At 38.5% G+C, this 113,594-nt stretch overlaps 2 protein-coding genes across 2 annotated transcripts; one reads left to right on the top strand and one right to left on the bottom strand.

The window, feature by feature from the left end:
* Positions 1-21,532: 21,532 nt before the first annotated feature.
* cspg4 (chondroitin sulfate proteoglycan 4) lies at positions 21,533-69,353 on the bottom strand. The gene is made up of 10 exons (XM_041226652.1): positions 69,097-69,353; positions 43,208-43,371; positions 36,584-40,159; positions 34,554-35,024; positions 32,056-32,232; positions 29,884-30,082; positions 28,777-28,905; positions 28,107-28,270; positions 26,523-26,706; positions 21,533-23,952 (listed from the first exon to the last, which is right to left on the bottom strand). The coding sequence occupies exons 1-10, from the start codon at positions 69,164-69,166 to the stop codon at positions 22,025-22,027; spliced, it is 7,062 nt and encodes a 2,353-aa protein (XP_041082586.1). The 5' UTR covers positions 69,167-69,353; the 3' UTR covers positions 21,533-22,024.
* Positions 69,354-75,674: 6,321 nt separating this feature from the next.
* On the top strand, positions 75,675-86,979 carry LOC121299343 (outer dense fiber protein 3-like). The gene is made up of 4 exons (XM_041227047.1): positions 75,675-75,769; positions 78,126-78,227; positions 81,133-81,249; positions 86,116-86,979. Exons 1-4 carry the CDS (start codon positions 75,724-75,726, stop codon positions 86,595-86,597), a joined length of 747 nt encoding a protein of 248 aa, XP_041082981.1. The 5' UTR covers positions 75,675-75,723; the 3' UTR covers positions 86,598-86,979.
* Positions 86,980-113,594: the final 26,615 nt, after the last annotated feature.

The following is a 113,594-nucleotide window of genomic DNA, read 5'->3' as shown; positions in this document are numbered from 1 at the left end:
ATGACGAGCGTTCCATTGCCCAGCATTTTGTGCAGATCCCCTGGACGATACCGGCAAAGTCACGCCGGTCTGTGTTTCGGATGCAGGCAGTAGCTCCCACAGCACAGCCATTCCCACTATTCCCTGATTTTATGGAGGAGGTACGCGCCTCTTGGGATTGACTGGCGTCAGCGACTTGATTCATTGGATGGCGCAGAGAATCTGGGCTTGTCAGGTGGCCACACTGCTCCCTCCCCATGCTCTGGTGTGGGGTAGGTCACGGGTGCATACCGTCACAAGGATGGTCCCTGTGACCATGGCCTCACTGGGTGACCTGAGGCATTGCCTACAGGTCATAGTGGCAATGGGAAACCAAGCTCTTCTACAGAGCACGAGGAACGCAGGCCGCGGTGCTTCCACGCAGCAGCGTTCCAGGAGACAAGTCCAGGGCCGTCACCCGAGGCAGTTGCCTTGGAGTGCTCTGCCCCAACCTTAGCAGCCCCAGCAGAGGTCCTGAAGGCTTGCATCCCCAGACCCACCTTTTCACCACACAACAGCTGCAATATTGGCACGTTTGCACTTCAGACACCTGGGTGCTCACTACCGTGCAAAATGGTTACGTGCTGCATTTCTGTTTGGGACTTCCCTGCTTCCCTAGAGTCATGCACACATCTGTGTCAGACCCTCTTCAGGTCTTGGTAACAAAGAGTAAGTGGCTGCCTTGCTCTGCAAGTGAGCAATTCGTCTCATAGACCCCACCTCCTGCAAAGAGTGGTTCTACTTGAGATATTTTCTACCAGAGAAGGATGCTGGTTTTCGCCCCATCTTAGACCTAATATTCCTCAACAAGGAAAGACTCACGTCACATTCTGTAGTCAGTCCGGCCGGGCAACTGGTTCACCACCGTGGACTTACAATGATTTGGTCAGAAGGAAAGCTGCTGTCCCTATGGACGACTCTTCCTGGAATGGTGAACTGGGCAGTGGAGCTCTTGTCGAGAGAGCGAGAGCATCCATCAGAGTGGCGACTCCATCTCCAGGTGGTGGAGCGCATTTGGGAACGGTTTGGGGAGGCACAGGTCGATCTCTTCACCTCGGCAGAGATGACACATTGCATCCTGTGGTATAGGCGTCGACGCCCTAGCCTATGAGTGGCCCAGCATGCTCCTTTACGTGTTCCCACCAGTCCCGTTCCTCCTGGCCATTGAGAAGGTCTGGTTAAAGAAAGCGACAGTTCTACTAGTGGCCCCATGATGGGCCAGGAGAATCTGGTTCTTGACCCTATACCAGCTCATACAAGGCCAGCCCTGGGACATCCTGCTTCACCTGGATCTCCTCAGTCAGGCGGGAGGCACTGGACCACTGGCCAGCCCTAGGGCTATCAGACATGGTTGTGGGTACTCTGCAGATGGCTAGGGCAGATTCCACTAGGTCGCTGTATGCATATAAGTAAGTATTTTCAGAATTGGTTTCAGAGTAGAAGTCTTAACCCAGTTTCTTGCCCAATGCCGGTTATCTTGCATTTGTGCAAGAACTGCTTGATGCTGTTAGGTCACCTTTCACATTGAAGGTGTATTTAGCAGCTATCTCTGCGTGCCATGCCCCCATAGATTCGGTATCTCCGTGTGCGCATTTTTTGGAGACCTGATTTCTCAAGTGCACTGGGCGTTACGCCCTCCTAGGAGGGTCGTTCTCCCTGAGTGGAGCCTTGATGTTGTACTGGAGGTTCTCACAAAGGCTCCATTTGAGCTATACACTCCATAGAGTTGAAGCATCTGTCTATGAAGACAACCTTCCTCTTGGCTATCACCTCCGCAAAGTGGGTCAGTGAGCTGCAGACGCTGTCGGTGCACAGCTCCTGCATGCGTATTTGGGACGATGGCAGCAGGGTGTCATTGCGTACAAACTCTGCTTTCCTCCCCAAGGTGATGACAGCCTTCCACATGAATCAATCTGTGGAACTGGAGTCTCGCGACGGCTCTGGTATACATTATCTAATACCTAATGTTGATGGTGGTTGTCTTCGAATTGAAAGGGAATGTTAGGTTACTTACCGTAACCCTGGTTCCCTGAAAGAATAGACGACCATCAACCGCAAGGTCGCATCGGTCGCCCTCACGGGTTCGATGCAAAAAGAGAAATGGCTTCCTCAGTATGACAGTTTTAACCCTTAGGTAGGCGAGAACGAGGTCGTCATCTCAGGAAGGGGCCTATCGGCAGCTCTGGTATAGAGAGCTCAGAAAATACCAAAAACTGCCAAATACTATAACCACATTGTAGTACTAAGAACTGTGTAAACTATTATATACTGTGCATTGTATTATTTACTATTGAATATTGCAGTGAATTATTTTTATAAGAGTTATGACAGTTAATTGCTCAGATAAGAGTGAACACAATGCCAATATTTTTCTCTCTTGTTTTTAGTGTTATTTGATAAACACAGTTTCATTATTTCTGTTTTGTAGGGGTTACATCAGGAACTAACATGATGTAGGTGTAATAACAAACGTCAGATCTGTTTTAGCCACCTGTGGCACAAAAAGCCCCCCTGAGAAATGCCTCAACACACAGGTGCTCCAGGGGCTGTCCCATACTGCATTGGAACTGCTAGCAGGTTACACAAACACAATGAAAATAATGCAACAGCACAGTTTGTTTATATAATTTAAAACTGCTTGGTTTTTTAACTATTAATCAGTGTTCTAAAATGTAATGTATATGTAATTCTGTTTTAAACAGTTGAATACAATTCAAATATTGACATTAACAACAAGGTCGTTCCTAGCATACACTTTAAACTCAGAAAAGTATTACCAAGTTGCTGTTGCTGTTTTGAAATGTTAGTTTCTGCAGTCGACTGTCGCTTTTCGAATCGACCAGTCAACCAATCGACTGTTCAGTGCAACCCCTACCCAGATCACCACACTGTATTTCACTTAAATAGACATGCTATGCAACTGACTCAAGAAAAATTTAACAAACAGGTTAATATATAGAACTCCTACTGGCTTGACTGAGGGAGACCCTCCTTAGCCTGCTTGGTTGAATCCTAGCTTTGGCATTCACATTATGAGATCCCTAGTTCAAGACTGCAGCTGTGACTTGCTGCACAGATACATTTCTAAAAGCCACAGGCAGCCTGTAGAAGCCAAATAGCACAGGTGTAACGTGCCAGGAGGGTTAGAACAAATCAAGGTCCTGGCCACAGAATTACTGACCAGTTAAACCAAAATGAAAGCACAGCTGTACTTTAGTGTGAAACGCAAAACAGTCACAACAAGCTATGTCTGGAAGAGTAAAAAGACACACAGCAAATTTTGTTGTGTTTGAAAACAATGTTGCCTGTAATTTATTGCACCGTGTAAACAAGGTTTTATAATGTTCTCAACACAGAACTCCTGACTTCTTCTGAGCATGGGTTTCACTTTGAACTCTGTTGATTCGTTTACATCTATATTTTAGCACTTAATAAAAACCATAGTGGTTTCTATCCATGCTGTTTTATTCACTCATTGCTACAAAAAACTCAATAATGTTAAGTTTGTAATTAGTAGAAGAAACTTAAACGATAAACATTCCGACTTCTTTCTCAACGTCTTTGATTGAAGACATAAATTTGATTGAGGAAAACGTACGGTCATACAGTAGCATTTGTCACAGTGCTGCTCATTTAACTAGTATTTTATTTAATGTTACCTACAGTAGTACAGAAGTGCATTTTTTAATGGCATTATTGTACTTATACTTTTTTTTTTATATACTTTTTTTTTTTACTTTTTAAAAATACATTCTATGTCATTTAACATATCTTACTAACTTACATACAAGGCAGTATTTCTGCTGATCGACTATCTTTAACTTGGTCAGTCAGGATCACTGCTAAAAATTTCAGTAACTCCTAGTGAGATCAGGGGTGCTGGGGGTACAGCAGCACCCCCTGGCTGAAAGTACAGGGGTGCTGTGCACCCGCTGGTGGAAAGAAGAAGAATTTAGGACGACTTGTTTGAAGTAATACAACCTTAAAAGGAGTTGACAAAGTTTACCCTAACCAGCAGAAACCAGACATAGTTGGCAATTAAGTGGAGACAAACTTAGAACAGAAAGGGTGGGAGATACTTCTTGTCACAGAGTGTTGAGGCTTTGGAATGGTTTAGCTAGCCATGTTGTTGATGGTGAATCATTTCAATCTTTTAAGACACAAATAACTTTGAGATCAATCAGCTACCAGACAAACACTGACCAAATGCCCTCCTCTTGGTCATACTTTTTCTTCAAATAACTATTGTATTGGCCTTGACTATTATAGAAGCCTGTAAGTAGTGTTTTGATAACAATCACTGGGTGTCTGTATCTGCTCTGTAATAAAAGAACAGCATTACAAAGTTATACTGCCTGCAGTGCACTGTATCATTCAAAATCTCCCATGTCCGCTTTATTTGTATCCATCCAGCTAACTTTTTTTTTGTCTGTCAGTCTTTCCATGAATCCATACAGACCATAGATAGAAACACTAAAAGAAACTTAATAAATTCAATGACAAATGTTTTGACCAGAAGTCTTTTTCAATGTCTTCAATGCCCTCAGCTGCACTGAGTTTAGCAGAAGGAGAAAGCCAATCAGGGATATGTTCCTTTGTTGTTGTTTTGGAGAGGAGTGGATTTCCTGTGGATGAAACACAAGATCCCCCCCCCCCCACCCCCCCACCCCCCCACCCCCCCCCCCCCCTCCCGTTTCCGGGTGCCAAACTGGTCTCCCTTCAGAGAGAATCAGCAGCCACTTCCGTGAGGGTCAGGGGGCACATTCCTGAGATTACTAGCAACACTCAAAAACAAATTTCCTGCTTGGGAAATGAAGACAATGGAAACAGACTCCAGCTATTCCTTACCATGAACTGGATATCAGCATGGGCCATGAGGACAACAGCAGCATCAGTAATAATGCCAGCAACATACATCCCCCGCCACGGCTCTAAATTACAAATTAGAGCCATCAGTATGAAGAACATTTGAAAACCAGGATGTATAGCAACAGTATGTATAGAACAGTATAGAATAAGATATGGCAATGAATTTGTTTAATACAAAATAGATAAGTGGTATTTAAAATCTACATAGCATTAGCTAAGCAAACTATGTGTTAGTATCCTGGTAAAGTATATTGTAATGACTGCAATATCTGAACTAATGTCTTGTTAGAAAGATATAAAATAAAAAAAAAATTGCTACTCTGAACACCTTATGCTAAATAATGTTAATAACAAGCTTCATCCCAAGTGGATGATCAGTTTAGAAAGAATGTAAAGTGTACATGCTGTACAACCACCCCCACTCTATCCCTATCACTGGGGAATTATATGAATAACAATTATAATAATACAGCGTTGGTCTTTTGGAGTTAGCCAGCAGTGCTTATCTACACAATGTTATTTGAATATACTGTACCTTGAACCACCTTGTGCAATTCAAACTGTTTGCACAGCAATCACAACCTTGAGTTGTTACCCCTTTATACTTTGATGTCTTGATACCCTGTTCCTTTTTTTCAGTAAGAAGTTGTTTTTTTAGGGACTATCAGTTTGTTTACAAGTCATTAGCAGCCAGAGCCATGGAAGCACAATGTCTACAAAACATAACTCTCATTTTGAGGAAATATTCTGGCAAGCAGTATGCAAAATGACTCCAGACACATTGAGGAAATATTCAGACAAGCAGTATGCAAAATGACTCCAGACACATTGAGGAAATATTCAGACAAGCAGTATGCAAAATGACTCCAGACACATTGAGGAAATATTCAGACAAACAGTGTGCAAAATGACTCCAGACACATTGAGGAAATATTCAGACAAACAGTGTGCAAAATGATTCCAGACACATTGAGGAAATATTCAGACAAGCAGTATGCAAAATGACTCCAGACACATTGAGGAAATATTCAGACAAGCAGTATGCAAAATGACTCCAGACACACTGAGGAAATATTCAGACAAGCAGTATGCAAAATGACTTCAGACACACTGAGGAAATATTCAGACAAGCAGTATGCAAAATGACTCCAGACACATTGAGGAAATATTCAGACAAGCAGTATGCAAAATGACTCCAGACACATCGAGGAAATATTCAGACAAGCAGTATGCAAAATGACTCCAGACACAATGAGGAAATATTCAGACAAGCAGTATGCAAAATGACTCCAGACACATTGAGGAAATATTCAGACAAGCAGTATGCAAAATGACTCCAGACACATGCAACCAGTCTCCTGTTTATTTGTGCCATTTCTACAAAGCACACATTTCACTGAAACATATGAAAATATGAATTTATACACACACACACATACACACACACAAAAGACTTTCCATTTGTCAATACCTTTATGTCATTAAAAATTGTTTTGTGGAAAACTCTTTTTAACAAACTGAACTTAAAGTACTGGTACAGGTTTACTTAAGCAGGTCACCAGATATTACCCCCAGTATTTACCTGGAAAACTGGGAAATGAATTATAGTCACTGTGGTAGGGCAGATACCCTACCCATGTAAAGTGTATGTGAAAATGTAAGGCTGAAAGGGATGGGGTTAAATCTGTCCCAGTCAGCAATCACAGGTGTGACCATATGTATAAAAGGAACTAGACTGTTTTTTTTTTAATACCTTTGTAGTGGTGAATGCCCAGCCTATATTATATTTCTTACAATGTATCTTGAACACAATGGTGATACAGTGGAGGCCAAGGGGTGAAGGAAAGACTTCCAGAACATTTAGGAAAGTTAGCCTTTTACTGCTGTACATTCATTTTGCATGCATTAATTCTGCTGATGTATATTTATCTGTCAAACCCAATTTAATGAAAACAGAATAATGTTATTGCAATTTTCAGTGTAAGAGAGGTACAGACTTCTCAACAATACCCGATTTCCATGAAAAGTTCAACTGCACTTTCAAAACATCCTGTCTTGGTTGCTCTGTTTTACATCGCAGAAGTTGTTTTCATTTGCACGGCATCAGCTTCTGTCAGGCAGTATGCAGAGAGTCTGAGTATATTTCCAGAAGAGCTCTCCAAAAATAACTACAAATGCATTTTGGGAAAAAACTCTCATCCACAACACAAATCATTTCAGACAGGTCAGAAATCTATGAATGGCGAGTCTCGGTAGCTTCCTGAGTTTTCAAAAAGCATGTCAAATATCAAAGTTCTTGCTGTTCCAGCACTGCTATTATCGTTACAGGCTAAGTTTTCATTGAGTCATACTGCTGTTTAAGGGCCTGTACCCTCTCTCGATGACAAACAGCGGATCTCTGTTTTCAATAATAGTTGATTATGACAAGTCATAAATGGAAACCCCTGCATAGAAACTCAATGGTCATGTCAATTTACTCCACTTTTCCTTTCCACATCCCTTCCAAGCACTAGATAATAATGTACAGAAGGCTTTTTCCTCAGCTAGACCCCTGCTTTGTGTTTGATTTTTCCCTTTAATGGTTCAGACCAACAGAGTTCCACAACTAAAACAGGAAAGAAACAACGTCTCTCATGAAATGTATAGCTCTCAGCAGCCAACACATCTTGTGTTGTAAACAAGTTGATTCTAGAGACAGAAAATCAACAGCAACATTTTATTCAAAGTATGAATTTGTATTAATTTGCAATTCATCATTGTTATCATTTTTCCTTTGAAAATGAATATTAATTATATTTATAAATATGTTCAATCCAGCACCATATGGAGTTTCCCTTCAAGGTGTAACATCACATAGTTGTGTCAGTCATGTACTGGTGTTATAGATTCTGCCCCTAGTTGATCGTGAGTTGAGATGAGGTCACGAATGCTGACAGGTGTTGGAATGTTCGGTTACGATCCCCCACCACAGTAATCTCCTCAACAGCTTAGGAGAATTGAAAGTTAGTGGCTGTCCTCCAATCCCACGACCAAGTCAATTGCCTCTTTACACCCAGGACCTCTACTCGGATGTTAATGAGGGAAAAGGCTGGCCCTGCAGATGCCCACTTCAAACTTGAGTGGTTCTGCCTTTCTAACCAATTCAACGCTCCCTGGATGCAAACCTGTGCTGCTCTGACTGTGACCCACACCACACGGGCGGCAGTGCCTTTACCAGGTGAGCCTCTCAGAGGCCCCATGTTTTAGCCACCCCTATACATTTGTGTATTCAACCTAGACTCCAAATAGATGTCAAAAGGATACACACACCTTCACAAGCCTGTACATAGTCCCATTTGTTAGCAATAGGAGTACACATTCACAGCATTCCTCAGCACAGAACATTTGTCTCATTGTGTCTCTGTGAATGAGCAACAGAGCAGAGGGGTCCTGTCAGGCAATCCAGGCTTATGCACTTGTCTTATTTATAGTTGCATTATATCCGGATCAGTTTCACACAGTAATCCATTCCCAGATGGTCAATAAGATTGAACTCTATTCAATATGTTCGAACAGCAGGCTGAAGCTATACTGCTGTTTAAGGATTTAGTGTCCTGTACGGTTTTACATATTAAAGCTGACTGTTGGAAAACATGGATTGAGAATTGATTAGCAGTTTGCTACGCATGTGGACTGGCAGAGCTATACTGGTGTTTTTTTTTCTGAAAAGAGACTAATATTTCAGATAGCAGACTGTTTGGTTCAAATTGCATGTACTGCTTACAATTGATAGAGACCTTGTGTCTTCAAGTTTCTTGCCCAACATTGACTGCAAGCTAAAAAGATAACAATGCTGTGGACCAGAAGGGGCCAGGCTGTAAGACTTTGGAAGGCAAAGCATAAAGGGGCTAAAAGGCTCCCAGGGACTGGCGTTGGACCCAGAGGTTCTCAGAGAGATCGAAAGAGATAATGCCACTAGGATCAAAGGGGCAGATTTATGGACCTTTTTTCTCCAGGAGTGTGAAGAATGCACTGAGTTCAGAGGTTGTCACACTAGACTACACACACATACACACACACACATACAGACACACACACATACTAAATTAACATAATAATGTGTTGTACCTTGACCATTGGTTAAGTGTCAGAGAAAGAGGAGGTGGACCATCTATACAGAAGGGTATTTAATGTCACGCAAACATTGTAATGATGAGTATTCTGTTTGTCCTGTACCTGGGACCAGACTCCCTGCATATTTCAATAAACCTGGCAACTGATTGAAGAAAAGGACTCTGCATTTTCTTGAATCTACTTAATCACCATCATTTTCTTTAAGTTACTTCACTGACCTTTATAAATCCGTGTTGAAAATATCAGCTCTGCAATCAATGTGACAAAAACACAATTAAGGGAAAAGGTCCTCTTTTAAATGTCAGTTTTTCCTCACATTCTACCTCTGTAGGTAGCAGCAGGAGCATGCTTATTTAGTAGTAACAAGCAGGGTTTTGGTAGATTTGGTTTAAACTACTTCTAGGGACAGTATGTAAACCCATCAAGATTTATTCAGATATTTATGTATTTGGACAAGTGTGCAGCATACATATTAACAGGCAACAACATATTGTGTGACAAATAAATGGTATGTAAAAAATAACATAGTTACTAACGTTTTCATATCGTCTTGTTAGAAAATGGCATCAGAAGAGAGAACCAGTGGGTTCGATAGCCGGATCTTCAAATAATATTTCACACCAAACTGAAAAAAAAAATATCTCTGTAAAATGTAAACTGTGCCTGAGAAGTAAGTATTTGCAATTGCAACTAGTTACATTTTTTTTAAACTAAGCTATTGTAACTAACTACGATTTGTTCATGTAACTTGAGCAACGACTTTTTGGATTGATATGAAACTTGGCAGATGTCATTATAATGGTGGGGAGCGAAAGACACAAAATCGAAGACTTTTATAACAGTCGATGTTTCTCCCAACAGTACCCACCCACAGAATATGAATACATCTGTGAGGATCATTTGCAAGCACACATTGAAATGATTTGCAGTGATTACTGTGCTTGCTTTTACCCCCCAGAAAAGGTTGACTGCCAAGACTGGCACAGCATTCAAGGTAATACCTGTCTAAAAAAGTTACCTCTTTATCAGACAATCAGAGTGGAGTAAACAGGCATCTTTATAGTACCATGGTATTCTACCACAATTGACATACCATGGGTCTTGTTCATAAAACCTTTTTTAAGGAACATTTCTTTTTAAAGACAATTTTAATGATTTAAAATCAAATTAAACTCTTTTCAACGATTTAGAAAGCATGGAATAGTTTATTCTCATTTTTCAAAGCACTATTTGAAATACAAGACAAGTTTACAAAACACTCTTAAAAAAGAATCCTTAAAACAGTCCTTAAGTTTTGTGACTGGCCTTATACCTCTATAAATCAGCACATCCTTAGGCTTTTTTTCTGAACCTAAGTAGCTTTAAGCAATTAGATAGAGCACATACAACTGTGAATAGTGCATTTAAGAGTTTGCATTTAATTAGAATGTTAGAGGGAGGCAGCTAGCTCACTTTGTGTGATCTATGTGTGGGGATAATTGGTGTCTCATGTGGGAAGCCTTGTACTCTGCTCACCACAGTGGGCAGTAAGTACAGCTTTAATGATGCAGGCTGCGTGGGACAGAGCAGCCGTCTGTGGCCTGTAGGGCAGATCTGTACATCACAACAGGAGGCTCCATGTTAAAGGTATCCCCCAGCACAGGAGCCAATACATAGCTAAGCACACACTGGCATTGACCTCTAAACAATTAAAGGGGCAGTGCACATATTTGAGTAGCTTATGTAATCTACAGTGTGTCTGTATTAAAGATATGGGTTATATTCTGAAGTGCAATGGTAAGGCAAATGTTCAAAATATCGTTTGTGTGTGTGTGTATAAATAAATAAATAAAATAAATAAATAAATAAATAAAATAAATAATATATATATATATATATATATATATATATATATATATATATATATATATATATATATACACACACACACACATACAGTACATATAGAAAGTTTACACCCCCTTTCAAACTTTTAGCCTTTTATTGCCTTATAGCCTGGAATTAAAATGCATTAAAATAGTTTTTTTTTTTTAAATTTAGCTACACATCCTACCCCACAACTTCCATGTGAAAAAAATATTCTAGACATTTGTAGAAAATTAATGAGAAATAAAAACTGGAATAGCTTGATTGGATAAGTGTCCACACCCCTTGTAATAGCAATCCTAAATTAGCTCAGGTGTAACCAATTGTCTTTAAATTCACACACCAAGTTAAGTGACCTCAACTTGTGTTAAATTGTAGTGATTCACATGATTTCAGGATAAATCCAGCAGTTCCTGTAGGTTCCTTCTGCTGAGTAGTGCATTTCAAAGCAAAGACTCAACCATGAGCACCAAGGCGCTTTCAAAAGAACTCCTGGACAAAGTTGTTGAAAGGCACAGATCAGGGAATAGATATAAAAAATATCAAAGGCCTTGAATATCCCTTGAAGCATGGTCAAGATGATTATTAAGAAGTGGAAGGTGTATGGCACCACCAAGACCCTGCCTAGAACAGGCTGTCCCTCCAAACTGGATGACCAAGCAAGAAGGAGACTGATCAATGAGGCTACCAAGACAATAATATCCCAAGCACTCCACAAATCTGGCCTGTATGGTAGGGTGGCAAGAAGGAAGCCATTACTCAAGAAAGACCAACTTGAATCCCTTTTGAATTATGCAAAAAAATACACTCAGGAGATTCTGTAGCCATGTGGCAAAAAGTTTTGTGGCCTGACAAAACTAAAAGGGAACTTTTTGGCCTAAATGCAAAGCACACCTTCCCTAATGTGAAGCATGGTGGTGGCAGCATCATGTTATGGAGATATTTCTCGTCGGCAGGGACTGGGACACTTGTCAGGATAGAAGAGAAAATGAATGGAGCAAAGTACAGAGTAGTCCTTGAGGAAAACCTGCTGCTCTCTGGAAGAAAACTGAAACTAGGATGGAAGTTCACCTTTCTGCATGACAACGACCCAAAGCACACAGCCAAAGCTACATTGGAGTGGCTAAGGAACAAAAAGATAAATGTCCTTAAGTGGCCCAGTCAAAGCCCCGACCTAAATCCAAAATCGAAAATTTGTGGCATGACTTGAAGATTGCTGTCCATCAAAGCTCCACAAGGAACTTGACAGAGCTTTAACAGTTTTGTAAAGAAGAATGGTCAAATATTGCCAAATCTATGTGTGCAAAGCTGGTAGAGACCTATCCCAACAGACTCACAGCTGTAATTGCTACCAAAGGTGCTTCCACCAAGTATTAGCAAAGCACATTCAGTAGGGGTCAGACTAAAGGGATGCTACTGGTAGCCATGCATACAGTTAATGAGCCACAACTGCAACAAGGAAGTGCAGGAAAAATGAAAACTAATGGCAACTGGAAAATGAGCTCATCACTCTTTAAGGAAAATGAAGAAAGCTCAATTGCATAGTAGTTTGATCCATTCCTGGGTTTACTATGAGTTTAAGACGACTCACCTGAGCTTGTTACTTATACACTGTAGCTAATCAAGCATGTATGAAAACCTGGAGTGGTTGTATGGATCCAACATTATTTTTTAATGTATATATTTTTTAACAGTGATAAACTATATATGGCCCATAATCCTGTATAGGTTTTTATCAAAGTAATTGCTTGTGAATTAATTATACAGAATCATATCAAATGTCCCTTTCAATCTGACAGATTATTTGTACACAGTCACAGGGTTCAGCAACTTGGCAAGCGATGGATCTCAGATGTCAGTAACTCCATATTTCAGCTTGATGCTTCCACAAGCGGCTCTGAAGAGAAAATGCATTTCTGACAACAATAGCAGTATTCATTACATTCACATTTCTTTCCTTAGGTTTTTCGGCTATACCAGTATGCCTGCTAATACCAATTAAGACCTCTCTAATTATAGAATCAATGTGACCTTATTTGTAGAGGATAAGACAAACAGAAACCAGACAGAAAGCACTGTCCCTAGGAGATGGCACTGATTCAAAGTGAGCCTGCAGGGTGTTTATACTCTACAGATAGATATTACAATATGGAAAGTTGTTTGCCATTTTCTGTGCTGCAATGATAGTGTGATTTAACTGTGTACTTTGTTTGAGCTTACGGTTGTATTAGGATGTGGCATAGACAATGTAAAAAGAAGTCTATGATAGCAGAGTCACACATACACAGTGATCATGTTTAGAAGGCATGCTGATACCCTAAAATGTACTTATAACCTCATTCTTGAATTCTCTGAAAGAACTTAATAATAAGTTTCAATGATAATATTATTGCTGCCCTTTTGTGACATAGTTAGAGTCTGATGTTAGATCAGAGGAAGACTGCTACACTCTGCACCTCCGGAATTAGCAGATATGCATATCTTTGACCTTTTCTGTAAAGCTTACTGTAATCTAAGTTTAATAAATGATCGTATTGAACTTAAACTTTTTTTTGAGCAAATACTTTGGGTCAGAACACAACATAACATGTAAACAAGTTGTTTAATAGTGGCCATTTCTCAATGGTGATCCCCTCTGATTCCTCCAGGGAGGGGATCACAGAGAAATCCTACTCAATGTTTCATAGCATTGTTGCTTTTGGGACTGTTCCTCATAAAGCATCAGATTACTTTGTCATCACTGAAACTGTCTTGCACAAATTACAGAATATAGTATCTTTATATTGCTGTTCCATACGTATCAAACCTGTAATTACCAGACTAATAAGAAAACTACCAAACCCTCTAAAAACATACATTCAACATTAGATTTAGCTATATATATATATATATATATAATATATATATATATATATATATATATATATATATATATATATATATATATATATATGCTAAACCAATAAAGAAAGCTTGGCATGAAAGACAACTAAAATAAATAAGATGCCACATGCTATAACTCATTTGATTTAGAATTTAAAAACCAGTGAGTTAGAGTAATTGAGACTAAAATAATCTTAATAAAATTATTTGAGAAATGTTTTGATTATGTACCTTTATTAGTAAGGCCACCCCCTATTAAGGTTCTTGACTGGCCTTCATAGTTAGGTGTTACTGTACAGTCGCTTTAAGATTAAGAATGAAATCAATTAGCTGAGTTAAAAGAGCAGTTTAAAAAGGTACTGTTTTGATCAGCAGTACCCACTGTCTTGGGGGCAAAAAGTTCATGCTTTATTCCCAGAGTATCTTGAAGTATCTTGAAGTATCTTGTTCTTCGTTTGTGTTCCAGTGCTCCTTTACTTGTTCTGCAAGGTATTGCTAATCTTATGAGCGCACAGGTATTTCCTGAACCTCTTTGCATATTCTTTCTATTTCCTCTAACTCTACAATAATGCCACTGTTATAAAGTACCCAAAAGTGGTTACTGTATGCAGCACATCTTTACACAGGGGTGGGGTCCCTTAAGACCTGAACAGAATTTTGAGATAAACCAGCTGCTAGGAACTGGGTGAGCATGGATGGGCAGAAGGCTTGGGTAAACATATCAAGGAAGTTATGAAAGGCTGAAAGAACTGGAGAACTGGATTTGCACCCCTCAGCTATAACAATATGAAAAAAAAAATACTGCATTCCAGTCTTCAGCTTTAATCACTTGGACACACTTCCTTAGCTCCAGCTCTTAGTTTATGCAGGCCAGACAAGTGAGATGTAACTTTTTGTTTTTAGTCCACAATGCTTTAAGCTTTCTCAGTGTCCTTGCCCTGAATTGTTCTACAAAAAACTGTGGTATAGTAATTAAAAAAGTAAAATTCTTGCAGTTGCCCCTTGTTTTGTTTGGCACTGCCTCTAGAAAGCATCTGGGTGTCATCCAAAACTGTAACTGGGCAATATCCGACATCTGACAGCACACTCCCTGCTGTGAGCAGCCAGAACTCTTGGCAGAGCAAAACTTAGCTCCCCCCCCCAAACCCCACCCCGCCCCTCCAGTTGTCAGGGAAATTATAGGAACTGCAGGCATTGAATGTGGCCTAGCAAAGCCTGCAGCTTTCCCCATCCTAATCTCCCCAATATGGGTGTGTCTGGCCTGAGTGGATGTGCCTTTGATGTGTGCCTGTCAGTCTCAGGAGATAATTGCATCATGTAACTACCTTCCATGTAGAAAAAGCATACCTATACCCACTCATAAAAGAGACATGTTATTATCATGCTTTAACTTTCAATATAAAGACAGTTTTTAGTAAATGTTAAGGTAAGAACATTTTTGAAAATAGTAAAATAAACTCCAAAAAAATCTTTAAAAGCAGTTTCTTTGGGTAATTCCATTTGCTACATGCAGTTTTGAAAGAATCCCAGGTATCTTCATGCTAGGTTAAAGTTTGCATGCCTTACTTTCAGTGCACTGCCTAGATCACTCAGCAATGTGGAATTCTCTCCACCTATTCAATACCTTCTTTCCTGTCATTAATGAATCAGCTGCATCCCCTGCTCTCTGACATGCTTTGACATTACTTAGGTGAAATCACCAAAGTATAAAAGACTCTGAACATATGAGACCTACATAATGGACAGAAGAGCACGACAGGCAAGATTCATGGAATTATATCTTCAATTATATTAAAAAGAATAATGCACTTGTGGCTGTTAATAGTAAAGAAGATAGAAGATACTTTTGAGGGGATTAACAACACAAGCCATGTTGTTAATACCCGACTTGACAGTTTTGAAATCAGTCAGCTACTGTTCTTACATTTGTATGTCAATATCCATATTTGGAAATTGCATGTTAAGTGTAATTGAGCAATAGCAAAGGTACCATAAAAATAAATACCTAACAACCCCCCCCCCCCCCCCCCCCCCCCAAAAAAAAAAACAAAAACAAAAACAAACAAACAAAAAAAAAAAATAGAAACCGATAAAACAATTAATGAAATACATCTAAACCAAAAATCTCTCAAGCGTTTTATGTTTCAGGGGTGTACTAATGACCAGCAAAAATATACTCTAGTATACTGTAGCAATACAAGACGTTGCAATATGTATTACAAATAACAGAATAGATATCCGGTTTACTCATGGATAAACCATATGTCTTCACTGAATACCAAGCTGCACCCAGCAGCTCAGGGGTGGATGAAAACTCAACTGGCCCTCCCTCTCTCTGGGTGTGTTTTAACAAAGAAAGGTGTGCCTCATAGCACGAATTACATAGAGCGAAGCAATTTGCTAGCAGGTATAAGCCTGTTTCATCAAACTAAGAAACAAATAAAATGTATGTGATTACGTAGAGCCTCCCTAGATTGCACACACCCCTTACAGAGGGAGCATGGAGGGATCAGAAACACAGGAGGGCTGTGACAACGTTCCACACCTGATGTTAGTGAGAGCCCTAGTGAGGTATAGTGAATATCAGGCTGTATCAGTGGAGTTATATTGTAGACACTGTGGGGCTCATACAGTGTATTTAAAAATAAACTCTTACAATATACACTGCTGTGCAAAAGTCTTAGACATGTTGTATTTTTCTACTCTACATTATGAGCATCAACAATTTACTCAAAACCTCCATTAGTGTTTTCTACTATTATAACAAGCTGGACTCGCATAAGAAGGAACTATATTGAATGAAATAGCTCGCATCACTCGATTTTCAAGTTGTGGTATCCGAAGCATAATCAACAAGAACAGAGAAACATCATCTGTAATTGACAAACCCAGGACTGGAAGACCCATAAAGCTGTGTAACAAGGATGAGCAATACTTGAAGATAATATCCTTAAGGAATAGAAAGAAGACAAGCGTTGAATTGACAACAGAACTGGCAGAAGGCACAGGTGTCATTGTCCATCAAATCAACAGTACGACGGTCGCTCTTGAAATCAGGACTTAAAGGATGTGTTGCAGTAAGAATACCTGTGTTAAGAAAGGGGAACAAGACTAAAAGGCTAAAATATGCACAAAAACAGAAATTGGACTATGGAACATGGTTATAGATGCTTTGGACTGTTGATGGATGGATGACACTTGTGCCTTCTGCCATGTAGTATGGAAAGTTAATATTCACAACCCTGTGACATTCTGTTTTCCAACCAAGATTCTGCACTTTGCTGAGGTCTCAGCTGGTAGGGCTTGTGTTGTAAATCCTGCATCACAAAATGGCACCACCTGCTGGTACATCCTAGCTATAACAGCCTGTGCACCAAACCAACAGGACAGGCCTGTTCTGCACTAATCTCTCCACTATCCACTTACATCTCGTTTAAGTAGAAGTATGATTGAGGAAATGCTGGTCTAAAAGTTGGATGCCACAATGGGAACTACATTCCAAAAAGAAAAACTAAATTGAATTTTTTCCTTCAGTAAATAAAACTGTAGACGTATAATCTTGAAGCATAAGATACAGAGTATATCACATTCTGGGAATGTGTTGGGGGTGTCTGTCTATTTGCAGGTTGATATTTATGTACAAGTTTCCTGGTTAACACTAATCAGTGCTCTAACATAACATTCACATGGCTACGAGTAGCGTCCCTATGGTTTCACAATCACTGTTTTTAGAAGAGCCTCTGCAATTGTTACTGCAGGCTTATTCGCAGAATACTTTGATTTGTCAATTGAATTAGAGTCTAACACTATGCTTCTCTAATTTACTGTTCAGTCTGTGTCATTCCCATTGGATCTGATGCAGGAATAACAGACAGAATCAAATTGTTTTGGTTTTGGAGAGACGTCACAAAAGGATCAAGGGGCACTGCTGGAACATAACAGACGTCACTACCCTAGCCAGTGTTGGGAAAGTGACTTTTAAAAAGTAATCTGCTGCAGTTACAAGTTACTTGAACAAAATTGTAACTACTTACTGTAACTTATTACTTTGAAAAAAGTACAGTTATGAATAGTTAATTCTTAGCACAGTTTACATTCTACAGAGACTTTTTTTATCAGTGTGGTCTGGCTTCAGGTATTAAACCCTCTTCTCACTCAATTTTCTATGTCAAATACTAGCGGAGAAGAAACAATTTTAAGTATAATGGACAGAAGTTACAGTTTTCAAGGAAAGATAAATAAGTGTTTTGTAAGCTGTGAAGATCAATGCTTAGGTTTAAATACATCTGCTGAGTTAGTGAGGCTATTTCTTTAGCTCAGGCTCCTGGTTTTGGGGCAGGACGTGTTTAATCCATAGTATGGTGTCACCATGTGCTTCAGCAATCGTATGGAGGAATACATCTCTTCATAAAACCTTGAATTCCTTCAGGGAAGCTGGGATGAAAATCTCCTATTTCATCTTTATTATTGCATTGTATGTATTCAGTTGAAAAATGGCAGATCTAAATAATACAGTCATGTAATCATTAAAAGAAGGGGACTTGAACTAAATAAATGTCTGTAACAGTGTGTGCAGCAAGTCTCTGAAGTGTGCTTTTGATATGTTAGTTTATTCTTCCAGCTGTTTAGATCAATTTAATAGACTTTACATCTGTAAAACCAATGCCACATGACAGCAGGCTTGGTGGTCCAGTGGTTAAGAAAAGGTCTTGATACCAGGTGGTCCCCGGGTTCTAATGCCCGCTCAGCCACTGACTCACTGTGTGTGATGCTGAGCAAGTCACTTAACTGCTTTGTGCTCCATCCTTTGGATGAGATGTAAAAAAACAAGGTTCTATTATAAGTGACTCACCCCCTAGTCTGTGTAAATTGCTTTGGATAAAAGCATCTGTAAATAATAATAACTAATACCCCAATACGTTCTTGACAGTACATCTTGCTGCCCTGCTTTTGAATCACCCTATGTGGGATGGTGGTAAGTCTTATTCAGGAGACCGAGGCAACCCAAAACAAAGGGGAGGCTGGGTGTGAACCTGATACCTTGGGTTCTTCAGCACCATATCGTAATCACTGTACGAAAGAGCCAAAATTTCAGCAAGCTGGTAAATTTTCTGACATGACCTAATTTACATTGCAAGGGTCTTTCATGTACCTTACCCAGTGCCACATGCAGTCAAGTCAAAACACACACCATAACCTTGACATTTCATTGTCAAAAATCCAATTGGTAGGAAAAAACAACACATTTTACACTCTTTTTTTAATAGTTTATTGTTAAGGGGAATTTTTACAGCAGGTTTTTGTATAATTACACAACACTTCTCAAATTTCTTAACAACATTCTTTTAAATACTGACAAGTTTAAGACATTCCTACATCGTTTCTCATAGTTTTCTTTGAAGATTAGTGTATAATTATCAACAAAGAGGGTGTATAAAAAGCATGGCTACAGCAATACTGCCACTGGGGTGAAACAATGAACCTGGCTGTGCATTTGTGATTTTAATTGATACTGTATATTAGCTTCAGGTCCAATTTTACCGCTCCCCTTCATTGTACAGTTTTGATATAAATACATTTTCTTCCATTTCCTTTGAGAGTACACTGTGTAACAGCCCTAGTGGGCATGGTGGTATGTATATATTTGCCCAACGTTCGCTGTGCTGCACAGAAATGCTCCTTTCCAAAGGCAATGCAACTGCGTGCCATTCACTTGTCGCAGTTTTAGTAGCAGGATAGAACACAGTGTACAATCTATATCATGTGACTCACAGGAGACACAGCGACTGGAGTTATAATAAAAGCCTTTCTATGACTGCCGTTATCTGGGGTACAGAGATAACTGTTGTCAGTGCTATGGTTTGGTTTGGAATGTTATACAGTATCTGTAACTATCCATAAAATATTCATAAAAACCGCTCTAGTATATATTGATGCTGGAGTTTCTAAGAGAAAGTCAACACCTATCAACTGCAAACCTGGAAAATATACTAGAAACAAAATAATAATATACATATTTATATACAAAAGTGAAATCTACAACAGACATTTTTGGATTTTTAATTTAAAACCTTTTAAAGGAGAATGCTGTGGTTATGAATGAATTCCTGCACAGACACCAAGATAGATATAACACAAGATTTGAAGAAACTTTAAACTAAAAACAAAAAATCATATACATAGGAAATGTAAATATATTAGGCCCCACCAATTTAAACTGAATAAAGGTTCTCATTTAATTAATACCTAACAACTCAAAACTTCTTAAAGGGAATTATTCTGAAAATATGAGTATTGGAACAGCCCTATTTGAAACAATATATTTGTCATTCCTTTAGTGTTTACTATTGCATACTTGCCAACATTTGGAAACTGTTCAGCGGGACGCTCTTCCCAGAGGGGGGAGGCATCGTCATATGCATCATACACATAGGAGAGTGCATACACAAAAAACCCCACTCATTATCATATAATAGAAGTATCCCCCCAACTCAACACATATGACCATCATGGTAGTAAAATAGACATGATGAATCATTCTTACCTTTGTATAAGTTAGTGATCAGCAGATGTGTCAGCAACACCAAGAGCACAGCGTGTGGTTTTCACCAACTCTACTGTGCAAAATAAATGAATTTTTTTTCTATGGGTAAATATCGGGACTTTTTTCCTATGCATCGGGACGCGGGCGTTTGTTAGGAAATTGGGACTATACCAGCCATATAAGGACTGTTGACACGTATGCTACTGTATACTAACAATACAGCAATGGAGGGCATTGATCTGTTATTTAAATGAATACACTCACAGGACCGGATACAGTGACTGTAAGTGTTCTAGTCTAATGTTCAGTACCACTTTACAGTTAAATCCCACAGTCACTGCAAACTTAACCTAAAGGTTGAGGGATTGAGTTGGATTGTTCATGCATGTTGCTCCAATTCTACCAATACATGCTTCAATGGGTTCAGGTACTTAGCCCTTCTGTGGGTGCTGGAGGAAAAGCTCGAACCCAAGAACACTTGAAAAAAATACTATCTGCAGTCATGAAAAACAAATAAATCATTATATGAATGTCAGTCCAGCTGCAGCAATAGACATGTATGCTTCTAGATAGCAGTACATCTATATAACACTGTTTAGTAACCAGGGCAGGGGACTGTGATTATGCTACAAGCTACACTGTTGAACCTGCATTTACATACGGCAATTTGTGTTTTTCAAGTGCGTGTGTGTGTGTGTGTGTGTGTGTGTGTGTGTGTATATAATATAATATATATATATTATATATATATATATATATATATATATATATTATTTGAAGTCGAATGTCAGAAAAGAAAAAAATCTGTTTAGTTTTTAGCACCAAATTATAGTGTATTAACAAAACCAAATCTGAATGCAAAGAAATAGTTAATGTCAAGTAATTTCCATAATCTGGCTTTCAATCGCAGATGGAAAATATATTTGTTTTTTTTATTGATGGTGTAAATGGATAATATTGTATACGACTTCACATACATATTTAAACACCTTGAAAAGATGTTTTACATTTGTAAACAATATATCGAAAATATATTTTCTTTGACATAAAATTAGATCTCGCAATTTGCAGCCCATATCCTAGTAGGGAGAAGCAATCATAGCTGGAAGAAATGAGCATTTGAGTTGGAGATATTATAATCTCTAGGTTAGTTAAGTGGCAGCTGGCAGCTTGGGAATGTTCCCACTGTAATTTCCAGTGAGTGACCCAATAGTATACTTTGTTATTCAGTGCTGTTAATTCAGTAGCTGTCGTAAGCACTTAATACACTGTAGGTGTTTTGACATTCCATGTCATATAATTGCTAGAAGTTTGGTTGGTCTATCTAGTATCTATTTGTACATTATGTTGATTTTGCTCAACACAGTCCAGCTATCCCATCAGCTAATGGAATCTATACATTCTAGCATAATAAAAACATACCTTCTTTTGACATAATATTCTTAATACAGTATGTGTATCAGTGATAAACTGAGCACTTGTGACAGCTATCATAATCTTCATACGGTGAGTTTTATTAGTGAGGTATAACTAAGTTAGTTGCTACCTAAACTATACTAGAAATACCAGCCTAGAGGAACCTATCATACATTTTGCAAAACCTGAGGAAAATAAAGGCCAGTGGTGGGTTAAGCCCTAGTAACAAAATTTGAATAATACTGCGAGGAATGACTTTTAAAACTCTTTAAAATGAATTGAATGGAACTCCTCCAATGTGGTCATGCGCCAAGCTTACACCCAGTACTGATTCTTTTTTAAAGCTGGGTTTGTTGTCCTACAGTACTGCAATATCTCAGGGTCAAGTTCTCCACTGGGGGGTCCTGAATTGCCTTGAAACCCTTCCTTGGAGACTTGTGGGCCCATGTTCGATAGAGGTATGCTGTGGGCAGGCTCAGTCTTCCGAAATGTCTCTTTGTTGATCTCTCCGTTTTTGGGCTTGGAGGAGATCACCTGGACATCATGCTTCCCGGTTTTGTTGCGATGGACGAGGTAATATGCCAAGATAGCCGCCACAATTAAGAGCAAGATGATGACACAGATGGGAATGATGATTGCTAAAATGTTGTTTTCCAAAGATACCATTGCTTGTTTCTTTTCGGTTCCTGCTTTCACAGGACGGGAGGTTGGGTGAACTTTGGAAGCCCCATCTTTAGTCTCTCCCCACCGTGATGTATCTGGAGAGGCTAAAGAAGAATCCTCCACCCCAGGGAGGTTCCTGCCTTCTTGGTCTAGGTCCCCAGTCCCACTGGATGGAACCTTGATCAAAATTGCATCATAGATGACAGAGGAGTTGTAGGGGGCAGTCCTGAAGGATAAGGAACCCAGAGCTGGCGGGACATCTTTTGCCATCAGAATAAACTGAAAGGTATCATTCTGAACCTGATCACCTGTATCTGTTTGGTTAAATATTTCCAGGACAATCCTTCCTTCCTCAAGGTCTTTTTGGGTGAAGAAGTGTAATGTGCCATTCTTGTCCTTGCCGCTGTTAGATGGTAAAAACCTGGCTCCTCTTGGTTGAAGTGTTATCTTGTAAGATGGAATACTCTCAGTCCTGTTGGCCAGTTTTGAGGCATTTAATATGCTGGTGTCCATCAAGATGGTTGTTTCTCTGGGCCAAAGGGGATCCTCTGGTAAGTCCACCAGGGGACTCACAGTGACGTTCAGAACACCAGAAACATTGGCTGCACTGGATTGCGCCATGAACCTGAAACTGTCCTTATGGGATGTGAAGTTCAAGAACTGGAAGCTGACTCTCCCTTCATCAATTTCCCTCTGTGAGAACTGAGACACGGGGAGCTGATCAACTACCACAGTTCCATATTTTGGATTTTCAGTTATCTTGTAGAGCACCTCCTGCTGTTTCTTCGAATCCACCATCCCCTTGAGAACATTATTTGTTATTAGAGTTTTGGTGTCTCCTTGTTTAACATGGATCTCCTCAGCTTGGACCAAAGTCAGATTCCTTGAAAATACATTGATATTCAATGTATAAGAGGAAGTCTGATGCTTTCCATCAAAGATAATGAAGTCCATAAAACCAGGAGATAGGCTTCCATCACTGACAAAAGCTACCTGGCCAGAGTTGATGTTTGCTTGTGTGAACCAGTTGATTATGTTGTTTGTGTCTCTATCAATTAGGAGACCATTGGTAGGACCTCTTGTAACTGTAAAGATAATCTTGTTAGGCAAACTGTCCTGGTCAACAGTATTCAGGTTCTCTTGGCTAAGAACGTTAATGGAACCCTGTAGGACTTCCAGAACAAGGTTTTGGCTCACCAGTTCAGGAGGATTGTAGTTTATGGGCTTGATGGAGATGTTGAAGGCCTCTTCAATGACAATGCCTTTTTGTGACTGACTTCCAAGTTGTTGTTCCCTTGGCTTGAGCCATACTTGAAAGGTGAAGCTGTCTGCTTCAGTGTCTGAACCATCGTGGTGGTACTTAAGTTCCCTTCTATCTATATGCTCTTGCAAGAAGTACGGAAAGTTCAGTTGCAAGGCTTGGCCAGCCAAAGAGAGCCTTCCATGTGCAGGAAACCTTGTCACCTCAAACACAATGTCATTGGACGCACTTAGAGGCATCGGTAGACTGGCCAGGAAGTTGGAAGCATCTAATTTGGATCTGTCAATGGTTGTACTTTCACCTTCCTGGACGTTCAGACCTGATAAGATCAAACATATATACATTTATTTACAACTCTGTTACAACTGTTATTATTAGTGCAGTGAGTCACTGAGAGTTAGAAACACAAAGTCACTTTAAAGCTTTGTTGTTTACAAGGAAGTGAGACTTTTTGACATCAGTAGGATATTGATATGCAGTAAAATTTGAGTTTCTTGAAATGCAAAACTACTAAGGTCCCTGCAATAATGCATGTGAATGTTATACAGCATTATCATACATTTACTGTATACAAGACATCACATTTATAATATACATTTATACCTTACAGCAGTAGAAGACTGTTGCGGTGCATTTTGTGAAGGTTTGTGAAGAGAAAATGCAATTTAGTTGTAAAACGTGTTGTTTGGGAGTCAGAACAAAAGGGCAGAGGAGATTAAAGTTCAGAAAAGGGTTTGGTTATTCCCCAGCGAATTTATGACCCATGATGTTTAAATAAAAATATAAAATTAATTGGGACTACAGGTAGTGGAGAAAAAAATGGAAACACCTAGGTAAATGAGGGACACCAAGTATATTGAAAGCAAGGGCTTTCACACAGGTGTGGTTCATGCGTTAATTAAGCAAATAACATCCCAACATGCTTAGGGTCATGTATTAAAATGCTGGACAGGCCTAGTTGCCTATAATTATGGCTAGCATGGCTGCAAGAGGAGACTTTGAAAGAGGGGTGATTGTTGGGGTGTGTTTGGCAGGAGCTTCAGAGACCAAGATAGCTCATCTTGCTGATGTTTCATGAGCAATGGTGTCTAAGGTGATGTCGGCATGGAACTCTGAGGGAAAAACATCATCAGCAAAGGGCAACAGTGGACGGAAGCGCATACTCCAGTGATATCTGTGATATCAGTGCATTAATTCGAGGAAAAACAGGTGAGCAACTGCAGATCAATTGACTGCAAATTTCAACCTGGGGCGCGAGCAGCCAGTTTCATCAAAAACGGTCCGCGGAGAACTCCACAGAGCGGGATACCATAGTCAGGTGGCAATGCACAAACCGCTCATCACACCTAGCAATGCACGTTTGCGAGTCCAGTGCTGCAAAGAGCACAGGCAATGGACTACTGGGCAGTGGAGAAATGTGATATGGTCAAATGAATCATCCTTCACCATGTTCTCGAAAAATGGATGAGTACATGTGTGGCGTCAACCTAAAGGACTCTACAGCCCTAAGCGCTTGGTTCCAACAGTGAAGGATTCTGGTGGTTCCGTAATGTTGTGGGGCCCATTTTCCTGACATGGTTTGGGTGCACTCATTCCCTTTCCTGCCGGGGGTGGGGGGGGGGTGATAGTCTTCCAGGATGACAATGCCCCCATCCACAGAACACATACGGTTGCCCAATTTCTGTAGTTTCTTTCATTTCTCACATTCAATTTACATTTTTTTCATTGTTGCAGCATTTTCTTCTTTTTCTTCGTCTTCATGAATCAAAATCATTATCTTACATTATCTTATCTTGTCATTATCTTACAGTTGCGACTACTGTAAATAACAAGGTTAGGCTGTGAACTTCTTTAGTTTAAACAGATGCAAATGTTTAGTTCGAATTATTAAGATACTACCAGAAACTGGATGTGAGAAAAGTATGCTCTTACTGAAATACTATGTGCTTCAATACTACGTTCACCAATACTGGGAAAAGAGGATCTGTTTACATATTTTGTTGGCTATGGTCACTTGCGTTTGGAGTTTTTAGCTCCCTAGTTCCAATACTGAATAATACTCGCTGAATTGAACACACAGGCTCTCATATCCCTAGTATTGTGTCTTATCAGTATTATCTATACTGTATTGAGTTAGTGGTTCCCAGATCCCCATCATTTGATTCTCTATATTATACAAAGAGCCTTTTCATTTGAGGAGTGCACATAACACTGTAATAAATCACTCACATTTCAGGGTAGCATTCATTTTGAGATTGAAACTTAAAACTTGCTAATGTATGCAACTTAATGCAATAACAGGTGAAGATATTCAGGTAGTTGAAAAATACCCCCAGCTTTAAAATTTAAGCCTCATATATTATTTGTATATAATTATTCAATTCAACACATAATTGACATACAATCTAAAAAATGTTCCTAACTTTACAATTACAGTTTGTTAGAAGAAAGGAAGACAGGACAATACTACCATGAGTCTTTCTTGTTTGCTAATCAAACCATGCAAGACAGGTGTAGATATAATTAACTAAATGTACTTTATTGCATTTGCCTAGCTATTAAATATTACCTGGTAGCTACTTTTCATGGTTCCTAGCATTGTGTGCCATAGGAAAAAGCAATATAGATTAACATAGCACAGGATTATTTGATTATTTGTGCAACTTAGTGTTTTATATGCTGAAAACACAACCTACTGATACCAATAATGGCACTCTGATGTCATTTCCCAATGGTGCTTTGCTAACTTCACAGGTAGTGATTTGGACTACAATCTGATCTCATAAAATGTCACAAACAGCATTTTTTAATAATGCTATTGAGTTTATTCGATGTGTTTACTGAAACGATGCTCTCGGGTTGCACTCTCCAGGTATTCTGGCAGTTTACCTGTATTCTTCCAAAGCTGGGAGGAGCCGGTGGGGTTCTGCTCCAGGAAGGATATGGATACCAGGAGTGTGTGTTCAAGCTCGGAGGCTGGAGGAGCAGACAGCAGGAAATCAATGGAGTCTTGGGAAATCCAGAATGCCTCATTGGGGAGCTCCTGCTGATACCAGATAGATCCAGTCTCCAGCTGATGAAAAAAAAAATGGAATATGACAATCATGTTCCACAAACATGTACAATTCCATACTCATACACTGTGTTGCATGAGTGCCTGTGCAATATATTTTATAGGTCTTGGTAGGCTTTGTGGTCAACACTTTTCATAAGACAACATTTTCTTTACAACAGCAGAATAAGCCTCCAGATTGCTAATATGTAAAATAATGTAATGTAATGGACCTGCTCATTTCAGTTATTTCTGTAATGATTGATAAATAATGCATGAAATGAAGATCAAGTGTTGACCAGGTAGCTCTACTACAATTGCCCCGACAGTGACTTGTAGCTCGACGCATTAGTGAGATTGGAGCTGTTATCAGTCTGAACGGATACATAGGTTAAAGCATGAATTACCCTGCTGGTGTTATCTGATCTGCAATCTCTGTACCCCGGCTCAACAACCCCACATCTCAATTATCTGATCAGAAGTGCCTGAGAACTAAAACATGATTTAAAAGAGTGATTACAGCTTTCCAGATGTCCAGAAACCTAAACCGAGTCGTTTTTTCTTCACAACAACATAAATAATCTACAGTTATTACAACAGAAATCGTAAGTGACTGGGGAAAAGTAGTTGCTTATATGCTATTATCACAATACTACTGTAGTTCTACTTCTAGTCAAAACTGTGTCATTGAATATTTGTTTCTTTTAGTATTTCCAAAGCGTGGTAAAACATGGTAAAGCATAGGTACGCCTTGTAAAGCCCAAAAAGATATGGTAAAGCATATTTAAAAACATGGGAAACTGTAAATGCATAGCAAAACAAAAGAATGGGAAAACTACTAAATTACAGTGCAAATTTACTGTGGCAATGTTATAAGGGTTTTAAGCAGGGTGGATATCAATTGCATGACTGATCAATTCCACTGACATTACATTAACCAGAGTGAAAAAAAAAAACCTAAACAAGTCTCATCAGGAGTTTCCATTGACAATGTAAATATAATAAGCTGTTTGGCCAGCTCTGGATGTCTTTGGTATTTCTTATTTTTGTACGCTAACTGATTTTTTACAATGATAAACCCAGTAAACCTTCATTAGAGATGTAGTAATGCAAGTCTGCATTATAATGTTTTATGAAAGACATGAAATTAAGCATTAGTGAAATAATATTATCACAAAGTATGATACAATATGGGTTTCTTTTAATTAACTGAATTATGTACAGGGAATTCAGCATCACGATCTTTAAAACCACTTTCGAGTGACACCTTTAACAAATGCTATTCAATGCAGTTACAATGTAATGTACCTGCATTAAAGTGCACTGTACAATGTAATGAGCCACTGGTAGAATGATTCCACAGTTGCAACATTCATATAGCATATTACACTGCGTGGCATTATAGGTTGCACACTGTTTACCTCTGCTTGAGTGAAACTGGACACCACGGTCTGATTGGCTGAGACCAGTTTGCCTAGATGCGGTGCTCTCAAAACATGATAGGTTATCTCCTCTGAGAGCGCCTCCTCTCTCACGCCATTGGTCACTGCTTTAAGGATCTGGTTGGTGATTTGTTTGCTTGTTCCTGGTGAAGAAAAACAATTAAGTTAACCTTCCGTAAGGAAATATTTAATTTTTGTACATTTTTCTTCTGGTACCTAATCACTTCCTGTGTTAGTTCACTCCAATGGTCTACTTCAATCAGACCCCGTGACCTTAAACGAAGGTACCAGGATGCAGCAGTTCAAATAGCTACATTTTACACTCCTATACTGAGTGGTAATCTAGTGTTACCCTTTGAACCCCTGAGCTTGTTTGTTTTTCTATTCAATTTTCCCTGTGGAATTTGCAGTACTGTGTGATGCCCTGCTGTTCCGGATCCTTGTTGGTGAGATAAGATGAGGTTAAGAGCTCTATAACCACGAATGCAGATCAGCTGACTCTTTTGCAGTGATGCCGGTTTGCTCCCAGCCTCCGATCTGTTCCATTTGCTTGTACATATTTACATAAATATTGTTTTTATCATTGTCTTTGTTCTATTTGAAAATGAGAGTGAGTAACCGATCACACAAGAGAAAGACTGGTCTTCACCTGGATACACTGAAAGCTCCCCCTTGGTTTCCATGACGATGGACAGCTGCCTCACAGTAACATTAAAGACCTGAGCGGAGGTGTGTGTTCCGTCACTCACCGTGAATCTAAAACCACCAGACAGCGAACCTGAGGAGAGAGAGCAATTGAATGTCAGCTGCTTTACAGCACAAACATACATTTTGTTCCCTTTTTGTTTGTTTGCGTTTCCTCAGCTTAGAGGGCATTTTAAAACACAAACAGTTTTAAATTAAAATGTTGTGAATGCGGCCCACACTTTTGTCGTTATTTCAGTCTTTTTGTCTTTGTATGTCCATGCCTCACCTTGTCCATATAGAATCACAGTACAGCAAAGCAAATACACTCAAACGACAACACACATGCAACACAAGCCATCACACTCTATAAAAAAACATAGAGTAACTGTGTGAATCAAAGAGAAAGTATCCAACAGTGCTTCTCAGACAAGTAGGATCCACAGAGGTTCCTCTGGATACTTAGTTTATAAAACTATGCATAAACAGTATTTAATAAATGTGTCTATCACTGCTGTAGTTACAGGTATAACAATTCACTAATGTCACGATATGATACCTATCACAATATGCAGGTTGCGATACATATGTATCATGATACACGTGATAGTCTTGATGGGCTTTGCATGATGCAAAATAAGATCAAATGATCATTTCGTCTATTTTGTTAAAAGACAAAAAAATAAATGAGTTTGGGAGAGTATTCATACCAACTATAAAACACATGTATTCTTCATTCAAGAACCACTTGGTGACCTGCAATAAGCTGTGTGGTGCTTTTAATCTTGCATCACAATAGAAACGATGCATACTTCTGTTATGATATGATCAATCATGAAATGAAAGTACCACGGTTTTCCCATGCAGGATATACCAACTCTAGTGAGAGACATGCTTTGTTACACTGAGTGCCATTTACTGCAGAACAGTTCTTTTTAAAATGGGGTCCCCCACTCACAAAATTAAAATTGTGAACTTCTGGTATATATTATTAGTGTTAAAGATGTTAGGGAGTGCTAGCTATCTTGTATTGGGCCAATATTGATTTGAGGCTTGTTACTGAAAGACCCACCTTCATGGATGAAAATCACTTGCCCATCATTTATTTGCGCTTGACTGAAGCTCTGGATGCTGTTGCTAGGCGATGATCGCAGTGCCACCCGTCCATTGGATGGGGGCTCGATGGAATATTTCAAATCTTCTGCGGGGGTGTCCCAATCTTCACTACTCAAAACACTTTGACCTATTTCAGCAGTTTCTCCAGGCCAAATCTGAGTAACAGAATTGAATTCAGTGAAACCTCAATATATTTCAAATTAAAATGTGTATTTAATAACAGCATTTTATTATTGGATGCAAAGCACACAACCCTGTTAATGGTTCTGATACAGCAGAACTCCTTTCTTGTGCCAGAGGAAAAATCTGCTATTGAGAGGAGCTGCTATTGTTAGCTATGTATGCTTGACCCACTATCGATAGTCTATAGTTAAGCATTTGCCTCTCAGGCTCTTCCATTAATGGATTCCAGATGGCACTGAATGGCTAAAAACAACATTAGAGGTAATACATGGAGCAGGTCTTGTGAGAGCTAGCAGTGGGGATTATTATGAATTGGCTGGAAAGAAATAGCACATCACACTGGGTCTGCTGAGAATAGAATGACTGGATGAACGAGTCCACTTTTATGTATACTTGTCATAGGTAATTCACACGCTTATCATTACATTTATTTCAAATACATTTTTTAAAGTAACAGTGTTCCCACAATGTGTTCTTTTTAAAGGACCTCATTGTTAGATGCAGTGCTCAAAAATTCATCGAATATGTTCTTTGCAATTGCACATGGATAATGCAAAATTATCGGGATGGAAAGTCCTGCACATATTAAGAACACAGGGCACTATTTCTTTTCATAAAAACTATAATGGCTTCTGTGAAGAAAAGTAAAAAAAACAAAAAAAACAAAACAAAACCGACACTGTTGCAAAACTAGTGAATGAATGGTTAATTTAAGTATCATTATGTAGCTTCTTGGTGTGTTTAACTTTCACACTGAGAGGCACCTGGACAAAACAGCTGAAGAACAACAACCTTCTTAAACCCTTCAACTGTTTTTATTTGTTTCTTTTTTGCAGACTGCTTCCGTCAACGTTTTCATCAACACCTTGTTAACCGCTGTTAACGTGTTCCTTGATAAAAAAATAAATAAAATAAAATAAACCTAATCTAAGAAACAAAACTATTCTAGAATGTTAAATTACTCCACCCTCTCTGACAAAAAAGCAAGATCCTTCTATAAAGCTGCCCTGCCACCTGGTGGATATTAGTGTCACTGCACCCTCAATGATGTTTGATAATACTGTACCTATAGGTGGAGACACGGGCTGTAAAGATTTTATTCTGAAAGGCAGAACTCAGTTTACTTTGGCTTTTGTAACAGAGTAAAATGTCCAGTACTTTTTAATTATTATTGTAGTATAATGAAAGAGCAAATTGTGAAGCATATACATGTAGTATCCTACAATGGTCATTTCTAGGTTAGTAATTTCTAGTTTTGAACCGTTAGGCCATAACAACATTTTTTTTTAAATGCCTGTTTCATGAATTAAACAGTTGGGTAGGATGTTAATGATTGTTTTGACTGTTTATAAGCCCTAACCTGAGAGTACTGTACATGTACACACACCCTTCAAGGAACTAACCAAGATTTTAAAGTTATTTTTTTAAAACCGCTTATTAACATTAGGAATATAATGACTGGTTCCCTTTCATTCTGTTGAAGATCTTTTGGATATTTGGTTTTATGTTTTATACTTTAATTTGGAATATGTTACTTGCTACAAAACCCCCTGCAGTTTTAACAAGAAACACGTTACTTTACCTTTGCTGTGTTTGCGATTGTGTTCATGTGGACATTTTACATAGCTTTTAAAGACCTCAGCTTTTAGAAGGTTACCAAATTGTGTATTGTGTAACTATACTGTAATCATTTATTATTCACTTAATGTTCCATTGGTTTAGATTAGCCCAGTTAATAACATGGGTGTTCATAGTGTAGAGGGTTTATATAAACATCAGTTTAACCAAACGATAACCAAAACTAATCAGGTTTAATAAATATATCACCCAAATGATATTAGTTTTTTGTTTAATTTAGTTACTTGTTTCTGAATTATCTAAACAGTATTTGCTCTATCTGTGGTTTGCAAGATTAAGTAGAACACAAGGCACTGGTTCACTTTACCTCCAATCCACTATTGACTGTAACTCTGGGAGGATCATCGTCGACTGGAATGATAGTAATGTTGACTGTCACCGGTCTGCTGTCCCTGTCTATCTCAGAAGCTGAGGCTGTAAGTGTGAAGCTGTCGAATTCAGTATTGCTGCCATCATGATGGTAGAGGATCAGCCCTTGGTCCACCTGAAATTGAAAAGGTTTTCTTCAGTGTTTTACAGATTTATACAGAGTGGGGATGATCTTCAAAATGCCTTTCAAATAGCTTTTTTCAAGTACTGCACATGTGTAATTTGTAATTGTGATGAGTCAAAGGGGTTTCAGTCTGCAATTCAGCCTCCCAACAGTAGAAGGCATCAAACCAACTCGGGACTTCCCTTACCAAGGTCTTGTGACCATGACAAAAGTCATCTTTTTGAGGGGCGGCACCTTGGTGAGGGGCGGAAGTACGAGCATGTAAATTCCAGCCACTGGAGTCAAGTGAAATTAAGGATACCTGTCAGTTTGGGATTGGTGATCCACTGACTACCAGTGCGGGGTTTGCATACTAAAGAAAACGTGCTACTGTGTTCGGGGTTGGTCCTGAGGAATAGAGGCGGGGGAAAAAAGGCTGGAGGGAAGTACGTGGGAGTTTGGACTGTGTCACGAACGGAGGCCTTACTAACATGGCTCTTTTCTGTTTTTATTCCTTTTTGTTTTATTTTTGGATTTAAGCAGAGCGCGAAGAGGACTAAGAGGCTTCCGTTCCTTTATTTTTGATTACTCCAGCACTCCCTCCCTCACATCCTTCTTTATTATTTTTCTTTTTTTTCCGTGTAATATTAAATAAAATTTTAATTTTTACACGTAAATCACTGTCTGGAAAATCAATTTTTACTCACACGCCTCACAGTAATACAATCTCACACTTTACATTCACAATTCAATCTTCCTGGGTTGTATTCAAGAAAGCCTTTGTTCTGCAATGCTCTCAATCACTGAACATTTATGAAAGGCTTGTACATTAGTTTCAGACAGGTACAGACAGACAGAAAGCACCCATCTCCTGTGCTGCTTGTCCCACACACAATACCCTCTTCCTTTTATGAGCTGTGAGTAGGGATCACGTCCCATGTCTGTCTCCATTCTGAAATGCTAATCACATTTCAACCAAATAATAAGAATCTGTCTAGTGTCACTTAAACCACCATCATTTTAACAGTACCATACTTATTAAAACTTATTAAGTCAATTATTTTGATAAAAAATGCATTTGGTTCACAATTACTCTGTATTTCAAATGGATATTAAAATTGTTGATATTCAAGAAATATGCCAGCAAAGCATATTTAGACTGAAAGGACTGTGTTTATAAATTTGTTGTGGGTCCTATCATAATGTACAATCATACTGATTCCAAAATACCATTGGGTAATTATTATCCATTATGAAAGATGAATGATGGCTGACCACAATAAAGTAACCACAGGTTCCACAATCCGAGATGATCGATGGTCTATTGGATTTCAAAATGCATTCCACTAATATATAACTCTAATAAACCATATAATATTGTCTTAATCCAGGATAAACCATAGGCTCCACATTGCTCAACGTGGTTTTAACTGAGGGTTAGACGCTGTTTTCTGTTCTTCTGTATACACCATGGTTAATATCAATACCTACTGATGCAAAGAGCAATTTCAAGTTTAAAAAATGTTGCATTAAATATCTAATAGCAAAACCAAAGAAACATTTCTGAAATGAAAATTAAATGAAAAGATTGTCTTATTCTGCAAGAGAAGTCTCAGCTGTGCACACTAACTGAATTGTAAGGGCAGGACATATTTGGGTAAAAACTTTGTACATTTCTGTTACTGTGTCACTGTGTTTGCACTCATTCAGAGTGGTTCTGTTCCTCCCTTGTTGAGTAATTATCATATTTTCTCCAACTATGCCTTTACTTGGCTTTGAGCTGCTTTGAACTTATCTGGAAAAAAGTGTAGAGTTAGAACAGCCTACCTCATTCCATTTAAATCATCTGACCTTTCAACTGCTCATCCCACTTACTCTTATAGACAAAGACTACAGGGCTGTCAGAGTTGAAAGGTTACATTCTAATAATAATAATAATAATAATAATAATAATAATAATCTTTATTTTTATATAGCGCCTTTCATAGTGGACCACCATCACAAAGCGCTTTACAAGATACATAATTTACAGGTGACCAGACATAATGTTACGAGACATAATGTGCAGGTGATATAAAATAGTAAAATATATGCAAATATATATATAGATATTAAAATGAAATTAAAGTTTGTGTATTTTTCCTAAAGAATCTTGCACAACAAGATTCTATAGGCACACAAGAATCAACATTTCAATTAAAAGCATTATAGTCCTTTTTTGTGTTTGATTCCACTGAATATATCTAATAATAATGGGGCTTGCCCTATAATTGAAGTGGAATTGGACTTGTACCAGGTTTAATATAGACTAGCAGCACCCATTGATAACGTACCTCATTCCAAGTGAAGAAGGACACCACATACTCATCTCTGGCTAGATACCTAAGAGTGCCGTGTCTGGGTGGCTCGTCTACAACGAGGTCTATGTTCACACTGCTGTAGTACTGGTCAGACACTCTGAGGATGTCTTTATTCAGTGCCTTGGACCCTCCTTCCATGAGCATAATATTCTTCACCTGAAGGGGAATCATGTTAGGAATAATCTCAAAGAGAACTCGGATGTTTTCCACGCTGGTCATCCCGTTGGTCACATCCACTGTGAAGGCGTCACTTTGCTGACCCAGCTTGGAGATGTAGATGACTCTGCCATTGTTGATGTCCTCCTGAGTGAAGGACTGGGTGTTATACAAGCTGGGGGCTGCTGTGGTGGCAGAGTCATTGACTAGTGTGATAATCTGACCTTGTTGGGGAGGCTCTTTAATGTAATAAACAACTTCAGAGGGTAGGAAATCAGCATGTTCCACCTGAAACGCATTAGAAGTTCATTTAATTACATTGCATAAACTAATACATCAATATTGCTAAGGTTTATACTCCCACTCATAGTAACTATTATAGACTGTTAGATGAACAAAGGTGGTTTATAAAGTGGCAGTTAAATTAAATGCTGAGGGATGGGCAGCAAGAATGGTTTGAAGAACAAATTTCATTTGAGTTCTCTTATAAAAGTTTCCCATAGTAAAAGCTCAGCAAAGTTTAATTAAGCACAGTGAAAGCACAGTAAAGCATGAGTAAGTGTTGTAAAGTCCCGAGATGTATGGTAAAGCATATTAAAAACATTGCAAACCATGGTGAACTATGGTAATGCATAGTAGAACTATGAGAAAAAGCATGTGAAAGCTGCAAAATTACTGTGCAGATCTACTGTGGTAAGTTTTTATAAGGGTTATTTGTACTTTTAAGCACAGATCAATAAACAATATATGTTAATGGAGTTAGATCAAAGATATCTAAACTTTTTAGCTAATAGAGCCTTACCAGAGAGTTCTTACAGAGTCATACAAACAGATGAATAAATAAATGAATAATAATAGTAAAAAAAAAGGTTTAGTTAACTAAAAAACTATATGGTAGAATAAATAGTAATGACTTCACTAAGATACAGCTTCAGTAGTATTCTGCCCATTAAACATGTAACGTGTTTAAAACACAAAACACGATGCTGCATTTGATTGAACTTTCTCCTACTTAAGACTACAGAATGCCCTTCCAGTCTTTTCCAACCCATACAAAATAAAATAAATAAATAAATAAATAAATGGGATACTTCAAAAGAGCAATATTGTGGGTCTCTTGGAGTCCCTGGACTAGCTAGATTCATTTTGCAGAACTGTTGCTGTTTGAGGGCTCTATTCAGCTTAAAATGTTCTGACTGTTAAGTAGGTATTAAGGTCCTAGGCACTGTTTCAAATGCTCTCCTGGCCAATTTGCCAGGTCAGAAACTCCCTGAACTAGGTAATTTAATTCACAAATCTCAAAATCACCAAACCTATGCTGAACAGCTCATATCTCTTACAGAGCAGCTCATATCTCCTACATTGAACAAGCTCAATGATATTTCTGTCAATATCTTATTGACACAACATTAATAATGTTCCATTAGAAAATGTGAAATAAATGAGTGACCATAGCTTTAACTCATAGGTTTCTTTATATATAATATATATATATATATATATATATATATATATATATATATATATATATATATATATATATATATATATATATATATATAATAATAATATTTCTTAAAGATGCTTTTAGACTGAAAACTCTTATACTGACTAGAACTCTTCTAGACTGAAAATACTAATAATAATACTAATAAAAATAATAATAATGTTTGTGCTGAAAAACTGTAACATAATAAAGAGTTGTTCATTTTCTTGAGACCATATTTGTATTTTATTGTTTATTTAGTTGGCCAAAACAGCTTCCATGAAAAAGTTTTTCAACGCAATACGAAATTAAGGAGTTACATTTTCCATTTTCTAAAGAGCAAATAAAAAAGTAAACCTACCATCAGAAGGTCCTGGTTGATCTCAGTCAGCTCTCCTTCAAAGGAGTAGATCAGCTCATTTTTCACTACTTTAGGCGGTAACTGGTAGCCTTCCCTAAAAATCCTTATTCTGAACATTCCTTCTACTGAGATCTGATTGGCTTTCACTGTGAACTCGAAGTAGTCCTTGGAGTTTAGACTTTTATCACTGTGGTGGTATGACACCATCCCTTTCCTGAGGTTGTCCTGGGAAAAAGACATGGCCTCCTGTCCATTAACTGTGATCTCCCCTTCTCTCGGAGGCACAACCACCTCATACTTGATGTCCTTTGGGTCTCTGATATCCATGTTGGACTCCACGCTTAAGATGGTGCTGTCCAGCTTCTTGGACCCACCTTGGTCGACAACAATCATGGTATTATTTGCTATTTGAAGATAAGGGTCTGAGGCCTGGATTTCTAGCAGAGCTGTAGTTTTGTGAAGTCCGTCAGATACCTGCAGCTGAAACCTGCCGCGATCTGCACCCTGGTGCACAAAAAGCACCTTCTTCTCCCTTAGGTCCCCCTGGGTGAAACGAAAAAGTGACTGGGAGTTATCTTGTGCTGACACTATATTGCCATAGGGAATACCCATCCGCACATAGACCAATTGGGAATCATTGAAGTCAGAATCTTCATCACCAAAGAGGATGTCCTCTGTGGTCAACAAACGCTGACCATTTCTGACAACACTGAAGGTCTTGTCCACTAAACGGACTGGCACATGGTCATTCCTGGACTGTATGTTGATTTTGAACACTCCTTTCACCGAATCTTGCCACAAAGCTTGGACCATAGAGCTCTCTTTGGTCTGCTCTAAAGCCAGAAAAGCAAATTCATCTTCACTGCTCTCTGACCCATCATGCTTATAGATCAGCCTCTCCAGGAGTAGGTCTTCATTACTGAACACACTGACTGCTCCTTCAAACCTTGGCTGTCCAACTGGAGATTCCCTGATAAGCCGTCCATGCTGAGGGTTCTGAATGACCCGGTACACAAAATCTGTTATTTTTCTACTCTGAAGCCAGAGATGGTCTTTAGTCAAGACTTTTTCTTCACCTTCTACAACAGTCAGTCCCTCATTTATTAAGACAGGTACTTCTGGGTCGGCTAGAATCCTAATTGGGTAAGTGTATACAGGTGAGTTTTGCTGATCTACAAACACCTGGAACTGGAACTCATCCTCAATCTCCACAGCTCTGCGGATCCTAACCTTGTAGTTGAGATGAGATTTTCTCAGATCTTCTTGAGTGAAAGTGTCTCCTTCAAATAGTTCTCGATCCAGCAGCAGCAGACTACCCTTAGCAGGGGCCTTCAGGATCATATATTGGAAGGAAGTGTAATCAACACTTTGTCCCTTCAGGACCACCTCCAGCTCCTCCAGTGTGATAGCCTTTTGCCCTCCTTTTGCAACCAGTAGTGGAACCAGTTTTACCATTTTGAATCTGGAGGGCTTGATTTTGATCAAGAAGGTGTTGTTTCTCAGGAGCAGATGGCCCAGTTGCACATCAAACTGAACCCTCTCAACCACCACCTCACTGTGATGGTGAGTGTCTGTGCTGAAGTACCTCAAATGGCCTTGACTCAGATCTTCTTGATGGAAGGATCTCACGTGTTTCCACTCTCTATTTTCCAGTTTCTGAAGCTCTCCAAAATGCAGGGACTTGGTGACATTGTACACAATGACACCATTCTGAGGAGTGGATGACACCGCCAAGTTGTGGATACCAATCTCAGATGCTTCACCCTGGGACAGGATGAGGCCGGTATTTGTTTCAAGTGCCATCTGCGGTTTTCTGACATTGAGATTGAACGTGGCTGGCTGGCTGATTGAGCGTCCATCAGAGACCTGAATATTTAGTTGAGCAAAGCTTCCACTCTTGTGTACATAGTAGATGTCTCCATCTTTAAGTTCCATACATGTGAACTCTTCTATGCTCTGCCCTGGTTGTTGACGGTTTTCTAAATAACCCTCCTCCTTACTGGGTCCAGAAGTCACTGATAGCTTTAGTTCATCACATCTGGTGTCTGCATCTACTACACGGATGAAGTTGGAACCCAGGCGTGTGCGTGTGTACTCTGAGATCCAAGTGTCTCCTCCATTCAGCTGTGGTATGTCGTTGATGGGTGTGATCTGTATGGGAAGTGTATACTGCTTGGTTACCAAACATTCAGGAAGGAAGCCTGTGCTGTAGGCTACCACATCAAACAGCAGCTGGTCCATGTATATTTCTGAACCATCATGGATGTACTTGATTTTCTTATTGACCACATCAAGAAGGGTGAACTTTTGTCTTCTATTCAAGTTGTTTACATTTAAATCCATATGACCATACCAAGGGTCTTTCTGCAGTGTGAAGACAATCTGGGACTGCCTGATGCCTATGCTGTTTAGGTCCACAGTAGGTTGGAGGTGGTTTAAGTCCAGAAAGGCTTGCCCACCTTCAGGGACAATCAGTGGGCTAATTTTTAAGAGCTGAGTGACATTCCAAAAAACAGGTGGCATGTCTCCAGTAGGGTGGCAATGCTGTTCATCAGGGTCAACATCTATAAACTCAAATACGTCGGAGTTCGGAGTTGGGGTAACTACAGATTCCTCATCATATGAGCTTGAATAGTCCCCATAATCTTCGTCATCACAGGTGGTCTGGATGTCCTTTGATATCAGAACATCCCGCAGGCTTCTCTCTTCATGGTTGACTTTTATGTCTCCGAGACAACCAACGAAAGAGTCATCTGTTGTCACATCCCCAAGATGATATATGACCCCAGTTTTCCCGAGATCATCCTGAACCGTCTTCCAAAGAACACCAAAGTATAGATTCCCCTTCAGATCTAAGCTCTCAGTGCCACTCAATGACACCCCAGAGGCTTGACTATCCACAGTGATTTCAAACGAGCCAGGGTCAATTCTGATTTTGACTCTGTGCCATTGATCATCGGCCACTTGAACAAAAGGATTGTCCAGGATTACAGCCCCGCTGCCTTGGTTTACAACCCCCCTTAAGTAACCAGCCACTAGTCCTAAAGTTATAAAGTCTGTCTGATGCCCAGCATGGAAAAGCAAAAGTGATTCTTCAAGTGTGGTCTTCATAAGCAGCTCAAGTGTCCTGCTTTCCTGTGCATTCCAAGTTGGGAAGGCAACAAATGAATTGGGGCTGATGAGGCGGATTGAATCTCCTTCCCCAGCCTGGAACTCCTCGCTGCAGCCCTTGGTGACCTCGTGACACTCGGATTGTTCATGATCCGAGGCTAAGAGGTCTACATCATTGAATTTAAATACAATGTCACTTAGGCAGCCCCTGAAGGGTGGGGCAGATCCTTCCAGATAGGGTATCCTCTCCTGGTTACCTGTTCCTCCCAAGTAAAATCCAAGGTCAATGCTCAAGTCCTGCTGGATGTTAGGGAGCTTAGCAGAGCGGGAGAAAAATGAATCGATCACCATGGTCAACAATCTCTCCTTCAAAGTGATGGTCACGTCATGGTAAACAAGGTTATTGAGCTTCAGGCCAGACTCAGATGTTAGGACCACTTCACCAGACCCCAACTCCAAATGTACCTACAAGAAAGATAAAAAACAGATGTCACACGAACACATCGTGAAACAGCAAAAGGACGTCCTTTTGGCAGTGCAACTTTAAGGGCAGGGGCATTCACTTTCTCGTGATAAAAATAGCTGTAAAAACCCATGTAAACCAGAGCAGAAATCGTGCTTGTTACTCAGAAGATTTGTCAAGATTCAGTTCTTCTGACTTAATCTCACTTAATCTCCAGCAGAAAAGCCATACAAAACACACACACACACACACACACACACACACAAAATGTACGTTTATGGACTACTTTAACACTAGAACCGCCGCGGTTATACTCATACCTACAATCACTGACGTCAGTCATTATCACGGTGCATTTTAAACATCATCAATATTAAAATTAAAGACAAACTATCGGATACAACTCAAAAGTTTTATTCAAGCACATCATATCAAACATCTGCACAGCCGAAACACTGTATTTAAATGAACAATGAAACATAAAAGGGTTTATTTTGTAACTTACCACATATAAAGAAAATATCTAATAAAATAAACATTTGGAAAGAAACTAGTGTTTAGTGACAAGCCAACAGCACCAGTGGAAACTGGAGGTCCCGGTCGCTTTGATCCGCCACTACCACCAGGGCCAATTGAAGTGCTCTACCAAGCCGTCGCTCTAGGGTACAATGGGGTGGTCTGGATTTTTTGGATGCCCAGTTGGGTACACAGCTCTCCAAACACTCTGAGTGGAGCTGGGACGGGACCCCGAAGTTGCTGAAGAAGACCTCCACCAGGGCCTCAACCACCGTCTCAACCTACTGGTCGGGCAGGGCATAGGCTTCTGGTCACTTAATGAAATAGTCCAGCGCTACTAACACGTACCTGTTGCCTCAGGTAGAACGGACAAAGAGTCCCAGTAAGTCCACCGCAATCCGGTCCATAGGCGCTCCAACTGTGTACTGTTGGAGGGGAGCACAGGATTGCTCCTGGGGGCCCTTGTGAGTGGTGCAGGCGCAGCGCCGACACTGTCCCCAGTAAAAGGCTTGCTGGCGGCTGAGAATTTTAGTGATTCCAAAGTGGCCCGTCCAATGGGCACCATGATAGGCTGTCAGCACCTCATCTCTAAAGGAACCAGGACTACGGGTGAGGTCAGTGGACTGTCGGAGGGCTCGATGATGGCCATGGCGTTCATCTCGTCTAGGGCCTGGGCTGCAGCGGCTTGACGGGCTTGTGGAATCCGTCATGGTAGTTGTTTGATGGGGTGGGTGTCCCCAGTGTCGATGTGGTGTTGGACGACGTGGGTCCTCCCAGCACTGGCGTTGGTGGTGGCAAAGCTGTGGCGGAAGTCGTGCGGTAGGACCCACAGTTGTTCACCTTGCTCTTTCCGCAGGCCTTCCCAGTTTGTGACCCTCACCTGTCGTGCAATGGCGGTTGCCTCGTCGGCTGGCTGTGAGGCTGGCGGACCCGCTGTGGGGAGGACCTGGTTAATCTGTGTCTGTGCGCTGGCATCCCCAGTGTGCGGCTGTTGGGCTTGGAGGGGAAGGACAGGTCCTTCGCCGAACCACACCGTGTCGGCCCGGAGGTCGATCAACCCTTTGGCAAAATGCAAAAAGTCAGAACCCAGAATGAAGGGCTCTTGGATCTCCACCACCCATACCTTGTGGAAAAAGGTGAATGCCAACGACGTCTATGCACATCTGGACTCGACCACGCATCGTGGCCTGTTCACTGCTCACAGTGGTTAGGGCGGCCAGTGCTGGCTCCAGTTGTTTGCCTGGTTGCAGTAGATCTGGGTGGGCAAGGGTAATGGTCGAGCCAATGTCCAACAGGGCATAGCAGGAGGCACTGTTCACCTGGAGTGCAACATAGCAGTCATTGCACCCTAGGTGGCCAAAGGCCGGTTGGACAGGGCCCAGACTGTTGACCCAGGAGGTGGCGAGGTCTGGTGCAACAAGCGTAGGTTGGGGTGATGCTGATGAAGAGGGGGATGATGCATAGGGGTAAGTTGGTGTGATTGGGACATGACTCGGGGCTGGTGTTGTCCCTCTTACATAGGTCCCATCTCATTTCCAATGGGGGGCATGGAGGGGCAAGAAGGGGGGTGCGGCAGTCATTATGGATGTGTCCCTGCTGTCCACACTGCCAGCAGACACGTAAATCAGGCTTTCTGGGTGGCTGCAAAGCGTCTTCCATAGGTGGGAAATATGATAATAGCATATGGTTAATATAATTACGACGACGTACATCCAAAGAATACAACGTGATGAACGCATTTAATGACTTGGTGAAATTATCAACTTTCCTTTTAGCCATTAATGGCAGACAAGATTATTTTTTATTGTTTTTTTACTTATTTATTTGTTTAGAAAGCTCAGAGATACTGCTGACGAGTGCCTGCAATGTGGTGTTAATGTTGAGTCATCTCTTGCTTAAATTCTGAATTTCCATCACGGTATCCTATTACATTTTTAGGACCACATCTGTCAGCACCCTTCCGCCCTTCTTGCTTTTCTTGGTTTTCCTTAGCTGTGCACCTGCCATTGCTGCTTTAGAACTTTTTCTTCTTCTTTCTCTTTTAGAATGTTCATTGTCACTTTGGAATATGCCGCTATTTATGCACCATATAAACCGTGCGTAGGTGTGGCGTACGCCAATTTGATAAATTCCATTTTTATTCTAAATTGTACGAAAATAAAATACAATATACTCTGTATCTTCTTGTTATTGTTATAAAATGTTAGTCTTAAAAGAATAAACGACAATCCCCTTTGAATATGGAAAATACACAACAAAGTGGAGAGATGATCCAAATAACCAGTTTCATATTCAATGGGGCTTTGTCATTTGTCCTCTATATACATCATTTTACAGTACACAGTGAAGAATTTTAGAGGTAGGCGTTTTATCTAATAGATATTGGATTTACTGAAAATATAACAATTTGTTATTTAAAAACATGGATTTTAAAGAGGTTATTTAATTTATTCTCCTAAACCTAAGTATAGGGGAATCTGCCCCCCTGACCCCTGCACTTTACAAACACGGCACCTATGCTAGTATGCCTTTACCTGCAGATGTCCATCCCTGAGCTCTAGCAGCAGGTGGTCGCTGAGCCCAGCAGCCAGGAAGAGAAGCCCACTGCGTTTGCTGGTCAAGAACTTCAGCGATAGGTTGAAGGAAGTTACATCATGGGTGGCCTTGATCTTGCAGAAACTTTCACCGAAGTAGGACACTGGCAATAAAATAAACACGGTCAAGGCATAAGACATGGTAAATACTGAGGACACAGTAAAAACTCAACAACACAGAGATTACACATCTTAATTCTAGTTTTGTAATTTGAATACATTGCTATTAGATAATATATTATCAGTGGCTCGTTTTCGTGAATTGCGTGTACACAGTAATAATTACATTTACTTTATATAATTTCACGCCTTCATTTCTCTCATAATGGCAGTAATTATTGAAATTATTTGATAAAACTTGTCTAAATAAGGCACAGCTTGTTGAATATTACTGGTAAATCAGAAGGGGAAAAATAATGGGCACAGACAACATTCATTAATTGGGAAACGCCATTGTTAGAAGCAATGTTGTCCCTACTTGGAATCTGTCCCAGCAACTTGATAGATTAATATAAGAAGGACCCAAACTAAAATACCAGAACAGTGACAAGAGAATTATTCTAACATTGGGAGGAAATCTAATTTAGAAAAAGCGCATTTTATAAACCACTAGAGTGAGTTACTTGAACAATCTCTCAAGGTTTTACTTGTGGTGCATGACATCAGTTCATACATGAGTGGTTATCCTGCTCTAGATAATTCTCATGACTTTGCATCTTATGGCTTTCAATCATGGGATGGCTAGCCCACAGACTGGCCTGGTCTACATTTTTAGAAGTCTGTGAATTCGGAGCTCTCAGGAAATGAATGCTTTCTCATTACATGTGCTCCTAAATAAAGATGTAGATCTTGGAGGACTCATCCCTGTCACGGTTTTCCTAAGTTGCTGCCAAAAACAGGCTTCTCAGCAGCCCCCTCGTTCCCAAGCAGCCGGCAGTGTCAAAGTTCAGGGTTTAATCACATTCTGAGGATGTTCTCTGGGAAAAATCCCAAACAAACTCTGCAGCTAAAACAACAGCAAGATGAACAGAGAATGGATGGAAGCCATCTTCAAGAGCTGTTCTAAATATACTTCAAACGCTAAAATGTGGGGCCAATTTAGAAAAAAATTATCTAAATATCTACAACCCCATGAACGTTTAAAACATGCTTTCACTAAGCTTTGCTATTCTTATGGAAAAAAATATAAATATAGGAACACCTCCTAAAGAGAACACTTCTGCTTAGGGAACAACCTTGTGGTGAAACAGAATTGTCCCATTGTAAAAGCTCCGCCTAAAGAAACAGGAACTTAAGAACACCTTTTTGGCACCAATAGCGATTCATTGCTAACTGATTCAAAACTGATACGATACTGTTTTGTAACCTGATAACTCATCATCATTAAACTCAAATTCAAATGGTTTATTCAATTTTTTCAAAACTGACTTGTTGTTGCAAGATTAATCTGGAGCTGCTGCTGCTGCATTTTTTTTTAACGTGTGTAGAGGTGCTGTGTTAATAACCATTGTGTTAAAATTAATTTGCGTTTTCATGATTACTGTTAGAGCTGCTTCTGCATTTTTACTGTATGTAGGAGTGCTTTGTTAATTTAATTGGCCAGTTAGTTTATTATTATAATTTATTAACATATACTTGCCTATTGCTTTTCTCTTATTATATTAATTTCTAATGCTGACACACGTGCATCATGACATAAGTAATAAATATTTTTGTATTTACTGATTCATATCATGATTGGCCTTGACATATTGTGTTTGGTGATCAGCTTTGTCTTCGAGAACACTTCAACTAAGAGAACACTGCTTGCTTTCCGATGGGAAAAAAAGATCCGGGATGTGTTAATGTACTAGGAAAGAGAGATCCGGGATGTGTTAATGTACTAGGAAAGAGAGATCCGGGATGTGTTAATGTACTAGGAAAGAGAGATCCGGGATGTGTTAATGTACTAGGAAAGAGAGATCCGGGATGTGTTAATGTACTGGGTACCTGTGCATATCTGAGTACAGAACAATACAGCAGTAGTACTACAGCAGAATTAGTTTACAATACTTTTGTTACTTTAAGTTACTGCTTGTAAAATACTTCAGTAATGAAATGCGTTGCACCGTGTCAGTAGCTAGTGAATTGATACATTTATAAAATGTATATAAGAGACAAGGTTAACAACAGTGCAATCACTGGATCACTGCTCATTATTTGTTCCAAATCCATTGCGTTGCAGTTTCTGGCTATGATGTGGTTTGCTAATAGCTCTGCTAAAGATTTCTCACTGATATAGCAATAATGTCCCTATAGTATTTTTCAAATGTTTCTGTAATGAACAGCAGTTCCAGATCCAAGATTAAATGATTCAGGGTTTATCCAAGGAAGCTGTGGTAAGATCAGAACATAAGTATATTCAAAAGCACTTACAAAAGACCAGGCCAATTATAGATGGTACTTAAGATAATACCAGGTCAGTTATCTGTCAGTATGGTCTCTACAGGTAATAACATAAAGGCAAACATTCTTAAAAACAGACAAAATACAATTATAAACCTTACAGATCGCCTTGGACAATTGGGTTCAGAGTAGAGAGGGCATTATCCCACAGGTAGTTTAATTTAGAAATACTAAAAGAAACTTTAAAAAGTGTGAAGACACTGAGAAAGACTTATAGTTGAAACGTTTATCATTTAATTTATTCAGCTTCTTTTAGTCTGAAGATATTGAATAAAACATGTTGTCAATACATGTGTCATTAAATTTATTAAGTTTCTTTAGAAACATGCCAATCCCTGGTTATGAGTTTTAAGTCAAGACGTTCTAGATGTTACTAGGGTAGCTGTTGCAATGGACTTAGCCACCCAGTCAAAGCACATGCAAGGGATGAAACTTCATTAACAAGAGACCAGGCCAATGACATCTTATTATTGTATCAATGAAACACACTAGACAACTGTCTTGACTGCCCCCTATAAATCCATTTATCACAACTTGCCATCACTTTTCACTACTAAAGAGTCCTTAAAGGGGGGGGGGTGGCTGGGGTGAATTCAATAATCAGTCCTTTAAAGCCTAGTGAACTCTATTCTTCTCAGCTGAGAGACGCACTTTGAATAACTGGCTCTTTGGCCGAATCTTCTGCCAAATTGATACTGGATTAAGACACAAACAGAAGGCAGAGTCCATGGTATTTGATTATATTTTGAAAGCGACTGTTACTACCACAGTGTTTGGCTGTCGCATATGTATTTCCAATCTAAACTTTAGAAGCTAGACCAGCCCCTCACCTCTACCCTTCATGGAAACAGAGAGTCACTGGGTTTTGTCCAGCCAGGGCAGATGGCTGTAATTTGATGACTGGCTTTTGTTTATTTATAGCACTTAAAAGAAGTGCACTGCGACTTATTTTCCCTCCATTTTCTTTGAGTGGCTAATTTTCCCCTTTATTTCCCCCAGATATATAGTCCATCTTGCCTACTTGCAACATAAGCTAGGGCAGAGAGACGTAGGACTGGAGCAGTGGTAAGGCTTTCCCAATCTGCCCTATAGCTTTGTAATTATTGAGTTATAGCAGCTTCACATAAAAACTCAAAATAGGATTGCATACCTTGGATAAAACCAAGCTGAACCCATAGCAGACAGTGGGATCTTCATTTAATCTAACCAGTGGTGAATCTAAATACCGCCACTGTTTAAATAATAAAAATAGGACCAAACATGACATTTTACTAAATGAAAAAGAATATTCAAAACAAGCTGACACACTTTTATAGGTGATAGTTTTCAGAGTCCCCTTCTTTTAAAGATTTAAAGAGCAACAGTATCTAGCCTCTTCACTGTTTAAATCAATTGAATAAACCCCAATCAAGTCACTGGTATCACTATTGTACTGAAAGGGATAACAATGGATTGAGGTGCAGTCACAGAGCTGTGAAGGGGAGCTCACTGTGGTTTCCTGGGGTAACAATGGCAGAAAGAACCAAACAAATTGTAAGCCTGAACCACCACATCGTATAAAAATGAAGAAAGCGCGGTTTATAAAGGCTGTTTCAAAGGGAGCTTCAGTTACACTAGTGAGGTATGGAAACCATATGTGGTACTGTAGTCCCTCAGGTGGTTCCACGTAATTAGCTACATGTCATCAGAACCCCCCCCCCCCCCCCCCCCCCCCCCCCCCCAACCCTCCCATATAAACAGCAGACCTCTGACAACATCGAGCATGAAGGGGGAGCTGTGTTCAACAAGCTAAAATAAGTCACAGCAGTAATTTTATACACTTATAAATGGCTCATGGAGGACTCAATTACAACATTCTTCCGTGAGACTGTTGTAAAAACTGGAACATTTGGCGACAGTGGAATGAGTGGGTCTTTGTGCTGAGGAGGTGTGGGGGGCAGGCTGTGTTTTCTCAACGGTTACTCTTCCAGAATGTGCTGACTTGACTTGTTTTTAATTTATTTAAGTGCAGGTAGCTGATTGTGGAAGCGTTTGGGGGTGTTTGGGGGAGTACAGGCTGGGATTAACTGTGCTAAAGCAACAATAAGCTTTTGAATGTTGATTTAAAATTCAAAATATTTTATTTTATTTTATGAGAGATTTCATAAGAACATAAGAAAATTAGCAAAATGGAAGGCTATTCAGCTCATCAGTGCTTTCCCTGGTTCCCAAACTTTGTCAAGTCAGTACTTAAAGGATCCCAATGAGTCTGCCTCAACACAATTGCATGGTAATCCATTCCTGACCACGTGCTGTGTAAAAAAAGGTCTCTGTCCTGTGCTTAAATGATTGTCAAGCATTTTTAAAACTTCAGTTTCCCTGAACCCTCTTTCCCTTATAAAAGTTTACCACGGTATTTATTTGTTTACCATGCTTTTCCAGTGATTACAGTATGCATTTTTACCCTGGTTTGCCATGGTTACAAATATGCTTTACCATACCTTGCTAGGCTTTAGTAGGCTTTCTCTATGCTATATTAAACTTTGCTATGCTTTTACTATGGTAAACTTTTATAAGGGATCTAGGCTTAATAAATAAAATGCTTTGGGATCAATGCTTTATTGGACTCTCTCCAAGGCCAGAATGTCCTTTTTTAGTGCCGGAACCAGAACGCAGCACAGTATTCCGAGTACATTATACATCCTCATAAAAAACATCATCCCATGGAAAAAAATACTGTATAAACTATTATTGCAGTATTACCAGATTGGTTCTTTTATGAGTCAGTGTAACAGATTGTGCATTCACTAATTCAGTTGTTCCCAGATCTATTGAGGTCTTTGAATAAAACACAGTTTATGCCTGAGAATTCTAAAAATAGGTTACTTTTCATTTTTACACACCCAAATTTACGCTACTGGATATCAAACAATCCCTATGCCTCATAACTTTTTACAAAGCATATGAATCATATGTAAGAAAAGTTTGCACATAAGAAAAGATTGCTGCAGTTTTAATAATATTATTTATTTGTGCCCATAATGGTCTTGGCAACAATATCTAAACTACCGGTATTTTTAACATGTACCTCTGTATGTATGTAAAGGTATCAGCGAATTTGAACAAGGAGTTGTTTGCACTCTATAGGCCCTGGTATACAGAGGAGGTTTTCACCTCGCTATGACTCTCCAGCAGCACTGCTGCTTATACATGTGCTGCATGTGAGCCTGGAGGTGAATAACTAATGCATGAAACCACCAACATACATAAACCGCATCAAGTCTTATTATGACCAATAAGAGACTGAATTTTCTGTTCCCTGCATTAGAAAAATGGTCTCTTAAATTATACAAAAAATATACACAAGAAACTTAAAACAAAACCCTTTCGTCTACCCATAGTGACAAAAACAGTACAAGGGTATACATCATTTGGACAATGTCTACAGGGTGTAGGGCCATCATGGACAACCAGGGGAGCACTGATTCAACTGTCTGCAAGGTGTTTGGAGGATTCCATTCCCCAATCACTGCCCCCTCATCATTTCAGGAAAATTGGGGGTGCAAACCTAAAGTCGGTTTTCTGGGAAGATTTCAGTGACAGTTCCTCATGAAACAATTTAATTTGTGCAATCTTGTGCAGGGTTAACCAGACTCAGTTAAAAAGTGCAGGATACTATACAATTATATAAATATATAAAGTATATAAAGAGTTCCCTGCTAGCAAGAATGGTTGTTAGTAGATGTTTATGTGATGATTCATTAAACTCCGTTTTAATCCCGTACAGATGACTATAAACTGTATGAAGTCTCTCTCCAATGGATCCGCGTGTATGGGCTCAACTTTCCCCCCCTAGTGCTGGCTCCTGTTCAGCAATTTCACACAGGGGCCTGGCCAGGAACATTTTTCTTCCTTCTGATTCTACATGGCTGGCAGGAGACTCCGTTCCATGAAACGGCAAACAGTGCTGCAGCAGCCGACAGCCTCCCACACACAGCAGCCACACAGAGGCGTACCCCACCCTGGTTACACTCTGTATAATAGCTTCTTCTGAGCTGTTGTAATGTTCTCTGCCACTCCCTCTTTTATATGTTTACTGTAGTTTATTCTGGTCAAACTGCAACCCCAACAGCATTGAAGAGCAAAAATGACTGTGTCTAAATTATTGCATAGTACAATTTCCTGCAGTATATTAGGGAGAGTGTACAGTAGAAATAAATTGTGAAATCAATGTAAAGCATAAATAAACTACAGCACTATCGTACAAATTTCCCAAGGTAAACTTGATAAGGTTTTGTGCTTATGGAAGTACAATTATCTGTTATTATAATTGTGACACTTAGTATTTACTTTGACAAACGTTTTGAGTATAAGTCTTTCTTTTTGCATTACTACATATTCTACAGTTTGTAACTTTAACTCAACGTCTCTCTATTTTGTTCCACAGTTATGCTTGAAATCAGCAGCGGTGGAACCATCCTTTATGGAGTAATTGCATTCCTAAACCTCTCTATATGAGAATGCCTGAAACGGTTGCAATTATATGGTGGTGGTTTAGTGACGTGGACAACTGTCCACCAATCTAATTTCACTTTGAACCTGTTTGTGGAAGTGAAAAGCGAGTTCAGCCACTCAGTAACCGACACACTCCTGTACCACCCTCAGTCCGCTCACTTAATACTATCAGGGTCAAATTCAAGAAACAGTTATTTCAGTGCTGCTTCTGTACTTTTTCTTTTTAAAACTTAAGATGAAACTGGTATCAAAACTTGAAACAATAAATACAGTGTGTTCATTTAAGAGCCCCTATGTACAACCACTATATTTTGCTGCTGTAGATTTGCAACATTATCAGTTAAAAGGATAATGGGCCCGATTCATTTTTTGACAATAAGGAATGTTTTGTGAATAACTGTTTTTTTTCTTAAATCCCATTTGTATTGATTACTCGAAGTTTGCAGATCATAAAAATTGAGTTTTATGAATATTACGGGAAAATAAGATTTTATGGAATGTTTCTGAATCAGGTGCTTTGATTGGCGATCCATTCTGGTCCCCTTCTTTGGTGCTCTCACCTAATAAAGTGTTTTATATAACACAGAACATGTGTTAGTATATGTCCCAGTGCTATCTCTGATATTAGTTATGTTCCTTCATGTATTGAAAGGCTAGCTGTTCTGCTCCTGGCAGATTCAAATACATTCCGTTTGTTCTTAAGGTCTCTGATTTACTGTTTCTGAATGTTACTATAAACATCCCTATTTATTCAATAGGCCTCCTGTTCCACTGTTGGCTATGAAAGAATATTTTTCCCACCCTGCTCTCATTCAAAGGCTCTCTGTATGAAGAAAGCTGTATTATTGAGCCTTCCCTCATCCTAAGGCTCTCTGTGTTCTAAAACTCATTACGCTAAACTGTAATGTTGTTATATCCATGACATCTTCCCTTACTCTTTGATAGCAGACCACTGTACCTGTGCCTGGGTGGTGCAGTGGAGGGGTACCAGTAGTAACTTACAGAAACTTATTCATTTGAGTAATGTAAGTAGTTACAGTTACAATTACAATAGTTGCTTCTCAGGCACAGTTTACATTTTACAGAGATTCATTTATTTGGTTTGGTCAGGTTGCAGCTCAAAATATTCTTTCTGATTTCCATGTTATAAATCAGCCATAAATATTAGTAAAGGTTGTTAGTAAAGGTTGTTTATATATATATATATATATATATATATATATATATATATATATATATATATATATATATATATATATATATGTGTGTGTGTGTGTGTATATATATATATATATATATTATATATATATATATATATATATATATATATATATGTGTGTGTGTATATATATATATATATAATATAGCTACGTCATTTTTTTCAGTCATTTACCCTGGTTTTCTCCCCAATTTGGAATGCCCAATTATTATTTTTATCCCAGTTCACCACTGTAACCCCCCTGGTGTCTTGGGAAACGGAGGCTGAAACACACGTCCTCCGAAACGTGCTCCTGCTAATCCGTCATTTTTCGCGCTGCGGATCCACAGCGAAACCACCAGACCTATAGCGCCGGAGGACAATACATATCTGAAAGGCTCCACGGCAGACCCACAGGCACCCTATGTGCACCACCCCCTAGCAGCCCCCGGTTACAGTCAGCAATGACATAACCTGGATTCGAACCTGTAATCCACGCAGAGTGCCTTTACTGGATGCGCCACTCAGGAGACCCCAGTAAAAGTTTTTTTTTTAAATAAAACATAACCACATTCCGTTACCTGTCTGAAAAATGAACCATTATGGTTACAAGTTATTTAAAATGTAATCAGATTACAGTAATGTGTAACTCCCCAACATTACCTCTAGAATGAATGCACAGAGGCAGCTACTATACAGTGGTGTGAGCCATTGGTACAACTGGATCTGGACAGTCAGAAAGGCACTGATTTAATATGAATGCAAGGGGCTGGGAGGGATATGTGACCCTTCCTTAATTATTACCTAATCACTTCAGTGAACTTAACAGCATTGGTTAATTGGACCATTTCTGGCTGTTTTTGCTACCAGAGGTGGGGAGTGCAGAAGAAGAAGTTGGCCCTGCACAAACCACAATTATATTTTTTGGGAAACGTTGCAGTTGGAGTGTCTCCCTAACCCAAAGAAGTACAAAAGCTAATTCAACAAACCCTGTAGGCCCCCGCCTTGGCATGACTGAGATTCTAATCAAAGAGCTCCCAGTTGCATGACTCATCCCTCTACATTGTGGAAAATAAAGATCACGCTTTAAAAAGAGCAGTTGTGTTAAACACAGCGACATAAATAGCTACATTTTTGGGCAAAAATTTCTAGCTGGCTAACTTCCCAAACATGTTGATAGTTGACACATACAAAGTAGTTTGTAGCAAAATACTTTTTAAGGAGTTTTAATTAGAGAGACGGCCCTTTATGCTCTCACAGCCCTGCCATTACCAGGAGACCACTACTATTATTTTAATATGTAATTAACATTCTTGGGATTTTCCCTGTTTTCTTTCTTTTCATCATGGAGCATTTACCTTATCTCTTCACCCATTTGAGTGCAGGGACCAAAGAAACCAACCTTCAGGCTAAGCAAGATCGTTTGTATTATTTAAAAAACTGTCTTACAAGTGTCTGAACACTGAGACCACAGGTTCAAGTTTTTTATTAGGTAGAGCCCCAGATGTTATTATGTGAGATACTGGACTTGTGACACCTTCTAAACTTTTTAGTTTAAAATAATTCATACGTAATCCACATGTAGTCATTTTTGTCTTACCTGTCTGTATGTACAGTTTTGAAAGAAGCACATGTCAAAAAACAAACAAACATGTATTTTCCTGTCAGTAACCAGCTAACTGAGTCCAGTGACTGGCATGCTTTGCAATTAGTGACGTGCTTGGATCTCGAAAACATTGCTGAGATGAAAAGACCTATGAAGTGAAACAGTACCCGAAAATAAGGCACGCAAACTCATTTCTTAAACTTAGTATAGATATCGTTTTTAAATAAAACATGCTGGATACATTATTATGGGCTTCTTTAAGAACTGTAACCTGTATAAGATCTACACAGTGAATGGAAGTGCATAAAAGTGTACAATTTACGGAATTATTTTACTAGCAAAAAACCCTTTAAGCAAGTAATATTTTCATAAACGTTTGGTCTGCATGCCAGCAAGTGGCTTACACATGTAATTTACATACCACTTACCAGGGTAAAGATTGGGGTAGATGTACTAAGATGGGTCAGTCGCAGGGCAAACATACCGTCTACGACAATTCGCAAAGTGCCCGTTTTGTTGTGTGTACAAAGAAAAAATATGTTAATGAAGGGAGCTGCAATATACTAATTTAAATATTATTTGCGTCATCTTAGTGAGATCTCTAGCGAGAGTTGTGTGACATATTTTTCAAATAAAATAGTGGCAGTCCAGTGTCTCACACAGTAACAGCTGGAACACATCCAGGAAAAGGTCGAGGGCTATGTTTGGATCCAAATTTTGACCCCCGGGGTACTTTGTTTAGTAACCCCATTGCTGGATTACTACAGTAGCCATGTATCTCAAAATAAGAAACCCACAAAACAGCACAAAAACTGTGAAGTGAAAACTCGAATGCATCTCATCTCTGTGGTAGGTTTCATTTATGATTTATGTTTTATTCAATCAGCTAAATGAATTCATTGACCTTTAATGGTGAACTTGTTGTATGCATTATTCATGACTAAATGTTAATATCTATTTGTTTAATTCGATTTTTGTCACTGTTATAATATAGGTTGGCCCCTGATTCTCTATGTTAAATGCCATGTATAACTTCCTGTGACGGGGAACTCCCCGTCTATATGAACAAGTTTGGAACTGGCAGGGAGGGGGTTAAATTTCTCCCTGCCAGGAAAACATGTGAGAATGTGGCTGGAGCCCTAATTGAATAATTATTGATTAATTGGGCTCCAGCCACAGGGGATAAAAGCCAGGGGAGAGGCCCTGGCTGGCGGTGTGTGTGTAGTAGAGCAAGTGTGTAGATAGTAGAGCAAGTGTGTAGATAGTAGAGCAAGTGTGTAGATAGTAGAGCAGCAGCAGTAGTCGTAGTAAGTGTAGTGTGTTCCTTTGTTTGGGGAGTTTGTTTTTATGTTAGAGAGTTTTGTGTTTATATTAAATGAAGACCCGGAACCTGACTGTTTATTTTATGAGTTGATTTTGATTATTTCTGTTAGAACCTCTTTTTGTTGGCCCTTGTGCCTGTTTATTTGAATATTTTTGTTTAATAAAAGAACTTTAATTTTGACTTACATCTGTCTCTGAGCCTCAACACTCTGTCATCCTGCCACACTTCCATATAACGTTAGTGTTTCAAATATAACTCATTCTCAAGTACATTTCCTTGTTCATCAAACAATTCTTTACTAATCAAGATTTGTTTTGTAAGGAATCTGTAAACTGAGTTTCAGAATGATAATTGGAATTTTTACTTTACAAAAAACTATGACATAGGCTCAATAACACTCATGTTCTTAATTGAAACACATTTGGCACCAGTACTACAGATAACAATGTGTTTTTGTCACCTACGACATTTGGACAAATGGATGTAAAACACCTGCCATAACTCTGTCATTATGGTGTAAAAGCCATCATTAGACCAGTTTACACATGTAATCATTTCACGTGAATCGACAATGCATGTGAAACTTAGCAGGGAAAGCTTGTAAAAGTGTCCCAAAAAATGGTCTCAATATTTTACCATGAAAGTCTCCATTTCTTAAGAGATTCCAGGAAAAGCTTGTGAAAACCATACCCACTTACACATGTAAACACGAGTTTCTCATGAAAATGTCTGTGTAGCACGAGTGATTTAAAATATATAGTTGTACTCAGGCACGGGGATTGCACTTCACATGCATTTCAAGTATTTAATAATATGTGAACACGGGGTTGCACAAATCAGATGTGCAAGGCATTTAAGGAATTATTTTGTTAACTCTGAACTCAATTGTTTGTTTCTTATTCTGCAAAATAACCATTGAAAAAATCTGCCCCCAAATAATAAAACAAAACGAGTGTGTGGTGGATTTGAATAATTCATTCAACGTTTTTTTTTTTAAGTTAAATCTGATGCCATTCTAGGACGCACCCATAACCTTTAATACCATCTACATTTAAGGATATAGCTTTGTTTCTCTGTATTTTGAATTCTAAAAACATTTAGAATTTAGAAAGGTGTGATAATTAAGTTTTTTTTTATAAATTTCTTACCTCAATAACATTCTCACGAGGTCATTATTGGTTCATATTTGCTTATTTACCCTGCAACACCCTGCATATTCACTTTTTGTCTGTTACAGGGATTCGAGCCTCACCTGAGTCACATACCCTTTAGGGGTAAGGCCTGAGCGACCTCCAGGACCTCTGAAATGTTAATTGACAAGCAGGAAATAAGATAATGACGACAACTTTCTAGCGAGGATAAATAGGCTGGTTGCTTAATTTATTGGTTCAATTAAGTCTATTGGACATCCTCCAGGCTACATAATCTTAAAATAAATAGATTAGCAAGAAGTTAAAAATGTTCCCGACCCCTTTCTGGTTTCTAACATACATCTGTCAAATAAACTATAAAGTGTGGGTTGATAATTTCTCCATTCCTATTACTCATTTGTTCTTAACTATAGCAATTGAACTGGTATTAGTCATTTTCAAGATGCACAGTTCTATGTAGGTGGATCTCAATAAATATTACAGCTTGAGGAGCCAGTACCAACTCATGTGATTTTACTATTTTTAAAATGCATGATGAATTTTGGAGCTCGTGTAATGTTCATGATTGGCAGTCCCAGAGTCTGAAGTTCTCCATTTACTCACAGTGACAACGTGAGCTTTCACACTATGAAGTCTACCCTGAGGAGACCAACCTGCTCAGGGAATCAGGGGCAGTTTAGTCTCAATGCTTATCCTGTCCTTGATTCAAACTGTGAGGTGGTTTGGTGGTGCAGCCTACAGTGCTGTTTACTGCTCTACTAGCAGAGTATATCGTGCAGAGGTGCACAAAGCTAGTCCTTATAGCCTGGAAGGAGGATATATTGTCTCAAGTAAGTAATTTTGGGTACATGTATAACAAAGACCAGGAGAGATCAGAATTGTGCACCCCTACTACAGACTATGACCTACGGAGACACTTGTTTATCAAATCCGGTGGTGTTGTAGGGTCTCAGATAAAGACATGGAATTCTGGGCCTCAAGGAGTCTTTCCCTAAACTTTCCAGCAGTGACCACTGTCATTTCCATCTTGGTATTCTGACTGCTTCTGTTGTTTACAGTGAAGTAAGAACTCTTATGACTGGCTAGAGGTGGGAGCATGTGACAAACGCTGCCTAATTATATGCACCTGGAAGCTCCTTGTAATTTACATTTTTGAAGTGGTTTGAAATTACATTTGCACACTATTGGTCATTTCTAAAACCACCTCACTTCAGAAAATCATCTTAAAGGAGTCATTTCTGAATGGTACCTGTGGTTGCAAATGAGTTGGTAAGCCTAGTACTGTATTTAGTGATCAAACAATCTAAAGTGTGTGCTGTATAAAGGATATTTGCATGTCTAGCAACCATTTATTCCCTCTGTTTACAAGCCCGAGAAACCAGAAGGCGAGCTTACTTTCCCTTTAATGTAATGATCAAGAGGCAAATACCACTGGCTTACATTCCTGTAGTACACTGTGACTTTATATGGAGGTAAAGACACTTAGGTGATTTTTGGATTCATGCTGCTCTTCTTTCCGCCAATAAAATAAATATTTATGTGCAAACCATAACATCCAGGCAAAAACAGAGAACAACTGCAATGAACGTGTGTGAGATTCAGTTTACTTCATTACAGAACGTGGTTCACTAATGCTTTAAATGTTACTGAACTTTTAACCAATTTTTTTTAAATTTAAAAGTATGTCAGAAACATAAATATCTACCACTGTAGCAAATACAATATAAGATTTATCTTGAAAAGGTAGATCAGCAGGACCTACAATGATGGGTGCAACTTTTGCATCACCTAGAATTTTAGGATTGAGACTGTCGAGGAGTCTGTCGGGAGTGCGACACTTCCAATTGCATCAATTTGTTAAGAACTTTTCAAAGCATGTTTTAAACAGTCACAACTGTTGCTGGCATTTCCCAGTCCGCTTTTTCTCATGCATTGCCAGTTGTGCTCAATGCATTTTTGAGGAAAACAGCCAAGTACCTAATTTTCACTAAAGTCAGGGTGTACTTACAAGCCTTGAAAACAAATTTCTATAACATTTCTGGTTTCCCCAACGTATTGGGAGCAATATACTGAACACATGTGCCACTAACCCCTCCAGCTCATTCTGTCCATCTGTATAGGACCATAATCAACTGACACACTCCTGAAAGCGTACATGTAAAACTTGTAACTATGCAAATGTGAAGGTACGGAATGGGTTATCTAGTCATGTTGCTGGTGCTGAATCACTGGGATCCTTTAAGACCCAACTTGACAATGTTTTGAGATCAAACAGCTGCTAGGAACCAAATAAAGCTGAATGGCCTCCTCTTGTTGAAAATGTTCTTATGTTTATGTACAGACAGACAGACAGAACCATCCATAAATCCCCATGTTCTGATACTCATTCCAATTGGACACACACATAATTTCACAAATATTCCAGAATTGTCACACTGGTGCTGAAATGACACAAACATTGGTTCCTACATTTTTACATTATGGCAAAAAGGGGAAATATTACTGCTATGCCATTCTACAAATCATAGCAATGTTGCTGCCTTCGTGCCACCAATTCCTCCTTGATACAGAACCAGTACATTACCACAGCTTTGCTATAGAATATTAAGTGGTAAGCAGGATCTTCCTCATCTAATCAATGTATTTACTGTGTAGACAAGTGTTTTGCCAGATGGCTACAGTGTAATTGTCACTGTTTCATCTTATAGTTATTGAATGACCTAGATATTGTATACAAAAATTCTATTTTCTATAATAGTCTAGTTTGGAAATTTTAATGCTGACCAAATGCATGCTTACATCCCTAGTGTGAAGCAGCCTAGTTCAGAACACTCACACATTACGATGATCTTTATCCTTGAGGCCCGGTTCGATTGAATGTTTAATTTCCTCACTGCTGATGAATGCCAAGTTGTAAGGAAATATTGGAATCCAATAGTATTTAATTACAGAACTATAAAGAATTGATTCTTGTCAGTAAATACTCGACAGAATTGAAGCGTACTCTATTTAACAGGTAATTTTTGTAAAATTTTAAACTAAGATACAATGGAGCAGTTGATAATTAATTCTAGTGGATCCAGGAGCACTGCACACTTCCCCACTAAAACTAACTCAAGTGGTCGTCTTGCTAATTAACCTTTAATTACGTAAATTCAAGATCCGAGATCAATATGATGAAAAAGTTAATAACCATGACATGTAGGAACAGTACCTGTATGTACAGAATAATATTGAATAAGCATCTTCATTAGCAATGCAAAGTTTAATTCAAATTCAAGTCTCCAGATATATGCAAAGATGGAAGGATGTATGTACAGGATTACACCAACTATATCTCCAGAATAGGATATTCTCAATAACTTAAACTATGTTCAATACCAAGCTTCATGACAATTGGATAAGCGATTCCCCAGATATGTAATTAGGACATACAGATGGACAAATGTACAGACAGACAGACACCACCCTATATCTCCAGAATCTGATACTTTCAACAAACTAAATAATATTAATACCAAGCTTCATGAAAACTGGATGAGCGATTCTCCAGATATGGAAACATGAGCAATGTAAGGTACGTATGACCAATTCCCCCTCACAGGGGATTTCATCCCCAGCTGGGGATAATAATGGTGTGATGTTACAATATATTAAATCACAGTACCTATCATGAAACCATGCCTGCACTCTCTGTTTTAATCTCCAACCTCAAGGTCACTACTTCCATGCTCTAACCCTAGCAAACACTGCCTCATTCGTCCTCAAATGAACTGCCCAGGCACACAACATCTTAGTCAACAACACTTTCCCCAGTCCCCAGATGTAACCACTAAACCATCTCACCATGTTTTATTTGATTTACTGTACTTTAACAGTCAGTTTTAATACGGCATACTTTATCCAATTGCTGTACATTTTTCAATTCTGTGGGTGCCAGACTTCACGTGGCAAAGCCTGAAAGGGTTACCAGGCAACAGGAGTACAGTGTAGTTATAATTTTATAAGCAAAAGAGTGAGCACTTTGTGGCCAGACGGGATGGGCCAGTAAAACAGGATGTAGAGGAGGAAACAGAAAAAACAAACAATTTTTTAAAGATAGTTATAAATGGAGTCTTTGTAGCATTAACATTTGAATTTCTGAAACCCAACTGTCTGCTTTTCTGCCAAAACCAAATTAGTTCATCCAATGGAAAGATAACATCAATGGTCTGAAAAAGGAGAGGCTGCCAAAACCTCCACTGAATTAGTTGTAGGGTTGAGCTGCAACAGAGATCTTTCCAGAAGTCATTTAGAACGCTTTCTGCTTGGCTGGGTATTCCTTTGGGCTTTTGTTGACCAGTTTGTCTACCATTCTCCAAAACTGTTTAAACTACAGGGACACAGACCAGTGAAGAGGAAGGTTGGTAAAGAAGTGTCCCCTAAACTCTCCCAACAGAGATCCTATAGGGAGCATGCCAAGCTCTTAGGCTCATAAGATGCAGCTGCACATGTCCTTGAGCCAGAAAAGTAAATTATGTAAGTTGAGACTCAAATCAGAGTTTGCATGATGGGCCTCTACAGTCAGTGGTACACCAACTAGAACTCAGATCACATCTTTCAGTGACTGGAAATTGTCCAGTTATGCTAATTTTCAATGGAACATCTACTTGAAATCTGTTTCTACCATGATTTGGCATCTAAGTCAGTATTGTAAATTCTTGAATCAATCATCATCTAACTAACATTTTAGCTAGCTTACCCTTAACAGTAGCCCTTTTTATGTCCTAAGAAATCTTTGAGTGTGTCTGCGTGCGTGTGTGTCTGTGTCTGTCTATGTAGAGCTAACCTGTTAAGTATAAAATGTGTGCTTGTATAAGTTAATATAAATGTATTATGTGCATACCCTTTTCAAAATCTGCTGTGGTATGTTACAGTAAAATGATAAATAGTATAAAGTCTCTCTCTCTCTCTCTCTCTCTCTCTCTCTCTCTCTCTCTCTCTCTAATATATATATATATATATATATATATATATATATATATATATATATATATATATATATATATATACAGTGCCTTGCAAAAGTTTTCAGACCCCTGACCAATTCTCTCATATTACCGAATTACAAATGGTATATTGTCTCTGTTTGATATTTTATTTTTAAACACTGAAACTCAGAATCAATTATTGTAAGGTGACATTGGTTTTATGTTGGGAAATATTTTTAAGAAAAATAAAAAACTGAAATATCTTGCTTGCATAAGTATTCAACCCCTGTGCTGTGGAAGCTCCCAGTTTGCACCAATGAAAGAAATTGCCCTAACGAGGGCACAATTACCTTACCATTGACCTCCACCTCTGAACCATTAAAGTTGCTGTCACATTTTCTGGATAAAAACCCCACTGTTGAAGGATCATTGGTAAGGCTATGAATCTGAAGGAAAATGAAGACCAAAGAGCATTCTACATAAGTTAGAGATAAAGTAATACAAATGCATAGATTAGGGAAAGGGTACAAAATAATATCCAAGTGTTTGGATATCCCAGTGAGCACAGTTGGATCAATAATCAAGAAGTGGAAGCTGCATCACACCACCCAGGCACTGCCAAGAAAAGGCCGTCCCTCAAAACTCAACGCTCAAACAAGGAGACTTGTGAGAGAAGCCAGAGAGAGGCCAACAATCACTTTGAAGGAGCTACAGAGTTCAGTGGCTGGGAGTGGAGTAATGGTGCACCAGTCAACCATATCAAGAGCTCTGCATAACACTGCCCTGTATGGGACGGTGGCAAGAAAGAAGCCGTTACTCAAAAAGTACCATCTGAAAGCACGTCTGGAGTTTACCAGAAAGCATGAGAGTGACCCAGCTGCGATGTGGGAAAAAGGTTTTGTGGTCAGATGAGACCAAGATAGAGCTTTTTGGCCAAAACTCAAAGCGCTATGTGTGGCACAAACCTAACACTGTCCCTACAGTGAAGTATGGTGGTGGCAGCCGTATGCTGTGGGGATGCTTCTCATCAGCAGGGACTGGGCATCTTGTTACAATTGAAGGAAGAATGGATGGAGCAAAATACAGGAGAATACTGCAAGATAATCTGCTTCAGTCTGCTAAAAAACTGAAGCTTGGAGGAAATTCACCTTTCAGCAAGACAATGATCCCAAGCACAAGGCCAAAGCAACATTGGAGTGGCTCAAGAACAAAAAGGTGAATGTCCTACAGTGGCCCAGTCAAAGTCCTGATCTCAATCCCATTGAGAATCTGTGGCACTATATGAAAATTGCGGTCCACAAGCGTCGTCCAACCAACCTGAACAACCCGGAGCAAATCTGCCAAGAAGAATGGGCCAAAATCACTCTGACGCTGGTACATACTTACCCCAAAAGACTTAAAGCTGTTATTGTAGCGAAAGGTGGCTCTACCAAATATTAACGTGTGGGGGTTGAATACTTATGCAAGCAAGATTTTTCAGTTTTTAATTTTTCTTAAAAATATTTCCCAACATAAAACCAATGTCACCTTACAATAATTGATTTTGAGTTTAAGTGTTTTAAAATAAAATATCGAACAGAACAAAATTTCAATGTACCATTTGTAATTCAGTAATATGAGAGAATTTGTATATATAAAAAGAAAACAATAGGTTTATTCTTGGATGTACACAAAAGGTACACAAAAAAAGATTAAAAAAAAAATATTTTCAGGTACCATTACACCAGGCAATGCCAATACAAAAGGAGGAATTTAACTATATTTAATTTTTTTTTTTTTTAAATCTGCATATTTTGTATCTAAACTTAATTTTTTCCCTATTTTTTCAGTTAAATGATGCCACTGAAGTGCTGTAAATTTGCAAGTAATACTTAAAAAGAGTAAAGGGAAAAAATACATCAACATGATGTAACAGAAAAAAACAAGCATGAAACCACTTGCTATTAAGAGAGGAGACATACTAGTTTTGAGTTGTTTTCTTGATCACAAACTTTTACAATAATGGCTGCAATATTTTGCAGCAGCAGCAACACTATCACACATTACATAAAATCACAACTGCACAATCAAATCTCTGAAAACATCTGGGCCAGCACCGAATAGTCGGCTTCTTGATAGAAAAGTGGTAGTCAACTAACCGCACGTCATGTGACATAAAGTAATTAAGAAGCATACAGTTTCAGCTTGATGGAAGTACAGCTGCAGTTGCAATCCATTAACATATAAACGTAGAACATAATTAAAATTCAAAGCAGTTTTAAGATATAGTATACAAACAGCAAAATCTTACGTAACAGTATGATCATAAGTATGTGTGGATCACTAGAAATGATCAAACACATGATAAGTAGATATATTTTTTAAAGTGGCAACCAGTCAACCTGTTCAACTATTTTTTACCTCAGTTTTTCAGCCAAATTAGTAGTCATTTTACCCCTACTTGATATAGGACCACTCCAAAGCGCTGTGTTTTTTTCTGCAATGCAGTATTTTAAGGGGTGAGAGATCAGAGAGAAAGGGTATTTCCCAATTTCAGTAAAGAATGTTTCACAACGACAGCATAGAACACTTGGGTCTGTGTGAACTTAGGCCTAGTGTAATACCCCCAGGCAAGCATGCTCTCCCTACATCAAGCATTATACTCTTTGTGTCGAGCTGCTATATTTATCCCATGCAATCTATTCCAGTCTACAAGCTTCCAAGATCCTGGCCTTTCCCATGTTGGAGCACTGCACATTCAGCTCCTGACAGGCTCCCAGTGGAATAGCCACTAACTAAACACTTACAAATTACCCATAATATTTGAAACCCAATCAGAAATTTGAGGGGAACAAGAGTCTGCTCTGATATACAGCCAGCATCGTTCTGCATGAAAAAAAAACAAAAAACAAAAAAAACATACCAACCCCTGTTTCAAAAACTAACCACTAATTTATCTAAAGACAGCAAGTCTGGGTCCAGAATACCTTAACTCTTTAAACTCTGTGGGCTGGATTTATTAAGCATTTATTAAGCTTCAGACATAATGGTTGTTAAAAGGATAGCCAGCTAATGTTTTAAAATCAATTTTCTTACCTCTTTTAGCTTTATCAACTTTATTGGCCTTTCTTTTTATTGTGCTTTTGGTTCTTCACTTTATTTACTTTATTCACTATATTTTAAATACAACTCTATATGTTAACTGTTGCATACCTCTTCTGTATGTATGATTGCTGCTATACCATTGGAGTGAGTTTGAACTACAACCAAATAGCCTACAGTAATCAAGTAACCAGACTAATGCAGGTGTAAAATGGATAACTGACACCGTGAAAGCAACAGGAATGCTTTAAACATTAACGTCTGACACATGTTAAATATTTTTTTATGTGGACCAGGCAGTAGTTCGGTTATTTGACTTTAGGATAATCGACTGTGTACTTAAGTATAATACAAGTAACATGATGCTGTTTTCAGTAGAACAAATACATTGTTGTATGGCACAGTTACAGTTACCAACTAGTGTCGCTGGAATTGAGTTTGTTCTAAGCAAAATTGAATATTATTTTAAATGTCGTCTAGCTAAACCTCTCTATTATGACACAGAATGAAAGATCAGAAACCCAATGTAACAGCTTTTCTTTCTTAAATAAGGTTCACAAAAACAGCAGCAATGGTTACAGTACAGTACCACTTACATGCACACCATGCACACATGTATGAATTCCATGCTGTGGTTTATGAGGGCTGAACAAGTAAATAGATTTACTGTTTCCTACTCAACATAGTCATGGATCACTAAATCCATAAAAGTTGGGGCTTAACTAAATACTTCTGCATTAACCGTTTCATTCTAGAGCAACTATTAGAAAACAAATACCGCCCCCCCCCCCAAAAAAAAAATCTACGAATAAACAGATAAATTGCAAAGAAAATTCTGAAGAAGAATTTAATGTTGTTCTTTATAACCATGGTGGAGAAAGCTGCTGTGGGATAACACAGTAGCAGCCTTATATCTCAAATGTACAGAGGGAGCAGAGAGACTGAAACTATAAACACAACTCTTGAAAGGTCACAAAACCCCATTATACCAGGCTGCACACATGAGGGCTATCTGCCCTCTCAAAGGAGCAGTCATTTGGAAATAAACTAGCAGACTTACAAGAGAAACAGTAGTATCATTCAACTCACTTCAGAAATTCAGCTTTCAGAGTTTATAGAAAAGGGTTATTTTTTCCAAGAATAGTTAGTTGAATCTGGACCCCCATTCAGACGGGACATCAGTTCTAGAGAAACAATCTTAATCTGTCCCATATTACAAATTAATTGTTCACTCTTTGTTTTATGTTTTTGAAACATATTTAATAATAAAAAAAAATAAATAAACTGCCATTACCTTTTGAAATTAAATTCCAATCCATTGTAAATGTTGCACGCCGTAAAATTATGATATTAAAATATGTTTTCGAGAGTGATTGCATGCATTTTGTGTGAATGGTTCTGATCATAGGTCGGTTCAGACTACCAGGGTTCAGATTAGAGTCTGCTATATATAACGAGCTAAATTACAATGGATAGAGACAGAGAACAAACATAGTGAAATACTAAACAAATAGGAACAGTATGAACATAGAAATGATATGAAGGCAATGTTAGCACAAGGCAGTAGCTCCCTTCTATCAGAGACAGTTTGAATAGAGGTACGCCATATAATACTGTGTAGCAGCTGGGAGTATTAGAAAAGGTGTAATGTGAACTTTACATCGGAGTGCCTAGGAATTCTTCAAATGAGAACTGAGCATGTAGCAGCCTTGAAAGAGTGGAGAGCTTTAGAAGTGATAGTCTTACAGTATACAATATCAGAGATGACCTGAAGAAAGGCTTCTGATAGCACCGTTACAGCAGAAAGCCTGAAAGGGTTGGGGTGCAGGAGATAGCAGTCTAGGATTCAGTAGGACTTATCAAGGGTAGTTTTATTAAGAAGGTGTGACAAGTTAACAACTTCACAGATCTGTAATCTGTTAATATAGTACTGATTTATATAAATGTATATTCTCCACATTATTATGCATTGCATTCGCTGTTTTCCTTAATTTACTGTAGGCGTAATGTCAGTTTTATTAAAAGCTTTACTCCACCCCGCCCTGCCTGGACTATCGCCATGCAGTGGAAATGCTCCCAAGAACCTTGAGTGCTGAACCAGACCAGCCTGCTCGGCAGTGACTATTTGTGCAGACCACATGAGGTATCTATGTGGTGATCGAGCTTCATTGTACATATCATAAAATACAGGCAAGCAAACAGGTGTAAGGTAAATCATAGAAAGAACAGCAAATGCAGCACATTGTAAGATGGGAAAATCAAGGTTCATTTCAAAATGATCTCAAGATATTAATGTTGTTAATATCTTGCATACCAGACATTTTTAAAGGACAACATGATTGAGGATTATGATCTTGTCTGGCATGTTCTTCTACAGCAGAACATTTTGTGTCTATATTAGGTGATACAACACAAACAACAATCTGAATTTGTATACAGTATGGCACACAGCACACATAGCAGCAGGGGATTTAGAGTATCATCTGGAATCCAAAGCATGATAATACCGATATGTATTACCCTGATGAAACACAAACAAAGCATTTTAAAAACCACAGCATTACCAGAAAGTGCTGCCTATCGACTCCAAAAGCACAGTATGGTACTGGTATAGTACTGTAATAGTTTATAAGTGTGCCTTCTACTGTTGGTAACAAATAAAATAATTGTTACCACTATGATACCTTGGGCTACATTGAAGCGTTCATGTGTGGTTCAGGGGACAGAAACTCAGGATCCTCCCTGTCAACCTCCCCAGCTTAGCTTTTCGGGTGCTTTCCAATGAGTCCAGGGGACCTTCCTGGAATCCTTCCTTTTCTATCTTTATCTACCCGACTGGGGAACGGAAGCTCACTTCAAAGCTGTAACCCTGGCAACACTGTCCTCACACTGACCTTAAAATCCAGTCATAACCACTCCATTCCCTTATTCCTGCATTCTCATTCATACATGCAGCCTCTGCTCCTGTTCAATGAAATTACCATTAAGGATCGTGTGGTAAGGGAAATCAATGTTTCGTTTTGTTTCTGCTTGGACTGGTTTTTGGTGAACTTTTACTTTGTTATAAACTGCAATACAGGGTATGAGAGAGCCCCATAATAGCTCAGTACTGAAATTAAAAATAACTAATGAGACTGTGATACATGTTCTCTTACACCTGAACTTCTGGCACAGTACATCCGGATTTAATATAATACAGGTGCTTGTGACTAAACCCTTTAAGAAGATATAAGTCATAGTTATTAAGAAGCCACAAATACATTCTGTATCATCCTGGTGATGTATTTCGAGCTTCATATTTTTACTTCTGAACATCCTCGTCACGCTCACACCCAAACTGCTATTTATTGTGAGAGGTGTGTAATTCTCCACCGCTAATTGCGGTGAGGGGTATTTAAATTGGTTTATTGCGGAATTGCCTGCTTTACCAAATTAGTCTTATGAAGTAGGTTGATATTTTGATGATGAGTGCGGCCGTACTGAACACGCACATTACATGGCTTTTTGCGGTCGTTTTTTCCCCTTTATAAATGTGTGCCTAAATGTCTCAAAGGCAGGACTGAGATAGACGCTTTAACACAGTCCATCAGTCAAAATAGGTATCAAACAATTTGCTCTGTGTCTTGCTGACTGGAATGCATCAACAAGTTAAAGATACATACTCAAGCAATAATTCTCTTTCTCTAAGATTAATTGAGTCAATAAGGTTTGTGTTATAAATCAGCAAAGGCTTGTTGTGCTTGGCAGAACTGACAGCAGACTGAAGTACAACATGTGATCTGGCTGTGTTAAACCTGGGGAGAGCCTGTTAAACTTGTGTGGTAACATGCAACACAAATGTAATACTGTTTGGATTTGTGTTGAATCTTATAAAGCGCAGCAAATTGATTTAATATATTCCTAGTTTGGCAGCTTTTAAGAAACAAAGGTAAGCATTTTGCACTGGGGTACAATTTTTTGGATCATGGGTCCTATTTTGACGCTGTTCTTAACATTTTCAAACCAGCAGCACTCCGCTCCCAACAATTACTGTTCCTGCAACAGCGTTTCTTTCTTGTTTTATACCATTACAATCCTGTTTTATTCAAACAGAATTTCGTATTTGGAAATTGAGCTTCAAAATAGGGCCCAGAAGTGTAAATGTTAATAACAGGGTATCACTTTACAGCAGCCAAAGCCTGTTTAATCATGTATGTGCTCTCAAGACACTGGGAATTGTGTTATCTTGTGATGACAACACACTCACCGGCTGGGCCTTTGTGCTGGACGGGAGACAGATAAGTATAGTATTTTGTAAGTGCAGTGTATGCGAAATAAAATTAGCAACCCCATGCAAGGTGTTTGTAATGCAAAAGTGCAGGAGGCTGGGTGAACGTCTGTAGTATGCCTTCTAAACATCAGCACAATCACAACCAGTAGGCTGCAATTACAGCAGTAAAGGGGATTCTTTTTTAAATGTTCCATGGCAGTACATCAAGCTGAGAATGTGTTCTCCAGGTAGTCTGAATACAGTGCACAAAATAGTACAAGAAACACATAGGCTAATGTTCTAGATTTCTTTAATGAAGTATGTATTCCACAAGTATTTCATCAACATACACAGTTATTTCTATATATAGAGTGAAATATTAGTTGGGATCTCCATCTGTCCAGTCTGGAAAAGAAATATTGAATTTGTGGACCTTCCAGAAAACCTGGTTAGGTGGCAACATTCACTCCTCCAGCAGAGCATTCTGTGAGTACAACTCATGTTGCCAGGATTTGTTCTTGATTTATTCATGCAACTTTAAGCAATACTTCACACATATATATATATATATATTATTGCCTATTATATTATTGCTGTTGTAGTGTGGTTAAGTTTTAGAATATTTCCAGGCCAGAAGCTTAATTGACAGAAGATTATTTTAATGTCAGTATGTTCACAATTCTATAATACACACATATTACTTTTTACCTGATCCAACCTTTATCTTAATATGCTGACATTAGATGCTTAGTAAAACATGATAAACTACAGATGAGTATAGGACTTGTTCAAACTGTGATCAACTATGACAACACATGTTAAATGCATATAAAAGCATAGGAAAAACATGGCAAAGTGCAAAATTACAGTGCATATTTACCTGGATAAATTTCACAAAGATTAGTTATACCCTTGAGCTGACTCAAATGAACAACTGTCCACAGAATTAAACTTCAAATGCATCATGCAGTCCACTCTGAACTGAGCATGGAATTAAATGTTAAACTTTTCAATGGACGTCTTGCATTGCATGATAAACCTTAGTGGTTTGATGAACGAGTTAATCTTTTAAAGCCAGGTACTGACCGTCAAGACTAGTCATTAAACAATGAGCCGCTGTACCACAGATATACACTTCAAGCACCACTTTCCTACTAAGGTACTGTACTGAAATTTGTCTTAATATGACTGAAGCAATATTATTGTGTTAGATAAAAAGTAACTATTCAATAGGAATCCCTGTGAAGTGCACTGAATACTGCAAAAGTAAATATCTCTGCACTGCCAGAGTTGCTAAATCTGAGCACCCACCTCCATAGCAGTGTTCAACCAGGAAAACCAGCGGCAGCAGGGCACTCAGAACGAAACTCAGGGATCTCATGCTAGCACGTAACTCCTTTTAGCATTGTACATCCAGAAGAACGTGTTTTCAATTGAAAGTCTGTTCACCACTGCTGTTCAGTTAATAGAAGTGGGCTGGGTACTTGTGTGTAAAAGTGACAGCCCCCACCCTCACACACACACACTCCCACCACCCCAGAGAAACCTGCAGCCACTCAAGACAGCTGCCTCTCAGATTACATAGGCTATTCCCTCTTAAAGAAAGAGTGCCCCCCATTTTTCCAGCAGCAGTTTTAGAATGATCTTAAAATAGTTACTGTACGTCACTAGGTTTGAGTGTTAGATGTCTGTCTGCTAGTTTAAAAAAACAAAAGATTTGGTAAAAGAGACATACAAAGAATGTTGATGTTTCCTAAACGACCCAAGTAATCAATTTTAATGTTCATTCCCCATTCTCAAATACTTGGACTATCAATCTGCTGATCATTTAAAATTATTTCCTAATACAGCATTGTAAATGAATATTTACACTGCATATTAAAAGTAAGATATACTAGATTAACGATGCATATCAAACAAGATGCTGCCTTGTAAATAAAAATACCTTTGGCTTTGAGAGTTTCATTTATAGTTAATGGCATGTGACAGCTAGTGGTCGTCAGTATTGCATAATCTGTTATTCTTCATACCTAATATACTTTGGTTGAACTGTTAGAAAGATGGATACAGTCATGAATTGCCTCTTTAACAAGATGCAGTGTAGCCTAACTATTTCAGGTAAAATTAGGACCCAAAGCTTGTACCTTAACTTTGTCTTACATGCGCTACCTCCTTTCCACTGTAGGAGTGAGTCTCCTACCAACTCATGGTGAGAGCTACGTACAACGTACAGTGTCTTAAATCAAACTCCTATATACTTTTTAATAGTCAATACGTTAATACTGCAAAATGTTAATACTGCAAATCAAAGTTAAATGGTACTGGCTGTTAGCTAAAGTCTGGGTTGAAAATATGGCCCATAGTATTCAAATATATATTTGCATGATGATGTGTGAAAATGCACAGTACAGTAACTATGCTATATATCTATGTATATAAAAATGAATGTGTATATATCTATACAATATATATCTAAGTGTGAAAAAATGTAATTAGTTTATACGTGAGCTGTCATAATTTGTCTACATTTGTATATTAACTGAATATTTGCAGAAACAAATCCTTATAGAAATCCTTAACCACCGCCAAATTCAAACGAATAAAAAACTACTCTGTCTTTTATTTGTAATTGTTGTAAGAGAAAAAAATACTACGACTGAGCTAACTTTCATTGTGAGCTGTCATCAAGTAGTCTAAATGATTTTAACATTGGTGCTATGTAGCAGGGGTGTGCAAACAACTTGTTAATCATGCTTGTATTGTCTTTAAGAAGTATTTACAGGCAGGTATCCAATAAATCCATCCATAATGTGTTGACTTCAAAACAAAGAAAGCTGTCTCCCTCACGTTTCCAGCTGACTACCAATCAATGGTGATTCACTTCCCCATTGGCTGTTTAAAAAGCCGATTGGAAAATAACTTTCTTCTCATCAGTTTATGGCCTCAGTACATGCACCATACACCAGTTATAGATTGGCAGTGATTTTTCTGAAGGTAAGATGGTTGAGAATGAAATTTGTATTTAAAAAGGCACACACTGCGTTAGTTTCTTACTCCAATAACCATTTCCTGTTTATTTTCAAGTCCCTTCCACACCCTTCAGTCCATGGAGTCACAGTGAACACAGCCCCGCTGGTAAGCCTGCAAGAACAGAACCTTTGTTAAAATATAATCACATTAAAAGCCATCTGGTGTATGATATAGCATGCAAACTTTCCACTATTCAATATTATTTTATTGGGTTGTCCACCATAGAATAGTTATACTGTAGCCTTATGATGTTTCCAGTCATTACGAGGTGTGCAATTATTCCAATATTGTCTATTTATTTTAATCCAAACAAAATCCGTCATTTTCCAAAATGTCAAAAGCTTCTCTCATCTTCCCTTCTCTCTGTCTCCAGAGTGGGCTGTACACTAATATTGTTCACTTTGAGACACACTTTTGATGTATTTATCTCAAACTTTCAAAATCAGTACAAATCATAGCAAGAGAAAATGTCTACATTGAAACTCCCGTTTACTACAGGTTCCCATAGCAGAAAATATGTAATTGTATCTCAGTTACCACAATGTCATCAGAGGGCAGAATTCTAGAATAGTTTTGGCTCTTGCAGCTGTTTACTAATGTTCTGAGATGAAAAAAAAAAGAATGTCAGCCAGAATGAACACAGTTATGTAGGTGGCTAAGTGAGTGTTGTTAATAATAATAATAACACTATGTAATACGATTTTTGTTCCTGGTAGTAAGTGTTATTTCCTAATTGCTTATGCCTCAAAAGTATAGAAAATGGCTATTATTCCCCACAAACTTTGCTTTTGTGACCAGGACAGTGATATTTTGAAATTTACCTATTTCTAATGAGAAAACGGGCGAATTTGTGTCTTTTCGTTCACATAAAGTCAGAAAAAAACAACATATGAATCTAAATTAACATGTATGTATACTAAAGTATTACAAAAATGACTACAAAAGATTTAGAAGTGAGTAGTTTTTCGAGATTTACGATTATACTATAAATCACTTTCGCGAATCAGCCCCCAAATGTAGTCTCCCATCATATTCTCATTATACTGTCCTTGGTAGTGATGTTCAAAGTCCAGTATATCCTGGTGGAAGCGCTCGCCTCGCTCCTCCTCCGTAATTCTTCACCAGAGTCTCAACCAGCTCCACATAGTTTTCGGCCTTGTGAATTCCCAGTAAGCCCCGAACCACTGCGACAAAACTGTTCCAAGCCGCTTTTTCCTTACTAGTGAGCTTCTTGGGGAATTCACTGCACTCCAGGATCTTCTTTATCTGTGGTCCGACAAAGACACTGGCTTTGACCTTTGCCTCAGACAGCTTAGGGAAGAAGTCTTGAAGGTACTTGAAGGCTGCCAACTCCTTATCTAGAGCGCTGACAAATTGTTTCATAAGGCCCAATTTGATGTGCAGTGGTGGCATCTGCACCTTCCGGGGGTCCACCAGTGGCTCCCACTTGACGTTGTTCCTCCCCACAGAGAACTCGGTCCGCTGTGGCCAGTCCCACCTGTGGTAGTGAGCCTTGGTGTCCCTGCTGTCCCAAAGGCAAAGATAGCAGGGAAACTTGGTAAAACTGCCTTGGAGACCCATCAGGAATGCCACCATTTTGAAGTCTCCTATGACCTCCCAGCCGTACTCATCATACTTCAAGGCCATCTCAGAAAAATGCAGATATGTATCCACTTAGGCAGCCGGAACTAAACTGAACTGGTGGGCTTAAGGCCCCTGTATTTATACTACTATTTATATTACTGGAAAGTTCTATAAAGTTCTAGAAGTTACTCTAAGTTTACTCAGCACTGAGTCTATCTGGAATGTTCTGGAAAATAGGTAAATTTCAAAATATCACTGTCCTGGTCACAAAAGCAAAGTTTGTGGGGAATAATAGCCATTTTCTATACTTTTGAGGCATAAGCAATTAGGAAATAACACTTACTACCCAGGAACCAAAAAAAAAAAAAAAAGGGTGTAATGTTACATAATAATAATAATAATAATAATAATAATAATATCAATTATTTTGCTTTTTCATTCATTATTTTTTGTCCAGCTCCCCACTAAGACCCCTGCATTACCCTGTGCACGTTTCCAATGCGATTTTCTAATACAATTATAAGATTATTTTTAAATAAGAGGCCATTCAGCCCATCTATGCTTGTCCGGTTCATTATGGCTGATTGATCTCGGATCTTTGTCAAGTTGGGTCTTAAAGGATCCAAGTGATTCTACCTCAACAACATGACTAAGTAGCCCATTCCATACCATCACCCTGAATTACTGTAGGAAGTATAAACGACTACAAATTCTGTTTCAGTTTGTAAAGAGTTGACATCCCATCCCATTGCATTGAATGGGAAGGCAAGGCTGGAAGCAAACCGCAAACCATACAGTTCAAAGATGAATGTCTTACCATTCAGCTAAAGAGTGAGCTCTGTTTGAGAGGTAAGCACGGGTCTTGTTTTATTGACTCATCAGCTGCTAAGAGGAGATTCATTACAAGTTATTTAAAGAGCTTTGTCGATTGAAATAAAATTAGAAATTCATTAAATGTTTCGAGACTGTTTAAAAAAAGTCAACAGATTAATTTAACTTCATTCAAAAACCACAGAGCCACTAAACCAGTTTACCAATTGAGTATGAAAAAACAACATCTCTGAAAACTCTTAGAAAGTGAAATGTTTGCACTGACTTGATTTAAAATTATCCTCCTTCACAGGCAGACTAACTAAACAAGGAATATAAATTGACAGCATGTAGATGACTATATACATACATAGCATGAGAATACTAGTGTTAGTGTAACGGCATTATGGGGCAAAAGGGAGCCATGACCGTACCCCTTTATAATCTGTTCCGCAATATAAAGGGGGAGCACTGTATCTACATTAAGTTACCAAGTAATGTTAGATATACAAACATCTGTACAGTACATAACATATTAGCATGTCCAAGAAACATGGTCAATAAAGACTTTACTTTTGTTTTGGCAGTTTTTTTCAATTGGCAGTTGACAATATGCCCTTAATAGAGAATCCTTATTTGATGCTTGTCTCAAATAAAATACAAAATGTTTATGTCACATGACAGTTGACAATACAGCCCTCATAAAATCGACTCTTTTCAGGAGTTCTTGAAACTTGGATAGGCAAGTTGGCTTTGACATTTTCGAACAGGACAAAGTTCAAATTGGCTTGGTTGTGCCGTTGAGACAGGCACATCTATATAAATCCTGGCCTGTGTTTAAATATCCCTCTGAGCACCATTATGGATTCCCAATTGGTTTGGGATGTCCAGGTGAGACTGATATCCCCTGGGGCTTTACCCTCAGTAAACATGGGGCTGAACCCATAGTTTCTCTTCTATATCAAGGGAAGTAGGCTCCCCCAGTGGCTGGATTAAAATGCTGCTACAACTCTAGTCTTTTCCATTTTTTGATCAGTAACTTTTACACAGAGCTTTCTGAATGTACTGCCCTATGCAAATCATGTCTACTACTCTCTGACAATGCCCGTTGTCCTTTATTTCCACATTCCAGAAAGTACTGTGAGGCTTTTGGCAGTCAAGCCAGCTTACTGTTCTAGGTTCTGTAGCAAGAATGCGTTTGTTGGGCACACAGCATTACACAGTTGCAGGTTTTAAAGGGAGGAGCGTGTGTTCAAACAGCTAAAACTACTTTTGGAACAAAAAGCTCTTTATTCCAAGAGCGTGACGTTAAAATGTAGGAAACAGATTAGTAGCACATTTTACAAAACTCTGGTGGGATGATACTTTTAAATACTTGATCCAATAATATTCTCTAGATATTAACCACAAAACCGCTAAATTGTTTATTTTAAAGTCTTGCGGTAGGAAAACAGTAAACAGGATATTTGCTTGTCCATAGCATACAGATGGAAAATTTTTGTTTGGAGAGAAATACTTTGGAACACTGTGTTTCGGTCAAAAGGCAAGAGACTTCAAGTAAGTCATGTAAAGTTGAAATTGTGGTATGTTTAAGAGCACAATCTCATTCTTGAGAGATGGCTTAGCTAAGAAACTAATGGAGCCCCTCGGAAGGCAATACTGGACACTTTAAAATCCCCAGTTTTCCAGAACATTAATCGCTTTAACCAGCCAAGAAATCGGAAGCCATTGTGACTAAAATGAAGGCGGCTGAACAGTTTAAAGCAAAACTGAGTGACTTTTGTTGCAAAGAAAGTATGAAAAACTGCCTAAATTTAAAACTTTTTTTAAGAAAAAAATAAATAAAAAAAATTGTCAGTACTTTGGTCCCTCAGTTATTATTATTATTTTTTTGTGAGGGCCACTGACTTACTGCATTCTATCATAGTTTCTCTTATTGTTTAACTTCGGGGAGTCTAGGCATGAATCCACACACTCCAATGCAAGCAACTTAACCACTGCCAAGTTTTTGGCACAAACAGTTATATAAAAGTTAAACCGTTGTGTGTAGGGTGTTATTGTATAAGAAATGTCTGCAGATCCAGAGACAGCAACTCAAAGTGAAACAGAGCGGTTCTGGCTTCCGAAATTGTGAAATGACAATTCTTATACAATGAGACACCCTACACAACACCGCCACCAAAAGTAACATTGGATAGTCAAAGATTAGTGCTAATTGGGGTCTGAGAAAGCAGCTGATAGTGGTAGCATGGGTTGCAATGTGTATAAACCTACACCCTGTTATAATCTACCACTTTGAAAAAAGTAAAACTCCTGTTTGCTTTGTTGCTGGCACTGCTGAGCTGAGCAGTTACTCAGAGTTCTATTAGAATACTGGAAAGCATTGTTGATGCATCACCAGCTGTAATAGTTTCCATGGTAACAATAATTGATGGACTAGCAAAAGGAACAGTGACAGTGACAGTTTGTATCCGAAGGAGCTTTCAACTCATTCTGATTTGTATCTTTAGAAAGATGAAAGAAGGTGATGACGAACCCATCATTTCAGGGAGAATGAGAGGTGAGTGAGAAACAAACAGAGGGGCTGGTCGAGTAGAGCTTGGTGTAGAGAGGTTGGAGGGTAGGCTCAGGTTCCGTGTAGAGTGGTCATTATCCCACATAAGATGATCTCAAAAGCCAAGAATTTTAGAATCGTCCTTTTTAGATTTTAAGATCCACCTGCTCCATACTCTAGTCACCGATATCGCTACATTAATTAAAAAATGTACAACTGTTGTTATCAATATATCAGAAAAAATGTACCTTTGAGCAACAGAGACACCTACTGTCAGAGGTGGTATTGCATCTACTGCTGACAGAAGGCACGTAGACGAGGGGACGCAAACTAAGAAGTAGGATCAATTTTGGTGAATTATCTAGCAGGTAATGACTGCTGTGAAGGAATCTGTAATATTCACATTAGCAACATTTTCACTTATTCTACTTTGGTGCAGAAGGTACCCCAATTAAAATTTCTTAAATTGGGATACACTGCACATGTTTCAATAATAATAAATAATAATAATTATTATTATTATTATTATTATTATTATTATTATTATTATTATTATTATTATTTATTTCTTAGCAGACTCCCTTATCCATTGTGACTGAGAAAAAAGTATTGCATTATAAATATCACATTATAAAATATCACATTACAGAATATCATAATACAGATAAGTGCAGTTATGAAAGTACAGTAAGATCAAATTCAAGACCAAAATAAAGAATAAAGAAGAGCCAGTTGAACTAAGAGCAGTTAAAACTTACAGTACATGAGTAAAGTCCAGTAAGAACAGGTAGTAAGTATGATAAATGGAAAATGATTTTAAATAAGATATGGTAAGTAGTTATAATTAGGAGCATTAGTAGAATACAGGAAGGTATGGAGCAGTTCAATGCAAGTACAAGCTGATGCAAGTACTGGTACAATTGGGTGCCATATAGTGCCAGTATAGTGGAGAGTTGTGAGGTTTCCAGATGCTGTCTGAACAGGTGTGTCTTGAGGAGGCACTGGAAGGTGGTCAGAGACTGAGCAGTCCTGATATCTCTGAGTAGGTCGTTCCATCGCTGAGGGACAAGGGTGGAGAAGGAGCGGGCTCTGGAGGCGGGGGAGCGGGGTACAGCAACAATTTAATTCACTCAATTTTGTTTTCCTCAGTATCCCCAGAGCTCTATCCTATGTATTCTATACATAGATTACTTTTATATCTAAATAATTACTATTTAAAAACCTCACATGCATCCCCCATTTAAAACAGAAGTTCCTTTGGATATTACATAGGCACAGTTCTTCCAGGAAATCAAAAAAACAAACAAAAAACACACACACACAAAAAGAAAGCCAACATCAAAATTCTCCAGGAGGGGGCAACGTCACCTCATGCCTGCTGGCATTCTGCTGCTCTGTCTTCTTCTCATCCTTACCAACCTTCCTTTCCTTCCTTTTTCCTTCCTGCCCTCCATCTGCTTGGCTACTGATTTTATAAAGCTGGAAATGTCAATCCGTTGAAACAGCAGCAGTAGCGCCCGATGGCTGTCAGCTCTTTCTAGGGCATGTGGAATGCACTACATGCAGCTAATTGACTATAACAAAAAAACATGCTTAGTAATCAAATCATAACAAATTGTAAGATACAAATAAGTAACATAAATTCTTAATAAACATTGTGTTTATACAAAAATTGCCAAACCATATTCAATCAGAGAAAGATAATCAAATATTTGTGATAAAGTAAAAAAAAAAAAAAAAAACTATGCGTGAATTTAGTCACACTGGTATCATCTACTCCTGGCTTTATTTAATGTTAGATCTCTGTTTAATAAAGCTACTCTAATCAATGATTTTATTATGGAATACAACTGATATTTTCTCTTTAGCTGAAACTTGTCTTAGAATTGATGACAATGTTTCCTGAATTAAGGTTACTTCTCCAAATTATTATTTTTCCAGAAAGCACGCTCTACTTGGCGAGGAGGTGGACTTGCCAATATCTTCCGCACTGAACATAGAATAAAACAAGAAACTGTTGAAGGTTATTCATCTTTTGATTTGTTAAAGATCCTACGCATAATCACGGCCATACTTTAGATCTAGTAATGTGGTTTAGTTGTTAAAAATGTCATAACTATTGATCACACTATTTCTGATCACCTTGCCATTCTTTTCAAGCTTAATCTGCCAGTAACTATAGAGTGTGGAATGTACAGTTAAAACACAGGTACCATGCCATCTTTAACTTTTTGCCATCCCTTGCTTTTTTGAGTTTGCAGCAATTATTGTAGCAGAGTATTTCTTTTAGTTGATTAATTCTCCTGCCCTTTTTTAATTGTTTGTGTTGCCAGTCCTCGTCTCACACCTGTCTCTGTTTCAGGTCCGGGGCCTGGGAGGTATGGCATTCCCTTCACTGTGGGTTTCCGGAAACACGACCCCACCAAACAGATGAATCCTGCATACTCCTTTGGCATGAAACTGGGTAAGGGCAGTAAGATATGAAATCAAGGACCTTTCAAGTACAATGCAAAGAATATTTTGTTTAACATGAATTATTACTAATACTTGCTGATCCATTTAGAAGTGATTTAAGATGCTTCAACTAAAGTTATTTTACTGAATAACTTCAAACTTTTCAAAAATCCCACCTGAAAGTCAAACAAATGTGTAATCATGCCAAAGCTTCATGAGCCCGATATTCTAAAGGTTTGCACACCGCGCAGAGGGGTATGCACGTCTCAAATGGCCGTTGTACCGAAATTGTGCCAAGTTGCCATATTCGAAAAGTCCTTTTGCGCGTCACAATCCATTCTGCGCTGTGCAGAAATAAAATGTATGCATCGTGCAATATGAGGGGAGTTGCCGACAATATGCGTGATCCTGGTATATTTGAAGGTATGCGCCAAGCACAAAACCAGGTTTGTGACGCGCAGAATAAGGATTGTAAAAGAACTGCGTTAACTCCGCGCATACTACCATTCCAGCACTAACTACAAGAGAAACGTGGGTAGCATGCAACATGTCCGTGACATTTGTGAATGACGCAAGGCACACCCAGCAACAGCAACCCTGACGTAAGCGAAGATACGCTGAAAGGGTGCACCAGCCTCGACACACATATGAGGAGCTCAGCAATGAGCAAGTCATGTCCAGGTATCGTCTCGACCGAGACATACTGACTCATCTATGTCACATGCCGCATGATGATCTGGCTAGAACAAACCTGCGCAGTCATGCCTTGCCTGACCAATTGGTAGTGTCTGGCTGTATGTGTATCCTGGCTACCGAGACCTTCCAGAAGGTAGCAGGTGATACAGTGGGGATCACCTAGTCAGCAGTTTTTATGAGGTCGCGCACCTGCAGCTCTTGGTAGGTGCATATTGATTGCACCCATATTGCTATCCGGGCACCTGTTCTGGTTGTCCTGTTCTATCAGGATTCCAGTTCTATTCGGAATAGTGGGAAACTTGAATAGCTATTCCATGCCATGTAAACAGGGTATTTTGAATGAATCTGTCCATATTCTGGATACCAGTATTCCGAAAACGTGATACCAAATACCCACTTAGTATTAAGATGCTATAGGAATACTAGCCCTTCTAGACACCTTATTCAGAAAACCAGTTTTTTGCTAGACAGACGAGTCGTCGTTATATAATCTATAATATATAAGACGATGGCTTGTGTGACCAACAAAGCCTTTTAAAAACTGTGCACAAATGTATTAGTACTTGTATGACCCCAAACTGGTTGCTGATTATGCAATATCTTCCTATTTTTTTTATTTGTAAGTTTTTTAGTAGATCAACAGTCAATACCAGGAGATATATAATTTATTTATTATCCTTTATTTAACTACGCAGTCACATTGAGATTAAAACCTCTTTTACGAGTGAGACTTAATCAAGCAGGTAGCAGCAAGTCAATCGGACAACACGAACAAATACACAATAAAATACAATTAAGACACAGGCAAATCACATTTAAAACAAAATACACAAAAGTAGTCAACTATTTAAAACAATTATAACTCTCAGTCACGAAATCATGCAGTTTACTCTTAAATTGCAATAAAGATATTTGGGTCTGCAGCTTTAGTTTGGACTGGAACTCACTCCAGGACCATGGGGCATAATAAGCAAAGGATCCTTTACCGGCCTCAGTACTTACATTTGGGATTTTAAAATGCAAAAAAAGAATAAGATCTGAGGATATGGTCACTATGGGAAGCTATAAGGTATTCATTTAAATCAGTATATTCATATAATTTACATTGAATAGCCTTATATATCAAAATATACCAGTGCTTCAACCTGCGTAAAGCCAAAGAAGTCCAGCCTACCAAATCATATAATATACAATGATGAGTATTAAATCTTGTATTTGTAATGTACCTCAATGCTGCTTGAGTTGGGTACAATAGTACAATACACACTGGATGGGCGGATCAGTTATGTGTTTTATCAATCTGTAGAACAATTTGTAGATTTTATTTTTTACTTTGACATTAGAGACTTTTTTTGTGTTGATCGGGGGGGGGGGGGGGGGGGGGATATTTGGGAGCCACTGTAGCATTCACGTTATTTGGTTTCCAATTCTTGCTTTGATTTTATGTATATTTAATTATTATGCAGTGTTTTGCGATACACTGTCATTACGAATTCTGTTCTGTCCCTTGTTGGTGAGATATGACGAGGTTAAAAACTCTAAAATCACGAATGTAGACGAGCCTGGCTCTTTTGCATTGTGGTTTGCTTGCTTGCAGTGCACAGGATCATCAGTTTGTGCCCAGCTTCCACCCTGTTATAATGGTACCTTGCCACAGATCTTATAGATTGGCTGCAGCCAATTGCCAGGGTGAAAGGGGGGAAAAATGCAACAGGCAGCAATATTTTCTCTGTTAAAAGCCATTAAAACATGTTTCTAGTTAGTTCCTCACAAGGGCTTTTTGCATCACCAATGTGGGACCACAGGTAAGTGGTTGAGACTAATTTGACTATTAGTCTGACCTTCACTATCTCTGCAAGCTTCCTTACAACAAAAAATATCAATAAAAAAGTCATACTCTAGCCCCCCACAACCCAATTGTCAGCAGGGAAGCTTGCACAGGTGTAGAAGGTAAAACTAATAATCAATGCAATTGAGCAAGTTTAGGATGAGCAACGCATGTGTCATTACAATCCTCTGTCTGCCCCTGTGCAGAAGTTGTGTGGAACTTGAGCAGGTTCTGGAGTTGTTTCAAGGTTGTGACAAACAGTGGTCCAACCCAATATTAGGTACAGATCCTAATAAAGTAGTCCGGAAGTGTATGAATGTATCTTCATGAATTTGCATCTTTCTTTCTTTCTTTCTTTCTTTCTTTCTTTCTTGTTTTTCATTTGGATCAGAGCAACTCCCCCGGATGAAAGCCCCAGGACCCAGCTACTTCATTGACAGCAGAGTCACTCGGGTGGGAAACAATGGGGCTGCAGTCTACTCCATCCAGGGCAAGCAGAAGGACTTGAGTAAGTCGATATATCAAAAATGCTAAATGTACCGTCCAGTGAACTACACAGAGTTTTATTGACTTTCTTATTTATAACTTGAAGTACCAGCCTTCTTTATTTATCTTGGAGACTTTACATTCATATACAATCCAGCTGCAGATCCATAACATTTCTCTAGAGCACTCTCCTGGAATAATAACGTATTGAGTTTACAGTTAAATGAGCATTGCATTTACCTCACAATTCAGTGCAGGACTGAGGAGAGTGAGATCGAGAAGCACTGTACTATCAGAGGCGTTTTATGAGATTAGACTGCTCTCTTCTTCTTTGTTGGATATTATAAGACTAGCAACCTCAAGGGTACCATCATGACAGCACAAAAGAACAGCTAAAACTGATCAAGACAATGTCATCTAACCCAATAAAGGGTTGACTGGGACCAGGCTGACAATGATCTGCTATTGTTCAAGGTATGTTTCGTGAAAATATTAAGCAGCTTTCTGTTTCTTTGTGAGGTGAGGTGATTTTAATTTAGTGCTGCACTGAAAACTTTTCTTTTCCTAAATATGGTGATAGTTTTGTGGCAGGTGGCATTGCGGTACGCGTTTATTGATGGATTGGGTACCTACACAAAACAAAACTGCATTACACCACCACTCATTTGAAAATAAAAATCTATTTTTTTTCACCGAGAATAATAGCTATATGATTGAGAAGCAAATCCGTTAGTTTAAATAAATAGCCTCCCTGCCAGATGGGCTGGCCTTTTATTCCACTGTAATGGTCGGCCTCACTGTCATTATTGCCTAATTAGTGGGTTCTTGACTGAAATGTTGCACTGCGCTGTGTGACACACTGATCACATGGCTTTCGCTCACTTCTGCATTCACTTCTTCAGATGTGTGGAATCAGTGTAATGCTTTCATTCTGAGTGTAAATTGCTGTGTCAAACTGAATTGCGAATGTATTAATTGACTTGCCTCAGGAGGATTCTTATTAACCACAAGCAGTTAGAATAATTTGCAGTGTTTGGGTAAAGAAGGCAATTCATCTGGAAAAGGAGTGACAAGTACTGATTATGACTTTCAAACCATTTTCAATCAACACTGTTTGATCCACAGGCAGGCTGCTAGTCTATTATTTATTGCTTTAAAAAGAATACTCCTTGAACGTTAATGAGTGCTGTGCTTATTTCACTCCTTTGTGGAGCATTTATGCAGTATTATCTATACATATAAAATAAAAAGTCATCACCTTTTCTGAGGTGTTACCAGGGGCATGTGCATTTCTGTGATACCATTGGAATAAAATACCAATTATGTTTTGTTGATATATACATACATATTTGGGGCCTCATTTACCAAGCTGCAGTAATTTGGCCAGAATTTTGGGAGGAACATTGAATGTGCATGGTATTTCCCAAAATAAATGTAAGGGCTTATTAAATAATATGAATGTGTTCTCTGTACACATTACAATATGTGAAAATATAGCTATGTACAATAGGCTTAAACAGTACAGTAGTAAAATCAAATAAATACCTAACTTTTTTTTTTGTCTATCCTACATATGATACAAAACAAACCATTCTGATATGTTGTAGGAGTCACATTGTTGTAGGACTCGTAGATAATAAAATATTATTTTAAATTGAAACTAAACTTTTAATCTTAGTCTACTTACAATTAGCCCAAAATGAATCATAGTGTCGCATTAACTAAGGCTGAGGCGATGCATCGATTTATCAATGATTCATATCATTTGACAACTATCGATAGTCAAGCCTGTGCATCGTTTTTAAGGGTTTAAGCAAAGAAAAGCCTTTATTAAATTTTGAATCAGCCATTATTTTTTGCATTAAGCATAGAGCTTCTCTGCTCCCCTCAGGTCTGACTGACTGAATCTGCATGTGATTGAGCTCACCTTCTCCCCCTGCCCCGCCCCCTGTGAGTGTTTACTGATGGGATTGAATCTGTGCAGAAGTTAAGAGTGTTGTACTAGAATTACAAATACTGTATCAACCGAGCTACAATGCCTTTTGATGTTTGACAATTATTTTCTAAAATACGACGACAAGAAAGAAAAGTAAAGAAAGTAATATTGGGGCAACTCATTTGCATTACCGTTTAATGAGATGCAGAGGTCGCACTAGCCTTTAAAAATGTGCATTTGTAAAAAGCTTACCATCTCAAAATCTGCATTTTCAACCAGAACATCTGTGTTTTTACATATTGCAGCAACATAGTTTATTATTTTCCAGTGTAACTATTAACGTGCAAAACAGTACGCAGTATAAATAATGGTAGTAGAAAAAGACATAAAGTCAAGCTTACTATGAAACGTTTTCTTTTGAAAATCCACCATTCACAACCTAAAAATTAGTGTTGTAGCACATGTACCAGTGTCTCTGCGGGTTGCTGTCAACATCAGAACTATTTACAGTTTTGTTGTTTAAAAGTTCTTTAAATTTTCCTTTTTGCACCCGAGTCAAAAAATGACTCATGCTCTTTCCAAATCAAAGCCTTAATAATTCTCAGGAGCGTCCATTGAAATTGTCATGTTTTAAATGATCCTCACGTAAGCGAGAGCATTTGTTGGTCTGCATTCTGTTCTGACAGCTAAAACCTTGTTCTGCCGGTACATTAAACACAGGTATCGTAGATGCAATTGCTGCAAGTTTTGCGAAAGAAGGAAAGATGTCGGAATAGATCTCAATAACACCATCCATGGTTTCAAAATCATGATTTATGAGCATGCATTTTATTTGTACTAATGCTACCTGCTGGATTGTGGCACTCCAGGACCAGGGTTGCCTACCCCTGCCATATGATAGGGATACTGACACCTCCACAGGTTTTTTATTTTTAATTTTTTTTTAAAGAGGATGCAGGGAGCAGTGAAACCGTTTCATTGCATAAAACTACTTGTTGATATAAACAAAATTTTATATATATAACCAGAAATACAGACTCCAAACAATGACCAATGGCTGTGACCCTGTGATGCTACCGCGTAAATAATAATAACAAACAAAAAGACAAACAAGCAAACAAAACAAACAAACATGGTGAGTGAAATCAATTATTTACTTCTCTTTGTATTTTCTCCTTCTCCCCACCTGTTCTCCATCACCGAAAGCACAACCCAGAGTGAGTGAAAACAGCTTTTATGCAGCTGTACCGAGACTCGATTGCTAATCAATCATTCAACTGGAGTCTCGGTATAACTGCACGTGAATTAATAAAAGTGCAATTCCCCGTGCTCACATATTATTTTACCTGTATGTGAAGTGCTGTGCAATCCTCGTGCCTAAATACAAATATACATTTTAAACACTTGTGCTCGTAACCCATATTTATATCCCACGTATTTTATACATAAACACCAACATTAACACATTACATACAACATAAAAAACTAATAAACATAAAGGAGCGGGACACTCCGCCACAGGATGAAAATGGGAAATGTTGTCTTTTACATCTGCGTTTTAGAAACGCACTGCTGTTATTGTTTGAGTTTTATTTAAATATCCTGCATAGTTTTTCTCTTGAAGGATTGTTACTCTGACTGGCTATGGATTTAGAGTACTTTTTTTGGGTGGGGGTGGGGATTTTGCTATGACACCCAACTGGTACAAATCAAGATGAATAAGGTAATATATATACAGTATATATAGCGGCGCTATTCCGCCCCTTTCATTTTGCATCTGCTAAATCCTTGTTTTCCGCACAGAAATGGGAATAGTAATCATGTTTTGCGTACGGTAAATGAGGCCCTACGTGTGTTAAGTAGATGAGAGTTTCAAGTTCAGATTGAGAGTTTTTCTGCTCACTCAAATCACAGATAAAATCTGCACTGTAACATCCTGACCTGCTCGGAGGAGCAGACCTGAGAGTAACGTTATATGGGTTCTTTCACTGAACTGCTCTAAGCGTCTCAGTTACTGAATGCACTGTCTATACATAAATACAAAGATACACATATACTGTCCAAGCAGCACCTATGTGCAAAAAAGCCTAGACTCAAGATTGTTCTCTTTTCATTGGTGAGGAATCACCTGGCCCTTTTCACCAGACAGAACAAGTGTGGTCGTTAAAGGTATTGTGCTGGAGGCCATGAGCTTAGACCACAGTGTCAATCTAATGAGTTTGTTGTTTTAGAGCCTTGTGGCCCAGGACTGAATTGCTGGCAGGGTGTGTTCAGGTTAGGATTGATATGAACCTGTGGGCACCTGACAAGGGTAAACCTACACAGAAAATGAATACTGTTAGCCGGTAATCAGTATTAATGGTGGATAGTAGCTGGAAATGCCAATGTATGACGTGTGGAAAATGTAACAAGTTTTTTGTAAGTCGTTTTTGGTTCTCTGACTACACCTGACTTAAAAACAATGCATTAGGGAGAAAGTCTCAGTTTTTGGGTGTTAAAACATGCTTACAAATAAATGTGTTTATTAAGAATTGAAAATTCCATTTTCGACCATCTCTAATCCAGAAGCAATTCCAATCCAGCATCTCATTGTGATTAATAAATAATTGTACAATAGTAACCAATACACTGGTGAGTAATCAGGCTTTAAAAATTGATTCTCTTATTAAAAATAACATTCTCATTCCAGGCTCCTGATTGTTGAGCAAAAGATCTTTGTATTCTTCGTTCTATTTCTTGCTGCTGCTTCTTGTAAATAGGTCCATTGTTTTGAAGGATGGAGCTTCAGTACAATGTGTTACTGTAGTTCACTCAGCCTCAATCTTGCTAGAGAGTAATACTGAAATAGGAACTGCTTTCTAAGGGGGCTATTTTAGATGCAGCCACCAGGAACAGGTTTAAAATACTTGTCTAGTTTATTTTTATTACCACTGTATTCTTTTTTTTTTTCAGCTTTCTTTCACGTTCCAGGACCTGGAACGTATGCCAATGAAAAGGTGCCCCCTGTCAATGAACCGCGAGCTCCGGTCTACACCATGGGCTCCAGAACGCGATACAGGCGTTGCGACCCCAGCCCGGCCCCTGACAGATATTCCCTGCACTCTATGCTTGGCCCCAATATACCCAACAAACTTTCCTACCCCTCTTACTCCACCACAGCCCAATCCAAGGTGGGCCACTATGCATATGACTGGGCGAAGAGCCCAGGCCCCGGTCAGCATGACATGCCCAGTGTCAACATCTACCTGCAGCAATTTCCTATTTACTCCTTGCTGGCCCGCCAACCCCCCATTGACAAGTACAAAAAGAGCCCTGGGCCGGGGGCTCATCAGCCAGAGAAGGTCACCATCAACTATCCTAAAGCACCTTCCTACTACATGGGCATCCGGCACTCTGAGTTTGTTACCCCACTTGTAGTGGATGTCAAGAATTGAGCGTCAATAGCGTTCACATATCTGGGAGACTAAGCCCATGATGTGAAGTTTATTACAGCATGAATATCTATCGCAATAAAGACATTACATGAAAAGTGGAATCTTTTTGCCATTGTCTTTTGGATTCCAAGTAACCCGTCTGCTGTATGTACCGCACTACACAACCACAAATGCACATATAAAATGCCAAAATACCAAAACCAATAACCACGATTACAGGACTGGTTGTTTAATAAAAAGCAAAACTGTTGCAGCTTTACCCAGATGGACGCATTAATAGGGGAAACATTTCACTTTCACTCGGATGGAGCCCCACAGATTGTGCCACAGTACATTCCGACAATTAAATATTTAGACAAGCTTTGATCACACTTTATAGCCAGGGACCAGTATTTCAAAACATTGGTAATCTGATTTCTGCATTTCATCGGGATTATATTGTGAAATTGGGTTTTATCAAAATGTCAACCTAACGCATTTTAATCGTGATTTTTCAGAATTTAGAGAGGAGATCAGGACTGCTTTTATTCAAAATATCAGGATCGTTTTGATCCTGCTGAGAAGGTGGGTTTTGCTTTTAATTACTCATAGAACATAGATATGTTTGGATTTCGATAGAAAACACACACTATATGCAAATAGAGTATTATAATACACATTTCACATATTTATTTAAGTTCTGTATCCATGCTGGCAAATTAACATGTGTCTGATTGAGGAAAAAACGCATTTAGTGGTATAGCTTTTGTCAAGAACAACAGTGTTTTGTGTGTGTGTGTGTGTGTGTGCTGTGTAGAAATAAAGATGTGAAAATTACATATCTTTACTGTGAAACACCAATGGAGAATCCTTCTGGAAGTAGTTCTTTACAATACCACCACTCACTGCCCATCCAAAAGGTTGATCCTCTGCATCATAATGTTCTGCCTGAGGCTCAGGCAGGTCATCACTCAAATCCTCTCCTTCACTGGCTGGTATGTTCTCATTGATAGCGATAATGTGCAAATCAAGGCAGGTTAGAATGATGTTGCATGCTCGTAGCAGTTCCATATGCAAGTAATTCAGACAAGCAAATTAAAACATTAACATTAAAAGTGAATTGTCTGTGTTTTCATATAAAACATAATACATAAATAAATAAACCTGTGTATTACTACTCATAATTATCAGCTGTCATTTTTTTTTTTATGTTAGGCTAGATCATATATAATGGTCTGTTTTAAAGAAATAGGCTATCAACTATTAAGAACTATTTCAAAAAATGGATTTTGTAATCATGATTCTTTTGAATCTGAATAAATGTAATCCAGCAGTGACATTCTAAAAAAAATGGATCAAAACAAATTGGATAATCCAGATCATTTTTATCCAGATTACAAATTTCGTTTTGGTAATCCAATCACACTTTTAATCACGATTAAATGTTGCAATTGGGTTTTTCAGAAATTAAAGAGGAGATCAGGATTACTTTGATTCAAAATATCAGGATTATTCTGATCCTACTTCAGAGGAACAGTGATATTTTGTTTGAATTGTCATAGCAAACACACCCTCTGTGTCCAAATAGAGTGTTAAAATATAATATTTACTTATTTATTTCAGTTTTGTATTCATGCAAACAAAAAGGAAAGTGTATTCAGTGGTATAGCTTTAATAAAAAGCATATACACACGTCTCCTTAAAGCTCGTCTGAGAGATGCTGGATTCCAGACCAACGAGGAAGACGATGAAGATGTCTAAAAACACATCCTTTTTCAAAATTTTTATTTCTATTCAATTTAGGTTTAGTTATTTAATTTCAGCCAAATAGGCAGAAATAAAATAACCATTATTTGCATGCGTTATATGTGCACTAACATTAAAAGTGATTTAGATTTTGTTAAAAGAAATAATATTAAACAAAATAAATACAGTTGTGTATTACTCATTATTACCTCGATCTTATTTATTTTGTTAAATTAGGTTATATGAAAAAACTGGATTTTGTAATCGTGACATTTTTTGAAAAAATGGATCAAAATGATCCAGATAAAAGTAATCTAGATCACAAAATACAGGATTGAAAAATCCGGATCACTTTAATCCAAATTAAAAGTTTTGAAAAACCGTGCCCAGATTAAATGGAACCTTTCTGAATCACAGTGCAAGTGTTCCAGTACAATCAATAAATAAAAGATTGAAATAGATTCACAATAGACTCACTGGTCCAACTTTTCTTTTGTTGAAGCTTTTTTTAATTTGCATTTGAATAACTTGTAATAAAAACTCAATTCACACAAAAACTTGCCTCACAAAACAACCTTCTTTGAGTTCCACTCTAGCAGAGGATTTCTATTGAATTTTTTTGTATATATAGCGTGATAGTGTGTGTGTGTGTGTGTGTGTGTATGTGTGTGTGTCTGTAAATAAAGGGCATTGATTTATAGGGGTATATGGCTGTAATATGCTGAAGGCATCACAATAATGTATATCTAACCTCAGTTCAGATTGTAGATCTCAGGGTTTATGGTTTGAAGCCCATAATCGGCTGGTATGCATAATTAAATATACATACTCATTTTATGCTCAGTAAGTTTGTTACTAGTTTTATATAAGACAGAGCTAAGAATAATGTGGGCAGCAACAAATGTACAAACTGCCGCACGTATCAATTATATGTCCTCCAGTGAATTCTAGCTTGGATGCAAGTGTAACATTTTAGTTACAGATGCCTGTGGAAATGGCCTGAGAGGACTGTTTAAGCCCCCCGGAGAGTCAGGTTAGGGAACTTTGATCTAAACCATCAGACACCGTCCGTTTCCAATGTCTGGAGCTGATTACACTTGACACAAGATTTCCACCAGGGGGTTTTGACACCTTGTCAAGCAGCCCTGGTCTGAATACGTTAATGTCGATGACAGCTCCGATACTGTGTTGTCCTTCTAGACATCACTAAACATGACAAGCTGTACAGCCTTTTTTTTTTGGGGGGGGGGGGGGGGGGGGGTAGGTGGCATGGCAGTGAAAGGCGTCTCCAATTCTAAAAGATGTATCCAATATAAACATACATACAATCATACTTCTGTATAAACATACTAAAACAGATGTTATATAATTGAAAACAAAACAAAAAAACACTGTACACTAAGATGCCACTTGCTCTTACTAGCCATATGATTTTATCTGTTACATAATTCAAGTGAGTTTGTGATTTGGATTCAACTTGCTCAATACAGGTCGTAATCTTTAAACAAGTGGGCTTATGTGTCTAAGTTCACAACACTACATGCAGGTGTCAAGTGTTTCAACTCAAAATTCCACACTCAGTATCCCACTTGTATCACTGGCTAGTGCTAAGGACCGCTCAGTTTTACCACTTATGTTAGTACAACTTTGTACTGTAATACCCGACCTAAGCAGTCATTTTGCAGTACATTTTGGTAAGGTAGAAAATTCATGAGTTTTAGTAATCTAAGCACATCCCCCATTTGAAAAGAACCCAAATTGGCAGTTTGTGTATGAGAGTAACCCAGGCCTGAATGACAGTAGTATTGATTGCTCAGATTGGGTTTAATGTGTGTGTCGGGGGTATATACAGTCATTCAATCCATTACAAAAAAACAAACAAAAAACAAACCTCTATTGCATCGTGAATTCAAGTGTATTGTTTGTATGTGGTTGCTTCAATTCTATTTCCTTCTGCAGTTGGCATAGAGACAACTTCAGATGGGATCACATGGTTTTTATAAATGACCTCACATACTCAAGCATCTGTAACTGGTTTAGAGATTTGTACAGAGGAAATGAGAAATGTCTGGCTTTAGATATGTTCAGTTGCATTATAGATTTTATAATTTCATTTTCAAATACATGTTACGACGAACACCTTAAATGCAGCTAAAAATACAAGTTAAAAGTTAGTTAGAAGATCAACCTAATAAATATTTTAACCTAATGTATTTTTTGACAGTAAACCAGTATTTTATACAAACAGGTCTAAGAACCAATTAAATAAGGTGAAAAAGCCATTTTTGTAAAAACAAATGAAAGAAAGCACCCTGGAGCATCACTGAAAGGGACCGGCATGTGTGAAATAGATATTTGAAAAAGATCTGTATAAATCATAACCAGATGTGAAGATGTGGTAGGGCAACATTTTATTTTACTGGACCGGTAATATATACTGTACCTGTTTTTACTGTATGATTATTGTAATAGGGAATTTCAATAAGTGGGTCCATAAATGAGCCTGGAGTCAAAGAGCAGTATTACTAATATTGCAATATTGTAATATTGTAATGAAAGTGTACAACATAGCAGTCTACTAGTAAAACAAATGTGAAATGTGTTTTCTCTAAAATAAAATGGTCGATTTCATATAATTATCTCCACAGTTACAAAAGTGTCTGCTCGTTTACATTCACGTCACCTAAGTGCAACCCTCCCTGTGGGCTTCAACTACCCAGTAACCATAGCAGGACTGGTAAAATCACTACATTAAACACAACAGCATTCATGTACAGTTTAAGAAGCTTTGAGATAGGTACATAGGTGCATGGCAAAAAGATATAGATTTTAGAACAATTTAACTTTTATTTAAATGCTGTGTTTCCCACTATCCATCTGTTGCAATGTTGCAGCCCCCTGTGTGTATTTCAATGTTATATGTTGCGTGCTCTGTGTTAATGTTGGTGTATAGTCATTGGTACATGGGATATAAATGGGTTTGTGGAACACAAGTTGTTTAAAATGTATATTTGTATTTAGGCACGAGGATTGCACAGCACTTCACGTGCAGGTAAAATGTAATAATTTGCAAGCAAGGCGAATTGCACTTTATTAATTCACATGCAGTTGTACCGCAACTCCAATTGAATGATTGATTAGCAATTGAGTCTGGGTACAGCTGCATAAAAGCAGCATGTTTTCACTCGCTAGGGGTTGTGTGTTCGGTGAGTGGAGAACGGGATTGGAGACGGAGGTAATAATCATAGTAATAGTTAAAATATCAGCTCACCGTGTTTGTCTGTGTAGTCCGTTTTGTTTTTCTCTTTATTTTAGCGAAAGTACCTTGTCCTGTGTTTTGTTTATCTTTACAACCTTTTATTTTCTGTTTGTTTGTCTGTTCATTAGTAAATGCTGAGCGAAACCAATCGCTCAGCTCCACCAAACTCCACCTCTCTGTTGTTTATTTCCTGGTTCCTGTTTCTGGTCTGACGTCACCGACAACAGCCGTCATCGTGACACCATCCTATCATGTTTTCATAAAGAAAAATGGGCTTAAATCGTAGAGACACCTGTGGAAAACTGATCTCTGCTTAATGGTTGTGGTTTGTCTGCTAACAGCTAAGCTATCAGCACTCTACAAGAAGGGAAAGGACAAGCACTGTGTGCAATATCAAACACGGCTTGACGCCTGTGACTGTAAATGAAAAAAAAATCTTCATTTGTTTAGCAGATGAGTTATACTTTTTAATTCTGGTATTTCTGGAACACATATTGTGATTGAATTTGGTTGCTGCCATTATTTGAGGAAAGAATTGACTGAACAGCAGATAGGCAACTCCCTAAGCTCATTGTGTCAGTACTTCCCTGTTCCGGTAAGGCAGTCACCATATTTTAAATCTATATATCTATATTTACAGCCTGATGTAGCTGGTTTAAAACAAAACATTCACGGAATTTGATCAAATGTGAAATCTGCGTGTGATTCAAGTGAATTATTTGACAAACTATCTCCGGTTGTGTAGGCTACTGTGGGATCAATTGAATATATACAAACACAAACACAAACACAAACAAACACACACACACACACACATATATATTATGTGTGTGTAAAGCCTTAATTTAATTATTATTTGTTAATTGTTTTGGCAGTTGGCTCATTATTGTAAATTAGAACCAACTGCCAATATTTAGGGAGAGCAGTCAATCTGCTAGAGGCTGTTGTGTGAAGAGCCCAACTGTGTGTTGTTTAAAAGGTACTGTGTGAGCCTTTTAAGAGGTAAACAGCTTAGCTGTCCTGTTTATTTATTTAGGTTCCTGCCATGTTTAGTCAGCATTCTGGATCTAGTTTTTTGTTGTGTTTATTTTTATTTGTGTTTAAAATAAAAAGTGCGCTACTGTGTGTTTAAAAATCAGTTTCCTGGTGTGTGCGTCAGTCACTAGTGCTGGAAAGAACCCGAGGCGAGTCTGTTTGGCAAGCATCTTTCACATATGTGGCAGCAAAAGGCAGCTCACTGACTGAAAAAATTGATTTAAAAGAATTGATAGAGACGATCAATAAAAATGCCGCTGCTTAGCTGGAGCAGAATGAAAGATCGAGACTGGAGAGGGCTGCTGGATGGATGGGAGCTGACAGAGCTGAAGCTGCTGCTCCAAAAATGGGAGCAAGCAATAGAAGCCCCGCTGTTTGCCACAATGGACAACACGTCTGGGTCCCCGCCGAACTAGTGCCACAGTCTCAAACACACATATATATCATTATATATACGGCCTATATATATATATATATATATATATATATATATATATATATATATATATATATACACACACACACACACACACACACACAAAATACTATGCAAAAGTTTTAGGCAGGTGTGAAAAATGCTGTAAAGTAAGAATGCTTTCAAAAATAGACATGTTAATAGATTATAATTATCAATTAAATAAATGCAAAGTGAGTGAACAGAAGAAACATCTACATCAATTCAATATTTGGTGTGACCACCCTTTACCTTCAAAACAGCATCAATTCTTCTAAGTACACTTGCACACAGTCAGGGATTTTCAAGGAACTCAGCAGGTAGGTTGGCCCAAACATCTTGGAGAACTAACTACAGTTCTTCTGTGGATTTAGGCAGCCTCAGTTGCTTCTCTCTCTCCATTTAATCCCAGACAGACTCGATGATTTTGAGATCAGGGCTCTGTGGGGGCCTTACCATCACTTCCAGGACTCCTTGTTCTTCTTTACGCTGTATGTTTGGGGTCGTTGTCATGCTGCAGAATACATTTGGGGCCAATCAGATGCCTCCCTGATGGTACTGCATGATGGATAAGTATCTGCCTGTACTTCTCAGTATTGAGGAGACCATTAATTCTGACCAAATCCCCAACTCCATTTGCAGAAATGCAGCCCCAAACTTGCAAGAAACCACCACCATGCTCAACTGTTGCCTGCAAACACTCATTCTTGCACCTCTCTCCAGCCCTTCGGCGAACAAACTGCCTTCTGCTATAGCCAAATATTTCAAATTTTGACTCATCAGTCCAGAACACCTGCTGCCATTTTTCTGCACCCTAGTTCCTGTGTTTTCGTGCATAGTTGAGTTGCTTGGCCTTGTTTCCACGTCGGAGGTATGGCTTTTTGGCCACAAGTCTTCCATGAAGGCCACTTCTGACCAGACTTCTCCGGACAGTAGATGGGTGTACCAGGGTCCCACTGTTTTCTGCCAATTCTGATATGATGGCATTGCTGGACATCTTCCGATTGCCAAAGGAAGTAAGCATGATGTGTCTTTCATCTGCTGCAGTAAGTTTCCTTGGCCGACCACTGCGTCTATGGTCCTCAACGTTGCCTGTTTCTTTGTGCTTCTTCAAAAGAGCTAGGACAGCACATCTGTAAACCCCTGTCTGCCTTGAAATTTCGGCCTGGGAGAGACCTTGCTGATGCAGTATAACTACCTTGTGTCTTGTTGCTGTGCTCAGTCTTGCCATGGTGTATGACTTTTGACAGTAAACTGTCTTCAGCAACCTCACCTTGTTAGCTGAGTTTGGCTGTTCCTCACCCAGTTTTATTCCTCCTACACAGCTGTTTCTGTTTCAGTTAATGATTGTGTTTCAACCTACATATTGAATTGATGACACCATGTAACAATTTTTTTTTTTTTTTTTTTGTTCCTGGGTAGTAAGTGTTATTTCCTAATTGTTTGTGCCTCAAAAGTATAGAAAATGGCTATTATTCCCCACAAACTTTGCTTTTGTGACCAGGACAGTGATATTTTGAAATATCACTATTTCCAATGGGAAAACGGGCAAATGTGTGTCTTTTCGTTCACATAAAGTCAGAAAAAAACAACATATGAATCCAAATTAACATGTATTTATACTAAAGTAATACAAAAATGACTACAAAAGATTTGAAAGTGAGTAGTTTTTTGAGATTTACGAGATTTACGATTATACTGTATTTACAGTATAATAAATATAGTTTTTTTCGAGTATCGTAAATCTCGAAAAACTACTCACTTCTAAATCTTTTGTAGTCATTTTTGTATTACTTTAGTATAAATACATATTAATTTGGATTCATATGTTGTTTTTTCTGACTTTATGTGAACGAAAAGACACACATTTGTCCGTTTTCCCATTGGAAATAGTGATATTTCGAAATATCACTGTCCTGGTCACAAAAGCAAAGTTTGTGGGGAATAATAACCATGTTCTATACTTTTGAGGCATAAGCAATTAGGAAATAACACTTACTACCCAGGAACAAAAATTGTGTTACATAGTGTGATCATTAGCACCTGTTTGGTATAATTGTTTAATCATACACCTGACTATATGCCTACAAAATCCCTGACTTTGTGCAAGTGTACCTAGAAGAATTGATGTTGTTTTGAAGGCAAAGGGTGGTCACACCAAATATTGATTTGATGTAGATTTTTCTTCTGTTCACTCACTTTGCATTGAGTTAATTGATAAATATAATCTATTAAAATGTCTATTTTTGAATGCATTCTTACTTTACAGCATTTTTTCACACCTGCCTAAAATTTTTGTACAGTACTGTATATATAATTTAATATTTTTACACACCACAGAAATGTTTATTGTATCCAGTTATGTGAAAGCTTCTGAAAAACTTCTAAAGGGAGGTGCTTTTACCATTAGGGGTGTGCAGTTGTAATTTTGGCCCTAAAACTGGAGCTTTGTACAGAGATTTTCCATTTTCTTACGGTTGCAGGTTAGGCAAAACTGCCTCAAATGGCCCTATCTTAGTAAACATGCAAACTCACAAACATATACAAATGTATAAATCAAGGTGCCTAGATTCATAAAGCTTGAAGGTGTATTAGTGCTGCATGGAGAAATCCCCTGGTATATTTATAGATGAAAAAACTGCAATACAAAAGCCCACCAACTTGATGTGCAATGCCCAGGTTGATCAAACAGGAGAACTAGAGCAAAAGACAATTTTACTGCTGCTGCAGCTTTGGCTGAGGACATTGCATTGCAGTGGTCAGTGTACTGCATTGTTTTTCAGGGTCAGCAGAGAGCAGTGTTGGCCAAGTTACAAATAGACATTGAAAGGCATGCCTCTCCAGCATTCAAGTGCTTGACGCTCAGCCAGACACAGATTGTGTCCATCCGCCAGCTTGCAGGGAGGGCTACCTTCACAGACATTTGAAGAAATATATGACAAAATAATAACAATATAAATCGCACTTAAAAAAAAAAAAAAAAAAACAACAAGTATATGGGAAGTAGTAAAAATGATGTTGAAATTAAGGGTAAACACAATTTGACCAGGCATACCATTGTTTGTGTCATTTAGTAGTAGTGAAAAATGACAGAATTGAATACATTGTTATTACTTAAACAACACAGAAATGGAAAGAAATGTATCAATTGTACTGTATTCAGTAAATCTTAACTCTAAAATTTCACCCAAATAACAAAGGCAACTACACACATTAAGGCGTGCCCCGGACATTAGAGCGTGCCGGTATTAACATATTATATTATAATATATAATATATATATATATTATATATATATATATAATATAGATATATATATATATATAATATATATTATATATATATTGAGCATCATGTCTCTCATCATTCAAGCTTCTTCACACAGCAGAGCCCAGAAGACGCTGCTCTCCTTTAATGCCCTGCACCTGGCTCTAATTTACAATAATAGCCAGGTGCAGGTGATAATTAACAATTAATAAATAATAATCAGATTAAGGCTTTTCAGCCCATGTCCTTCTGGGAGGTGTAGCCCTGTTGTTAGATACTGACAGAAGGACTTGAATATATGATAAACACACTTTCCTTTTTCAAAAATGTAATTCATTTGTTTTTATTCTGTGGGGGTTCAACATGTAATGACACAACTGAGTCTGTTGGTATTAGTGATTACCTTCTAGAGAAAACCGAGGCAGCTATGGAGGGAAATCTGTTTACCAGTTGTGAGCACATTTGGCATGGGACTGATTGCTACCCTCCGATCATTTAAGAAACAAATATTAACATAATGTAGGACTGCCTTCAATGGCAGAATGATACCACAGTGGTACACTTATTTTCATATGCATATGATGAACCCTTACACATTGGTAATCCATTGTGTATTGGAACCATCGCGCAATATTTGCTCTTAGTCCATTGCAATTGCTGGTCTGCTAAAATCATGGTCCACATTACGTCATTAATTTATACTGGTGTTAAAATGGTCCAGCGGTATCAAACTATTCTGTTTGGGAGGGAGGTGGACAAGATGATTCATGCTACCCTAGTTTCATAATAAAAAAATCTTTGCTGTTTTAAGCATTCAGTAATTCATATAAACTGAACATGTTTTAGCATGCTTGGCTTTTAATTTTGAACAGACACTAAACTAGCATAAGACAACTTATCAAATATACAGCTGTTGTGAAAACAACAGCTGATGGCACTTCCTTTTAATTGTTGATGTGAACTAATTAAAGTGGTTATACAGATAATAATGTGTGAATCCTTCACAGTTATGGAATGGCACCCCTGTACTGTGATGAATTCTGTTCAATGCCTGCGAGCCAGAAGCGGAGAAGGTCCAGCCAGCTATATTTTCAGCACAGTAAGCGATAGGCAGGATCAATGCTTGTAGTACCTTTGAGGGAATAGCCACTTCTGTTCCTGTAATGCATTTACATTTGAATTGAGTCTATGCAGTACATCACTGACATGATCAGGGAATGATAAAGATGTATCCTGCTGCCTGATGAGACAGTTATTTTAATGTTCAACAAATTTAGCTGGCTCATTTATTAAGTAGAATTTCAGGCTAGGTCTCAGCAACACTGATACAGTTTTCTTGTTATTTGTTGTTCGATTATTAACCATTTTATACCTAAATTGTGCTTGCCGAGCAACTTTAGCTAAAGCATTGATCTGGTGCTTTGCTGAAGTATTGCGTCATTAGTGTATTGAATGATAAATGCACATTAGTTTACAAATAGTAGGTAATAAGAAAAGAGAATCCGGCCAAGATTGAACCCTGTGGAATGCCAGCGATAACAGATTGGACTTAGTGTTGCTAATTATAACTGACTGAGCCTGATTGCTCAGGTGTGATGGAAACTAATGCAGGGTGTGCAGTCTTGTCTTTAACCCTTTTGTGTCTAATTTTAATTGTCATTACATTTTAAAAGAAACCTACAACTCACGGTGTCAATTGCTGTAAGCCCATAAAAGTAGGTGAATGGTCAAATATCTTTATAACTAAAACTCCAGCACCTGCAAATTGTGAAAGAAATTAATTGAAGATGAGCTGACTTCATCTCCATTGCAACACCACTAAAGCTTTTAACAAGAAAAATAAATTGGTACTTAATTTTAAAGTGTTTTAAACAAGCTGCATTTGGGATTACAGTCGTCCCAATTACTTTAGCTATTTTGTAGATATCACAAATACTTACAATCACAATTTCTAAACAAACTAATGGCAAGCTGCTTAATCTTTCTATTCTCTTTCTAACATGTTTTCCCTTCTCGCTCAATCAACAATCATGCGAGATTAACTAACCTCTTCCTGAGTTTACTTTTGCAATCCTTCTTAATGGTTCCAAGTTCTGTTGCTCTAAAGTTAAGATATTTCCATAATTTGTCTCTGTGGCTGTATCTGTCTTCAAACTTGAAATTGTAAATAATATCATTTAAAATAAATTCTGTTTTTTAAATAAAACAAAGCTACAATATTAACGGGTCCACAGTTGATAACTATGCACGTCTGTGATACTGGAACTCACTTGGACAGTAGATACAAGTAACCCTCTTTCTATCCAATGAGCCATCAGAAAATATGTTTTTCAGTTTGAGTGTTTTGTTACATAATGCGGTTCCATATCTAATTTTCTATTCAAACGATGACTACACTCATTCAATCGTGGCATGCAGCCGAGTGTATGCCGCAGGAAATGAATTACGGTATGCTAAGAGGGTCAAGACAGAGAAAAGCGATTAAGGTGCGCTAAAAAAACAAAGCGTTAATCGCAGATTAATTACAGCCCTAAAAAATATATAAAGTTATAAGTTAAAATAAAGACAAAGCATTGAAATATTAAGAGGACATGGTAAAGTTGAAACACTACTATTTGTTTTGTCTTGAGCAGGTATGATCAATCGTGTTTCACCGTTTAGCAGACAACCTAAGAGGGTGCAGCTACTTTCCAAAACTACGTAATTATAGGCATGATGACCCCAAAAACAATATAGGTAAATATAAAACTGTGTTGCTAGTTCAAGATATTACTTTCTATTTTTAAACTTGGATATAAAACCATATTTTTTAAAGACCACCATTTTCTCACATGTTCATACAGTATAAGCAGTTAATGTTGTATTTTTTTTAATTATTCCTACAGATGGGTTGAAAGTAAATGGATTTGATCATGCCTTCTGTTATCTAGTGACTCTAGCCCATTATAATGCTAATATCAAAGCCTATAATAAAACAGACCAATAAAATGAAAGTATACATAGACCATCTCCTATCTGAAATAATTTGAAAGCAGCTGTCTACTCGAAGTGCTATGCTGCATTTAAGCTGTATAAATAATCAATGTATTAGAGTAGTCATCCATGGAATGAAGACATGGGGTACAGTGCAGTGACATTTGACAGTCCTAGACAGCATGTTGGAGTTGGTTGGAAAATGATTGTTCCTCAGGTTTCCATCATGGAAGAGAATTATATTGCAGTGTGTTTTGATGCACTATGAATACATTTGAAATACATTGTCATGTAGAAGTATATATGTGTTCTGGTTGTTTTTGTTTGGGGTTTATGTGTTTGTAAATAGTGTTGTAAACAGTTGTCACTTGCGTGACTTTTAAAATGATTTAATAACTATAGAATTGAATGGGGTGGGTAATTGTTTTATTGATGTGTCCGCAGGAGAGAGATTCTCTCCAATTTGACTTGTTGAATTAGAACTGCGCTTGGATATTGCTTCCAGGTGCATTATTATGTGTTAAGTATTGTCTGTATTTCCCCTTTCATCTTTCTATGACCCCTGTTAAGAGCCTGTTTGATCACTAATTTATATAGACTGGGAATAAGTGTTGCAGTGATTTTGGGGATTAATGGGGAGAATAAAAAGGACAGATGACGGAGAATGAATGGTGGAATGGGAATGAAGTTGGTGCGTAGGTGAAGAAGAGCATGGACAGAACAGAAAATAGGAATCGAAACAACAAAATAAAAACTAACAGCGGATAAGTAAAACAGAGAATGGGCAGAATACAGGTGCAGTGTCTGACAGTTAGTGCATGAGAGAGGGGTTCTATCATTTATATTTTGTTTTCTTTTTTTTTGTAAACAACACTGATAGTTTTGGCCGTATGTGTGGATAGTGAAGGAATAGGACGGGACAGACTGAGCAGTAGAAACCTAGCTACAGAGAACAAGCTGGGTATTATTAAAAGATTAACAGCATATAAAGAAGTGGGTTTGGGGATATAAACACAATACAGCCTGATTGCGCTGCAGGTGGAATTAAGTTGGGATGTGTTCACTAAGGCTGGTGTGCTGTTTTTATTGCAGGTGAACTGGTTTTCCTCGAGTATCAAAATTATACACTTTATAATTTTTGATTATATATTTGTTTTGTGTGTTTGTTTGGACTGAGACTTCTTGTTTTATTTGCTGAGACGCATTACCATCAGGGAAGCACTGGAGATTGTTTGTTTGATTACTTTGTGTCTGGGGCACTGTGACAGGATAAGGACAGGACAGGATACAGGAGACTCAGAGACGGAAAGTGCAGCAAATAAAATACTTTTAATTAAATGATAATTACCAAACAAAAAGGCATGATGGCCAAATAAACAGAACAAACACAAAACACTGAACAATAAATTCTAAACACAAAATACACTCACACAGGTCTTCTCACTCTTACAAACACTCATCAACTAACACTCCCAACCACTCCCTTTTATACAGGTGCTGCAGCTAATTGAACAATTCCCACCTCATCAGCTGCAACACCTTTCACACATTCCTCACACAAACTCATTCACTCAGATCCACACAGCAGACTCACATCCACTCTAAACACCACAAAACACAAAAACAGGCCGAACCCTGTCACACACCTCCCCCCATGTACGCAGCACCACATGGCCCAAATGGCCACCTCCCCCCCCAAATACCCAAAGTTTCTTCTCAAAGTACAGGGAGAAAAACAGAGGCTTTACTTGGCCCGACTCAGCGACATCCCCGGGCGACGGCAGGCAGGTGGCATCCCTGGGAGGTGCGGGCGTTGCATCCCCGGGAAATGGCAGGCAGGCGTCATCCCTGGGCGACAGCAGCCCATAGAATATAAAAGGAACAAGTTTACTAGAGATGGAGGTTCCCGATTCCACGGCGAGAAGTGGCTTGGATGCGCTGACTCTCCAGTAGTACGAAGTGCATTCTTATATTGGGACACCCAGCCATGGATAGTGGTGTACGGTGGCTCCCTACCTATAGAGGCAGTTATTTTGAGCTGTACCGGAGCTTGAACTCTGGAGACACATTTTTATATATGTGTGAACTATTCCTTACCCAGTTCCCTATATTATTTTCCTATTCTTGCTCTTGTTTTCCCTATCTTCTCTGCCAGGGTGACTGTAGTGGTGATTGAGGCTTTGGGACAAGGAGACTAGCAGTATTGCAGAAGCCAATCCAGATGAGACGGTGCACTTTCTTGCTTGTGGAGGGACTCCGGACTGTGGTTCCTGTTCTCTTGACCATCTTCGATAAAAGCCTGAGCGTTGTCATACTACCAATGTTGTGTAGTGCAATGTATTCCAGAATATATCCACATATTACTGTATATCATCTTTTCATAATATATTGGATGGTAGACACATTTCAGCGTGGAATTTAATTCATTTCCATTTGTAAAACCACTTGTATTCTAGCACACAAATGCTTAAACATGTTTTTGTCTTGAACTACAAAATTTCCCACATGAAATATAAAAAACTTAAAAGAACCTATTGTAATGACTTGGTAAGCATGACATAAGTTCTTCAAAAGCAGCAATCATGTTTATTTAGAATACAGTGGCTCTCAAAAGTTTTTACCCACCTTGGACTTTTCCACATTTTATTGTGTTACAACATAGAATCAAAATGGATTTAATTAGGAGTTTTTGCCACTGATCAACACAACAAAAGTTCATAATGTCAAAGTGAAAAATAAAATCTACAAATTGTTCTAAATTAATTACAAATACAAAACAGAAAATAATTGATTGCATAAGTATTCACTTGAGTCAATATTTGGTAGAGGCACCTTTGGCAGCAATTACAGCCATGAGTCTATTTGGATAAGTCTCTACCAGCTTTGCACATCTGGACACTACAATTTTTGCCCATTCTTCTTTGAAAATTGCTCAATCTCTGTCAAGTTGGATGGGGACCTTTGGTGAACAGCAATTTTCAACTCTTTCCACATATTCTCCAGTCCCAGGTGTCTTGCAGACTTCAACAGGTTTTCCTGCAGGATTTCTCTGTACTTTGCTGCATTCATTTTGCCCTCTATCTTCACAAGCTTTCCAGGCCCTGATGCAAGGAAGCATCCCCATATCATGATGCTGCCACCAGCATGCTTCAAGGTAGGGATGGTGTTCTCAGGATGATGTGCGTGCGGTGTTAGGCTTGCGCCAAACATAGCGCTTAGCATTGAGGCCAAAAAGCTCTATTTGGTCTCATCAAACCATAAAATCTTCTTCCACTTGGTCTCAGAGTCTCCCACTTGCCTTCTGGCAAACTCATTGTTGAGTTTTTTTCAACAGTGGCTTTCTTTTTGCCACTCTCCCATAAAGGCCAGTTTTGTTGCCGTATGCACAGTGTCTCCCAACTCAGCCGTGGAAGACTGTAACTCCTTCAGAGTTGCCATAGGCCTCTTGGTGGCCTCCAGGACTTGTGCCCTTCTCAACCAAATACTCCGTTTTTGAGGACGGCCTGTTCTAGACAGATTCACAGTTGTGCAATATTCTCTCCATTTCTTAATAATGGACTTTACTGTGCTCCGGGGGATATTCAATGCTTAGAAATATCCTACCCCTGATTGGTGCTTTTGAAGAACCTTATTCCGGATTTGCTTTGAATGTTCCTTCGTCTTCATGATGTAGTTTTTGTTAGGCAATGTTCTAACCAACTGTGGGACCTCCCAGAGACAGGTGTATTTAACCTGAAATCATGTGAAACACCTTAATTGCACACAGGTGGACTCCATTCAACTAATCGTGACTTCTAAAGACAATTGGTTGCACCAGAGCTTATTTAAGTGTGTCATAGCAAAGGGGGTAAATACTTATGCAATCAATTATTTTCTGTTTTATAGTTGTAATTAATTTAGAACAATGTGTAGATTTTATTTTTCACTTTGACATTATGGACTTTTTTTGTGTTGATCAGTGGCAAAAACTCCTAATTATATCCATTTTGATTCCACGTTGTAACACAATAAAATTTGGAAAAGTCCGAGGGGGTGAATACTTTTGAGAGCCACTTTAGAAGCACAGGATATGCAGTTCAGCAATACTTTTCAGCAAGCCAGTTTCCACAGGTTACTCCACTGACATTCCACCTGCCCAGCTAGCATGCAGGCTGTGTCTTTGATATTCTACAACCCTTACAACATTGCAATATTGTAGGTTAACCCTGCTCAATCAGTAACCACTATCAGCCTCACTCCCGTTGGCTCATGCCTGTTGCACGTAATGATCCCTGGGAGCTTTTTCCTGCACTTAGTGAGGTTAGTGCTGGTGAAAGGTTGCACCAACAGTCCAGTATAGGGAAACAGTGTGCAGCAGGGTAAATGCTCCTGCGTGCAGGAAGCACGTGCAACTTAGTTCTGCAAAGCGGCATTCAGTGCAAGCAGAGTTCAAGCACAGGTGCACACATCCAACTCCTTGTGGCAAGGGTACCCCCACCCCTGGCCACGATTGCGGGCTGGTTGGACTGCCACCAGGGCTGGCCCCTACAGGCTGCTGGCTGAGGGATCCAGCTGGCCATACTGCAGTCCCGGGTAATGGCGAGTCTGGGGAGTGGTGTGATCGATACAGATGGTGAAAGGCAGCCACAGAGGTTGATTGCCAATTTAACCTGACCATCTGTATGTAAGGGGAATTTGAAGTCTCATCGTTAGTTCAACCTGTACACCATTGGTACTATCTCCTGTTTTCCAACCAATAAGCAACTTAACTTCATGTACACATCATAGGACAAGGCAGATGTTACATAACTTGAAAATATAATATTACAAGTTTTTTAAGGATAACAAGGATAGATTGATGAATTAAAAACAAGAGTTCCTGTCCCATGTTCCATGCTCTTGCAGGCCTTTCCTGCCTAACACTGACACTATGATGGATGGAAACTGTCGTTCCTCTTCACCTTATCAATGTCATCTCCTCCCTTTAGTCCCCTTGACACAGTGACATGGCAGATCTGTGTGAAAGCGGACACCATGACTGCGCTACAGCTGTAAAATGCAAGGAAAACAAGGTCACTAGACCAGAACTCAAGTGACATTGATGGCCACTGATTACTGTGAGATTCTGGGATGAGCTGGAGCCTCTGATGTTAGTTAATTCGTTGAGCGACTTGGTTCAATAGAAAAGCAGATGATATATCAGTGCATCAATGCTGCACTGGAGAGGCTAATAAGTACAAGTATGTCAGAACAGCACTGGGTTCGTTCAATAGAAGAAGGACAAGGCATATAGGTGCATCACTGTCATTAGTGGATAGCGAGATCTGCTTTTACATGTGAAATGTGAGCATGAAGCATTTGTTTAATTTAACTACCTGCATCTTGTTTACAGGGATGACTCAGTTTACGTTGAGTGGAAAGGAAACCTGTGTGAATACAGTAGTCAATGCAAGGAGTAGACATGTAGTTTAGTCTGAATGTCCAAGTTTAGGGCTCCCTTTTTATTGACTCACCCTTTATTTAATATATTTATTCTGAGCATTTCTGGTTCTTTATTGAACCATCATTTAAAACCAGACAATTGAGCCACATTTTGCAGCTTTGCTACTTAATGCAATACCTCTTAATTTGTGTTTGTGAGTGTGACTAAAGTTAAGTAAACTAAAATATAACATTCACATCAACACCCCCCTTGACGTTCCTATAGCAAATCAGAACAAACTAGTCCTCTAGGAGTCTTTCTGATTTGCTGAGTTATAAATGAATAAAGTTAAATACATGTACTTTCCCAACTTTCCCTCAGGTGAAAAAAACAGCTTTATTCATTTGTAGAAATATTTGTGTTCAATGGAACTAACCGGTCACCAAATAAAACATATGGTTACCGTAACAGTGTTGTACTGGCCTCCAGAAAATGTATTGGAAAAGAAAAGTCAAACTGGACATTTACAATACAAGCAGGGGAATAGTATTGTAAACTTTGGAGCTTAGATTAAATTAAACAAATATATACCAATTTGAAATAATGTCTTGTAGAGGAAGTGAGGACCACTAAACTCCCTTTCACACTGGCATGCTCTACCCAGTATCATGCAGGTCGGCTAAGCATTTTCCCACTGCTCTGTGAAGAAGCAGGGTCAACATGGGTGACAGAAGAAAGTACACAGTACACATATGCAATCCCCTGAAAGCAGCAGCATTCACATGACCACCCTTTCATCTGTTTTTAATCTGTCTCTAAACTGGACTGGCATCCTGTGAAATCCAGCTTCAGACAACCTCTTACAAGCTGTTTGGAAGACGTGCTTGTTATGGACAGACGTGGCTGTTTGTAACTTCCATCGCTTACAAGTGCCCGTAATGCACTGTGTCTCGCTGCTGACCCAGGTTGAGCTAGGGTCAACCTACAAAGGAAATTAAGAGTTTGAAATCATGTACTGCTGAAATAAACATATAGGCAGCACTGATGATCTTTGACTTTTGTGTAATGTCCAGTTACAGATTGAACATTGTAGACAGCAGACGAAACCACCTGCAGCCCCAGATTGATATTAGAGCGAGATGGGATTGCGACCCACTGGTTTTATAATGCAGATGGGAACCTTAAAGATCCACTGAGAACAGGAACCTGGCTCAATACTTAACATTAGTTATTATAATAGTTATATAAAAAGACTAAGTCCGAAAACCATGCTGTGTAGATATGACCTTTTCATGTCTGCGCAGCATCATCGTCAGTTCATCTTGAAGCAATCTGTTCAGTGATTGCTGCACTATAAAACCGTTCATAAAATCCCGGGGTATAAGCAGTCCCCAAGGTTTATTACAGTTTGAGCTTTTCAAATTTTTAATCTCAATCCACTGAATTGGCTTTAAATCAGTTTGACTGACTAACAGATGTCAGACACTGGCTAGTGACTTTTCTATACATTTTCCAGACAATGTTAGCCTGTTGACACTGCTTGTTGTGTGTACAGAACTATGCAATGTGTCCTTGTCAGCCTATTTATTAGGAATGAATATATGAAATGTAATTTAGCTATGAGCTTTGTTTAGGAAATGGCTGAGTAGAGCTAAGTTCTCATTCATTCAAGGCAGCTAAATACGGTATTTTCCTGACATTTATTTGGGTTATTCTTCTTTGGTAAATTTGCTAAAGTACCCTAATCCTGATGTTAAAAGTTTAGGAAAAAAAATTAAACTCTAAACTATTACATAACTGCCCTACTGGAACTCAGATACAGATAGGGATGTGGCACGGCTATAATGCACTGATACAACCTTCTGTTCTTTCACTATTCAAATCTTTACAGGCATGCAACATAAACGTCTCCCATTGTTTACTGCTAAAACTGAGAGCCTTGAAAAAAAGAATTATAGCTGAAGTTAAATGGAGTCATATGTGTGATTGTTTTCTGTAAGGAGCTGTGAGATTGTACGAGTGCTATATGGCCAATATTATTATAATAGATTTTTACACATGGCAGGCACATATTAGCAGCATTATGATAAAATGAGTGTAACGCAGGGTGATTGTAAAATTGCTTGGCTATTTTGCTCTGCTCTCTTAACTGAATAACATGACATCCATCTCCCTTACAGAAAAGGGATAAAGCCTTAGTTAAAACAGTGGTTAACATGCTCAGTGTAATATTAAAAAAAATCTAAAATCTAAAAAAAAAATTACTCAGAACAAACAAACAGCTCCTATCTCAAAATATGTTGCTTCTTAACAAAATAGCCATCTGTTGTTTAGCTAGAGGAAGAGAAAAGCAGAGATAGGCAGGGGTAGACCACAGTCTCAAAGGGATTTCTCTGGAGTGGAACAGAGAACAAATATCATTTTAGCTATGCAGACCATGTAAGCTCTCCAGCAAATTACCTCCAATGCTAGCATATCATTCTGTATGCAGTGTGCGTACATGTAAATATATATTTACACACACAGTGGTTTGCAGGAGTAGTCACCCTTTACCAATAATGTCATATTTTGTTGAATTACAAATAACATGTGCACAGTTTTTCAAACAAACTTTTTTTTTATTCAAAGTTGTAGTGGTTAAACTGAACATTGTTATGTGAGGAGAAGGTTAAATGTCAGCAAAGAAAATGTACAAAATGAAATTTACTGGTTGCATAAGTATTCAGCCCCTTAAGTAAGTACTTGGTAGAAGCACCTTTTGCAGCAATTACTGCTATGAGTCTTTTTGGATAGGTCTCTACTAGCTATGCACAGTAGGATGGTGACATTTTTGCCCATTCCTCACTTGAAGCAGGAAGTAATATCCCTAAGCATCACAACAAGGATTAAAAAAAAACCTCCTTTCTTCAGAGGAAAAATACAAACATATATACAAATAAAATGACATAAAATGCATGGTCCCGATCTTTAATGACAGTTCAGAAACAGTGTACGGCATCTCTGGTAATTTATTCTACATTTCTAAAATGTTCTTTTGACAATCATGGGTTTGATGCATGTACTCTCACTGGCTTGGGTCAATTTTCTTTTTGATACAGTTTCAAAAGCCCTGCCGTTATTTAATAAGATAAGAAAGTTTATGAGCGAGAGAAGGCCATTCAGCCCATCCAAGCCCGTCTGGTTCCTACTAAAGTAGCTGATTGATCTCAACACTTTTTCAAGGGATTTTGCCTCAGTAGGACTAGGTAGCCCGTTCCATACTCTCACCCCTACTCACAGTAGTATAAGTGCAGTCTCACCAGTGCATTATACATCCTCATCCTAACCTCCTTCGATTTGTTTTGAGACTGATAGACAGAACATCAGACAGTGCATTTCATCTCATTAAGATGACAAGTCTTCGATTTGTGTCTGGAAATGGATGCATTTTTAATAAGGTACAATGTGTAATCGTGCCAAAATGGTCCTGGTCCCTTCTCTGAGCTACATTGGAGCTTGCCGATATATCTGCACAGTATAATCCAGGGTTTCAGTCCCGAAACAATAAACATGGTATTTAATACACCCACAATATACAAACACGGTCACCAGTGCAAAGTGAATGCTGTAGTGCTCGTGGTGCAAATGCAATTTATTGTGAAACAAGTGCAGTGTTTTCCGAGTTTTGTGCTGGCCTGTAGTACTGCAGTGAAAACTACATCATGTTGATGATTTGTTCCCAACCTTTTGTAAAGTAAAAATTGAATGCTGATGGTTCATTTTACTCCCTACAAAGAAAGTGAATGTCCTTGTCTTTATTGTTCCCTGAGTCCAGAATCGCATGGTTGCTCACCTGAGACCCACAGGCCAAAAGAATCTTTACAGCGATTCTTGACAGCAGAAAAGAGAATTCAGAATGAGCTGAGCTTGCTTTCATTATTTCTTTCCTTTTTCATAACCCATTTAAAAAGTAAAAAAAATCTGTAATAACTGGTAGTACTGTTTTAAGGAGTTCTAATACATGCTTTAAAAGGAATTCTCTTATCAAGGCATCCGGGGCCTTTGTTGCAAGCCTATAGAGGGATTAGTCATCAATTCCGTTGCCTGAAAATATCTGCACAGTCCGAATTCAAGAGAATAAAAGAGGGACCAGCAAGAATAAGTGTTAATAAAATTGATTTTAAAACCTAGGTAAGACACTCCTTTAAAGAGCATGAAGCTGGTGACCCTTTGGGGAGCTGTGCACATGGTCGTGGTCTAATCTCAGTTCCAAAACATGCACCATCTCAATTGGCATTAATGCAGATAGTCTTTTAGAAATGCCAAGGATTGTATGTTCATGGAGATTGAACTACTTGAACTAGGAAGGTCTTGTCAGAGATCCATTATACAGATACAGGTTTCTATTTGTTTCTCAGCACACCCTTAGTCATTACCACAGCTATCAAGGCTACCTGGCCCAACATGCTACAGAAAGCTGTGGCAGGCATGTCAGATCACAGACAGCAGTTTGCACAAAGAAAATTCATGCAATGCAATGTAAAAATATCAACAAGTAAAGCAAGTTAGACAAAACAAATGATAAGATATGAAAACGAGGCATACTGGAACACTTTCAAATAAAAAGAGAGGGTTAAAGGACACACTTGTGCTTGTTAATCAACTGACATTTCATGGCACATGTTCGACTGCCCAATAAATGATTCATTTTAAACAGTTGCATAGTTATAAATCATTCTCCGTGTAAAATTGAAAGAGTCCCTTTCCCTGTAGTAGAACTTTTAGTTGGATATATTTTCAAACACAGAGGCTTTCTTGATGTGCCTCTAGTCAATAATCATAGATTAACAATCTGTTTCAAACTGTGTGGGCAATACATTGTTAGAAAGACCACTGAGAGGTAGGATTGTGCAGGATTCCTATACCGGAATGCATGCGGCCAAAATACATGTGGACAGGGCCAACCAGAGGCGATGGGATCACTTCAAAAATGGCCTAAAAAGTAAAAACTTGTCTGAAAAATAGCATGCAACTGGCCTTACCAACTATCGATGTAACCTGCAAAGCAGGCAACAAGACTGCAAAGAAGTAGTTTTTGTCCATTTATGTTCCTTCACAACAGCAATCCCCATAGCTTGGGAGAACTGAAGGTCTGTGGGCATCCTCCAGTTCCATGACCAATTCAACTGCCTCTTTATACCCATACAGGGTTTAACAGCAGACACAGGCCCTTGGAGGACAAATGCTTGATTTCACAGGGCACTTGGCCAGTGCTGTCCACTGAGGTGGGTGAGGAGAAATAGACTAAACCCCACAGGTGCACCAGAGATAATGCAAAGTCCTCTGTGGCATCCCCAGCAAAGACAAGCAATTTTGCACAGCCAGGAACTTCTCCTGTAGTTTAGCATTTTCCTGTGCACTTTTATTATTGACCTAAAATAAAATAAACACAAACAAAACAAAAGCCTAACTTCAATTGGGAGCACTAGCTAAACTTGTGTTTCCCTAATGAAAGGGTTAGGACAGCTGAGCCGTTTTCCAACAAAACCACACCTTTAATTTACCAGGCTGGGCAAAGCCTTCACTGGGTTTCGTAAACTAAACTGGACAGCTAAGCTGTTTACCAGTCCCAAAATATATACTCTTCAAGAGTAACCACACTGCACACTGCACACCCTCTTGTTACCAGCTCCCTGGCAGTCCTCTCCCTAACAGCTTCAAGTGCCTTTTTTATATTGTGTGGCTGTTCCCAATTAACCCCATCCAAACACAAGACCCCAACACTTTATTTACACACATCACAAACAAAAATATTTCAGAGAAACTATTGGAAATAAAATCATTGCTCTTATTTTTCTGGAGGTGAATTTTTATTATGTGAACACATAAATTACAATTATGGTGCTGCTATCCTTATAGCAGCTTTTAAAAGTACCAGATAACAAAATAGCTATTATGTGAAATATATGTCAGAAGTAGAAAACTGTACTACCAGTTCTATATACTTAATAAAATATGTTACTGTATATAGCTATCTTTGAATGCACACATGTTCTGTTAATATAGCAATTCCAATGCTTGCCTCTTTGTCTGCAGTTTCCTGGTGCACATAGCATTGCAAGATTAAAACCCTAGTCATTTACTCAGGAAAGAGAAGGCCACTAAAAACAGGCACCTTTCCCTGCTGTATTGCAGACCTGCGCTTGAGATGCATTACTTATTATCAAGCAATTAATTGCTGCCATCACCATTCTGATTTCAAGGCACTTGATCTCGTCTGCCTGATAAATCATCTTGTGCATTCTTATTGATGCCTTATTTCAGTTGATTTTTTATGTTACTGTAATGTGCTTTTGGCGTGTGATATATAACGGCTTCCCTGCCTTCTGAGCCTGGCTAAAATAATGAGTTTCTAGGCTTATGGATGTGCCATCACCCAAGGGATAAGAAAAAGAAAAAAAAAAAAAGTAATCACATATTGAGGAACATGCAACACAACTACAGATTGTTTCCTGCCTTTAAAACATACAATTCATTCGTTTAGTAAGTATTATGTAGAATCCAATTACATTTTCTATGCTTGCCGGTTACTGGTTCATAATAACGTTTACGATACGTATAACTATATATATATATATATATATATATATATATATATATATATATATATATATATATATATATATATGTGTGTGTGTGTGTGTGTGTGTGTGTGTGTGTGTGTGTGTGTGTGTGTGTGTGTGTGTTGTACATAACGTATTGTTGGCAATGACAACTACTTGTTATTGTTTATATTCAAATCCATGATTTATTCTTACATGTTGTAATGGTGTTCTGTGTATTGTGACATAATTTTTACATATATCTTTAAGTCCATATTAATTCTAATTTTATATAATTTTATATAAACGTATATTTATGTTATCATGCAATGCTGTCTCTGAGGCCGCCCCAATGCATCAACATGCATAACTTTTTAATTAATTTTGTTTATTTAATTATTTTTAATTTTTATATATTTATTGGAATTAATTAGTTCATGTTGAGTCCTGCTGGCGTAATTGTGTTCAGTCTATTTATCCATTTACTTTCTTTTATTCTTCTATATTGTCTAATTTTAGCTGTTCTAATACTACAGACTTTACATCATTTATGTCATGTCCTTGACTGGTGAAGTGTTGTACTATTGGTTCATTCATTTTTTTATTTATAATTAATGAAAGGTGGTTCTGAATTCTTTTATATAGTTGATCCAGTCTCTCAACAGCTTTTAAATCAACAGCTTTATGTTAGTTATGTTTTTAGCATTCCCAATGCTTTTTCTGCATTATTTTCCATCAGCCATCTAAGAATTAGAAACAAACAAACAACAAAAAAATGCTATGAAAGGAGATGGGGAAATAGTGAGATAATTGCATTCAGACACACAAATTGGGATGTTCTACGTAAAATAAAATAAAAGTTTATGAAACACTCTGACTATGTTAGTTTAGAGCCATTAAAAAAACACAACACAAGCGGATTGGAGCTAACACAAGTTCACTGACTGTACAGTAGGTTAGTAATTGAAACAGGCACTATGAGATAGATAAGCATAAAGAGACCTATGCAAATGACAAATTGAACATGACGTGGATTTTTCTTCAGAAATATCACGGCTATATCTCAAAGCAAAAAAAAAGAAAAGAATGGATTTTATAAAGTTGAATTACAAATACAAAGACTGATCTAGTTGGGGGAAAACACAGACAGCAGGACAGGCTTTGCACATTTATGTTGCACATTATGATATGTTTCTTTTTCATTTGGAGTTTCTATGTGGTGAATACTGGTCAGCACTGGTGCTTTGCAGGTTTTCAGCCTCTATTCTGCTGGTTGTGCTAGCTCAGGAGAATTGTTGTTGATTGACAAGCTGGTTAAGCTGGTCCAAAAATATTTAGATCCAACTAAAATCCCCTTACTATACAAGTCAAGTGTTTGTTGTCTGGGCTCTTAAATTGATTTGCTTTAAACCTTGTCTTGGATTTGATATACTTGCTGGCTGGCAAGTAAGAGGTTAATAGATATTTATTCCAATTCCCAACAGTTCTCTGTCAGTTACTGGAATTTTCAGATGGTGTGTCAGCGATTCAGCATTAGGAGACTTCCCTTCATTATTTATTTATTTATTTATTTATTTCTTAGCAGATGCCCTTTCCCAGGGCGACTTACAGTTGTATATAAAAAATACATATCAAAAATTACAGTACAATGACTTCATTGTAAATACAAATACAAATACAAAGCACAGTATGATTTGATATCAGGGCAGTTCAAGAGCAGATCACAGTGTTAAGTTACATCAGGGTTAGATACGAGTGCAGGTGAAATACAAAGTACTACAGATTGGGTTACATGCAGGATTAAATACAGTAAAATAGGGAGCAGATAAGTGCATGTTAAAGTGCATTAAAGGCAGAGTGCTATATTGTCCAGAACAGAAGAGTTCAGTTTTACAGGTGTTGTCTGAAGAGACGTGTCTTGAGGAGGCGCCAGAAGCTGGTCAGTCCTGACATCCGTAGGAAGGTTCCACCACTGCGGGGTGAGGGTGGAGAAGGTGCGGGCTCTGGATGGAGGGGAGCGCAGCAGAGGTGATCATATTTTAACATGGTCTCACACTGGTACAGTATGACTAGATATACACTGGTATTTTATTGCAGTAATATGGTACTATATTCGCATCTGTGCATTATTGTACCAGGGCAATATTTAATTAATAGGCTCTAACGCCTGGTAAGGCCTGTCTTGTACAATTAAATGTCCCAGACAGATGAAAATAAACACAGAGCATGCTGTTGTTGTGACGTGCTGTAATAAAGTTCCTAAAAGCAATCCAGTTTTCTGTATCCAGTTTTTTGATTTCTA

Source organism: Polyodon spathula, chromosome 24, assembly GCF_017654505.1.
Source record: "Polyodon spathula isolate WHYD16114869_AA chromosome 24, ASM1765450v1, whole genome shotgun sequence".
Classification (NCBI taxonomy): Eukaryota; Metazoa; Chordata; class Actinopteri; order Acipenseriformes; family Polyodontidae; genus Polyodon; species Polyodon spathula.
Note: the sequence above shows the minus strand (reverse complement) of the source record. Positions and strands in the feature narration are given on the sequence as shown.

Excerpts from the sequence above, each read along its gene's own strand:
- cspg4 (XM_041226652.1), bottom strand. The coding sequence starts at position 69,166 with ATGAGATCCCTGAGTTTCGTTCTGAGTGCCCTGCTGCCGCTGGTTTTC. Across the intron at positions 35,025-36,583 it reads TCAACCAGGACCTTCTGATG|GTGGAACATGCTGATTTCCT; the intron begins GTAGGTTTACTT and ends AATGCGTTTCAG. Across the intron at positions 23,953-26,522 it reads CCAGCTTTGGAAGAATACAG|GTCTGAACGTCCAGGAAGGT; the intron begins GTAAACTGCCAG and ends TGATCTTATCAG.
- LOC121299343 (XM_041227047.1), top strand. The coding sequence starts at position 75,724 with ATGAAAGAAGGTGATGACGAACCCATCATTTCAGGGAGAATGAGAG. Across the intron at positions 78,228-81,132 it reads CTCCTTTGGCATGAAACTGG|AGCAACTCCCCCGGATGAAA; the intron begins GTAAGGGCAGTA and ends CATTTGGATCAG. Across the intron at positions 81,250-86,115 it reads GGGCAAGCAGAAGGACTTGA|CTTTCTTTCACGTTCCAGGA; the intron begins GTAAGTCGATAT and ends TTTTTTTTTCAG.